Source organism: Zootoca vivipara, chromosome 11, assembly GCF_963506605.1.
Source record: "Zootoca vivipara chromosome 11, rZooViv1.1, whole genome shotgun sequence".
In the NCBI taxonomy this organism is placed as follows: Eukaryota; Metazoa; Chordata; class Lepidosauria; order Squamata; family Lacertidae; genus Zootoca; species Zootoca vivipara.
Window position 1 is genome coordinate 21579055 of NC_083286.1, and position 144179 is coordinate 21723233.

General features: G+C 41.1%; 2 protein-coding genes and 1 non-coding gene across 3 annotated transcripts; 1 reads left to right on the forward strand and 2 right to left on the reverse strand.

Moving 5' to 3' along the window:
• Positions 1–898: 898 nt before the first annotated feature.
• CAMK4 (calcium/calmodulin dependent protein kinase IV) lies at positions 899–91799 on the reverse strand. Its single transcript, XM_035100264.2, has 11 exons — positions 91293–91799; positions 56525–56603; positions 50311–50373; positions 49955–50037; positions 34313–34385; positions 14979–15069; positions 12551–12625; positions 9810–9885; positions 6599–6725; positions 5482–5634; positions 899–4760 (listed from the first exon to the last, which is right to left on the reverse strand). The coding sequence occupies exons 1-11, from the start codon at positions 91508–91510 to the stop codon at positions 4515–4517; spliced, it is 1284 nt and encodes a 427-aa protein (XP_034956155.1). The 5' UTR covers positions 91511–91799; the 3' UTR covers positions 899–4514.
• Positions 48232–48304, forward strand: TRNAQ-CUG (transfer RNA glutamine (anticodon CUG)). The gene has a single exon. It is a non-coding gene; the product is annotated as a tRNA-Gln (tRNA).
• A 15370-nt stretch (positions 91800–107169) lies between the features above and the next one.
• WDR36 (WD repeat domain 36) lies at positions 107170–141741 on the reverse strand. The gene is made up of 23 exons (XM_035100018.2): positions 141461–141741; positions 138524–138551; positions 137886–137986; positions 137107–137224; positions 136872–137004; positions 136006–136060; positions 133568–133700; positions 132956–133131; positions 131396–131516; positions 130371–130436; positions 129509–129592; positions 128177–128331; positions 126853–126967; positions 124270–124435; positions 122904–123012; positions 121784–121863; positions 117883–117990; positions 117111–117208; positions 113936–114078; positions 113311–113430; positions 112419–112500; positions 109598–109785; positions 107170–108812 (listed from the first exon to the last, which is right to left on the reverse strand). The coding sequence occupies exons 1-23, from the start codon at positions 141623–141625 to the stop codon at positions 108663–108665; spliced, it is 2694 nt and encodes an 897-aa protein (XP_034955909.2). The 5' UTR covers positions 141626–141741; the 3' UTR covers positions 107170–108662.
• Positions 141742–144179: the final 2438 nt, after the last annotated feature.

A 144179-nucleotide genomic window follows, 5' to 3' on the forward strand; every position in this document is an offset into this window, starting at 1 on the left:
GGGTCCTTTGCTAGTGGTACTTTTGTGCAACATATCTTGGATTAACCATAATCATTCAATGCTTTACCTAAAAGTGGTCCTTGGTGATAGTCCCACAAAAAGTGCACATATTTCATTAATGGGGGAAAGGAAGGTTTTTATACTTAAGTCAAGTGCCTTAAGCCACAATCGAACACAGTTAAATGTGCTTAATCTCATTCTTTTTAGTAGGTTTAAGGCTTCAATTTCTATATGCCTTTGCATCAGTTCTATTAACAGTTTACTTCTGAGTAGACATGCATAGGATTGTGCTGTTCTGTGTTGGATGGTGTCTCCTTTTAAGAGTCTAGAAGTACACATCCCAATATTGTGCCCACCAAAATCCTGAGCAGGAGAGAATTCCTATTCCTTCTTCAGTCAGAAGTAATAGCATTCATAGACTGTTTTCTATACGCTGATACATAATTTGCACAGTAACTTTTACAACAGTCCTGTAACGTAGGCCTATATCATGAGCCTATGTTGCACATGGTGCTGGAAAGTGGAGGTTCAGAGATAGTCGCTTGCCAATGCCACCTAGGGAGTTTGAGGCAACCTCTCTTCACTTAGTCATTATACTAACAGTGCCAAGCTTCTCCAATACTAGCCAATATTAGATGAGAACCCATAAACAACTTTATGGTTATGCAAGGGATTGCAGCTGCGCAGCAAGCCGTTCGGTTTTTGCAATGAGAATCCTGAAGTGTATTGCAAACTGTTTTTGAAAGTTTCATGGTGCAATGGAGACCTTCCATACCCATGCTTTCCAGACATACTAATAATGTCCTACCTGCATTACAAATTGGTTATTAACAACCTAGTTCTCTTATACTAGACATGTATTCTATATTGCACACTTGAGATGATTCAACGGCAAAAGTAAGAGACACCGCAGTGACTGAGCAGTGGAAATTATATACAGCTACTCACATGAAAATGCAGCAGTAGGATCAGCAGGAACAGTTGCGCTGCTTGAGGGAACCCTATGTCCTCAAGGTCTGCAGGAGTACAAAAATATTTAGGGCAAAAAAATCCCCCCAAGCCTATGGAGGGCTAAGTATGCTCAGAAGGCATGGGATGCTCTCTGGCTGTTAAGAGAAAAAATGGGAAACCAGGTGGGAAGGGGGAATACAATGAAGTGGCTGGAAACCTGAGCAGGAGCAAGCCACACTGCAACATTTAATTGCAGGTCCCGTTCATCCCCTATTATTAGCCTTGACATGCATTAACCATGGGTGTAGCCTGGCTGAACAGAGACTTAAAACCAACTTAAGTCATTTGATTGATTTGTTGCTGTTCTGCAACCAGGAACTGTTGACGTAGCACTCACGAGAAACATAATTCTGTGAAATAATTTTATAATAGTACTTGCTATACTAGACCCTAATCTTGTCTCACCTATCAGAATAATAATAATACCAGTGTCTAATTAACTTTACCAATAGCATGTATTCAATGTTAGTCTACACCTCATTTTCCTCCCCTGTCACAGTAAGCTGCTTTCATACCATTATGTGAAATGGTAATGCTATTCCTTAGGCAACCACAGAATCAATGTCACATTTTAAGGCTGCAACCTTATGCACACTGATCCGGGAGAATGTCCCACTGAATTCCACAGAGCTTACTTTTGAATAAGTATACGTAAGATTGAGCTAAAAGACTCTTATAAACTGGAATTTCCATGACCCATACAGAATCAGATATAACACACCCTTGATTTGCCCTGTTTGCAAAAAATTGCCGCAGAAAATGGGTAGCACCAATGCAGTGTGGAATCTTGGTTTCCCAAGAGCACAGATAATTTTCACATACCTGATCAAGTGCTTGTCGTGATCAGATTTACACACCAAATCAAATGTATCTAGAATAAGTACAGTGGTCCCTCGACTTATGAATTACTCGACATCCGTAGGTTTCGACTTACGAATGGGACAAATGGCCCCACGCTTACGAATATTTCTACATCCGAACGGAAACCGTTGGCGGATTTAAATGTGTTTTTTTCGACTTACAAAATTTTACATGCAGTTTTTTCGACTTACGAATTTTTCCAAATATTTTTTTCCTATGGGAAACCGCTTTTCGACTTACGAACTTTTTGACCTACAAATGTGCATTCGGAACGAATTAAGTTCGTAAGTCCAGGGACCACTGTATAGATGAAGGTTCTGGACCGAATTTTGAACCTTTAGGTGTTTTGATTGTCCCCAGACCTCGTTGCCACCAAGATGCTGATTTTTAAAAATATATTTTATGTGGTTCACAGCACGAGTAGCTTCCAGACTTTTGATAATATGCTAAGAGAGAGAGAGAGAAAGAGAGAGAGACTAGTTTTCTGGAAGAATTTCTGAAGCAATTGTATAAGAAGCTAGGAAATCACTGCATGTACCCTGTGTTTCCCGAATGGCTGGATTTAAAAACAATTCTGTTTTCCTGGCAGCAATAACCTGCTTCCAACTTCAGGCTCAGTACCCAGAACACATAATGCAAGTCACAGTGTGCAGCTGAGAAAGCAGCCCTTGATTCCTTTCAAGCAGATATGCAGCTGATTGTACGCAGAAGTTGTGATCTGGCACTTCTGATGTGTGCACAGAACTTCACATGTAAAGGGGCCATGTGATATAGCCCTCTTCTATATCAACTCATATTGCATGCAGTGGGCAATCTCCATGCAAGTCCAGAGCATTCCTCTTCACAGAAGAAAAAGAACTAGCCCCACCTGCGAACTGCTTTGGATTGTGCTGTGCTTTTCTAGCTAAACACTTCGAATTCTTCCTTTTGCCAGACAGGCAAACACTTTCCAAGAACAACATCTTGGAATCAGTTCGTGTGCTTGGGCACAATGATTCCATGTGCAAAACAAATATTTTTCATGTAAGATCTATCCATTTATAAATGGGTTGAAATATCATGGCAGCTTTCAAAAGTCATATAGGAAACTTTCACTGCAAAAAACTAACTCAGCATTCTGTTCTGTCGTTATCAGAGTTGTTTTAATTTACCAAGTCTCATAGAAATATTATTTAATTACCTTTCTAACTACAATAGAACAGAAGACACAAAACATGTGCATCCTCTTGGTTTCCGTAGTTTAACCGATTCTTGTTTCTCTGCAAGATAATACTATTTCAAAGGCAAAGAAAAAAGAATGCAAGAAATAACTAACGTATTGGGGTATTGGCTGTGTTCCTGAAAAGCAACAGAGACTGCAGTGCTACACTGACTTACCTGTGAGTAAGCTCCACTGAACTCTGTGGGGCATACATACTTCTGAGTATAGGATTGCACTAAAAGTTAATTGTTGCATGCTAATTTCTTTGTATCATTTTTATCTATATGTTAAGAAATTCAGGTGCTACAAAATATATTGCAAATGCTATCCATTCTGCTTATTTTTCAACTCGCATAGGTTACACCTGGCAGAGTGCCTGAACAGAACATTTTCTTTCTTTTTTGCAGTGACAGCGTCCTATCCTAACCTTAACCTCTTCTTTACTGGCACACTTATATAGATCAAGTCTACACTGACGGATTAAACAAAATGAAAACAACAACTGGCTACACAATTCTCATGTATCTCTAATCATGCAAGCATTTCTATTGCTGCTCATGGCAAGTACCTTGATTGGTATCCTAAAGCAAAAGTATCATGTTGTTGAATATTGTTCTTGCAGGACATTAATTGCAGAATCCCTCTCTGTATAAACAGGTGCACAGTTTCATAGTCATGACTAATTCCAATTGTACCTTAACAATGGCACACATACCTGCTCTGTTTGAGTACTATCCTTAACACTGTTTTGTAAAAATAATACTAGATAGTAATGTGACAGAAGTCTAAAGATATTCTAGTTATCATCAAAATACTGTACAGAAATGGTTACTTATAGAGGTAAGGCATTCTTAAGGAACATAGTTTCATAGCCATTCAAATAAATCTTTCACAGGATTCAGTGGAATGTTTTTGTTTTTTGCATATAAATATTTAAGTTCTCAGTTGTAAACAGTTTGTAAATTATCACGGATGAATGCAAAATATTTCATATGCCATTTAAAAAACACTTGGTGGGTCTTAGCGCCCGTTGATCTACTGGGTGATTATGAGTTTGAAAAGAAGCAGATTGAAGAAATGTCAAGATCTCTAGAAAATCTTGTATAATAAGCCATAATCATCATTCACTTCAGAGGTTATCTATAAACACTCTACATGAGATATACATGTTGGTAATAAGGAGTGTTCCCTGCTCTCCACTTCATTCGTTGGTATTACTGTAAATATCACTTTATCCATGGCATGCCATTAAAAGACTGTGAACTATTTATTTTTATCGGAAGCAGTCACATGCATTTTGAAGTTCAGGTCACCAGCGAGAGCATTTTCCATCCCAAGGCAAAGCCACTCAGAGTAGCCATGCTTTTAATTTGTTTCTGTTATGGTATCTTGGCTAGTGCACGGAATGACAGAACTTGGCTGGAATAAGATACCCCAAGATTTAAGACTCTCCTTCAGTTGCTCCTTCAGTTGCTCCTTCAGTTGCTTCTTCATGAGCGTCCTCTTCATGAGATTCAGTGAAGTTTGCTTCTTCTTCTTCCACTACTACTACTTCTTCTTTTCCCTCCACGGTGTCCTCTATTTCTGGGCGCAGAGACTGCCTTTGGCTGGGCTTATTGCTGTCGTGGGTGCTGTGGCAGCTTGCACTCCCAAGACGAGTTGATGCAACAACAGCTTTCACTGCAGCCTGGGTTTTAATAAAAACAAACAAGAGTGGTTAGACTTCTTGGCACCTATGCTGTGGTTTCGTGGCACCGATCCCATCCGTCTCCACTGTGTACCAACCCAGGCAAGGCTATAATCACTTCCTAGTAGATTCTCTCCTGCATAATGTATGAATTAACTCTATTTAGAGTTGCAGGTGTTCAGACAGAATGTGTCCCCAAACTGAACAATCAGTGTGGTCTAACGAAGGAGAATATTTTGCTAAAAGCCAAAATAATTGAAGTTACCGAGACACCAGCCTGTTTCTGCTAAGACTGGGTGATATGCAGCTGTGCACATACAGAGTAGGTTTTAGGGGAATAAGCATGTTTTATCCACACATTTTTCACCTTTATAGGTATTCTTTAGAGCAGCCCCTCCTTACCTTTTTCTAAGTGTGTCGCTATGAGGGATGGGGAGAAATTCAATTCACTTTACATTTAAAGGGCAAACCTACTTCTCACTCTCCAAAGCAATACACAAACCAAAAGACAGCCACACTTCTCTGAAGTTCTCTGGCCAGGTGATGTGTACAAAAATCCATGCACTTTGGTGACGCATGCATAAAAATACACACATCGGTGAAAATAGCATGCAAGTGTGGTGCTATGTAGAGGAGCCCTTGTGCTGTCTTCCGTTAACAGAGCGAGTTACTTGAATCCATCCAAAAGTAAACAATAACACCCCACCCTCCTGAAATGTACCTTAAGTTTACGTCGAGCATTGAATTCTTGGAGTTTCTTTTGGGCTGTATCCATATGAGCGAAATTGGCTGCCTTGCCTGTGACCCAAGGGTGTTGTAAGGCTTGAAATGTGGTGAGACGTTTCTTGGGGTCAAGCACAATTAACTTCTTAACCTGCATAACAAGATGATTTAAAAGTAAGGGGAAAAATGCATTCCTCAGAAACCTCGTAGGCTCCAACCTAAGGATATATGCACCCAGGAGAGGCTGCTGCAGAATTTCATATGCTAGCAACTTGCTACCCGACCAATATACACTTCAAGCATCAAACAACTGTTTAGAAGCAACGTTAGAGTAAACCTGATCTGAGTGCTCTGCACATATTATTTATTATTATTTACTGCATTTATATCCCACCTTTTTCTCCAAGGAACTCAGGGTGGTGTATATATTCTTCTGCTCCTCTTTCAAACCCCACAACAACCCTATGAGGTAGGTTAGGCTGAGAGGCAGTGACTGGCCCAAAGTCACCCAAAGTAGCTGAGTGGGGCTTTGAACCCTGGTCTTCCAGGTCCTAGTCCAACACTCTAACCACTGGGTAGAAACATCCAGTGAATGCATGGATAGAAACTCTCAAAGCACATTATTCCTCCCCCTCAAAAAAGGAGATGGAAAGGAGTCGGCCAAGCTTGTGCTTCAAGCATCCAAAGTCTGTTGTCAGCTGAATCAGCATATGAACTAAGTTCATGCTAAAAGTGCATCTGAACAATATCAAGATTCAAAACTTTCAGGCTATAATTTTACTGGGTGAAATCCAATGTCACACAATCAGATTTCTGCTGATGCAATGAGACTTCTCCTTGCTCTTCTGCCTCCTGCAGCCCCATGAATCCCACCTCCGAATCTGTTCCATAGGGTCCACCAACCCTCCACAGATCTTGCAGAGGTAAGGATAGGAAGTAGAGGTGCCATTGCATTGGTGGAAGTCTATTTTGCTCATGTACAGACACTGGGGATAGAACCTATAATGAAGGATATAACCTATAATAAAGTAGATTCCACATGTATAGTACAATGCTGATTACTGTATCCTGATAAAATTATGCTGATGGTAAATGGCAGAATTAGCTGAACATACCAAATCCTTGGCATTTAGAGACACATCATCCCACCAGGGGGAAACAAAATCATATTCACAATTCAGGATCCTTTTGAACATGTACTGGTCTCCTCTTTCGTCGTAGAACGGCTCAAAACCACAGAGCCTAGAGACAAGCAATAAACAAACTTGTTACATCATTATCGGTGAGATAGCACAACCACGTAGATCAGCTTTCGCTTCCTTGACACAAAGCACATGTTATGTCTGCAAAATACGCAGGAATGTGTAACCTCTGTAGTAATCTACCTTGCCCTGCATGTGCCCACTTGACCGCTTCAATCAGCGAAATTGGTACTGCTACACATCATGCCACATAATATCTGTTCAGCGTTTGTAAGAACTCAGTCGTTTGGTGTGGCAGCATCTACACTTTGGAACTCCCCGCCTATTGAGATCAAGCAAGCAGCTTTGCTGTGCTCTTGTTGGCGCCTGCTATAAACATCCCTGTTTAGACAAGCCCACCCAGATGCTTAGGAATTTGAGGTAATTTTAAACTGTTTTAACTTTTGTATGTTTTAAAGTAGGCTTGTAAATTTCTCTTGATTTTACGGTTTTATGCTTTGTAAACTGCTTCTGAGGGTTTGTTTGTTTTTACACTCAAGCGGTGTATTAATTTTAAGAAATAAATAATATTGGACATGGAATTCATATCATGTTTAAAAGTCTTCAGTACTAAGAGTCAAATGCAAGTGTGTCAGTAAGGAACATCAGATAGAATGGCCCTTCTCAGACTGTAGGGGCTGTAGTCACATGTTCATCTCCCCATTAAATTTCCCCATGCCTAAAAGAATAAAGGAATAAGTCCTAGACCAGCTTCTTCCTGCTACAGCAGCTTTTCACATATGTTCTTATATGCTACTCTGTTCAGCCAGTGGCTCACAGGATCAGGCCATAAGAGATTAACAGAGCACGTAGGATTTTGCAATAGGTATGAAGAATTTTTAATCTATTTATTTTTTTTCACACAACATTTGGGAGGATTAAAAATTATCTAGGCAATTTGAAACCTAAGCATATCTCATACTGGGCTGTAGGTGGAAGCAAAGTAGCATTGGAAATACATTCTGTTCTGGGGCTGACACAGCAGAATACCTGGTAGGTATCAAGGCTGCCATCTATTGGTTTCTATGAAAAGAAAAGGATGTGGCAACACTTGGGTCTAAATAGTTCAGTAGAAGAGTGGGACATACAGTAAATAGTCTTAATAGATAGATAAATAGTTGGATAGACCTGGAGGGCAACAGTTTCCCCATTGCTGTTCTAATGGCACATCTAGGTTTACAAAATTGCAGCCACAAACACTAAAAGAAGGAGCACAATTGCTGCAATAGGGGCTGCCTTCTCTGTAGATAACAATTGGCTCTATCCAGCGTTAGAAAAAGAGGTGCCGGAACTCACCATGAACACCTCCCCCGTTCTCTTAGAATGGCAATGGCATTGAAACTGAGTTCCGTCAAGTTCCGGCTGGAAAAAAAGCCCTGGTTCTATCATAGTGAACCAGGCAGAAGGCCTTCCCGGCAGTGGCACCCTCCCTGTGAAACACCCTCTCATCATCAGATGTCAGGGAGATAAAGAATTACACAACTTTTAGAAAACATCTGAAGGTTCAGGGAAGTTTTTAATGCCTGACATTTTATTATTTTTTAATATTTTTCCTGGAAAGCCATCCAGAGTGGCTGGGGGAAGCCAGCCAGATGGGCAGGGTATAAGCAATACAATTATTATTATTATTATTATTATTATTATTATTATTATTATTATTATTAAGATTTAACAAAAGCAGCCACAATACAAGTATCATCTCCACTACAATTAAAGACCCAATGCAAAAAGGGGTTTACAAAAAAAATTGTTTAAGCCAGGGGTTCCCAACAAAATTTTCTCGAGGACCCCTCATCGAGCCGCTATTGTGACAAGGACCCCCATTAATTCCTAATCCTAAAATTAAAAAGTGAGAGCCAAATTAAGAGTCTTTTTATATTTTATATTTATACGTTTTTTACAGTTACAACAGAGTACTCCATCAGTATACAGTTAGTTTTAATTTTCAGTTCTTAATGAGATGAGTTAAATCTGTCCTTTGAGTCCATTATTTCTGAAATATTAGGTTCCAAACTTGAAACTTTCACTCTGAAATCCGACCGCATGTTGAGCCGATTCCTATACAGTATTTGTTTTTCATGAAACACATGGAAGAAAATGCTTGCTCACACCGATATGTGGTTGCAAATGGAAGGATCTTTTTCATTGCCTTATCTCCAAGTTTCTTGTAGTCCTTGCGGCATACAGCAGAACTACTGCCTTTATCTAATTCTAGTTTTGCGCTAGACTCTGCTCATGCAGGAAGCGGCCAAAACAAAAAATCTGTTATCATACGAAATATATTTAATATATTTTTTATTCTAATAGGATCTTGAGGACCCCTCTGGCATAGCTCGTGGACCCCTGGGGGTCCCCGGACCACCTGTTGGGAACCACTGGTTTAAGCTATCTTGGAGAACAGCCCCCCTCTCACCCTGGTAACCTAAACTCCTAGCTCTTTCTGAGGGGGCATTCCTTTCAATAGGTTCCCTATTCTCCCGGGAGAGCGCTGGGAACTTCTCAACTTCTCCCACAAACATGAGGCAAATTGGATGACACCCTCGCCCTGCTTCCAACCCAAGGGGGTGACAATCTTTGATACTACACCTTCACGGCTGCCTGTATTGGCTAAAGGGCAATGTTGATACCAGAGCAGAGTAACATAAGGGTGGACAAGGGTGGTGTGTACTGCAATCGTACCCATGTTAATTTGGAAGTAAGTTTTTACTGTGTTTAATAAGGCTTCCTCCTGTGTAAAGTGCATAAACTGCAGCCAAAAATAAATTCCAATTCACTCATGATCAGTGTGAGGGAAGCCACTGATTCCAGTTAAAGATCAGTGGCTATTCCAGTTAAACATAACGGCCATCCATGAAAACAAAAAGAGAGCAATTAGAAGGAGAAGCATGCCAAAATGAGGGGCAGTACAATTTTTTAAATGTACGGTTTGAACCATCTTCCAAACACATTTCAGAACACAAAATCTGGTGACTAGAAAACAAACTAGTTCAGTAAGGCGAAAGATTGATATGCTCTGAAGAAAAACCAAGAAAACTAATAAATGAATCACATTTGCTTATATAGGGTAATTTTTAGCCAAACTCACAGGATGTAAGTGATTATTCCCAAGGACCACATGTCCACTTCTGGGCCATAGGCGCAGCCTCGCAGTATTTCGGGTGCTGCAGATTATAAAAACCTTGTCAATAAAACAAAAAATTAATGTAGAAAGAAATAATAGTGAAAAAGAGCAGTGGCCAGCATGGATGGGCCCAATGCAGAGGCAGTGGTAAGAAAAAGCAAAATTCTAGAAACCTAGAATTCCTATGTGAGAGAGAGAAAAAGAAAGAAAATAAATAAACCCGCTTAAGCTCAGCAAAGGTAAACCAATTTCTTTACTGAAATATGCGCATTAATTGTGCATTCATATGTTCTAGGAGAATGTGTTTCAGGAAAGAGATATAGTGAAGCTATTCAAAATGAATATTATTAAACCATTATTCTTAGGTAATATTATTATCATATGAAGTGAAGCCTCTCCAGAAGCACAAAAGAAAGCACAGCCCCCTCTCAAGCAATTGTCTCCTGCACTTCAATTGCTTGATGATGCTGGCTTATATTGTGGGACCTTTTGTTACAACCCTTAATTTTTTTAAAAATGAATTCTGGACCATGAAATCTGACTCTGCAGCTGTGTAGTGTATATACTTTATCTTTAAAGCACATTCGAAGCACATCTTTTCCCTCAAAGAATTCTAGGTTCTGTTGCTTGGTAAAGGTTGCTGAGAATTATAACTCTTTGTAATTACAATGTCCTGTTCAATTGTCTAGTCCCATGTTTGGCAAAAGGGAAAGAGCGAAAAGCATTTCGTTCCAGACTCCAATGGAATGTCCTCCAAACAGGTTAAATTTATTTTAGTCAAGGGATAAAAAGGTAAAGGGACCCCTGACCATTAGGTCCAGTCATGACCGACTCTGGGGTTGCGCGCTCATCTCGCATCCCTTTAAAAAAAAAAACTACCAGCAGCCCCTTTTCCTTTTCCCTTCATTCAGGATGCAGTCCTACACACTCTTGCTGATAAGTAAGTGCCAGAAAGCTCAATGGGGTTTAGTTTTGAGTAGGGATGCATAGGATTCCACGGTTAATTATTCATACTTTAAATTTCCTTTCAGATTTGAAAAGTGAGTTTGTATTCCTTGCATGTCTTAATCAGTGCATTATCTGAGATGTCAGACCGTAGCTCATTATACATAATGTGCTCAAAAAGTGATAATCTATTATTTCCATTTTGTGGTTGACTTGCCTTGCTACCCTCAGGCAATGCATGACTATTCTCAGAAGTTAATTATTCATGGACAAGTAACACCACCATTTCTCATTGCATGTGGTTGTTTCAAATTTCCCCATTTGGAATCCTGCTTTTGTCTGGACATTATTTTGCTGCGTTTCTAATTTCTGAATCCCCTGCCCTTTATTTACATCTATTATTAAAAGCCCAAGGCTGGTGGTGCGTCGAAACATACAGATTTATTTCTTCCTACCAAAATGCAACATAATCTAATACTGACTCTTGCTAATGTTTTAAACATTTACAGGGCAGTCTTAAGATTGGGAAGGGAAGGGGATGACTCCATGGTGGAAAAACCACCACTTCCTAAGCTGGCAGTAGCCAGGGCAGAAAGTAAGTGTGGATGGATTTTCTGGAGAAAATCCCCCCCAATTTGGCTTTTTAAATTCTTCTTCTCACTGACACCGATGGCAGGGGAAATAACTAGCTCCATGGCTGGTGTACATCTCCCAGCTTTTCTGGGATGTCAAAGGAACAAAGAGACTTTGGATCCTGTGGGTTCAAAGCTCTTCTGATGCCCTTCCAGAACATTCCGTTTTGGGGCCGCTACCTACATAACACTGCCACTGCCTCTGCCACTGCTAGAGCGATGGCAGGGGAGCTTTCCAGTGCCCTACCTGGAGGGCCTCCACCCAGGGCTCAAGACATTTTGCTGCCTGAGACAGAGCAGCAAACAGCATCCCTTCAGTCACTACTTAAAAGCCAGTCAAGATATTTTGGCATCTTGAGGCAGAAAATACCACAGGGCAGAGGCGCTGAGTTCTGCTTGACATATGGAGGTCTTGTAACGTGGCAGGGAGGCCTGGCAGGGCCCAGCCCCTCAAGATTAGGGGGGGGGCTCAGCCCCATCCCCATACACTTTGTGGGAACTCAGCTGTCCTCAGCCTTATACAGTTGGCACATATGCCACATGCACCTCTTAATCTCATTTGCAGAAAAAAAAACCACAGCAATAAGAAATGAATCAACTAGTCATTTCTTGATACTCAGAACCAGCTGCCTGACTTGGCTGCCTCACCCTGCCTGATAGTAAGGCCACGGCTTCCAGTGGCCTTCAGTTGGGACTTTAGGAATGCTCACCTAACGTTACCTCAAACAGAAATACCATTAATTTTCCTAAAATGCCTTGTCCTTTGTACTTAACGCCACCTTCTACACTTTACTATTTTTGCATTTAACACCCTTAAATGTGTCTTTAACACTGTTCATTCCATGTTAGTAATATTCATTTTGTGATTTATGTTGACAGACGTCAGGATAAAGAAAATGCAGTAAAGAATAGTAATATTCTTGTGTATCAGTCATAAATGACGCCCCACATGGAGGGACATATCCAAAACCCTTTACAGACCCCCCCCCCCAAAAAATTAACTGTGGATTTTTAAAGTGAAGCTACAAGTTATTTCAGTGGGTCTAATCTGAATAAAACTTAGGTGACTACCACCCTAAGCATTTAAGGTAACTGAATACAAATAAATAGATAGATAAAGGAACATACCACAGTACCCTGGAGTCCCACAGACTGTTTTCATGGTCACTTGATCTGCAACAATCTTGGAAAGTCCAAAATCAGCTGTTACATATAAACCAGAAAGGATTCATTATTTGTTATTATCATTGTTTTATATTTCTTGCACGATACCATGGAAAGAAATGAACATAATATTTTGTCATTTGGAAATGTTATAACAATCAAACACTAATCAAATTACTCCTCGTATAAGGTACAGGAGTGAAACTTTCTGGTGGATGAATACATCCAATCCTAAATTCATTGAATCCAAAGTTGTCAGTGTATGAGTGGGAAACACTTCTGCTCAAGTGAGAGGGGCTTCCTTGGTTTGTGTTGATTTTCTTCTCCATGTACATATCACCAGAGCAAATTCCATGACATCCCACTCAGCAGAGAAGAACCAGTAGACACCTTCTGGTGCCTCAGTGAAGAGGCTTAGAAGGTAAAAACCTTCTCTCTTTCCTCCAAAGAGATTCCCCCACCCAGGGCCGGATTTAGGTTTGATGAGGCCCTAAGCTACTGGAGGTAATGGGGCCCTTTGTATGTCCAGCTGTCCTTTGTCAACAACAAATTGTCGTTTTTTGTGTTGAATATATGCTATATGGTAATTTATGGACCTAATGGGTATCTAAAGCCATTTTATTTGTTTTTTATCTTATATTTTGGAAATGTACCGGTACATCCAGTCCCCCCCCTTTTGTGGAGAGAGAATTGCTAATTGTATTATTGAGCTAAATCTGATTATATAGTTGCATTGTATAATTCTGATTGTATGGCTTAGCCCCCCCCCATATCCCTGGGATGCTTTCCTCCTAAAATGCTTCTTAAAATGCTTTCCTCTTTTGCCTCTCTGTGTGCCAAAATGTAATGTAAGTGAGACAGCTTCCTATCAAGGCCGAATAAGCTGGCCTTGTCTGGAACACAGAGAAAGGCTTATCAGCGGATGAGCTTGACGCTGGAAGTTGCTAGCTTGACGCATAAACTAGTCTTACTGAAGGCTTTGTTGAGTCAGCATGTGTTTATGCACAGGACCGGACAAGGATCTTCCTTATATGTACTTGTGACCCCCTTGCGTGCACACATTTACAGAGGAGGGGGGAAGGAGCCCAAGAAGTGTATAAGAAGCTTTGCAAATTTGTGTTTCTTGACTCTTGTCATGAGCTGATCACCAAGAGTCTCTTAAATTTAAGAATTAAAATTCTTTCTCTGGATTCAACCCTCAGTGTCTTGTTGACTGTCTCCGTCCCTGCCTGGACGCACCTTAAGGACCCTTATCAGCTAATAAGGCTACACTTTAATTTTTTTGGGGGGGGGGCAGAAAGTGGGGCCCCAAGCTATAGCTTGTTTAGCTTATACATAAATCCGGCACTGCCTCCACCCCAAATCCTATGGCTTCAGGGGGACCACAGGACTGCATCCTCAATTGCTTAGATAATGAACATTATTATTTTTATTTATAATTGAAGGCATCATATGCCCATTGGGGCAATAAAAGGTACCTATTCATTTGTTGATTATTTCTAAAACAGAATGCACAGAGGTATAGGGAAAGGAGGACAAGGGAATCCTGAGAAAATAATGTAGTACAAAATAATGTCTTCGATATGGACAATTGATTGTATAGGAATGGGGATCATTGGAATTCAAAGGGTTGTTTTTTTTTGGTGACTTAAGCTGACGGAATATGTGCAGCTTGCAGACCTAACATATAGAATAAGAGAACAAGAAGAACATACGTTTAGAGAAGTTTGGAAAATATTTATTGAATATATGGGGTGAAATTGTGTACATTTGAAAACGTTGGCAGCATTAAGATAAATTCAACAGTGTAAATAAGTTTTTATGGATGTAATGATGGAATACTGAATGGATTAGTTAATGTAAAATATGCAGGGATTTATGATATGCAAAATGAACCATGAAAAGAGAAGAAGGGGAGTCACTGATATTTTAAGGATGTTTAAATGAGTATTCTAAATTGCAAAACAGAAAAATTAATAAAAATTTCATGAAAAAATAAAAATAAAGGAAACCACTTCCCATTAAAAGGGGGGGGGGAATTCAAAAAAGGGTTTTGGAGGGCATGCAGAGGTCTCTGAAGCACAGGGTGCCCTATTCAAAGCTGTGGAATGTTCTGTGATATGAATGAAATAAAAGCATGAGCATTCCCTTTCCTGAATTGAAATAATGGGGCAGCTGCACTAGATTAGAGCATCCTTTTCCCAGTCTCGGGTCCCCAGCTGCTGTTGGAAAACAGCTCCAATCATTCCTGACCACTGGCCCTTCCGGCTAGGAGTGATGGGAGCTTATCTTGTGAACAGCCCAGAGACCTGTGGGTAAAGGGCAGTATAGGAAAGGCTGCAGTAGAACACCAACACGCAAACCAAAGCTGGTACAGAACAAAAGTATTTACCTATTTTTAAAGATGCATCTGGAGCTGGCGTTGCATACAGTAGATTTTCTGGTTTCAAATCACGGTGAACAATTCCATTGGCATGTAGATACTTGGAAGGAATAAGTGGAAAAACACAATTTTAAACTTGCATTTGCAACAAGTATTTCTCCCCCACCCTCCATAACACTGTGCATTTAGAGTACTACAATTCCAAGAGCAAACGAACCAATTATCTGAAAAAGAAGAATCTATCTCAAGACATTTGAATGCAAATTGTAACCTCAAGAGGAAATGGAAAATAATCACTTTTTATACAGTAAAAATATATCAGGTGGGGTTTCTTTTTAGTTCTTTTAGAAATTACAATGGTAGCCATAGTTTTCTGTGTCTGCACAAGATGTAGCTACATTAGTGGCCAACATTGTGGGAACCTTTTGGGGAAAGTGTTTTTCCAAGGTTTGATGGCTCATAGCACCTGATTGGCTCTCTAAACACTCATGCTCATTGGCTACAATCAGATGAAGGAAAGCTACTGCATACCAACCTAAGCAAGTTGTGCTCCTTTTTTCTGGTTATTCGGCTATAACTTTTGATAGAATAAAGATAATTAAACAAACTTAATTGCATTACATTCTTCATTAAATTATCTTTCCATTGATATATCATTTTATGGTATTACTCCCCAAAAAAGTGGTGTTATGAGCCATCAAACTTCAGAAATACACTTTCCCCAAAAGGTTTCCACAATTTTGGCCGCTAGTGTACATGTCTAGCCTTGGTAATGGACTAGATGAGAGCCAACAAACTGAAGCTCAATCCAGATAAGACTGAAGCAGTGTTAGGAGGTGGTTAGGATGGTTTGTTTGAAACTTCAAATCATGGGTTGTTTCAAGAAATGATAGTTAGGATTAACTGTAGTTCAGGGTTTCACATTAATGCTGAACCATGGTTAGTAAAAACAACAACCAGAAATGAAAAATAGGAGTTGGTGGGAGCAGGGAAGTTTGAAACATGCAAACCTCAGACATGTTGCTGCTTGTTCCTGTTGGTTTATTGACATTTGAACAAGCATGATTGCTCTGTGCAAAAATACAATTAGATTTTCTCGTTTCAGAAGCTCCTGATGATTTACAAGCATTGTTTATTTAAGCTGCAGTCACAAACCCAATTACCTGTTAATAAATTCTAGCAATAACATGGCTGTGTAATAACTGTGTGTTTAATAGGGAGTTTTGATGTAATCGCTTCATGAACTGCAACCAAAATGAATGCAGTAACATTATAAAAAAGAACTTTAAGGAGATACAAGAAAGTAGATCAAAATATATTCTATTATAAAACAACAACACATATTTTAGTGTAATTATATTATTACTACAAAGGTCAGGCTTGAGGAGATTTATTATGTTGATCTTGCTTTCTAACTATTCCTCTGTCATCTGCTATGTATTTTGGAAAGTGACTTGTCAATTTGTCCATCCTTCTGTCCTCTGTGGTGTTTCTGAAAGAGCACATTCCCCAATATCAACTATCTCAGACCATTATGATCAGCAGGTGGTGACTCATGACAACAATGCCTTTTCAGTGGCAGATACTGACTGTGGAATGCCTTTCTTTGTGATGTGTGTCTATCTTTCTCATTATTGATTTTTCAGGAAGAACTTCGAAACATTCCTGTTTACTTAGGCATTTGATTACACACTGTTCTTGGCAAAACTCACATCCCTAGCTGAGAAAATGTTTTAACTGTTTTTAGAATGAACTGTTTTCATGTTTTAGATTGTGGGTTTTTTTAGTGCCTTAATTTATTTTACTTATTATTGATGTGCCACCTTGGGCTTCTTCAGGAGGACTGAAGAAATAATTAAAATCAATCTTTCCCCCCTTTTTTAAAAAAATAAATGAATAAATAATAAGTAAAGAAGCTGATTGCACTGTTAACACTCTAAATCACTGACTTTACTCCACTACTCTAAAAACATTTAAGCATGGCAGATTTGTTTAATCTAGTATTCCATGAATGGTACCTTTCCATGTTAGTTAACTGCATTAAATTAAAAACAAAACAACAACTAGTTTATTCTGTAATGAACTTTTTAAAATGTGTGCATACCATACATATGAATGACTGAAATAAAGCAAAATCTTCAGCTGGAAAAGAAATCAATTTATCAGACTTACATCAAGTGCTACATATATTACTTGGAATTAAGTCGCACACATTTTCAACACAGGTTACACTGAAGTAATACAATGCAAGTTAAGAATTGCTTCTGTTATGAAAAGGAGGTCAAAAAACCCCAGAAGCTACAGGTTTAGTCTCTCTGTAATAGATGTAACCTGCTTCGGAAGGGGAGGGGGGAGTGGAATCTAAAATGACACATGAATAAAACGATGTGTTTTCTGCTAGTGAATGCTAGGTGATTTCTGACTGCTTCTGAATGCAAGGGAATAATTCACATCACACCAAGTGTTAGCAAATTTGACAGCCTTATTAAAGTCCTCTCTTTTTTTGGATGACTAATGCTACAAGGTTAGAATTTTAAGTAGTTGTGAGCCTAGAATACTAACTGTAAGAAAATGTTGACTTTTTTGGATGTGGATTTCTGCTGGACCTATGAACACGCCACATGACATGTTGATCAAGATAATTTAATAAAACACCTATGTTTATTTATTCAATGCAAGCATATACGTGCATTAATGTTTTTCTCTGTTGAACCTCACAAAGCAGTTCACATTTAAAAGATTTAATAAGCATCAATAAAATGTATATAAAGGGGGGGGAAGCGTGGTATTCAACTGAGCTTTAATCAAAGTACCGTATTTTTCCATGTATAAGGCGCCCCCATATATAAGACATCTCCTACTTTGGGGGATTCCGAATTAAGAAAACATCCCTCAGCACTACCCGTGTATAAGACGAGCCCCAATTTTAAACCTATTTTTTTGGTAAAAAAACAAACAAACCTTAGTCTTATACATGGAAAAGTACGGTAAACCTATTGAAAAAAACAGACCTAACTTAGGCTGTGTACACACTATACCTTTAAAACACATTCAAAGCACATTGTTTCCCTCAAAAAATTCTGGGGACTGTAGCTCAAACCTCACAGAATCACAACTCCCAACAACACTTAACAAACTCCAATGCCCATTATTCTTGTGGGGGAGACAAAAGGAATGAAGGGGGTTAGGCTAGAATCAGTTATGTCCACCTGAAAAGAAGTGGGAAGAGGTAAATATCTGCCTAAAAGAAGTAGGATGCCATTCTATTTCCACCCCATTTTTTAACATAGCTTCTGTTAATACTGTTTCTTTCTTCTTCTGACCTCTCGCTTAGTCTCTGCATTTGGATATGAGGGTGATCTGACTGCGACATCTGTCACCCCATTGATTGCTGGGGTTGATTCAACTGATCTGGCTGGCTAGGCAGGTGTCCCCTCCCTCCCTCACCGGTTCATGTGCGTCCCTCCTGAAGCTGCGCGCTTGGTGGAAGAGTATGGCCATCCCAGATAGGAGGAGTGAACTGTTCTTCGGTCAAGCCTCTGCATTTACTTGAGCTAGTCCTCCTGCCCCTCATTTCTACCCTGGCTTGCTTTTCCTGTTGTCTGATCTTGCTTTCATTTTAACCTACAACATAACACTCTTCTTGACTCTGTCCATTTCCCCTCCACTAAAACCCACTGTGCCCACCATTCATCTCTTTTATCTATAATCTCTATCTTCTGTCACTAAGATGCATCTGAGTTTCCATTGGGCAAATGAATTTTCTTCATGAAACATGACTGGTGTACCCAAAGGAAATTAATGACTTGCTGAGCACTTCGCCACACAAAGTTTTTACTTTTTGCTACTGCAAAGAGCTACTGTACTTTTATAAATCTGTAGAGAGTCCTCTCTGCTTTTGACAGTTGCATCTTCTCTGATTTCTTGATGCATCATGATGGTTGAACTGCAAATGCTTCTTAAGAATGAAAAGTATCATATTTCCATTTCTTGCAGTTTTTCCAGAGGTACTGTCAGGGCAGAATGTTTGGGACTTCATGGCCCTTTATTTCCCTTGTCACTAGCTCAATGTAATCAACTAGCCAAGCAAACTTACCATTTTCCACTTACAAATCACTGCAATACTAATCTGGCAGGGTTGATGTAAAAATATCAGTTTTGCCTCACTTCTACTTCTCTCACGTTAGCGAAAGATTTATTAGAAGGTACAATTTTTTAAAAAAATCTTTATCAATTCACCAATGTTGTTATGCAGCTTTCAAACACTCCATATAGTGCTGCGAGTGAATTAAATCAGATGGGATCCAAAATAAGGATGAAGAAGGCAGACATTATAAAGTCTGCTGCATTCTGACTTTGCTTCCAGGGCAGTCAGAATGGCTGTCTTCATTCTAATATAACATTGGTTATTTGATTTCATGATAGGATTCCATTCATCAAACCATACTTTTGAATTACAAATATATTCCCCTAAGGTAGAAGGCGGATTTGAAATATACATTAGGACAGCATTATTAAATCATTATAATCACAATTAGAGTGCAAGTTACCTAGAAGCAGAAGCTAGCCTTTGAGAAGTTAACAGGGCTAAGGTTAAAATGATATTTTAATTCTGAGATGCCTATTTTCAAGGAAGAATCTTGCAAGAATATTTGAAAAGCAGCAGATTGCTAATTGTGGGAAATGAGTCCACTAATAAATTATGTAAGGAGTACACCTTGTATCGATGGGGAATATGCCTCTGGATGAAAACACGGCTGTTAAAAGTAGTCCTTGTTTTTCAAAACAGAACCTACTATGACTGCGTCATTTCAAAAACAGCAGCTAGAAATCTAATTACTCTGTACTATTAGACACGCAACACACACACACACACACACACACACACACATGTCCTGCTGAGCTGCACTGCATGGCAGCCTGCTGAAAACCAAGGATTATATTCAAGTAAGTTTTACTGAGAGTAGACCCAACAAAGTTAAGTCCATCATTTCAGTGGGTCTACTCTCAGTAAAACTTACTTGAATATCACCCTAAATGAAGGGAGAATATGCAGTATATTCTTATGAGTTTATGGGCGCTAGATATTTGTAAATTCCTGGAAGCAGTAAGTGCTAGAATTTCATCAAGGTTCTGTGTGTTAAAACTCTAGGTGTCAGACCTGTGTATATTAAGCCAGACCTGTGTGTATTAGGCTGTGTGCTGGACATTTCTAATCCTATAATTAAGCCAAGTGTTAAAAGCTAATTAAAGTAGGCTAAGCTTCTTGTGTTGAGGTGATAGCCCAGGGATGGGCTATTAACAACAAATGATCAAGGAACTCTGTTCCCACATGGATGAAATATAACCCACATGCATCTCAATGGAGTTTTACAATACCATAAATGTCTAGTTGTCAAAGACAAGTATTGGGCATCAGTTACATTTTTTAACAGATTGTTTAGAGCTGCTATACGTCTGGATTTTCCCAGATATTACTGGGATTTCAAAGATGGAATTGATGTCCATGGAGAATTTCTGAAAGGCAGCACTTTGCCCTGGATCTTAGGCAAGTTAAGCGAGAAATTGGTTTTTTTGGTATTTTTGTAAAAAAAAAAAAAAAACCTTTGGGGTTGGTCTTAAAAAAAGATGAACAACTTGGGGATTTTACTTAAAAAGCTCAAAGGTTTTGGTGGTTTCCTTTTAAAAAAAAAAAACCTCAACAGGATATCAGTGCAACCTCCTGGTTTTTACTTTTTGAAATATGGCAGTCCTAAGACTGTTTATTTAACATATTTGATGAGCTACTGTAGGTCTTGTCCTATGAAACTACAAGAGGTAAAACCCAACCTGAATCAATGGTAGGAATAAAGAGCTGGATTCAGGGAACATCATTTATATTTCAGAATTTGTGTTCTAGACCACTGCAACTTTGCTCTGCTGCTGAATCAGAACGTTACGGCTACAGTCAGCTGTCCTCTTCACTCCTGTTTACAAATTTCACCTCTACATATTCCAACGCTTGTGATACCCTGTTTCTCATATTTTAAGGCATCCCCATAAAATAAGCCATAGCAGGATTTTTAAGCATTCAAGGAATATAAGCCATACCCCGAAAATAAGACATAGTGATAGGAGCAGCAGCAATGCCGGCCGCGGCAGGAGGAGGAGGAAAAAAATAAGACATCCCTTGAAAATAAGCATAGTGTGTTTTTTTGAGGAAAAAATAAATATAAGACGTGTCTTATAATATGAGAAACACGGTACAAGTCACTTTCTCATGGCAAAATATCCAGGCCTGGACATGTAAAATTAGTGTGAGTGCTGTCTTACACGGACTGCTGCACAGTTGCACTCCTCATTTGTCATTCATGCACAGAAGCAAGTGAGAGGAAGAGCTTCACTGGGAATTTAAAATGACCGTAGGCAAATAGTCCTGAAACCTAATCTGACAGGATTGGGTTGTCCAAACAGCTTCCATTCTGCTTCTTCCTCTGCAGGAGTCAAGCATCCTTTAAGATTATTATTTTTTTTTAAATTTTAAAATACCTTTATTTCGAATAAGGATTTAAAAGTTATTTACACCAGATCTTTCCAGATGTAAACAAACAAATAAAATATATGACAAAATACATCCAACCAAACCAAATTCTCAACACTAAAATTATACATACCGAAACCATATCTCTGAATGTATTCCATTTCCACAAATAAACCAAACTTCCAACCCTTCACCAGTATATCTAATTTTGTTGTTGTTATTGATATTATTACCCACAGGTTGGTTTATATCAGCTTTAACCACAAATTCTTCCTCACTTTTCTTAGTTTCCCTTTTTATATTTTACAGATATCGCTCAAGTTCTGCCAATAGAATATTGTTATTGCTATATGTTTTTAAATACTCTCTAAAAACTTTCCATTCTTTGGATATCTTTTGATATTCTATATCCCGCACCCAGCCTGTTAATTTCGCTAGCTGTAAATATTCAATCAACAAAGTTTGCCATTCTGTTATAGTAGGGGGTAGTTTATCCTTCCATTTCCTTGCAATCAGAATTCTAGCGGCGGTCAAGCTATACATCATAAGTTTTCTATCTTCCTTTTTAAAGTTGTCGGGCAAAATGCCTAAGAGGAAGATTACGGGTTGTTTTTTAACTGTTGTTTTGAATAGTTTTTTGATTTCATTATAGATCTTATCCCAATAGTCTTTAATTATATCGCACGTCCACCACATGTGGAAGTACGATCCAGGTTCTTTCCCGCATCTCCAACATTCAGGACTTCTCCCTTTATACATCTTTGCTAACTTCTGTGGGTAGAGGTGCCACCTATATAGCATTTTCATGCTATGTTCTCTCAGTGAATAGCACGCTGTGAATTTCAGATCTTTGGTCCACAAACGTTGCCATTGCTCTGTTGTTATATTATGTCCACAGTCCTGCGCCCATTTAATCATGACCGTTTTGGTTAGCTCTTCTTTAGTTTCCCACTCTAGTAGGAGGTCATATATCCCTGAGATATTTTTCTTTTTCTTTATTAATAGTTCTTTTTCAAATCTTGATGTTTCCCTAGCCAATCCATTGCTGATATCTACAGCTAATTTTTGGCGCAGCTGAAAGTATTGGAGCCAGTCCGTCATCCTTCCTTTAATGTCCTCATACTTTTTTAGAATTATCTCTCCATTCTCTATATCTATAACCTCTCTGTATGACGGCCAGCTCCAATCCATATTTCTTCGTTTAATCGCAAAGGCTTCCGTTGGGCAGGCCCATAATGGAATTTTGGGCTCTAGAATTCCTCTGAACTTGGTCCAGATGTTGTACAGGGATTTCCTTATGATGTGATCTAAAAATCCTCTGTGTGATTTTATTTTCCCATATAACAAATATGCGTGCCATCCAAATCTTGTATTATGGCCTTCCAAATCCAATAACTCTCTTTCTTTCAAAACTATCCATTCTCTCAACCATACTAGCCCAGCAGCCGCATGATAGAGTTCCAGATCGGGGAGTGCAAAGCCTCCCCTTTCTCTCTTGTCTATCAACAATTGATGTTTTATCCTTGGTTTTTTCCCGTTCCAGACAAACCTCGCTAGGTCTTTCCTCCATTCCTTAAAACAAGTTTTCCCTCCTAATATGGGTATTGTCTGGAACAGGAACATCAATTTCGGTAAGATGTTCATTTTTACCGCGGAGATTCGACCCCATAGAGATAGGTGGAATTTATTCCACTTTTCCATATTTTTCTTTATCTCTCTCCAGGTTTTACTATAATTATCTTCTATCAAATTTAAATTATTATTTGAGATCCAAATTCCTAAATACTTTACTTTCTTTTTTATTTCTAATTTGGTTATGTCCTCTAATTTCTCTTTTTCCTCCTTATTTAAATTTTTTGTCAACATTTTTGTTTTTTGATAATTTATTCTTAAACCCATCGAGTCTCCGAATTCTCTGATTGCATCTAGGGCTGCTGGTATTCCTACCTCAGGGTCCTGTGTTGTCACAATTAGGTCATCGGCAAACGCCCTGACCTTGTAGGAGTTTCTCCCAAGCCTAATTCCTTTTATGTTCTCTTCAGTCCTGATGTGCTGGAGTAGCGGTTCTAATGCTAGAATGAATAGAAGTGGGGAGAGGGGGCACCCCTGTCTAGTACCTTTATTTATTTTGATTTCCTCTGTCAGGTTCCCGTTGATTAAGAGTCTAGCTTTTTGTTGTTCATAGATGGCCTCCAATCCTCTCCTAAACTGCGTCCCCAGCTCCATCATTTCCCATTGCTTTTTCAAAAATTTCCAAGAAACATTATCGAACGCTTTTTCGGCGTCGATAAGTAGGAGCGCGGCTTTTTTATCAATGTTTACCTCCAGGTACTCTATAATATCAATGATGTTCCTCGTATTATTAGAGATCTGTCTCCCTGGGAGGAAACCCAACTGGTTTGGGTGTATAATATCTTTTATTGTTTCTTTCAGTCTTGTAGCCAGTATGTTGGTGAAAATTTTATAGTCACAGTTTAGGAGTGAGATAGGTCTATAATTTGTCATCTTTTCTGGGTCTCCCCCTTGCTTGGGTATGAGTGTTATATAAGCTTCCCTCCAAGAATCCGGGATTTTGCCTGTTTTCATCACCTGGTTCATAATTTCCACCAGTGGATTGGTTATTATTTCCTCCATTTTTGTATAATATTCCGTTGGCAGACCATCGGGGCCGGGAGTTTTACCTATTTTCATCTTTTTTATTGCCTTCCTAACTTCTGTTTCTGTAATTGGGGCATTTAACTTTTTAATTTCTTCTTTAGTAATATGTGGGATCTTATGTTTAACTAGATATTTTTCTGCTTCTTCTCCTATTTTCAGATCTTCCTTATATAATTCTCTATAGAAATTGACAAATTCTCTTATTATTTTCTTAGGGTTGTCTATGACTTCTTTATTTACTGTGATTTTATTTATCCGCTTTTCACTAATTCTTTTTTTTTAACTTCCATGCCAAATATTTCCCTGGTTTGTTTGCAAATTCAAAATTATCTTGCTTATACATTATCCAATTTTTATCCATTTCTTGATCTATTTTACATGAATATTCTGTTTGCAATAGTTTTAACTCCTTTTTAATTTTCTCGTTGGTAGGTTGTTTATCTAGTTCTTTTTCTTTTTTTCTTATTTCCTCGTAAAGTTTCTTTTTTTCGTTCTCATTGATTTTCTTTCGTATTGAATCTTGTTTTATAAAGTACCCTCTGATTACTGCTTTTTTAGCTTCCCAAATTATTTGAATATCTGTTTGTTTTTCCGAATTTAATTTGAAATAACCACTGCAACTTTGCTCTGCTGCTGAATCAGAACGTTACGGCTACAGTCAGCTGTCCTCTTCACTCCTGTTTACAAATTTCACCTCTACATATTCCAACGCTTGTGATACAAGTCACTTTCTCATGGCAAAATATCCAGGCCTGGACATGTAAAATTAGTGTGAGTGCTGTCTTACACGGACTGCTGCACAGTTGCACTCCTCATTTGTCATTCATGCACAGAAGCAAGTGAGAGGAAGAGCTTCACTGGGAATTTAAAATGACCGTAGGCAAATAGTCCTGAAACCTAATCTGACAGGATTGGGTTGTCCAAACAGCTTCCATTCTGCTTCTTCCTCTGCAGGAGTCAAGCATCCTTTAAGATTAGTGTCCCACTTGTAAACGATGAAAGCTTCGTACATTTTGGTCCATATGTTAGCAATAGGTGTGAGAAGAGGTGAAGGTAGTTTGACAGATCCTCCATTGCCCTGGATGTATTTTCTACTCTAAAGTTTCCTTATTTCAGATCAGATTATTTCCTTCTCTAGCCTAGGATGGGGAATCCTTTCGGCTCCACAAACAAGATTCTTATCAGGACCAGCCTTGTGGCCAAGTTTGGCAGGTGAGCTGGGTTGTGTAAGCGTTTGGCAGGTGGGCTGGGAGCAGGCCTGGGAGGGCAGGCACAAAAATCATACCTTTCCACTCTGATTTGGAGTGGCTAGGAACCTGCCCACCAGTCTGTAGACTCCCTTTTAGACTTTCAGGTCCATAGTATCTCCCAGTATAGCTCCTTGCCAAGGGTGTAAGGGATAGAGGGGAGGGTTAATATAGCTCCTTCTCAAGGGTGCTCGGGAGCTTAGGTACACCTCCACGCATACGCAAAAATACACTGATGCATTTTCCTCTACTCTGTTGCATTTGTATTATTGCAGATTAATATACAAAGCTGGAGAGCAAAGGAACTTGGTTATATAAAGCAATAAGGCACCAATATTTCTCTGAAATTGCCAGTGGTTTCTTGCTCTTTATGAGAATGGCAGGTTTTAATTTAGCTTGTACACAATGGCTCCAAATTACCAAAAGTACTAGTACAAAAGAAAATGGCCGAAAGAAAGGAAAGAGTAATTTAAAATATATAACCATTAATAAAATATTGTGCCTGAGTTGAATAACTCATAAATATAAAGCAGCTTTTTTTGGAATACCAAGTCAAGTGCACTGAACTCAAAGGGTTTCAGAACTGCAGTCTTTGCTTTCACAGATGAAAGGCTTCCTGAGGATATGACAGTATCTGCAGTGTTACAAAGGATGTTCATTTAAAATCGATTTGATGCTGGCTCATATCTAAAGGCAGACCACAACAGAGCTGGCACAATGCTGTCTGCAGCAGGATGTAGAGTCAACAGAACTTGAGATTTAACCTTGCATGTCTATAGCTATAGCATGAAGTTCTAGCTTATTCGAGAATGCTGGCTAAATCAGCATTACTGAATTTTCAGGCACACAGAGGTACCCTTTTTGGTATATTTGTATGTTGGCAAGGTTAGTTTTCATTACTGTGCAGGTGTGCTTCATTTTTAAATGGAACCGCAGAAAATACCTGTATAATTTCCTCAAAACAGAAATGGTTCTAACGCTGTTAACAATTCCACGTGTTTTGTGTATTTTAGTGCCTATCAACTGTTGTCAAGTTCAGCCAGGAAATTCTCAGTTGGGCAGAGCAGCAATGAGATTACTACTAACTGTTCCCGCTGACTAGAGCTCAAGTAATCCCTGGGCACCACAAAGAGCTGCATATGCTGAAATATCAAGGATGACAACTAAAGTGCACGTAGAGTGAATAATTGGGCAAAAATAACTAAGCAGGTCTAGATTCTGCTTTTGAACATATTGAGCAGTCATGGCGGTGTGATCAATGAAATGATTATGGTTCTGCACTGTTGCATCAATGAAATGTTGGTCATTGGAGCTTTTCTGGGTAATTCTGAGTCTTAGGGTATCTGGGGACAATGGAAATAGTACATACATAGTGATCATGGTCAATGGCTCCTAATGCTGGCTGTGTACCACCTCTGAATACTACGGGTGAGTCCTTTAAAACAGGCCCCGTGGATACAGAGTACACATGTTCCACGGGGCCTCTTTTTAAAGACTCACCTTGTACTTGCTAGGGATTGCAGCTGGGAGAGTACGATTGCACCCACGTCCTGCATCTGGAGAAGAGAACGCTGGACTAGATGGGCTTTTTGTCCAGCACAGCTCTTCTTAGGTTCTTACGGACTACTCAGTTGAGTGATTACTCAGTGATCTGTTATGACATGTGTGGCAAATTTGAAACGGTTATGTTATGTTTTTGTTTCGCAGCCGACCTATCGAAGGGTTAACCCAGACTCCTGGTTAACTGACAGCAACATTCCATGGGAGGCGTGGCCTGCATGGGGTTTAAATGGAAAGGGGAACAGTTATGTCAGTTGGCGGTTGGGGTTTTTTTGTGTGGGAGCTTGGGTGGTTGTGGAGAAGGGAGAATTAGAGTAGGTGAAGTAGTGGATAGGTATTCTGTTATTTGATTACCAAGAACGTTACCTGTGAAATTAAGTTTGTACCAATGTTACCAGAAAGCAACCATTAAGATTCAAGCCAATAAATATCCATCTTTAAAGTGTCACATTAGTAATCGTCTATTTCATTTTCCAGCTAAGGTACCCAGGAACCCAGGTGGTGGGGAACTCTTTTAAACTGTCAAAACTGCCTTTTAGAGGAGAAAGGTTAGGTTGTGGCTGAGAGAGCACCAAGAAAGGGGGGGGGCTAAAGGAGGAGACAGGTTCTGAGTGATAATAAAGTTACCTCAGGAAGGAGGCTAGCTTTACAGTAAGGGAGGTTCTAGTGAAGGGAAACCCTTATCTGAGCACACATAGGAACAGTCTTATTTATAGCCCCAAGTCTATATAGGTACCTGGTCATGTTTAGGGTGGAAGAGGACTCTCTTTTATTTTTGAAAACCCACGAGTGCTAGAGGGTTTAAAGAAAGGCTAGAGGGATAAGTGGGAGGTTTGATTTACCTCAGAAATCCCTGCTAGAGCTTTTAATAATTGAGAGGTCAGAGTTATAAGACGGAAAGTGAGAGGGACTTTCGTCGCAACATGTTAACAAAAAACTTTGTGAATAAAATTTATTGCATCCTGCTTTGAACGGCCTGCTGGTTGCAGAGCAGTTTAGTGAAGTGTCATGGGTCTTGTATTAGCACAATTGCTTCAGTATGTTTTGTTTGCTGTGGACTCATTCCAGAAGGTATTAGGTTGATGACCTACACACTCTAGAACAGGCATGTCAAACCTTGCGGCCCTCCAGATGTTTTGGACTACAATCCCCATCTTCCCCAACCACTGGTCCTGCTAGCTAGGGATCATGGGAGTTGTAGGCCAAAACATCTGGAGGGCCGCAGGTTTGACATGCCTGCTCTACCGTGTTTCTCATATTATAAGACACGTCTTATATTTATTTTTTCCTCAAAAAAACACACTATGGCTTATTTTCAAGGGATGTCTTATTTTTTTCCTCCTCCTGCTGCTGCGGCCGGCATTGCTGCTGCTCCTATCACTATGTCTTATTTTCGGGGTATGGCTTATATTCCTTGAATGCTTAAAAATCCTGCTATGGCTTACTTTATGGGGATGCCTTAAAATATGAGAAACAGGGTAGAACTTTGTCCATCATGCCTAATTGTAGCTTGCCAGAAGAGAATGACCGGCTCTGGTAATAGGCCTCTCTGTGAAGACCCTTGGCTTCTTCCCAACTTCCTGATTCTCCAGCGGCTTTTGTAGCACCCAGCTCCTCCAATCTTAGGTCTTGAGTTCTGCTTTTTCTCTGTGCCAAACTGACCTTCCAATTTCCTTAGACACAGTTGCAAAGTTTTGCAACACAGTTGCAAAGTTTTGCAACTTACCTTTGTTTTACAGAGGGGGAAATAAATGGATATTTGGAAGTTGCAATGAAATAATGTTTCATATTCGACAATAAGTTGGTTGTCATTCAACTGTATTTCATGTCTGACAGCGTTTGATAGACAACATGCAATGATAATTAGTAGTAGACGGCTTCATGAGATTTCGCATGTTTTGATTTTGACAGGTTTCAGTCAGGAAAATCTGTTAAGGCTAAAAGCATTTTGATTCAAATTGCTGAGGTAAGTGTTTCACATTCAAAAATGAATCTGGATTCTCCATTCAAAATCTGGATAGATATATTGGAAAGTTCATTTTTTAAAAATCATAAAATTAATTTTAATGTTTGGTTTGGACCTAAGTTTAACAGTTGATATATTTGAGGAGCTGCCTTTATTCGAGCTGGATTTAGGGTCTGCAGTCCAGTACTATTTACCCTAACTGGCAGTATCTTTTAAAGGGCTGAGCTACTTCAGCTGGAGAAACTAGTCATGAACCTGGGACCTTATACATGTGCACTACCACAAAAAATTGCCTTCTCCCTGCTCTAGTGTATAGTTCACATAAAAAACTATTTGCCTATTTCATTATTATTATTTTTTAAAAGCAAGCTAAGATGTGTGTGTTTAAAGTATTCATATGATATAGGTGACCCTTCCAACTCTATTATTCTATAACAGTTCAAGAAAAACAAATTAAGACTAAATACTTTGCAATGTTTATGTGCTAATCGTCCATACTATTATTTATGTCTACACTTCGTTATAGAATAAAAGCAAAGGCAAATAAATCAAAATTGACTCCTGACAATAAATTAATGACCAGAGCACTCAATATTTCATGAAATAAACACTGTCAAAAGTTCAGTTTCTGAATGGACACTGAATCATTGCCCAATTTTTCTCATGAATTTAAAACCACTGGAAGAAGGCAGAGTTCTAGGAATCCTACTTCGGTTCCCCAAGTTGATGAATGTGAGTTCTCCTTTTATAGTTTACTTCATTTATCAGTTTTTGAAAGGGGTTCTTAGTAGACACAAACAACGGAAAAATAAAAGCCCTTCTACTATTATTTAAACTGTGTCCTAAAGGTAAACTTTTGAGTAATATTTTTTACGGGGGACGGCATGTACTGTTTTCCTATACATTTGCTAAAGGACATGAAATAATCACCCAGAGCCTTTTAAAAAGTGGTTAGAAGAAGAAAGCATGGTTCGTTTAACAGAGGTAGGCTTTTGTTTATTTCCACATAAAAGCGCAAATGCACATAACACAACATTGCGACTGGGGCTTATTTTACCATAGAACTTCTAATTATATGAATTGTTATATGAATCCCAGGGTCAATCATCATCCTGGATCATATCTACTGTAGAAAATTATGTCCCACAACTCATTTTAACTAGGGTTTAGAGAGGGTAACATGCTAATCCATTCCTACCAGCTGTGCGATACATCTAGAAAAGCTCAGTGTGTGGAATTACCTGCCAAGGAGACTCCTGGATATTCTATAACCTGGATGTTCAACTTGGGAGTCAGATGCACTGGCAGAAAATGAGGCAAAGGGAAGTGGCAGAACATGGGAATGAGAATAATTCTTTCGGACATAAAAGACACGCACATAAGCATGATGAGCTACAAGGAACTGGGGTATGCAGCCAAAGCAGAACTGAACTTCGCCTTCTGCCCATCAGCTGTCACTTACCCGTTGGAAGAATGTCAGCTGATTGACAGGTGGGCGTGGGGTTTTTTTTGGGGGGAAGATGCCCTCAAGGGCTAAACTGAGACTCTTGTGGGCCAGGACTGCCCATGGGATGTTGGTTCCCAATTGCCTAAGCCACAGTGGGGGCTCTGGGGGCCAAGAACCCTAAGTCAGGTCTTTCAGAGCCTGCACTCCTGATGAACCAATCACCTCCACATGGACACAAATACCCAGGCTGACCTACCAATGTATGTGGTAACACATCTCGAGGGAACTTCTAGGCTCCAAGCCATGTGTCTGCCCTCGTAGAGCAAAAGCCTTAGGACCTCTCTTTGTTGGAGCCACTTGCTCACTTACAGCACTCCCAGTGGCTGCAACTACTAGCATGCCATGTTCCACCATACTGCATTGGTTCCTTGGTTTAAGGTCAGTCAAAAACACCCAGCAAACTTCATGTTGAGTGAAAATTTAACTTCTGCCTCCTCAGTCTTAGTCTGACCTCTATGCCACACTGGCTCTCTTTTCCTAAACGTTATATCTCTATCGCATCTGCATCCTAGCTTTTCTTTGTACTGTGACATTTATTTTAACAAAATACAAATTAACCTTTTGTTTACTTTTTATTACGTGGCTACAAACATGAAGTAAAGGAAGTCAGTTAGAAGCCATCAAGTATCAGTTCAGTAGTCCTCTGTGAGTCATTATATTTAAACTAGCATATCATAAACAGGATTCTAATGAACTTCATTGAAAGAGCAACAGAAGATCAATTACCGGTAGTTCTGAAATTCCTCAGTTCCTACAGAATGGAACAGAATATTCTAGCACTTCATGACCTGACATTTGTAGTATAAACAGCCATATAACCAAGGCAATGGAATTAAAATGAGACCCAATGCCTCACTTTTTTTTCTTTAGTTAAATGGAACATAATATTTGGCTAATTCCCCCACACCCTGCGCGCACACATTTTGGGGCAATTTGCTTCAATGTCTTCCTGTAACAGCCTCTTTTCTCTCTGGACATTTGTAATTTCATGTGTTTCCAAGTTAATGCTTTTAAAATAAAATTGTGCATGCTGAGGCACATGGATAATAAGACTTGAATTCACTGCACAATAAAGGCAAAGGGAGTAGTGGTGGAATATTCCTGAGCTTCAAACCACTGTGGTGATTAAAATAGTTTCTTTAACTTGCAAGGATTTCTCATTCACCTTAGCATCATGCATGCAGCCAATGTATGCACAGAGATTATGCTGACGTGACAATGAATGGGGAAGCATGTCATGACCCCCAGAAATGAGGAGGAGAAGCTTGAAGAAGCCATGGTGGTGGGGGTTGACACACAGGAGGAACTCATGGCAAACTCTTCTTCTTACTGGATAGCACTCCTTGCTGATTCCTCCACCAAAGAGGAGAAATAATAATAATAATAATAATAATAATAATAATAATAATAATAATTTATACCCCACCCATCTGGCTGGGTTTCCCCAGCCACTCTGGGTGGCTTCCAACAAAAGATTAAAAATACGTTAAAACATCATTCATTAAAAACTTCCCTAAACAGGGCTGCCTTCAGATGTCTTCTAAAAGTCAGATATTTGTTTATTCCTTTGACATCTGATGGGAGGGCATTCCACAGGGCGGGCGCCACCACCGAGAAGGCCCTCTGCCTCATCCCCTGTAACTTCGCTTCTCGCAGTGAGGGAACTGCCAGAAGGCCCTCGGCGCTGGACCTCAATGTCTGGGCAGAATGAAGGGGGTGGAGATGCTCCTTCAGGTATCAATAAAGGACATCTCACCCTCTATTTATGAATCCTGAGGTGTTTCTTCTAGCATCCTCAGGTGCATCCTCTACAGCCCCCACCCTATCTTCAATCCCAAGGGGAGCTCTTCATAGCTTTTGCCACTACAGTGTGTGGCCTGGGCTGATGTTGCTTTGATGGCGAGGTGACCATTTAAAGAGAGCGTGGCCTGAGCTATGGCTCCCTTTAGTAGTATTTCAGAGCACAGTAGCTCCCAATCATCTCTGAGCTGGATAAACAATTAAAGCTCTTTTCAGATTTAGCCCTGCGCCGTGCCTCCTGTCTTCTGCCCAAGAACATCATGCCTCACCTATAATTCTGACCACTGAACTGGTGTTTACTCAGATCCTGCTTTCTACTGCAGACGCCTCAATGTGACTACTTCCTAGGTAAGATTAAACTGAAGGTACTCTCCACTGCAGCAGCAGCAGCAGCAGCTCCTCCATGGGCACTTTAAAATGTCACACTTTTGTCGAAAGTTGTAGTTTACAGGCACAGAATAAATCTGGTTGTTTCCTGCATCTTTCCTCTGTGTTTGATTATGTGGCTCATTCAGCTGGGTGGCAGCAGCCTTCATCCACTTTCTGATTGAGTTTAAGATTTGTACACACACCCATCTACTTTACAGATACTGTATCTGAGAAGTCCAACACTGTTTGAAAGATCCCTCCAACTCCAAGCTGAAGTCAGTATGGGGATGAAGCAGAGCCTTCCTAGTTATTGCCCCAACTTTAAGCTAACAGGTAATCATTTAGAAGGCAACATAGAATACTGATACAGTATTACAGTACTAGGCAACATGATAGCTGCTAAAAAAAAAACCCATTTGCCAATGGTTTGGATCAGCAGTGAAATGCAGTGGACCTGTTTAAATATGATGACTCACACAGGACCACTGAACTGATTCTTGATGGTTTCTGACTTCCTTTACTTCATGTTTGTAGCAATGTACGAAAAAGTTAGCAAAGGGTTAATTTGTATTTTGTTAGAATAAATGTCACAGAATAAGGAAAAGCTGCTCACCTGACCTCCTTCCAGCTGTGTTGCTGCTGCTGCATACTGGGAAGGAAAGGGGAGGGGGAGGCAGCAGAGATGTTAGCGCAGTGCAAACACATTGGAATTAGTGCCAGATGGGCTCCACATTGTGTCTGCATTACCCTTATGTCATTGCTGTGTTGCCTGCCCCCCTCCAGAAGCAATGGAGAGAGGTCAGGTGAGCAAAGCAACCCCAATGTGCTGGTTTAGTTTCCGCAATGCAATGATCTGCTCCAAACTTAACCCAACCCTCTGGAGCAGATTTTGAGGGTGCACAGTGGGCTGCAAGAGGGACAGAGGAAGGTGATGTCCTGTTGCACAAGCAGAAGTCTGTTCCACTCATGCACAGAGAGCATTGGATCACAACCCAATGAATGCAAGGTCCTGTCCTGCAGATTGCTTGGATTGTAGAATTACTTCTCAAGCCCACACTGGCAATGGCTCAGGCTAAGCTTTCAGTTTGGGATGAAGCAATCTTTAACTGCTTCACCACATGCCCAGCCACTCATCATGGGCAAAATGAATCATGTGGATTTTAAAACATTGTCCATCAAATGGTAACCAGGGAAGTTGGTGTATAGAATGCTATCTGGCCCCACATTTTAGGACTCAGTTTATACCTTTCCAAGATCCATTCTCCATTTGAATACAAAACTCAATGCTGCCTTTGAACATCTGCTGTTATTTTGTTAACTCTCTATACAGTAAGAAACATACACCCCAAACTGCCTAAATATAAAAATTATATACTAAAGATGCTTTACCAGAATGAACGGATAGCTATTGGCACACAGCAGAAAGTATCAAAGCTGCCTCCTCATTCTTGACATAAATGACCAAGAGTGAAAATAAATAGGTTTCACAGAAAGTGAGCTGTGATAACAATCATTCAGGTGTGCAGCAGGAAAGATGCTGCTATCGCAAGATCACTTAGGTCTCAAAGATGCCGCTGATTTAGACAGGTAAGCAGAAAACCAACCCAAGAATTGTAGGCAAGAGCTGTCACACCTATATGTATATTGATTGCACAAATTGCTCCAGGTAAGTGAAAGATTATTCTAAGCTGAGTCTATGAGACTAGTAATGCTTACAGCAACTGCCTCCAGGATTTGCTTGACGGCACCCGCAGCATCTCGTTCACTGTAATATCCCTTTTCCACAATCCTATAAAGAAATAGAAGATTTATTTATTTATAATAAATTTGTATACTGCCCTTAGCATAAACATACAAACAAAACAAAACACAGCATAAACATACAAAACACATAGTAAAAGCAAGAACAAAAATGACACACACCCACAACCCCTCCTACCAACACATTTAAAATGACAAAGATTGCAAATCAGTCCAAGGCCTGGCTGAAGAGGAACATTTTCACTTGGCACAAAATTTCACTTCAGACTCAACAGAAAGCACAGACCTAGGTAAATGTGCTATTAAAAATTAATCACACAGTAATCAGAGCAGACACATCTTATAGTCTAGGAAGTCTCCTGCAGAATAAAAAAGCCACTTGCTCATAGCTAAAAATAGATTTACCAAGTATACAGCAACTCTGATTCTCAGCTAATAACAAAGAGATTGTTTTTCACGACATCAGCTTAAGTGCTATGGGAATGAAATAAATTTGTGCTAATAAATGCAGTATCCTTAAAAGGCTACCATAAAAAATGTTCATACTTATGAACTCCAGAATTAAAAGGCAGATGCACAAACTCCATACACTTAGTCAGGAATAAGCCCTTCTGAGTAAAATGCTATTTATTTCTGACAGTGTGTAAAGGACTAAAGTAATGGCTTGCAAGCCTAACCAAGGCTAGCTATAATGAAATAAAAGTGATATACTGTACAGGAAAAGTCAGGAATAGGTAAGGCCATAATATGCCTTTTATTTTGTGTATATATACACTAGTTTCATTCTGTGATACAACTTTCAGGTCTAAGTACTGTTCCTTATTGCCTTATTTTTACAGAATGGGAATCTCAGTGTTGTTATTGATAACTACTGAAAAGCTAGACCACACAGTTGGCTTCCCAAACAAGGAAACCCTGAACCAGGCTCTATGGATATAGCTGAAACTATTCCCATGGTTGTGTTGGCTGGGCATGCATATGGCTGAGAGATTGGCCATACTCCTGGCATGTAGGTGGTAACAGTGATTTTATGATTTAATCTGAAGTAAACCATCTAGCCCTAGTTAAGAGTGCAGGTGAAGTGACTGCATCCTAAGGCTAACAAAGCATCAGGATGCTACTTGCATTCATAACTTTTTAGGAGCTTTTGATTGCATTGCAACTACTAAAAGCTGCAGCATAGGACCAAGCATTCCCATTGCCATAGCTCCATTGCACAGAATATCATTTTAGAGCAGGGGTAGGCAACCTAAGGCCCGGGGGCCGGATGCGGCCTAATCGCCTTCTCAATCTGGCCTGCGGATGGTCCAGGAATCAGTGTGTTTTTACATGAGTAGAATGTGTCCTTTTATTTAAAATGCATCTCTGGGTTATTTGTGGGGCATTATTCTTTTTCAAAATATAATCCGGCCCACCACATGGTCTGAGGAACGGTGGAGCAGCCCACAGCTGAAAAAGGTTGCTGACCCCTGTTGTAGAGGAATAATCCTCATACCTTTTACTCTGTGGCAGTTGCAGTTAAATCAATGGATCTACTCCAGAATAAATGATTTGAAGACTGCAGAAATAATCTGTGGTCTCCTGTACAGAAGCAGCATTTTGTTTTCAGGCTGTTCACTGGCTGAAGGCTCCGTGAACTAAAATGTGATCACAGCACAGCTCCTTAGAAAAGAAGATTGCCTCCATGCTATAGTAATAACCACAGTACAATGAAAATAATACAGCAAAATAACCTTGAACAATCAATTGCAAAGTGCTTCTGAGTTAGAAATAGAAAGCAAGAAAGTTGGTATATTTTGAGGCACTGAGGCATTCGACAGCCAACCTTTCCCACAGACTCACTTTTATTACTCTATTGATCCAAAAGAGAGAGAAAAAGATTAATCTAGCTCAGCTCAGGGGGGTGGGGGGTGTTAGGGTTAAAAGCAAAATCAGCAGAAACTGGTTGAGAAACTTACACATAGAGACCAAGACTTAAACAAATGCTTGGTTTAATGGAGAAAGTAAATTTAACAAAAATTAAATCAGGCTTATACAAAATACCCACACAACCAAACCACCCACCAAGAGCACACTGGGAAAACGCCCAGCACAGAGGCAACACACAACACCCCTGATATACCCTGCATCATCAGCTTCACAGCAACACCTGTAGAGCTGCTCCACAGCTGCAGAGCCCCAGTCATTAAATCTTTCCTGACTCTTAAAGGTACAGTGAAACAATAATGACACTTTTACACAATCATTCAACATATCCCCTGCAGTTCATTATTGTGAAACAGAGACAAACTTTGTACATGTCTTTCATGCGCAACTTTTGGAAGTGCTTTAGTAAAGATGTCTGCAACTTGTCTGTCACCGGGGACATATTCAAAAACAATTGTTTTGTCAGCAATCAAATTCTTTACAAATTGTAAACGTAATCTCAACACTCTAGTGCGCTGTGTGTTGGTTTCTGAGCACAGGATAGCAAGTCCACTCTGGGAATCGAGATAAACTTTTACTGGGAGTGATACTGGCATCTTTAAGTCTTCAAATATTTGTAAATACCACTCTATATCACGGATGGCCTGAGTACAGGCATATAACTCACTTTCAGTAGAAGAAAGACAATTAATCCTTTGATTCTGTGCTTTCCATTCAAAAGGACACCCATTATAAAAATAAACCATACCAGATGTACCTTTGTAATTATTTTGCTCTACAGCATGAGATGCATCACAATATATTTCAAAACCTTTGTCAATAGATGGTGTAAATTCCAACCTATAATGTTTTGTGTGTTTGAGGTACATCACCACTCTCTTAAGAGCTTTGAAGCATTGGGTAGTGGGTTTTTCTACAAATTTTGCCAGAAAATGAAAAGCATAAGTTACATCTGGCCTTGAAACTCTTTGAATAAAATTGAGCTTGCCTATGGCAGAGCGATACAAAGTTTTGTCAGAGAACGTGTTATTGCCATCTGTAAAAGTGAAACCACATACCATAGGCGTTTCTTTCCCATTTGCATTCTTTAAACATAACATTTCAACAAGATCATCTATTTTTGCATTTTGATGAATCAGATAAGAACCATTTTTGCCTTCTTCAATTTGCATGGATATATAGTTTTTAGCTTTGCCTAATTCTACCACATCAAATTTTTCTTGTAACAGTGACACTATCTGTGTATATTCATGTTTAGTTTTTGTAGAAATTAATATATCATCTACAAACACACATAATTTGGTCACAGAATTTCCATTTTCTTTTGTAAATACACAGTTATCTGCCTTGCCTTGTGTAAAGCCAAAATTCAGCAATTCCTTCACTAAAGTCTGATGCCAGTTTTTACCACTCTGATGCAAACCATAAAGAGATTTATTTAGTTTGCACACTACTCCTTTAGTGGCGATTACGCCATCAGGGACACGCATAAAAATTTGTTCTTCTAAATCTGCAAACAAATAGGCAGTTTTTATATCTACATGATAGACAGAATGTCCACGCTGGGATGCATCTTTTAACAAAAGCTTAACAGATTCATATTTTACGCTCGGTGAGTAACACAAATCATAGTCTTCACCTGGGATTTGCTGGAAACCTCTGGCTACTAACCTAGCCTTGTACCTTACAACTTCGTTTTTATCATTCATTTTCACTTTATAAACCCATTTTGAATCAATAACTCTCATGTCTGGGGTTTGTGGTACAAGAGACCAAGTGTTATGCTCTTTTAAAGAAGCTATTTCAGCATCCATAGCTTTGTACCAATTTACAGCTTCATGCAAAGGTAATTTTTGAACATCGTTGTAGCATTTTGGCTCAAAAACTACTTTATTGGCATACACAGTGTATAACTGCTCTTTGGAAAACCGTCTTGGTTCCTGTCTCTTTCTGTCTGAACGTCTTAGTCCTGAAGAAGAGCTAGTCCCTTCAGAATCAGTAGAACTATTTGGACTTCTAGCTTCAGACTGTAAATTGCTATCATCAGACTGTTGAGACTCTTGTGGGCTTTTCTTACTTTCAGAAAATTCAGAAGAACTTAACCTTTCTTTAGGTGTCTGTGTCTTTAAATTTTCAAACAAATCACCAGACACAACAGGCTTTTCGTCTTCAGATCCACTAGTATCCCCTGCTCCAGCTTCTCCCTCTTCTACTTCCTCCTCACCAGCATTATCTAAACCATCACTATCTTGAAAAATAGCAACTCTATTCCAATTTACAGTTTCAATCATGCTTCTGGTAATATGAAATTTACCAGTTGCTGGTACATAAACTCTGTACGCCCCCTGCTGGTAGCCCATAAACTTTCCTTGAACACTACGCTCATCCAACTTGTGTCTAGCAGGGTAGTGAATAATAACGTCTGAACCCCAAATTCGTAGGTATTTTAAATTAGGGCGTTTTTTAAACAACATTTCATAGGGTGTAACATTTAAACTAGAATGATAGGATCTGTTTTTAACAAAAAGATAGGCATGAAGAGATTCCGCCCAATATTCTTTCCCCAAATTAGCATCATGCAAGTAAGTTTTAACACCTGCCTGCAAATCACGTTGCACTACTTCTACAATCCCATTCTGCCAAGGACTTCTAGGGCAGGACAACTCGTGAACAGTCCCCTGCGCTTCCAGGAAATGTGAAAATTCCTCAGAAACAAACTCTCCCCCCCTGTCAGAAAACAAATGCTTTATAGGTTTGTTAAAGTGGGTTTTTACCCAGTTGCAAAAAATCTTGTACTTCTCAAGTGCTTGTGACTTTTCAGCAATGGTGTAAACAAAACAATATCTGCTGTACTGATCAATAAGAGTAAGCCAATATTTTGAATTTCCTAAAGAAGGAGGGAGTGGCCCTACTAAATCACAATGCACACGTTCAAATGGCTCTGTTACTTTCCTGCCTGAGCATTTACCCTTTCTTGCAACTTTTATCTTATTCTTACAACAAGATACACATTGCATATAATATTTACATGGCTTCAAGTTTAGTCCATCAACAATCTTCTCTGTCTTTATCACATCTGTGAAATTTAAATGTCCCAAAAGTCTATGCGCCTCATGAATACATCCGGAGTGAGGTTTTACATTTCTCAGCCCCTGACTTTTTCTCAACCCTTGACTTGGCTGGGTTACTCTACAGTTCACAGGTGGCTGTGAATGCTTTTTAAAATATAGTCTATATAAACCTTCAGACTCTCTGGCATACAATACACGTTTTCCCCCTTTGTAGAACTCACATAGTGATTTTGTGAAGCACACAGTTACTCCTTGGCGTGCAAAGCAACTTACTGATAATAAATTGTCCACTGATGGGCAGTAAGTGCAATTTGCTATTGTGATGTTTAAGGAGTCAAGTTTCACAGTACCTCTGCCAAGCGACTGTAGAACGTCGGAGTTGGCCAGATGAATGGTGCCAATTTCCTCTTCGAAAGAAACAAACAGACTTCGGTCGTTACAAAGATGAATTGACGCCCCGGAATCTACTACAAACGATTTCCACGTGTCATCTTTAATTACTTTACGACCTAATTCACGAGCATGGAACGCTCGCGGCTCACGTCCATCTTTACGATGTGCTGCCGACTGCTGGGTTGCTGTCTGTGATTTACGGACTGGAACGGACCCTGAAGCATTTTGCTTTTTAAATCTGCAGTCCTTCGCAAGGTGCCCCTGCTTTTTACAAAACCAGCAATGCTTGGAAGTTTTGAAAGCAGATGAATCACCACAGACTTGCATACGGCGTTCCTCATTATTTTTAGAAATAGGAGTGCTAATCCCACAAGCCTCCCTTCTGTCCAGCTCGCCCATCAATCTTGCTGTTACCCCTTCCACAGTTAATTTTGCTGGAGGTACAGCAGATATCTGGCTAGCTACGGCAGACGCTGACTCCTTTCTAAGGTGCACTGCCGCTAGACTGTCCCACATTTCTTTGGCAGTTTTCTTATTTCTTATATGCACAACTTGCTGATCACTAATAGCCAAGTTAATTAATGCCCTTGCTTTAGCATCACCTTTCGACCAGGCTTCGGTCACAGGAGCAGCAGGAGGGTCCTCGGCCACGTACTTCCACACATCACGGGAAGTCAGAAGTGCTTCCATGCGAAAGGACCATAGACTGTAGTTCTCGGCCGTTAGTTGCGGGAATGTTAAAGCCTTCTCAGCCTCAGCAACACGGTCTGCCATGCTGGAACTTTTCAACCACCAGCCCACAAAACCGTTGCAGCAAAAAGAAGGAAAAAACCTTTCTAAACCTTTCTCCAAAAACTAACATGTGCAGTTCCACGCTCAACCACTGGGCCCATAACCAAGATGTTAGGGTTAAAAGCAAAATCAGCAGAAACTGGTTGAGAAACTTACACATAGAGACCAAGACTTAAACAAATGCTTGGTTTAATGGAGAAAGTAAATTTAACAAAAATTAAATCAGGCTTATACAAAATACCCACACAACCAAACCACCCACCAAGAGCACACTGGGAAAACGCCCAGCACAGAGGCAACACACAACACCCCTGATATACCCTGCATCATCAGCTTCACAGCAACACCTGTAGAGCTGCTCCACAGCTGCAGAGCCCCAGTCATTAAATCTTTCCTGACTCTTAAAGGTACAGTGAAACAATAATGACACTTTTACACAATCATTCAACAGGGGGAATACCACAGAAACATTGTTTTGTACAGGGTTTCCAGCTTTAAATTTAAGAAATATTGGCCACCTAAGTCCATGGGGAGAATCAGAGGAAGCCAAAAATGGTGCTTGGCAGGTCAAGGGTATGAGGTAAAATATCATTGCCTGGGCTTTCTCTGATATTTACTGGGGGTTTTTAAGATATTGATTCTAGTTACTTCCCAGAACATTGTTTTACTACTAATAATGGATAGTTTGGCAATGCTGTTTCAGCAGTTCATTAGACAACAGAGACACATGTGAGTGACTCATATGGGACACAGAAGAAGAAATACACTAACTTGTCAGAGGCTATAAAAACACACACACCCCACATAAAAAAAGAACACGTCTAGATCATTTATCAGTGTCCTCACCTTCGATTGTCAGCTCATGCTTTTCAAAGTGCTAAATTATCTAACTTATTGATGCCCAAAAATATCTCAACAATGCAAGAAGTTTGTGCTATTACTCACCCCCCCCCCTCAGTTTTAATGAAATGAGAAGGCAAAAATAACTTCTCTGTATGTTCAGAAAGGGTTCTCCCAATGTAACCCCCCCCAAAAAGCCAAAACTTATTTCTTTCTGCTCATTTGAAGACCTGATAATTATCACTTTGCCTTTTAACCGCCTACTCTCAGAATAAATTTTCATGGAAAAGCAGACAACTCAGTGGGTCGCATCCAGTGGTGGCTTTGCCTTACACAAGTGAGGGCATTTGATTTTTGCCAATCTGCCATGCCCACTTAAGTCCCCCAATCACCCTGGAAACTGGTTCTGAGAACTAGTGGGACACCCACACAAAGAATAAACACATAATGTGATACCTCCTGGTGCACGTATGGAAGCAAGAACACACATAACCACTTTTGCAGCAACTGCACAGATTGACTGTGAGTTTCCAGGTCCCATTCTGAACTTTCTGCACTACCTGGCATGAACTAGCAGGGCTTGGGATGTGGTGATGAATCCTCTGTGCTGCTCCCTCCCCCGTTTAGGTTTGCTCTGTAAGGCTGTAAACCTATTTGCACTACACACACACACACACACACACACACACACACACAATGTGTAATATCACATAATGGGATATGGCTCAGAGGCCTGCAGTAGGTAAAAGGGAAAGCATGATGTCGCAACATGCATGAAAGGAAACGTTTCCACTAAGGCAAAAATTCACATTTGGATTCAATGCAGCATTTTAGATTGCTAAACCACTTAGGACTCAGCTACATTAGTAAATGAAAACCATTTTATATGCGTTATAACACTATGACACCAGATGGCACTGTGGAAAGCATGAAGTGGGTAAACTTGCCTTTAAACGCAAACTGAATTGATTTTCTACCCACCTGCCCCCCATTCCTACCTGCAAATAAGGTCCATTGAACTCAATGGCTCTTCCTTCTAAGTAGACATGCATAGGGTTGTACTGTAAATGGCCTTTCCTCTTGTAGAATGTTTATGGGCCTTTCAAGATGTTGTGCACAATAAGAGGGAAAAACAAAGCATTGAGTCTCATTGATTTCAATGGTAGAATTATGTGCATGTTTAAGATACCCTGTATTGAAATAAAGTAAATTAAAAACCTGGCTGAGGCTGCTAGTGTCAGGAGTGTGGGCAGGAGTCAGGCTCTGGGGCCTGTAGTGCTTTGCAGGACTGGGGCCTGCCTCAGCTTGTGCTGGAGAAGCTAGGAGTGGCCACTCAGGTGAGGCCACTTGATAACTCACTGCACCTGGTGGCAAGAGCTGGGAGGGATAAAAGCTCAGCATTTCCCTTCAGCTCTTTGCCACAGCGACGCTATCCCTGCCTGGTTGCCTCTGGCCTTTTGCTCCTTGGACCCTTGCCTTGCTGACGCCTTGCTCCATGGACCCTTGCCTTACCGACGCCTTGTTCCTTGGACCCTCGCCTTGCTGACGCCTTGATCCTCGACCCTTGGACCTTCGTTTTCGCCTCTGCCTTGCTCCTTGACCCTGTGACTGCCTGCTGCTGGACCCTCAGCCCTGCACCTGTTCCTACACCACCATCTTGCCTCTGGTCCTGACGTCCTCAGCCAGGGCTTCAACCGCCCGCTGACCGGACCATGACAGTTAGAAGTTGTGGTCCAAAACATCTGGAAGGCAGACTAAGGTGGGTGAAGACTGCTATAGTGCATCCTTGGAAATCACCTTCCATATTGAATGGCAGGTTTGACCCTTAAGCATGTGTGCTCATAATAAAGAAATGTAGTGCCTCAGCATGCTATAAAAGATTCCCCCACACACATCTTCATCTGAAAGTAACAAACTAAAAATCTACTTTTACTGCAATAAAAAAATACACTGATCCTGTTTCAACAGAGTGTGCAACAGCTGGAGATGCATGTGTACAGCCCATTCAGAAAATTGGCAATCATGCTGATTAGTTGCTCTTGGGGAGGGAGATGAACAGCTGGTCAATGTTAACACATATTTTCTAAGACGCATGATATATGCATATAGCCCCATTAGCTGAATCAGTGAGCTCTCTTCTGTATGTATTGCTTCTCAATCAGCAGGTGAAGGGGGGGGGCAGGACACACATATGGAAACCTGCTCCCTACAGGTGTACTCCCAAGCAGGATCAGAGATTTTTAACTTCAACTTGCCTTCATCCCTGTTTGCTACCCTTTCCGAGAACTACTGGCGAGGAACAAAGTCCAAGCTCTACCTGTTTCGCTGAATAGTTGCATTCTCCAGCATGCCAGAAATAAACAGTAAATTGCAAGAACTCGGGCCAGGAGGAAGATGAATTTCAAGTAAGCCTTCAAAAGGTTTTAGTTATGTAATGATAAGATGAATTCAAATGGGAATCAATTCCAGTATGATAGTGAGGCAAATAAAAATAAATCCCAGTGGAAAAAATCCCAGGACAAGGCCCTGTTTCGCCAATTCATACTTGCAAACATACTTGGTACACTCTGACCATTAAAACATTGCTGATGAAGAATTGGCAAAACAGGGCCTTGTCCTGGGATTTTTTCACTGGAATTTATTTTCATTTCCCTCACTATCATACTGGAATTGATTCCCATTGGAATTCATCTTATCATTACATAACTAAAACCTTTTGAAGGCTTACTTGAAATTCATCTTCCTCCTGGCCCGAGTTCTTGCAATTCACGGTGCGTTTTTGGACTTCACCAAGAACTCAAATTTCTACAGTTCTCCAGCATGCCATCATTTGTGTTGCATTTGCTGCACTTTTCTGTGCTAGAAGCTGATTTAGCATTATGTTTACGCATACACTTTATTTCGTGCTTCTCTCAGGCTGATTAGCGAAAATTGAATTTTATGCTAAGCAGACCAGTCAATTATTGCCCAGTTTGAATCTTGTGCCACTTCAAAACTGTCTTCAGCTCCTGGTCTTTCTTAGTGATGATGACACAAACATTTCAAACGGCAGTCTTTTGCTACGACAGGGTTGGCTGCCATTTGGAAACAAAACTGGAAATGCTTTCAGGAACCAGCAGTGCCCATCCTAAAATACTGGGCTCTACTATTGCCCGTTGGGAAGAATTATCATTCCAAATATCAGTTGCCCATTGCCTTCACTGAACTATATTACTGCATAATGTGAAGCATTCGGCACTTCACTGAATAAATATTTCTTCTACTCTCCTATTTTAAATAGCTTACATTATTTCATTTTTCTAACATCGTATAATAGCTAGATGATTGTCTAAAGCAGAGGCTGATGCACAAATTAAACTTCCCTCAAAGCAATGCTTTTAAAATTACAGGTATCTTGGGTTTTTTCTCTTTTGCGGAATGAAACTGTTGAAAAGTTTGTAAAATATTTAAAACAAAATGGTATCTCTTTATTTCACTAAGAAATCTGACAGCGTGTGGATGGCTTTCCCCAGTGCCTGCCACCAGCATTGATGCACTTCCAGTTTCTTGTTGCCAAGATATCTTTAGATAGTTACAAAGTGATGTGACTTTGAAAATGAATCCAGTGTGCTAGTTTTGCACTTACTTCAGAATTTTTAGCAAATGTCAGCTAGCCAGCCTTGTAAGATATCATATCCTGACTTGTCTAGCCGTCACAAAGGAATTGTGCTTGGCAATGGTGCTTTCTCCTGCTTCCGACACTGCCTACACAGCGAGACGCTGTCTCGGGATCCGGCCATTTAGCACAGATGAACATGAACTTATGTTGCAGTTATATAACCCAAAAAAACCTGGAAACAGTGTTATGTTTTCTGTATACCTCACCGTCATCATAGCAGTTTACAGCGGGGATGGGGAACCTCTGTCAGCCCTAGATTGGCATTGCTTATTAGGCATGCAACCACCACCGCCACCGCCACCACCCCAGCCCTTCAGACTGAAATGTCTGCACTCAGGCTTTGTCTCTGGACTTCACTGGTTGCCCTTTCTGCCTTGCTCCTTATTCATGTTTTCCTGCTCAATATTCTTGATTAGCAACTGTGCCAGTACGGGCCTTGAAAACAGAGCCTTTTATTTTTATTCTTAATCCAGTTTATAGCTCCACTCTTAAGACACAACATGTCATTTCTCTGCACCCTTCACAACTCCTTCCTGCCCCAGTTTTATTAATTTCTTTGTGTGTGGGGGGGGGGGGAGTCAGCTGCAGACTAAGCCAAGATAACTCCATTCGAGGACCATTCGGAAGGAGAGTGTTTAAGGCAGGGTGGTCCAAAATCGTGCACTCTTCTTCTTTGCAGGCTGTGTTTATTTACAGACTTTGGAAGAATCTCTACTAGTTTTGAATATTCTGAATTATTATTATTATTATTATTATTATTATTATTATTACCCCGCCTTTTATCCTGACAGGAACTCTACTACTACTTACTTATCAAACCTTTATTAGGCATTTTACAAATAAAACCATAAAAGAGAGAATCACATACAAGAGCCTTGAAATATATATAAAAAAGGCAGCAGTTGGCTACATAGACTGATTGTATGTGTATATATATACCGGTATATATATATATAGTAGAATCTGGGGTTTTCCCTGTTAACCTGCTCCTTGGAGGACTGCTACCAAAAACTCGGCCGTTACCCTTTGGTCAGCGTCAGATAGGCAGAATCCCACACTTTCACCTTACTGGGGTTCCAGACCACCCAAAAGAGGGGACAGCACATGTTGACGGAGCGTACTGTACAATGGACAATGAAAGAGAATATGCTCTTCAGACATTCATAGAACATCTGCAGAATCTCTTGTTTCTAGGAATGTTTTGATATCTTCCCCCTGACAGGAACTCAACACAGGTGCTTTTGTTAACAATGCAGACAACCAGTGGGATGTCTGAGTTAGACAATTCTTCACCAGTTGACCGATGTCCGCCTTGAGGTTGGTTGTTGACATTCGCAGGCAGCTCTCAAGTGAATTATCTACTAGGTTATTTTGAGTTTGGGACTTTATGAAGTTCATGTTTGAAAATGATTGTTCATAGTTCACCCACCTAACCTCTCTGGCACCAAAGTTCCCTTCTCTCCCCCGCCAATTGGTACACCCCAAAGCTCAAACTTCTCTGCATTGCAAAAGAAAGAAAGCAAAGTCTCTCTCTCTCTCTCTGGACCGCCCTGGCCCAGGTGATATGAAAGCCATATGAAAGAACCCATGTAATGTGCTCTCTGCAGACAATCACCCATAGGAACCTGCATTAGGAAATTCTCAAAGTTCACAGATATAAGCAAATAAGAAAAACAGGGCCTCCTTGGTTAAATAATGTTTAGCACAGAAAAATGGACCTAATTACTATGAAACAAAATTTAAGAAATCCTTCCAGTAGCACCTTAGAGACCAACCAAGTTTGTCATTGGTATGAGCTTTCGTGTGCGTGCACACTTCTTTTTTGTGTGCATGCACACTTCTTTCGTGCATGCACATGAAAGCTCATACCAATGACAAACTTAGTTGGTCTCTAAGGTGCTACTGGTAGGGATTTTTTTATTTTGTTTCGACTACGGCAGACCAACACAGCTACCTACCTGTAACTAATTACTATGAGTCTATCTTACCTCTAGGATCACGCAGCACTGCCATCAGAAGGGAAAACGCAAGAATGGGAAAGTGTTCAAAGTGGTCTGATTTTTACAACTCATTATAATGATGCAAATCTTGATGATTGGTTATTTTATCCTCCACTTCCTTTTCCTATAAAATGCCCATCTGTTTCTTGTACAGTAATACCTCGGGTTACGAACGCGATCCGTTTCGGATCACAGTTCATAACCCGAACAGTTCGTAAACCGAACGCGATGGGCAGCGCCATTTTGCGCATGCGCAAAGCGCGATTTTTTGCGCTTTGCGTATGCGCAGACCGTGTGTGTGTGCGCGCGCCGCTTCTGCGCACGCACGACGAAAACACTTCCGGGTTTGCGCAGTTCGTAACCCGAACTGTTTGCAAACCGAGGTGTTCGTAACCCGAGGTACGACTGAATACTTTTGCCTCACCTGCAGATCTGATCACATCCATTCACTGGCAATTTGCCCACATTCACCTTCTGAAACTCTCACTGTTCATTACTCACTTCTGCTCTGTTGACCTTCTATAAATGATAAACCTGTTTGACATACTGATGTGACCAGCATGTTCATGATACATGCTGTTTACTTTTTGTCATGGTATTTGAGCCTATGAGGTATGAAACTTTGAAGCTATGATCCACATTCATGGTATAAAATGTCATCTTTGAAAGAATATGCCTGTGTGTTATGTATGTTTGGCATTTTTATCTCAGCTTTTATCCAAGGAACTCAAGACAGCATACATGGTTCCTCTCACACCCTATTCTATACCCACAACAACTCTGTGAGATAGGTTAGGCTGAGAGAGAAAGACTGTCCCCAGGTCACTCAGCATCATGGCAGAGCTGGGATTTTAACCCAGGTCTCAGAGATGCTTAGGAAACAGGAATAAGCATCCCTTCCTGTTTCCTCTGTAAGACCTTCTAACAACGGCATCAAACCAGAGAGAGAATGGGTCGTTTTGCATACTTAAAAGGAGGCTTTGCTTTTGCTTCCCAGGGTAAAACTGGAGCATTCAGAGCATAAATACTGCTGAGTGAGTGCTTCTATGCTGCTGAGTCTGTCCAGCGGCTGTGGGGGATGGTAGATGCATGTACATGGTTCTGCTGTGTATATGTCTGCCTGCGTATATCTGTGCATGCAGGAGCATGGGGTGGCTGCAATCATTTTTTGGCAACACACGCTGCTGGCATGCAGCCCCTGGTAGCTCACTGGTAGAGTATGAGACTCTGAATCTCAGGGTCGTGGGTTCGAGCCCTACTTTGGGCAAAAGATTGATGCATTGCAGACTAGATGACCCTCGTGGTCCCTTTCAGCTCTATGGTGCTATTATTTCTATGATTGGACAATGGCGAATGCAGCCCCCAGGCCCTCTGCCCTGCAAGGCTAGTCACTCCTGATAAATATTGGTACATAAAACATGGTTTAGTGTTACATCTGAACCCAGCAGAGTGCCTTAACTATAGTTTAACTTTGAAAGCCATGATTTGTTGTTGGCTCAGTGACCTTAACTATGGCCAAGGGTTATGTGTAAACATGAGCACCTCCCTAACTATATAGTTTAAGTGACCCTTGTAATGTCACCCTTCCCAAATTGTCCACCAAGAAACAGACACCAAACAAGAGTGGCTGAAAAATGAATCCACTCTTTGTGCTCAGTTCCTCTCACTGGCACTTTTCTTGTAGTTGACATTGCTGCTAACTTTGCCTGGTAACAGGACTCTTTCCCCTTCTATTCAAAGCTGCAGCTCAAGCTGGATTTGAAAACTTAAAGGAAACACTGATGAATTTTTGCTTTGCAAATGTTTCCACTGTTGGGCACTGGAGTGATTCTGGTTAGTGGGTGGAATGATTTCTGGGAATGTGCCTCCTTTAAATTTGGGCAGGTTTTGAAGGAAAAACTCATTATGCATGAGCTTGAAATGAGGTTTTGTTCCTGACAGTCATTACAATTAACATATGAAACTACTTAAGTGTGCATTAGTCAAATCAGTCTTTCAGTACCCACCTAGCAGGAGAAGAACATAGAGAGGGGTCCAATGTAAGGAATGCTTACTTAAACCAATTGCCAGTTGGGGAAAGAAAAATAAAAGGCATGGTTGCAGAGGAAAGGAGTGCACTTTAAGAAACAACAAGTTGCAAAGTAGTGTGGGTGTTTCTTTCCTGGCAGAATGGAAAGAGGGAGCAGTTGTTTGATGACAGCTCTCACTCTCACAGCCGACCAGTGGAAAGGGAAATGGTGGCATGGTGAGGCGATGCCAGCAACTAGGTGCTGCAAACACTTAAGTGATGTCAGCAGGAGGGGCAGAAGAGAGTTAGAAGCCAGATGGGATGAAAGGGTGAAACAAACCAGAATTACTTTGATAATTTGCAGTTCATCCTTTGGTTTAAACAAGGTTCGTTGACTTGCTTAAATAAACCATGGTTTAAGAACGGTTTAATGTGATGGTGATGATGATGATGATAATAATAATAATATATTTATACCCCGCCCATCTTGCTGGGTTTCCCCAGCCACTCTCCCCAGCAGCTTCCAACAAAATATTAAAATACAGTAGTCCATCAAACATTAAAAGCTTCCCTAAACAGGGCTGCCTTCAGGTGTCTTCTAAAAGTCTGGTAGTTGTTGTTCTCTTTGACATCTGGTGGGAGAAGGGGCCTGAGGCCTGTTCCTCTTTACACCCTAACAGGGCAGTCCTTGAGAAAGACATGTGCTTTGAAGTCCGCCCTGTGAGCCAGAGGAGAGCAAGATCACAGCAGTTTTCAGGGCAGGACAGTGAGCTGAAGTCCCTCCCCACCACCTTGGGCTTCCTGCCTTCTCATTAACTCTATGCAAAACTGGTCCCCATTCCGTAGTAACTCTTCATTAGAACAACATTCCTGCAAGAGATATGGAATAACTTGTCACACATCGCCTACCTGTCAAACAGTTCTCCTCCTGTGACCAGCTCCAAGACAAGGCTGATTTCTGTGGGGGTTTCAAATATCTCCTTCAGTCTTATCTGAGAAAGGCACAAAATAAGGAATTTTTCAATTTCAGAGAAAGTATGTACAGTATATACTTTGAAGGTCAACAGCAAAGAAGTTACAGTGAAGGATAAATGTCTCATTTATCCCATTAACTTGGTCTTGGGGTTTGTTTGAACTCATTATTGTTTTTAATTACTTCTTAAAACCTCTGCTTTTCATTCTGCCTCAAGGTTCCACAATAAAACATCTGTATCACAAGCAAACAAGCAAACAAAAAATTTTGTTGTAAAAAATACCCAACTTACAATATTTGGATGTGAAAGCCGAAGTAGAACGCCTATTTCTGTTCGGACAATCTTCTTGTCTACCTAGTTAAAGGGGGGGGGGAATGCATAATAAGTTGTTGGTATTCATCTTAGACATTTTTAACTATTACTGTGCAATCCTAAACACATGTCCTAGAAAATGAGTCTTAGTGAAGTCACTGGGACTTACTTGCATGTTAAAGAACATTCAAAGATTTCAGTGACTTTTCATACAAAATTATGATGGAAATTTGATCAGCACCCAATGTTTCAGCTGACAGGAAATTCCACTGGATCAAAAAGTTTTCTATCTGCAGACGGCACAACCTTCTACAACCACCTCTCTCATTCAGCAAGGCTACTTTTTTTAAAATCTTGCATTACTATTCAAACATCCTATATATTTACACAATACTGCATATTAGAAACACATTATTATTCTGAAAGCTGCCTTGTGCCCAATTACCTGCTGAGCACAGTTCCAATGACATCAGTGTGACTGCAAAAACCAATATAAGAAAATATGCCTTCCTTTCTGGAGTTTAATGTCTACATAAAAAGACAGTATGTTGCTAGCACATTTGCAAAGCTAAGCAGGGTTCAGCATGGTTTCAAAGTGGATGGGAGACCGCGTGTTGAGATTCCTACATTGCAGGGGGTTTGGGCTAGATGACCCTCAGTGCCCCAACTCTATAATTCTGTGAAGTGGAAGGCAAGAAGTCTCAGGGGGTGGTGGAAGGAATCTTGCTAATACCAGTGAGGGGAGAAAATGCTCCAGGCATCGAAGTCAACATCACTGAAACCTATATAAGGAAAATAAATCATTAAAAAAATAACAGTAGGTGTGATCAGGGGCATGAAGAGGTCTGAAGTCTGAAACAAAGATGATCAGCTATTTTAGACAGATTTGAGAATATCGCAAGATACTGAGGAGACAACGAGAAATAAGTTTACACTAAGTTGGGGGGGGAATATGTTCAAGAAACAGAAGCAAGGTACATGAAGCAAGGCTTCCCTTTGTTTTATTAGGTTAGTAAGCACTCCCTGCTGGCGAATATCTGTGCCCCCAAGCTACTTCTGTGTGAGGCAGCAGTGACCCTCTAGTGCCAGCATGTCACAGAGGATTCTCTTTTTACAACACTACAAAGTTAATTTTAGAAATGTGCTCAAAGACAGAATTTTATATCACTTGTTGTTTACACATTTGGGAGAAGGGAAAGGTTTCCTCTGCGCTCTGAAAAGACCCAGCAAGCTAGCTGAAACAAGAGGGTAAGGAATAAGTGCCTGGAGGGTAAACAAGAATGGAAGAAAGGAACAAAAATCTTACTGTTTTGTAAGCTCCAGTAGTTTTTCTGACTGCCTCTCCACTTAAGATGAATGTTGCATGTTTCAGCAGAACTCACCACTCAGTTTTATAAAAATAAAACATTAATTACTCAGTCCTTCAGTGCACTCTGCCCACCCAGCAGGTTTTTTTTGTTTTTGTTTGTTTCCAGTTTCCAGTTCATTCAATGCTCAGAAATTCCATTTGCCAGTTTCCATCCTTGATTTGCCAGTATGATATCTACACATGTTCATACCACAGAGTAATAGTTGGCATTTATTATTGTCCTACTTTAACATTTTGAAGTCTCAGGACAGAATTCAACGGCAAGGTTCCATCTGCAAGCATATTTGCTTGTCAGATGGAACATCCCCCTCCCTTTGCATGCTGTTCTGGGGGTTCTCCTGACCCCCTCAGATGCAATTTCAGGGCAGGGGGGGCATGTTGGGGAGGGAGAAATGAGGAAGTTGCATTGCACAAGTGGAAACTCTTGCATAAAGCTTCTGCTGGCAGGGTTCATTAGGTGAATCCCGTCCTTAATGTTTGTTCAAAATTGTTACATAGACTTAATGACCAATAGTTGCAGTAAATGCCATCTACCAAGCAACAGCTGCTGCACACGTTATTTATTTCCATGCAGAATGAATGCTGCGCATTTAGCTGAATGTGTAGCATAAATACTAGGCGAAATGCACTCTTTACCATTACAACAAACAGGCCGCTGTCCAGGTTGAAGGGACAATGTTCTTCTTACTGCTCCTCCCTGCTATATAGTCAGAGTAACAAGGATAGTGACTGATTAGGGATAATTTATTTACATGAATGGAGTTGACCTAAGGCTGCTTTTAAACACAAGGCTTCGAATGTGCGACTCGGTGTGTGTGCAGACATCGAATTCCTGCGTGAATTAGCCTCTCACTTCCCATGGAGCAGGCAGCTCAACATCCATGAAGAGAACAGAAAAATACTGTACTTAGAGAATTTCCTCTGCAAACAGATCTTCTGCTGCATGGGATTACTAAACTGGGCGGGTATATTTTTTGCAAAAATAATAATAATTCCTTCCAGTAGCACCTTAGAGACCAACTACGTTTGTCATAGGTATGAGCTTTCGTGTGCATGCACACTTCTTCAGATATCTGAAAAATCTGAAGAAGAATCTGAAGAAGTGTGCATGCACACGAAAGCTCATACCTATGACAAACTTAGTTGGTTTCTAAGGTGCTACTGGAAGGAACCCCCCCCCCGACTACGTCAGGCCAACACGGCTACCTACCTGTAACTAACTTGTATTTTTGCAGTTCTAGTTTTTCTGAAGCCACCTAATACTTTCTTCCTATTATCTAATAGATATAAATATAGCAATACCTTTTCTTGATACAACTTCTTTAGGGTTGCACAGAGCTCTTCAGCAGGCAACACCTGAAATAACATGTTTGTTTACAGATTACTATAACAGCTTTACGCCCAGTTTAGCCTTGGCCCAATGGATACATTGGAGCTCATGGTACAAAAAATAGTATATCCTTATACAGTGCTATTTTTCTAGAAAAAAAGGTGCCGGAACTCACCATGAACGCCTCCCTTGTTGTGTTATAACAACACAGTTGCCGGAATTCTGGTCTGCCGAGTTCTAGCTGGGGAAAAAACCTCTGTCTTCCCTAGGTCTTGCTAAAAATGTATCCAATCTCTAGACTTTGCTCCGAACACACGTGTGAATTAATGTTTGTGAAACATGCTACCTATGCTTACCCTTAAAATGTTTTAGTAGCTACTACCATGACTGGGATGCAGGTGGCGCTGTGCGTAAAACCACAGGGCTTAGGGCTTGCCGATCAGAAGGTCGGTGATGGGGTAAGCTCCCGTTGCTTGGTCCCAGCTCCTGCCAACCTAGCAGTTCGAAAGCATATCAAAGTGCAAGTAGATAAATAGGTACTGCTACAGCGGGAAGGTAAACGGTGTTTCCGTACGCTGCTCTGGTTCGCCAGAAGCGGCTTAGTCATGCTGGCCACATGACCTGGAAGCTGTATGCCGGCTCCCTTGGCCAATAACGTGAGATGAACGCCGCAACCCCAGAGTCGGCCACGACTGGACCTAATGGTCAGGGATCCCCAGTGGCGGAGCTTCATGTTCCGGCACTGGGGGCGGGGCTGGCCCCCATTCTGGGGGCGGGGCACACGCTCCAGGGCCGTGGCGCGCCTCCCGGGGGCACGCCGCATCTCCCGGAGGGGCGTGGGGTGGGATGCGCCTCCTGGAGGGGCGTGACATGCGTTCCAGGGGCGGGGCGCACGTTTTGGGGACGAGGTGGGCAGCCCGCGATGGCGCCCCTTGGAGCCCGCTGCTCGGGGCAGCCTGCCCCTACTGCCCCTATCTTCCTACGCCACTGGGGGTCCCTTTATCTTTACGTTTACCATGGCTTTAGTGAGCTTTTCGTGTCATGACAACAACTCTGGTAAATGTTTATGAGGATACTCACTGGTATCTTGCACTGCAGTGTTTCTGTGTCTCAACATTGAAGGCCACATTTATTTGATACTTATTTGTTATATAATTTATAAGTGATAAAGTATGCATCATCATTAACAGTCCATATGTTTAGGATAAAACCTTGCGGGGGGCGGGCAAATCAATAATCTGGATAAAGTAATAGGGACCCAGGTGGCGCTGTGGTTAAACCACTGAGCCTAGGGCTTGCTGATCAGAAGGTCGGCGGTTCGAATCCCTGTGACGGGGTGAGCTCCTGTTGCTTGGTCCCAGCTCCTGCTTTTTTTTGCATATTAACCAATTTGCCCAACTTTTAAAGATGAGGGGGCTAGAACTATGCATATTAACTCCAGACAGACAGATAGTTGCAACATGGTCGCATAGCTCCATTGCACTATGTTTACGCTTTCAACAGTGATGTCAAAATATTTTACTCCATAGCAAACAGCTACATCTGAGGCTGAAAATGAGGAAAATGAGGTCTCAAATAGGAATATCTGCACTGTGCTAAATTTTCAGCTTGCAACTCTAGTATTTCAAGCCCCTTCGGCGAGAACACAATAAAACAATATTAAAGTTGTTGTTTAGTCATTTAGTCTTGTCCGACTCTTCGTGACCCCATGGACCAGAGCACTCCAGGCACTCCTGTCTTCCACTGCCTCCCGCAGTTTGGTCAGACTCATGTTCGTAGCTTCGAGAACACTGTCCAACCATCTCGTCTTCTGTCGTCCCCTTCTCCTTGTGCCCTCAATCTTTCTCAACATCAAGGTCAACACCTTGACATTGGGAATCTTAAAGTAGGACTCCTTAAATTTATTGTCAGAACATTTTAATATCTGGAGGAGCTACTGTTGAAAATACAGTGGTACCTCTACTTACGAATTTAATGTGTTCCGAACGCACATTCGTAAGTCGGAAAAATTTGTAATTCGAATCCTATAGGAATGCATTGGGAGAAAAAATTCGTAAGTAGAAGCAACCCTATCTAAAAATTCGTAAGTAGAAAAAATCCTATCTAAACCGCATCCAAGATGGCGGACGGAGCTCCATTCGTAAGTAGAAACATTCGTAAGTAGAGTTATTTGTAAGTAGAGGTACCACTGTAACTCTAAACTCCATGAAAGATGGTGTGTAAGTAGTGCTTGAACCTCCCCTGGTAAGATAAGAGGAACAGAAAGAACAATCCTCTTATTTGGTGGAATAAGCGGCCTATAGTGATACAGTTGGTACAGACATGCTATTCCACATACCGAAGAGCTCTTTCCATTTGCAGAAGTGACTTGGATCTCCATTGATACAAATCTCATCCCCTCTACTTACCCACTGAAGCCTGGAGAGGTTTTCACAGTCAATATGGCTAGATCATAAAACTGTTGTTGTAAAGGAAATGCATCTAGCTTGGCCGATCCCCCCGCCCCAAATTCTCTCCCCCCACCCCACCATTCTGCTTACTAATTTGAAACTCCATAACTTACATGTATTTCGGCCTCAAATATGATGCTCAAATAATAGCAACTCTTTTGAGAGAGTTGCAGGTGCTTATGTAATAACCACCCTAAATGAATCTCCTGACTGTACTTCTTTTGAATTTTTCAATCCTAATGCTATTTTTATAATACCATGAAATGTTCATCACTCAGAGAACATGGCACAATGCAGAGTTCTCAAAGTACGGCATGCTAGCAAAGTTGAAGCAGCACCTGCCATTAACCTACTTACAGTAGAAATTAGCAATTCTCTAGCAACACACATAAACAGTTTTACTCTTGTTTTAAACCTCTCTTTCCTCCCCCCTGCCGCCCATCCCTCTCCTGAGGGCTACATTGAGGGTTGGTCACCCCCCTGAGTCAGAACTATTGCTCAGGTACAACTGCAGCACGAAACAAAAGGTAAGGTTGCTTCCTTCACAAAAACAAGAACTGTTGTATTCTTTCTGGCATGTAGTCTTGGGGTGATAATCTCTTTCTTCTTCCCCCACCCTCATGCCTCTGCAGAAGATGCTGATTTCCACAAAATGCTGAGTTCAAATCAGGAAGTCATACAAGATATATGGGTTAGTTTGCAGAACCTCTTGTTTTTTACGTCCATTCCATGGTTTCCTACTGCTTTGTTCTCATCAGGAATTCATGCACTTGGTGTTTTCTAAGTATACATTTTCTACTAACCATTTTACAATATGCAGATAGAATAGTAATATACAAAAAGATAAGTAAATGCATAGCGTGTCCTCGGGAATAATTTCCTCTGAAGGCTGCTGGTGTGCACATCATGAATTTAAATCAAACGAAGCTGGAAAGTCCTCATGGGTCAGACTGTGCAATTAAAGCCTAAACACATTTGCAATGGATCCTCTGAAGAAAACCTCTGTAAGAAAAATTTGAGAATTGGGGGGGGGGTGAAACTTACAGTTTTCTGCAAGATTTTGACAGCAAATGGCTTTTGTGTTCCCTTCTGCCTGCATCTGTAGACAACAGATGTTGCACCCCTGAATAAAACAAAATATAAAGTTATGTTCAAATATGTAGAATATATTCTATTCTATTCTATAAAATAAAATAAAAATAAAAAATCCTTCCAGTAGCACCTTAGAGACCAACTACTGGAAGGATTATTATTTTTTGACTGCGTCAGACCAACATGGCTACCTACCTGTAACTATTCTATAAAATGTTATTTCTCTGAAAACTGAGCTTGCTTTAAAATTTGAAATTTAATTCTTGGAAATTAAAATAAGTTATGATTTTTCACTGTACGGTTTTGATTTTCAGTTTTGATCAAGTACTTGCTTGGAATTTATTTTGGCTATATTCCGACCTCAGCAATGTAACACCTACACAAAGTAATTCTGTTCATTATTCCAATTCCATTGCCCAGAGATATTTAACTACAGGACTGTACTAAGGAATCGTGAAAAGTAAACAAATAAATAAAATCCAATAGTAGCGACATTGTAACACTCCTGCAGAACAGAAAACTGTTTCATTTGTAGCTCTTTCTATTCCACAGGAGAGTTGTTATTTCACTGCTGGAATGACTTTGGCACATTGGAAAATGCAATCTTCAGCTGTCAGTCTTGAAAATTTCTTCGCTCTTTTCAGTATTCAACTTTTCAAGCCAATGACGACAGAATTAGGTGGTGTGTTTTCTTATATGGAATATTTATACTGCAGTTCTAGAAGTGCTGTTTGAACTCTTTGAACATTAATTTAAAAAAACAACAACAACAGATGCATCCACCATTTGCCTAATGCAAAATGTGTTACTCTGAAAAATATTTTAGCAAGACCTTCCAGTTGCCATTTGTGTGTTCACACAAACTTCTTATCTACATGTGTAAGAAGTGAGGGAAAGTGATGTGTGAATTGCATCTATCCTGAACATATCTTCACTGAATGAAGAGCATCCATTTCTAATTAACACATTTGTAGTATATATTATAGAGAAGGAAGGGTAGTTAAAATAATAGAAAATGCAATGAATGTCAAGTCGACCTGACCCAGCAGCATCCTCAGAACATTTTAAAGGAAGTTATGGCACAAGGCACAAAACGAGAAAGAAAAAAAAGATATCTGAGTAACGGTCCTTTCATTAAAGGTGAAGGAGCCAATAATTCTGGGGCTGCTCAAGAAACTGTCAGAATTGCAGTTGAGAAGAATCCTGTTATTATGGCTGAACTTTCTTCCATTCCCATCAGCAACTCTTCCTCCTTCTGGGCATTGCTTGACAGACAAAATTCTTGCCTCAAATGTTTCCATAAGTGTCTCATTTTTCACCTATTTCAGGTTCTCTGAGAAGGGTGAACAGGGAGTGGAGGTGGTGCCAGATTTAAAAGGGGAATGGATTTGGGAACTATGGTACATGCTAGGTCTACATCATGGGTAGGCAAACTAAGGCCCCGGGGCCGGATCTGGCCCAATTGCCTTCTCAATCCGGCCCACAGATGGTCTGGGAATCAGCGTGTTTTTACATGAGTAGAATGTGTCCTTTTATTTAAAATGCATCTCTGGGTTATTTGCGGGGCCTGCCTGGTGTTTTTACATGAGTAGAATGTGTGCTTTTATAATAATAATAATAATAATAATAATAATAATAATAATAATAATAATAATAATTAATAATAATTTATTATTTGTACCCCGCCCATCTGGATGGGCTTCCCCTGCCACTCTCTGGGCATAAAATGTATCTCTGGGTTATTTGTGGGGCATAGGAATTCGTTCATTTATTTTTTCTTCAAAATATAGTCCGGCCCCCCACAAGGTCTGAGGGACAGAGGACTGGCCCCTGCTGAAAAAGTCTGCTGACCCCTGGTCTGCGTGAACCATTTGAAAAACAGTACACAGCCACATGGTGCCAGCAATGCATGCATGCGTAATGCTGAATAAAGTGCCAACTTGGCTGCCCATCATTTCCCTCTCTCCATCCTTCAGTCAGGCTGTATACATTTTTATTTTTAAAAGCACCACATGATGCATTTCTGTGCTCATTCATTATTAATATTTTATACACTTTTTTTAAAATTTAAGTGCAAGACTGCTCCAAAGTTTGAGGAACCAGAGAAGTTTTTCTTCTTGGTATGAAGCCAGCCAATGAGCACCATGCATAGCTGGTTTCTGCAGAAAATTTGCTGAACCTCTTTTGTTTGAGTTCAACAACGGAAGGGAAATGTGGATCAAATGTAGTAAAGGGGTTTCCAGAGTTGCTCCACTGTTCCAAAATGTCGCATTTGTCTTTGCTCTACTGTATGTTTCACAAACCAGCTGCAGCACATTCAGAAGGAAAGGAAACGTTTTGCTTAATAAAGCTAAATTGCACTATGTATCTTTAAAAAAAGAATCAGATCAACCCTGTACAGTACTGCATTTCAAATACAATAATCACCACCACAAATCCAATCCTGCCTAAATTTGAACTGGATAAATTATTCAAGTCTTAAACAGGTTTGTGTGAGTATATTTTCAAAATCCAATTTCTATTTTATCTAATCGGAGAATTGCTACCCAAATCAAAATAAAAGGATGTAAAAGGATGAAATGAACATGGGTAAATGCTTTGCATGAAATGGTCCTGAGAAGGTACTGGATCCAATACTATAAAGGCTAACTTTTTCTACATGCATAAGAGATTAGGTATGTAATTTTGTAGGACCATGCAAAATTGGTAGTCTGCACTCCACAGTAGTCAAAATTCCATATAGAACATTCAGAGAATGTTGTAGTCTCAGAAACCTTGTGTGTGCACGTGCAACTCCCCCCCCCTCCATTTATTTAATGTCCCTGTGGGGAAGGCAGCATGGCCTCTCACCACCTAAGAATACATGGCGAGTTGGAAAATCTGGCTTTGGGCAAGTTATTTCTAGTTGTTGTTTCAGAATTTGATTCTGTTCCTTTCCCCTTTTTGATCCAGCCCCTTCCCTGCCTTTAATTATTATACATTCCATTTCCCCTATTTCTTCTCAGGACAAAGTGGATGATTTATTTTATCATTTAATATTACATCCATAGCTCACATTTCCTCTAAGGTGGCATAGTTTCAGTGCTTTTTTTCTGGGCGTACTCAAGGGTTCACAATACTGACAGCTTTTTTCAGATGTTAAAAGTGTGGCACTTACTGTAATAACTTCATGGTGAGTTCTGGCACCTTTTTTCTTTTTTTAAAAAGAGCACTGCATAGTTCTCCCCCTTCTGTTTGATCCCAACAACAAAGCTCTGAGGTAGGTTAGTAGCCCAAGGTCACCAAATAAGAATCATGACTGTGGGGGGATTTGAACCCCAATCTCCTACCGGTAGGTCCTAGCCCAACACACTGGCCGCTATACCACATCAGCTCAATGGCATGAGAGATCCAGGAAAATTATCTCCTGCTTATTTGTTTCATTGATAGCAGCTGTGGAGGAACAGGCCCAACCAAATACATTTGGCTGACTGAAGCAAAGGACAAGATACTGTCTCCCCCACAGGGATGTCAGAGAATAAAGAACATGAATGCAGGAGGGAAGGAGGGAGGAGTTAACCTTTCCCACATGCCATTTTGCTGATTGAAATCACACACTCTGCTAACATTTGCAAACCCCTGCAAATATAACTTTGCTAGAGTTTTTTTCTGCTTTCATTTTGCCAAGAAAGAACATCAGTGCACTTCTAGATTTTGGATCTATGTCTTTTAGCTCCCAAATGGATTTTTGTTTGTTGACTTGTTTTACTTTTGGGTCTGACAAGTGAACCTATCATCAACACTGGTTTATTGTGCACTACTTTTCCATCATAAGCCATGCCCAAAGGAGCTCACCACAATTAAAAGTCTACTCTAATCTGTGTAGGCTCACAAACAATAAGGGGGAAATGCTCTGAATTGTCTGCACATAAAAGAAACCATGGCTGGAAAGCAGAACATACAAAATTGTTGAGCAAAACAATCGCTTCCCACTTTTCCTGTCTATCTCCTTGCAATTAGGACAGCGTGATCTCTAAAACATGTCTGAAAATATAACCAAATTGGCATAGTTCATTTTTTCCCTTTACTTCTGCAGAATCAAATACTTCACCAAGCCAGCTATTTCAGCATTAGCCTAATGATAGCAAATTTATTGCCAGGCTCTAAAGAGTGTCCAGGCTTTTCCTAGCCGGGTGGAAAGTTTGTTTATTTTTCTGCCTTGAATAGCTTCCTACCCTACTTGCAGCCACTGTGCCACATTGTGAACTGCTTTTGAAATGCTGTTTCAGTATTTGTTTGCCATACAGCATAGGTAGTCCCTTGCCAGGACAGCCTCTTCCTCTGCTTCTGACATGTCCTGCACTCGCCCCTCTGCCTCAGACTGCTCTGACCTGTCTTCTTTCCCCCTTCCTGACTCTTGCCTCACGCGGACACCAAACCCCATAAATCATTGGTCTGCTCTCCTGTGTCAGCAGCCCCCAACCCCCTGCCTCCACAACTCACTCATAAGCGCCCCACCAGTCCCTGACAATCATCCCTCAAAATTTGCAGTTCTCCAAATTTTGCAATGCAGTTCTCCAGCCAAGAAATAGGTTAATACTTATAATAATAACAATAATGCACAGACTAGGGTAAAGTGTGCATAAAATGATGTTTTACTGAAAACATACAAAAATGTTATTTTTGTTTTTTGCAAAATTGTTTTTGCAATTGTTTCGCAAAAATGTGTAGTATATTAGGTAAATTTGCATGCATTAGGAAAAATTCACATGGAAATGCTGACAAATGCACTTATTTCTACATATGCACATATGTATTGCCAAGAAGCCCACCACAGTGGTACCTCGGGTTACAAACCGTCCTACTTACGAACGCTTCAGGTTAGGAACTCCGCAAACCTGGAAGTAGGTGATCCAGGTTGCAAACTTTGCCCCGGGATACGAACGTAATCCGCTTCCGGGGCCGTGGGAGGCCTAGGTAGGGAATGCGCACCTCAGGTTAAGAACGGACTTCTGGAACGTATTAAGTTCGTAACCCAAGGTACCACTGTACTGCAAATGAGGAAAGCAGCCACTTGCTGTTTGAAAAACTGAGGCAATGCAGTGGGGGGGTGAGAAAAGGGGCATATTATCTATATCCCTTCCTCACTTTGTGACCCTCTCTCACTGTGGCACATTCTGATCCAGTTGGGCCTTTCAATTCCTTGTGGCAAGGGAGTCTATATGACAATCATTGTGCATGAGTGTGTGGTGCTGCATATAAAATGAGAGCCAGCTGCTTAGCAATTCACATGGGTCAATATTGATATAGATGTATATACATGGCTGTGAATTTATAATCACAAGGAAAAAGAAAAGCTGTTCCTGTTGGGTGGCTTGCTTCCTTTTACTCTCCCCCTCCCCACTTTTCTGCAGAATCTTTAACATATTAAAAAAAACTAGATATAGAACAATAGTACCTAATTAATAATATTTAATTTTAAAAAAAATCACATGGTGGAATAGCAAAGGTACAGGTCAGACAGATGTGGTCGTTTATAAAAATGAACAGAGGACATATGCACAATTGTCATACAATAACAGAGCAAGCATTGAACAGAAGGGTAATGTCAACTCTACACATGCAAATTATGATAGTTATGAATATGGGCCTCTGGCTATAGATGTAAGCTCTGTATTCTAAATCACACTTCCACAATCCTCCAATGAATCATATTTCACCAGCCGGTGTGTGTGTGTGTGTTTGTGTTCCGTAGAACTACACAAGTAGAAATACCTACTGTGGGTTATTAAATCTACATCAGCAGCAGAAAGCCTAGTAGATTTTGTGACAAAGGACAAAACAGGTCTATAGTAAACGTGAGTAACATATAGCAAAAGTGAGCATAAGCGTGTGCGCACACGCGTACACACGCGCACACACCGCCTACAGATGAAGCCAGAGATGTGGCAAATAGAGCAATTTAAACAGTAGGAAGCCAGCAGAACTTATTCTAGGGTCAGGGCTGGGATTTATGCCAGCTGAGCCAGGATGGGGGATTTATACTGGCTTAGTACTGGAGAGCCAGTGTGGTGTAGTGTTTAAGAGCAATGGACTCCTAATCTGGCAAACCGGGGTTCGCTTCCCCACTCCTCCACATGCAGCTGCTGGGTGACCTTGGGCTAGTAATACTTCTCTGAAGTCTCTCAGCCTCACTCACCTCACCTGTTTGTTGTGGGGGAAGGAAAGGAAAGTAGATTGTTAGCCGCTTTGGAGACTCCTTAGAGTAGTGATAAAGCGGGATATCATATCCAAACTCCTCCTCCTCCTCCTCCTTTGCCCCAGCTCAGCTCACAGTCCAAGATCTGCTGTATACAAACTTCTCCATTCAGGTGGAGCTGAGATTTGGATTGTGCAGGAAATTGGCAAAGCTACCAGCCCCCCCCCAAAAAAACCTATATAACCTCACTCACACACCTGAGTTTGGGATCTCTTCAACCATATTGTATTCTTGCATTCCATGATGTGGTCAACCTGGGATTTTACCAGAGCAGGTCAAGGCAGCTCCAGGTCTGCTTCTTGTTGGGCCCACCCAGAGCAGTCCAGGGCTGCTAAAAGCAGGGTGCTCAGGCAACCACATGTTTAATCAGGATTTAAAACACTAGTTAAAGATAGGGTTGGTGGAGGGGGGAAGATGACATAGGCAGACACTCTCTTTTCCTCCCTCCCTCCCTCCCCTCCTCACTGCCAACTGGATGTTTAATTAGGGTTTAAATCCTTAATTAAACATGTAATCAGGTGCAGGGAGAAGGAGATGGACACATCAAACATTAAAAACTTCCCAGTACAGGGCTGCCTTCAGATGTCTTCTAAAAGTTTGTAGTTCTTTATCTCCTTTGCCATCTGAAGGGGGCGGGGGCGTTCCACAGGGAGGGCACTGCCGCCGAAAAGGCCCTCCGCCTTCTACTTTCCCTTTCACTGCCAGTCAAATGTTTAATTGGGGGTTAAAAGCCTAATTAAATAATGAGGGCTGTACAAGGCCCCTCTGTCTCTCTGTATATGAATAGGTGTATCTATATCTGTACCAGCTGTATATCTGCATTTGACTGAAAGCGAGGAACAAAACTGGATCCAATTCCAGGGTGGTGGCAGTGATAAATGCTGTAAATGTGTAACAAATGAGAAACGGATCTGTAATCAAACTAGTGTAGTCCATTTCATTTCTTAGGGTAGTAACAAACTTCAGGCAGCTTCCACAGCATTCATAATATTTATGCTACAATCTCATGATTTTACGTCCTTCATTACAGCGGAAATGGAACAAACTCAGTGGTTTAGACCACAGCGCCACCCATGTCCTACCCATGGTCTAAAGTACAGTCCCTTGTCCTGAAATGATGCTACTGCTCATATCCTATGAGAGAAGGAGGCAAAACCAGTGCTGCGTAGGGCTTTCCTGCACTGACAGATATACTATGGAATATGCATATAACTGGATGGTTTGGATTGTTCAAATAACCATTTTGCCTCTCATTCTGCACAGCTTTGTCCTAACACACGGTCCTATAATCAATTTTTTTTCTTTAAAAAAATCAGATTATGGAAGCATGTTACAAAAACCATTGCCATGGCGAAACAGGAGGACAAAAAGATTGGCATCAGTCACATCTATCTCATGTCTAGTACAAAGTTTTTCATCTTTATCACTGGATTATTTTGCTCCCATTTTTGTTACAATATGTGTACTGATAATTAATTTGACTATCCTTTCATTGTGTTTGCACCACATCCTCAGACATGTTCACAGGAAAGGTGTTCTGAGATTTATCAACTGTACAGGCATAATTTTATCAGTCTACCTAACTTAATACAAGTTTTTGGATAGTCTGGGACTTCCGGTCTGGTAGCCATTGGGATCGGCGGGGGATTCTCGATCTCCGAGATCCCCGGGCGCTGCAGGGGGGGGAGGTCATCTGAGCGAGGTGGCCCCCCCAGAGAACCCCTGGACTGGGCTGTCCAGGGACATGGCACCCGGCAGAGCTCCCTGAAGTCGCGGCCGCTGCGAGTAACCCCTCTTTTTTAGGGGGCGAAGTCAGCAGGCGGCGCGCGACGGAGCCTCGGGACAATACGCTCACTCTGCGGCGCAAAGCTCCGAGCCGACACCAACTGCGCACCAGATGCCTCCAGAATCAAAATTGGATTATCAAGTAAGATTTTGCATTCAAATTGAAAATAATTTGGACTTGGGGGAGGAATTTAAAGATGACGGAGGTCGTTCCCCCCCTTCACTGAGACTCTCTAGATGCAATTACCGAGCCTGCAGCTACTAAGCTGGAACGGGACTTGGAATCTCCCTAAAAATAGCAAGCAGGAGCTCTCCCCTGTGGTTAGCAGAGCCAAGGGGGGGACGATTGTATGTTATAAGACTGGATTTCTGCTAAATTGGATTTATTTTGCTACTTGACGACCCCTTTGGAAACCGGGGGCAGGAATCTGGAGCCCCGGCTGGCGAAGTTTAAGATACGTCTCCGACACTTCTGCCTGATCGCCATATTGAAATTGGAGAGGACAAAGGAAATCCCTAGACAAAACAACATCACAAGATGGGAGAGAATGGGATACAAAGAGTCTGGGAAAAAATCTACGAAATCTTTGAAGGAGTAAAAGAATATAAAAGGATTACAAAGTCATGCCTTGAGACACAGCAACGACTTCTCTCCATTGACAAGGAAGATGAACAAGAGGACAAATTAGAGGATGATAAGAATACTGATACAAAGTTGACAGAACAAGAAGAGGAAGAGTTTGAGATCGAAGTGCAAGCGGTGAGAGAGTTTGCACAGGACCTAGACTGTTACCAAGGAGCTCCAATGCCTAAAAAAATCCAGGAGCTGTCTCTCCTAGTGAGAGGAGGAGAGTTGGCTCCAGGAAAAAAGAAGCAAGCGATGGCCCGGATTCGAACCTCCTCAATGAGAGAGGGGAGGGTAGGTCCGGGAGAAGGACATGAACAATGGGGGCGACAGAAGGGTTGCTGGGAAGAAGAGAGGGGGTTGGAGTGGGTGAGAGACGGAATAGGTTGATTGCCAGAGGACATTATAAATAAGAGACGGATAATACGGTTGAAAATTGGACTGTTAAAAGATGCTGGTCGGGTCATCCAGAGAAGGGCACCCGGATGAAGAAGGGTGATCTTTTGTAAAATAATAAATGTTCTTTTTTGTTAGAAATTGTTAAAAATAGAGATTTGAGGAGATTTTTAGGGAAAGCATGAGGCTGAAGGGAATTATTATAGAATTAAAGTGTGGGGAATATAATTGAAGGGATTGTATGTAATTGGATATCATAAGGATTTAATTGAGATATGTGGATGAGTGTAAAGTATCAGGAAAATTGCCAAAATGGGATATTAACAAGACTCGGGAAGGACAGAATGGGGAAGTCTAAGTTTATTACAGTGGTTTACATATTAGATGTTTAACTGTTTTTTATTTTTTATCTTTTTTTCAGTGTGCTTTTTTTTCCTCTCTTTTTTGTATTTTTCTTTTTTTTCTTTTTTTCTTATTGTTGTGGTTTTTTTTTTCTTTTGCTTTTTCTTTGTTGAAGATATTGATTTGTATTGTTGGAAAACTCAATAAATATTATTATATAAAAAAAACAAGTTTTTGGATAGTCTGATTCACACACTATTATCCTGAATCAATTACAAAAAGAAAAAGTATTCTGTGCCATTAGAACCAAGCCTGAGCAATGGCTAGATAGCCATTTAGAAAGTGGTGATTCAGAAAGTGGTGATTCAGATATACTTCACTTACGGGACAATATGGAAGTCTACGGAACTCAGAACCGTTGTGTTAAATGGGTCTTCCTCTCACATTAAGTGTGTATCTGAACACAGCTTTAGTTGCAATCCTAAGCAGACTTAACAATGAATAAGTGGGACATATGTCTGAGAAAACATACAAAGGAGTGTCTTGTTAGGCATCATTCACATAACAGACGTTAGTTCTAACAGTAAAACCATTGGGAAAGAGAAAATATTAATTATTAAGGTATAAACACTTTCTCCCCCAACATGAATTGAATGAATATTAAGGCTGTTTAATACAACACTGCACTGCAGTAACTTCCATGTAGGAAAAAATGTATACAAGAAGATGTGTGAAAACGGCAGGCTGTTATATTTTGATGCATACAAACACCTAGAAGGAACTTCATGTACTGGTTTCTTAATCCCATGTAGACATAACAAAATAAACTATGGCATGATTTTCACACATGATAATGGGCTGTATAGTTTTTCCCCCTTGACAGTTCTCTATTTAGGAAAAATCTTATGCAAAGGATTTTAATTAAAACATATTTGGAGATAACATATTTTTTTGTGTTTTTCAGACTGAGTAATTCAAGTAACAGAAGTTGTCAAAAATAAATGACTTAACCTGGATAATTACCAGCCGTGAGAAACCCATTCCGTGTTGCAAATATGATTTTTGTGACAGCAGTAGCTTCCCTTAGACAAGTGATATGATTAGCAAGGAGAAGAGTAACTCCCAATTGTTATTTTCTCTCGGATGGGAGAGAAGGAGAACTGTACTTTCTGAAAAGAAACAAATTACTGTGAAGGAGTCAAGGTTGTGCCAAGAAAAAAGCTTTTGCAACCTGGACATATGGAGAAGGCCACATTTAGGGGGGGGGAGTGAAGTGAGCTTGCCATATGGAAACAGTCTCCATAGAGGAAAAAGTTGGAAGACGACATCCAAAAAGGTTACTTTGACACAGAACAGCGGCATGTCTCCATCTGATTTATCTGGGTCATAAAACAGCTGCTGGCTTGTATTGTTTGATTGCCCTCAGTGGGCAAGCAGGTGTGGATGGCCGATATGATGCATCTGCACATGGAAAGGAATAGCGCAAGAGAGGGAGGGGTGGTCAAAGTTAATAATTTTGCTTTGAATTGCCATAGAAATGTTAGAAAAGCTATTGTTGTATAGACTTTCAGTAACGGGGGAGATAAAACAAGAGATAATTAGCATGTTCTGCATATCTATATCTATAAAAATGTAAACTTGGTATGTTCCTTCGTCTCCAATGTTCAACAAAACTGCTTGACCGATTGCGTTCAAATTTTGACACAACGTCCCAAGCGAATGTCCGAAGGTTCTCATAAAGTTTGCTAAGACAGATGTCACACCTGTGGCAGGTAAAAACCCCCAAACCCTGTGTTTCAAAACACACCACTCAGACGAAAGTGCATGCTGGGAAAAGAACTAGGTTGCGAACCAGCGCTCTCTAGCGGTGGCTACACTGGTACTACACCTATAAAACCATCCGTCTCAACAGCATCTAGGCTCCTGTTTACATACTACGCCGAAGCCTTTACAGACTAGGCCAAATGGAGGTAATGATTCGCCTGGGTGGGGGTTTGGGGGAGGAGGGGACGGGATAGGTCGGGACACAGTGGGACCATTCACAGGGATGAACCGGGGTGGGGGGAGAAGGGGGGTGTGATACGTCATGGGTCAGGACAGGGAGAGGGAAATCACAGGGATAAGCCAGGGGTAGGAGGGGCCGGGTAGGGGCAATTACAGGGATACGCCTGTCTAAACAGAACACGCATAAAACAGGGGGACTCTGAACCTCCATTTAACAGACTGAGCCACAGCTCAGGGCCAGCGTGTGTGTGTGTGTGTGTGTGTGAACATAGCTGCTTTTTAGGTTTCAAACACTTGTCCCATAAATTATTTATTTATATTTTTTAAAAAATATTTAATTCTTAATAATAGTAATATTTACTGCTAATAATAATATTCAGTATACAGTGGTACTTCAGGTTACGAACTTAATTGGTTTCAGAGGTCCGAAACCTTTCTTAACCTGAGGCATGCTCTCGCTAATGGGGTCTCCTGCTGCCACCGCGCTGCTAGCACATGATTTCCGTTCTCATCCCGGGACAAAGTTCTCAACCTGAGGTACTACCTCTGGGTTAGCGGAGTTTGTAACCCAAAGTGTTTGTGACCTGAAGAACCACTGCACTCATAAGGCAATTTCTAGCTCACCTTTCATCACATGATTCCAGAGCAGGTTGCAATACCATAAAACCCTAGAACAGTACTGCAATAAAACTGAATTTAGTACCATTTATAAAATCAGATAAAATTTCACATGTTCTTAAAAGCACACAAGGAGCCACAAACCAAGCTCCTAGCTTGCGGCAGTGACAAAACTCCTAATTAGCTCTAAAAAGTCGAGGTGAACACAAGAGTTTTCGCACAGTGCCAAATGACAAAAGTGTCGTAGCCAGTTGTGCCTCTAGGGGGAGGACATTCCATGGGGGGGGTGCTTTTGGAGGGCACAATGGGCCTCATTGGGTCCTTCATGCCATGTAATGTCATGTGCTCGCTGTGTTGGGTATCACACACATGCGCGGGGCACCCCCAATGGGGGGCAGAACTCTGCATGCCTGCTGCTATTCTTTTTTATCAACACCCCCCCACACACACATATCAGCATGCAAGGGTAATCAGTAGCTTCTTCACAGATTCACATATCAAGATACTAATGCTCTCTTTCCTATATATTCCTTAGAAGCTTCAAATAAAGCCAGCAGCCAATAAATATGTCTTGTTTAACTGTCCGTCTTTATGCCAGAGCTACATTAGTGCAAAGTGCTGAAGCGGAGCAGTGCCCATTCTTATTTAACTCAATCAAATATTAAAGCACTCTAGTTAACCCCCCCACCCCCACCCGCCACAGACTTTTGACCCCAAGCATTTCAAAATATGCTAAAGTGAGGGCAGGGTACCATGACCTAGATTATAATTTTCAAGAACTCATGCATGCTTTATCTATTGATTCCAATGTGCAATTCATATATTACTTTGAAAAGTGAGATTATGAATCTTACTATGACTCAAAGAGCTGAGCTTTAAGGTAATTAGTGATATTATATGGGTCAGCTTTTGACAAATCAACTTGCAGCAAAATCCTATGCGTGTCTACGCAGAAGTCAGCTCCATTTAATTATGTGGAAAATCAATCTTGGGTAAGTTTGCATAGAACTATGCCTGTTAGTGACCAGAATTAGCCATTTGGTAAGGATTGTGCATATCTCATTGTGGAGCCACATCAATCATGTTTTGTAGGTTTTAGGGTTCATCACATTCTCCCTAATTTGTATGTTAGAATCTTAATAACTATACTGTAAGAAGCATAGAAAGGTTAGGTGAGTAAACTCACATAGCCTTCCAACAGTATACAGTACTGTAATCATATAAACTCACATAGCCTTCCAAAATTATTAGCATTATTTTTTAAGTAAATATCTTTATTTTGCTTTGTAACGTTTTAAAGATTCCACTAAAATCCACTTTAATACAAATAGTCTGGGATTACATCAGGTGGCTTTCTGTCAAGAAGTGTATCTTCTTCACAGCTTTTGTTCTTAGTCTTAAGCAAAATCTTTGAGGAAGAAAAATGATTTATACTCTTTACGTTGGCAGCATTAAGATAAATTCGGCAGTGTAAACAAGTTTTGATGGATGCAATAATGGATTACTGAATGGTTTAGTTTATGTAAAATATGCAGGTTTATGTAAATATATGCAAAATGAACCGTGGAAAGAGAAGAAGGAAAGTCATTGACGTTTTAAGGTTGTTTAAATGAATATTCTCAATTGTAAAACAGAAAATTTAATAAAATTATGCACAAAAATGATTTATACTCTTTAGACATAAAAGACAAAAGGATTAAATCTGGAGACGATTCCGTTTGTATTTCTGAAACAGGTATTTGTTTAACTGGAAATGTTGTCTATTATACTCAATTTCTTTCCTTCCTTTTTAGTTTATATTCAGTAGCAATTCAATTATTTTGAACAGATGGTTACCATGGCCTTTATTTAATGCATGTGATTTCCTGGTACCCCTTTCTGCTTGTGTTTCATGATCAAAATGGATTTCCTTGCATATTAAATTTTAGTCTCTGTGCCATGTGCATGTTCAATAAAATTCTCACCATGTCATGTTTACAGGCATAAATTCCCATTGCATCACTTTATTAATATTATATGACTTGTTTGGTCAGCTTTAATTGGCCCAGGCATTGTAATTGTGATTTATTTATCTATTTATTTTGTGCTGTAACAATGATGTTCCAGTATGTTTATTGCTGTTGCTTCTGATTGGATGTAAACCCTTTGAGGATTCACATGAATATGAAGTGGCATAGAGATAAAACAAACGAGTAAATAATTAATCAAACCAGAAACTAAAATGCTAAATGGCAGAACTGAGTGGCTACCTGCTACAAACCACTGTTCCTTCCACAATTCTGAATGTTCCCTAATGCTTATTATTCCTCCTGGAAAATCAAATATTTAAACAATATCCCTTTGCCAAGAATTATTGCCAGGTTTTACGCTTTGGGTTTCCCGATCCTGCCACCCTGTTGGAACTTCTACTCATGAAGCTGTCATCTGTGCATGGGTGCTCATGTGGACATGCACAGCGGCTTTTAAGATATGTTCACATTACCTCTAACTTCACATCCAGTTTTCTAGTTGGATTGAAGTTCATTGGAGGAAAAATATCACATCCAACAGCAGTGCTGGTCAAGAAATGGGAGGATCAATATGAATTGTGGCTATCGTCATATGCAAGTGCACTGAAAACATAGTGCGCGGTAATGTGAATATACTCCTAGACAGTTCATCTTCCTCAAATTAAATTGGCCAGTGACCTTGTGGAGACCTAGGTAGCTTAAACTTTCACATTTCATCACCTGTTGTTGTTTAGTCGTTTAGTTGTGTCCGACTCTTCGTGACCCCATGGACCATAGCACGCCAGGCACTCCTGTTTTCCACTGCCTCCCACAGTTTGGTCAAACTCATGTTCGTAGCTTCGAGAACACTGTCCAACCATCTCGTCCTCTGTCGTCCCCTTCTCCTAGTGCCCTCCATCTTTCCCAGCATCAAGGTCTTTTCCAAGGATTCTTCTCTTCTCATGAGGTGGCCAAAGTATTGGAGCCTCAGCTTCACGATCTGTCCTTCCAGTGAGCACTCAGGGCTGATTTCCTTCAGAATGAATAGGTTTGATCTTCTTGCAGTCCATGGGACTCTCAAGAGTCTCCTCCAGCACCATAATTCAAAAGCATCAATTCTTCGGCGATCAGCCTTCTTTATGGTCCAGCTCTCACTTCCATACATCACTACTGGGAAAACCATAGCTTTAACTATATGGACCTTTGTCGGCAAGGTGATGTCTCTGCTTTTTAAGATGCTGTCTAGGTTTGTCATTGCTTTTCTCCCAAGAAGCAGGCGTCTTTTAATTTCGTGACTGCTGTCACCATCTGCAGTGATCAAGGACCCCAAGAAGTTTTTACCTCCATTTCTTCCCCTGTTATTTGCCAGGAGGTGATGGGACCAGTGGCCATGATCTTGGTTTTTTTATGTTGAGCTTCAGACTATATTTTGTGCTCTTCTCTTTCACCCTCATTAAAAGGTTCTTTAATTCCTCCTCACTTTCTGCCATCAAGGTTGTGTCATCTGCATATCTGAGGTTGTTGATATTTCTTCCGGCAATTTTAATTCCGGCTTGGGATTCATCTAGTCCGGCCTTTCACATGATGAATTCTGCATATAAGTTAAATAAGCAGGGAGACAATATACAACCTTGCCGTACTCCTTTCCCAATTTTGAACCAATCAGTTGTTCCATATCCAGTTCTAACTGTAGCTTCTTGTCCCACACAGAGATTTCTCAGGAGACAGATGAGGTGATCAGGCACTCCCATTTCTTTAAGAACTTGCCATAGTTTGCTGTGGTCGACACAGTCAAAGGCTTTTGCATAGTCAATGAAGCAGAAGTAGAGAACCTAGCCTCTACTTTATCAAGAACTCTTGCCCTGGTGCTTATCTTGTCATTGAAATTCTACTCAATGTTAATCCAGAGCAGATTCCAACATATAGTTAGCAGAGTAACAAACAAAAAAATTGAACAGAGGCAATTATATTTCATCCAGCAGAGCTTTACTGCTACTGAAGGCAAATGGCCACAAATCCAATACATTCAGGATTGGCACAGTCCAAAAGAAATCCAGTTGCAGCAGACTTAACTTAAACTTACAATAACTTATAATAAGTCCAAACCTTAACACCAAGCATACTATGTACAGAACACCACACCAGAAGGAAAAGAGATAGAAAGAGAAACTGAAACACAGGCTCCTTCCGGCCCTACTTTTATAGACAGCATGACCTTGACAGAAAGAGATAAGAGAACCAGTTAAAGCCAGCTGTACTCAGCTTCTCAGAAGGAATAACCCAAACACCATTAACCTTCTGCTTGTTTCTTTCACAAAGAGAAGCTTCCATAACCCTCTTGAATTAATTAGAATAGGAAAGATCTCTACACATCAGATCAATGCTTTCTGTACTAAGAAATGCAAACCAACATATCTATCCCACCAGTTAGCATCACTTCATAAGCACCTGCTTGGTTGGCAAAGGTTTCAAGGCTAGTGGGAAAGAAGAAAAATATATATTCTCTTACCTACCCCATCCTAAAATCTCCCTGCTCCCACCATCTCATGAGCCCTAAACAGTACTGCAAGGCTCCTGTACCAGGCTTATATAATCTGCATTGGCAATTAGAGATGTGTCTTGAAGATTATCTCAGGAATGAGAAGATTTAAAAGTTCAAACACCTTATGTAGTCATCCTTTATTAAAAGAAAGATGTGGGCAGAACCACCAGTGGGCTACATGGGCATGTTTCTAAGTATAGAAGAAGGATGAGGGTTTTGAATGACAGGTAAATAAATACTGCTACACTTCACAGTATACAATTCCTAGACCTTTATTGCTACCCAGCCTCCTCAAAACCACCTCCATGAAACTATTTTTCTGCTTTCTGCACCACACACCTGCAGTTCCTCTGACTTCACTGCCTATTTAAAAATGCTTGTGTTTAAATAGTAATTCTTACCAATTTATCTTTCATCTTAGAAAAATAAAAGCAGAACTTTAAAATCAGGAACACTGATAAACACTACTGAAAATTTCAGTTGGCTCTCTTTTCACGTGTGGCTTGTGCGTATTCAGAAATCAAAACCATCCATTAGTATAATATAGTTTTCTTGATACAGATTACTTTCAAGGCTGAAACGGTGCTTCCACAATAGAAGCTTACTGAGAAATTGCTGTGGTTTGTTCACTCACTTTTTTTTGCAGGGCATCCATACAACACCATCATGCAATTACAGTCTTTCTGAATTTCCTGTGTGGTTCTTCTATCTTCTCTCAGACCACAGAAACTCTGACTTTTTTTTAGAAGGATGGAAGAGTTTTGCAGTCTCCATTGGTATAAATGCTGTTAGCACTACTATATTTTTAATGACGTGTGGTTTTGAGATGGGCAGTGATTAATTAAAAACAAAGTGCAATGGTTTGGGCATCACACTAAGTCAAGGCTCATGGTTTGCTGCTCCTTGCTAGACAAAAGAAAGAGCAAAATGAGAGCATTTGAGCTGTGTTATTGTGCACATTGTGGGTTAAGCAAACCACACAACTTGGCTTAGCTTTATGTGTGAATGTGCCCATTGTTTCAGTTATTTAAAAAAATACAATAAATAAATGTAATTGAGTGGTGATAATAATTTCTACACATCATACAAGCCTGTGCTGTTGGTGAAAGTCTTTTTGAGCCTGACTGGTTGTTTTCTTCAAATGCAATAAACTGTTTACTTACAACGAAATGTTCTTATTAACATATGGTCTACCTAACAGTTGCAATGCTGGGCAAAATGTTCTGATTTAAATATAGCATGTTATATATAAATAATAATAATACCAACAGTAGCAATTACAAGATACATCCGTTTAACTTACAAGCATAAAAGAGGATGCCAACAAAAGTGTATTTTCAGTTTTTTGGAAACACACATAGAAATAGAAGTTAAAACAAAAAGATACTAGAAGAAGTGGAATAGCCCAGTTGGTAGAGCATGAGATTCTTTCCTTTTTTCACAATAAATTTTTATTGTTTTCTTTTTTGTACTTTCCAACTTTATACAGAATATAATTAACATCTATACAACATATAGCTTTGCCAAGCTCTGACTTCCCTCCACCACCACCCCAAGCAGGTAAACTAATCTTCATCCACTCCCGTATTTTCTAAACTTCCCACAACATCAAAGATCTAGGATTTATCTCAACCCCGCTAATGTTTTCATACCTTTATAATTTTCTTTTACATATTCAACATATTTACTCCACTCTTTTTGAAACCTCACATCATCCTGATCACGTATTCTGCAGGTCAGTCTGGCCATTTCCATATATTCTAGTAATTTCGTTTGCCACTCCGATATGGAAGGTATTTCATGTGATTTCCACTTTTGGGCTATCAGGACTCTTGCCGCCACTGTGGCGTACATAAACAGTCTGTGATCTGATTTTAAAATCTCTTTACCCATCAGCCCCAATAGAAAGGCTTCTGGTTTTTTAGAGAAAGTATATCTAAATATTTTTTTTTAATTCATTATAGATTGATTCCCAAAATATTTTTATCTTATCACACGTCCACCACATGTGGTAGAATTCACCATCTGATGTTTTACATTTCCAGCATGCCTTATTTTTCATTCTATACATTTTTGCTAACCTTACGGGTGTCAAATACCAACGATATACCATCTTCATAACATTTTCTTTTAAAACTGTACATGCCGTAAATTTTAAATTATCATTCCATAATTTTGTCCAATCATCAAATTCAATATTGTGCCCAAAATCGATTGCCCATTTAATCATTGCTTCTTTCACCATCTCATCCATAGTAATCTCAGGGTCATGGGTTCGAGGGTTGCCCATGTTGGGCAAAAGATTCCTGCATTGCAGGGGGTTGGACTAGCTGACCCTTGTAGTCCCTTCCAACTCTATGATTCTATGATTCCAAGTATCATGCTGGACCACACAAAAAAAGGATAATGTGAGCCAGCACTAAATATCTCACATGGCCATTGAGATGCCCCAGGGAAGCTTACAAAGATTGCACAATAGAGAAAGTCTCACAGACCATAGTGTGCTACAAGGGTTATTGGAATGTGCCTTGAAAAAGTACACCATGTTAGACTCATCCACTATTCTCTCTCTCTTATTTTAGTTATAAGTTAAATATAAAAGATAGGGGGAAAGTAGAAACATTTTAAAATGAGTTTACAGAATATTAGGTATCAAAGACTACATACAAAATCCTAACAGGAAAAAATAGGCTGCATCTGTAATCTTATACAGACTTCTTAGGGATTGACTTCTTAGTAGATAGGTACTGACAGAGACTTACCATAGTGCATGTCATCGTCATAAATCAACTTCATACCATAGAATCAACCCATTTAACTGGGTTCTTGAATTGTACCATATTTTGGATGTGGTTGGGTGGTGTCTTGAACCTTCTGATTTTAGTACATGCAATGTCATTCAAGTATACTTAAGGTACACCAGTAATGACTTACAAAGCCCTAAACAACTGGACACCTATATTGTTGAAGGAGCATTCCTCCAGCATGAATCTGTCCATGTGCTAAGCTCAGCGGCTGATACACTGAATTCTGGTTGTCCCACAGTATAAGGAAATCTGAAATTCAGCAACCAAATGGCCTATTCTGCAGGGGTATGTGGAATGTCCTCTCCCACAATTTACCACTGGCATGGTGATAAGATTTCAGCATCTCTTGAAGACTCATTTGGTTCAGTAGAACCTTATAGTGCATAAATGCCTGCCTATGTTTTGGTACTATCACGTCTGACCAATATATTTTGCTGACTGAGGCAGAGCAACAGATGACGACTCCCTTTGCAAGTCAAGGTGCATGGTAGGAAGAAGAAGAAGAAGAAGAAGAAGAAGAAGAAGAAGAAGAAGAAGAAGAAGAAGAAGAAGAAGAAGAAGAAGAAGAAGAGTTTGGATTTGATATCCCGCTTTATCACTACCCGAAGGAGTCTCAAAGCGGCTAACAATCTCCTTTCCCTTCCTCCCCCACAACAAACACTCTGTGAGGTGAGTGGGGCTGAGAGACTTCAGAGAAGTGTGACTAGCCCAAGGTCACCCAGCAGCTGCATGTGGAGGAGCGGAGACGCGAACCCGGTTCCCCAGATTACGAGTCTACCACTCTTAACCACTACACCACACTGGCCCATAGCTCAAAGACAGGGCATCTGCCTTGCATGCTGAAGGTCCCCAGTTCAATCCCCAGCATCTTCAGGTAGGACTCGTAAAAGACTCCTTCATGAAACCCTGGGCAATTGCTGCCAGTCAGTGTACGCAATAATGAGCTAGAATAGACGAATACTCCTCCTCAGCATAAGGCATTTTCCTATATTTTCTACTGTTTATTGCGATAATTTTTAGGTCACATAGTGCAATGGTTTACAGCATTTTTATTTTATTTATTCATTTAATAAGAATGCTTTTAGGCTGCCCTTCATCCTCACAGATACAAGAAGTGTATATGTTTTTTAATCACACCAAACCATGAGTGCAATAAAACAGTAAGACGAAGCTGTCATTAAACCTTATGAAAGACTTTGGAGACCTAACTTATTTTCCTAGTTGCATATTATATGGAAAAAGGAAGAATCCATTCTTGAAAAACAAAAACATCCACGTCAACAAGATTCACGTTTGTCCCTTCAATATTTTCTTGCTCTTCTTGATTCTTTTAAACTTTCCTGTCTTTTATTCACGTTTGCACGGCATGCTTTGAATCTAGCTGTATCCCCCACTCACCCCTGCTCACACTTGCTCCTTGTTTGCATTTCCCCCCATTGTCTGTTCATTTCTAGTTTTGGCTGTATTTCTAATGTCTACCTCCTTTCTTTCTTTCTTTCTTTCTTTCTTTCTTTCTTTCTTTCTTTCACCAAGAGAACATGGTCTATTTTATTATATTTTCTTCTTCTCAGATTTCATCATTTCCTAAGTTTCACTGAGTTCACTTGTCAAATATTGCTAACATTTGCTCTTTTCTTTCTGTTTATTCTGCCCACAATTTGGCTCATTCTCTTATTTTATCCTGATTGGATAATGGTTATGCTCTTTTAGTTGCTTTTTCCTTATGCTCACCTTAAGCTTTTTGTTTGTGTTTTGCATTCCATTACCTACCTTTTTTAAAAAAAAAATCATGTATTCATTCTCGTTCTCTAGTTCGGACTTTTTTTTTTTTTTACTTTGTAAATGCTGTATCCTTCCCACCACTTCATGCTTCTTCCTTCCTTCCTCTCATCTATGGAATGCTTTTACCAGCTAATTTTCTCACTTAATTAGTCTTTTAACATTTCTTTAAATGTTCCTTATCATTCCTTAATAAATAAATAAAATCTTTATGTCAGTTAGCTTATGCCTAATTATTTCTGTTCATCTGTTCCTCCTCCAGTTTTCAGTCTCTTAGTTATACTTATAGTTTTAGTTTTGCCTAATTAGAATGCAAGCCCAATGGACAAGGTCTGTCTATTTATATGCACTGCATCCGCCCTAGATTCTTTAGACACTTCACAATTATATTGTTACAATATCACCTGCAACAAAATATTGCTGTGTATCATAAGGTGGCTACGTGTGTATCACAAAAAAAGTATTTTGGGGGGCAAGTGTGCTGAGTTCAAAAGTTGGGTAAGAGTGTTGAGTTAGAGCTCAACCCACTGGGGCAGCAGAAAGCAAATGTGTTCCAACGTCTATGTGACAGTTCTTCAATACAGTTGTACCTTGGATCCTGAACGCCTTGGTACTCGGACATTTTGGCCCCCGAATGCTGCAAACCCAGACGTGAGTGTTCCGGTTTGCGAACGTTCTTTGGAACCCAAACATCGGACTGGACTTCCGCGGCTTACTGTAGCCAATCAGAAGCCGCGCTTTGGTTTCCGAACATTTTGGAAGTCGAACGGGCTTCCGGAACAGATTCCGTTCAACTTCCAAGGTATGACTGTATTTGAAAATGGCCATCATATCACCTCTTAATCATCTCCTCTCCAGATTGCACATAACCAACTTCTTCAATATTTACACATTCAAACATACAGTATAATATTCCAATATTTTATTCCCAACTGGGACAAATCATGCTACATTTACCTTTTGCTTATGTAGCTTTCTTTCACGATGCTAATAGCTATGCACACTTGCCTTCACAGCCCCCACCCCACCCCCAATTCGGGAATGAAGACTGCCATTCCATGGGGAAGGGGGTGTTAGGGGGAAAAACTCTCAGAGATTTCACTGCACTTGAACTAAAATCTGTCCGACAAAACACCTGCGTTTTCAGGTTGCCATCCCGTTTGAAAGGGCTTTCTTCCACATGAGCAATTCCTTAACATTGCTCACATAGGAGTTTCCCTTTCAGAGAGTCTGGACATTTAACAAGTGGGCACAGTCAGAAGCCACTGCACAGGATCACTTGGTGTCTGCCTTTGATAGCATGTGACTTTCTCTTTGATCAATAGAGCAGAAGAAGATTTGGTAGCATCTTTTCTATCCACAGCTGCTGTTAAAAAAGACCTCTTTCCTACAGAAAGCTGGGCTGCAGGTTCATGCTTTATAAATGAGCATGTGTGTAAGAAAAACAGGGTGCATTAATTCTAGAGCTGGACATCTGGTGGAGAGCATTTTGCTAGAATGTGGGTTTCCTTGGGTAATTGTTTAGAACCTCAGAACTTCAGCGGGACTCTTCAATAACATATGTGCTTTGAGTCAGTGATGTTTTATCATGCACTGCAAGGCTTCAGAGGGGAAGTCAGTTCAGAAGAAGTTGCCTTATGCTACATGTTCATCTAGCTCAGCCTAGTATTGTCTAAGGACCACCTGACTTCTTATGCTTCACCTGTATTGCTGAGGTCTTCCAATGGGGCATTCTCAGCAGTCCCACATGCTCCTGAAGTTTGGCTGGCCTTTCCCAGGGACTCACAAACCTTGCTCTGTGGAGCTCCTTGCCAACAGAGGTTTGGCAAGAGTCATCCGATTCCCCGCTCTCTTTCATACGTCTTTTAAAAACTGCATTATTCAGACTGGCCTTTCAAACCTGAGGGTTTTGCTTTGTTTTGTTTTGATCCAGCTTTTACTGGTGTGTTTGACATTTTTATTATATTTACTGCCATATTGCATTTTTAGGTTGTCCACTACCTTGCGATGTTTCAGATGAATGTGTGGTCTATGAATATTTAAACAAATAACATAATGACTGTAAGTTCATTTGAGTCTCTCCTGTCTTTTTGTTACCTAATCCTTTTAATTGGAGAGGAGAGGGACTGAACTTGGGACTGAGTTTGTGAGTGCCACTCTCCCTCATGCCATGAGTTTCTGGGTGCCACACACTGAACCCCTGGATTCAGCTAATGTTAAAACATAAGCCAGGCCAGTTTCCTGATGAGGAAATCACCTGGGGTGAAGGTGAGGAGGGGCTCTGTGCCAGACAGCACTCCCCCCCCCCTCAACTCATGGTTAGTTTTTGAAGACAAAGGCAGAGTTGGAAGAAAGGTTTTAGAGTTGGGAGATATGTGACTGGGAGAAGCAAAGCAACAAGCAGGAGAGTCAGAGAGACGTTTGAGAGCAATGGTTGAGGTCTGTTTGAATCCAAGGCTGTGGCTATGGGAGAAACAAGTCCCTCTTGGGGTGCCAGTGCTGTGAACTACACTATAGACTCAGGTTATATATGTGTGTTGTTGCTGTCATTGGCATCCATCTGCCTCGAGAGACAATGGAGGGCACCTCTCCAGTGGTAAAGTCAAAACACTGTGTTAGCAGCACCAAAGTGACCTCCTTGGGGCACAACCTGAGCTTGGAGATCCTGTGCTGCCCAGGTGACAAGACATCCCCCCCCCTTCTTGGCCTCGCTGACGTGGTCCAAAGGAGAGCAGAACAATACGTTTAGCACCAGCTTGTTGGCAGGAGTTGCCAAAAAGAAGCACACAAGGCATAAACCAGAAGTCATAAATACACCACAGTCCCCACAGTGCCTCATTTCCAAAAGGAAGCATGAACCCTGCGTAAAGCACCTGGAACCCCCTGGAATCTTGCACTGCTCAGAAATGGGGGGGGTGATGTGCAAACAGGACCCTACTGCATGTACAGCATATGCTCAACTTCTATGGTTCCTCTCCACTGCAAAAGAAAGGTTTTCTCAGCAGGTAGAGCCATATGCACAAAGGTACACAATGCACATTTAGGCTGAGCAAATAAGAGTCTTGTGGCACCATAAAGACTAAATTGTTGCACTGCAGATTGTTGCTCAATATAATAAGAGTTAAGGATAGCCCATTAACATCCATTTAGCATTGCATTTCATGCTGATCAATCTCTAAGGGCTTGTTCATTCACTTTTTAATATATTGCAAGATTTATGGTTCCCCAGATAGCACTGGCCCAGTTTCACAGTCTCCTTCAAGAGGTACTGGAGATCTTGTACAAGCTGGAAGCACAGTATGATAAAACAGAGGCAATGACTACAGCTATTCTTATCTTATAGCCATTCAAATTCTTTCTTTTATAGCTGTACTGTGCACCATGGGTAGGAAAAATCAAGAAATTTTCAACTATGACGCCCACCAAGGTATTGAAAGATATATAACTTGAACTCAGCAGAAAAAACAGGAAGTAACTCACATGGAAGTGAGAGAACCGCCTCTGATATACTAATGGTGTCTTGGAACAATTGTACTTCGCCTTCCATTTTCCTTCTAATACTTTTTACAAACTGTTCAGTGCTGCTTCATTTTTAGAAACCCAGATTAGAGACCCAGATACTCAGAGGTAACACACGAAAGGGAATGAATACCTGAAAACTAAAAGGAACTAACCTATTTTTTGTTCCATAAGACACACTTTTTTCCTCCTAAAAAGTAAGAGGGAATGTCTGTGTGTCTTATGGAGTGAATGTGTGGTCCCTGGAGCCGAATTGCCCAGGGGCTAAAGGCAGAGCATGCTTCTTCTTTTTTTTAAGAAAGAGCTAAAGGCTAACAAGAGGGAAAGAGAAAGGAACCCGCTCAGCAGCTGATTGCAAGAGATCGGAGAGGGAGATAAGGGAGCTACGGTAGCTCTCTTCCTGGCCCCTCCAGGCCCCTTGCCTAGGCCTCAATTGTTGTCTGCAGAGGGAGACATGTGACTGGCTGATTAGATTATCTGTCTGGAAACTGTAGAAATGCAGAGAAGCTAGAGAAGCTGCAGAACTGTGAGTTGAACCCCATAAAAACAGGATTTTCCCCCTTTGCAAGGAAACTCAGCAACTTTGAGCTGATCCTTAAAAATGGAGCACAACACTGAGCTGACCCCCCCCTCCAAATGGGGCTTTTCCCATTTGCAAAAAAAAGCTGCACAACTTTGAGCTGATCCTAAAAATTGAGCTTTCCCCCTTTGCAAAATAAGCTTCCTCGAATATTTAATTGGGGGGGGGGCAAAGGCACCTAGGCCTCTAGGAGTTGGCTGCTGTGCTTAGGACAATTCAAGAAAGCAAAATATTTTTTCTTGTTTTCTTCCTCTAAAAACTCTGTGCGTCCTATGGTGCGAAAAATACGGTAATTAGTTGTTTAATTGCTGCAGTGATGGCACCAGAGGTATCCTAGTTTACAGGAAAAACTTCTAATCTTGAGAATTTGCATTAAGTCTACTGTAGAAAAGGTAGAGACCTTCTTTGAAGTGGATGGTGTTAGCTTTGGCCATGATCCAAAAGACTGGGTGTTTGAAAGATGATTTACATGTGTCCTTTGAAAGCAGCTCTTTACCTTTTCATAACCAACTGCAGAAGCACCGTGGATTTCCTGTAGACTACTGTCCATTGCTATTGCTTATATTAAGACAAAACTGAAGCTGGATCTACACAAGTTAGCAGAATGAAATGATGGATTCCTAACATAGCTGCCAAGTTATCCCTTTTTTAAAGGGATTTTCCCTTATGCTGAATAGGCTTCCTCGTGAGAAAAGGGAAAACTTGGCAGCTATGATTCCTAAAGTGGTAAGCTATACATTAGATATTGTAACCCAGCCTTCTCATGTGGTTCTTTTTTAACATTTGAGATAATTAAAAAATTGTATTTGGCACCCGCTACCTCCAGACTTGATACAATTCTCTCCCCCACCTCATTCTGCTGCACTTGAGGCTAATTCACACAATATTTGCTACATGTATACTAAGCATTATGACAAGACTTCCAAGCATACAAGCTTCACTTAACTTGTATGAGCTCATTCAAACCAAATAACCACGCACAAGCTGACGCCAATTTGCCTTTGTTTTTAGCGCATGTGTAATGAATCGGGTCAAGTGCATGCATCTGTGTGGGTATGAGGTGAATGAATGAAATGAGACACTACAATACAGGGAGCTGCTTAGCACAGGAATTGTGTAGAAAAAGATTATTGCTCCTGAAGAAAACACTATATTGCATTGTGTTGCTGCTCTCAAATTATGAATTATATGAGCTTTGTGTTTACAGGGTGCTGTAATATAGGGTCATGGATAAATGTTTGCAAAAAGAGAGAAGAAAAAGGTCTCAATTTGTCAGAAGACTAGTCCTGAAAAATGAACAATAATTACCTATCCAGCCATGTTGTGTATATCTATCTATATATAAATGTAAACTGGCCATGTCCGTTAGTATCCACGTTTTACCAAAACCGCTTGACCAATTGCGTTCAAATTTTGACACAGTGCCGCATGCGAATACGAGAGTAACCGTTTTCAAAGACAGATGTCACACCTGTGCCTGGTAAAACCATTAGGGTTGCCAGACTCAATAGAGGACAGGACTTCTGTGACTTTGATTGCCCTGCTCTCTTTTGAGTCTGGAAACCTTAAAGAGAAATCAGCAGACCCTTTGCTTGGAAATTTAAAAACCCCGTGTTTCAAAACACACCACTCAGACGAAAATGCATTCTGGGAAAAGAACCAGGTTGCAAACCAGCACCCTCTAGCGGTGGCTACACTGGTACTGCACCTATAAAACCTTCCCTCTCAACAGCACCTCAGCTGCTGTTTACATACTAGGCTGAAGCCTTTACAGACTAGGCTGAATGAAGGTACTGACTCGCCTGGGTGGGGGTTGGGAGGAGGAGGGGACGGGATAGGTCAGGACATGGTGGGGCCAGTCACAGGGATGACCAGGGGGTGGGGGGAGAGGGGGCATGATACATCATGGGACGGGACAGGTTGGGGGGAATCACAGGGAAAACCCGTGGTGGGGGGAGGAGGGGGCGGGATACGTCATGGATCAGCACAGGGTGGGGGGAGTCACAGGGATGCACCTGCGTAAACAGAACACACGCATAGCTGTCAGGTTTTCCCTTTTCTTGCTAGGAAGCCTATTCAGCATAAGGGAATTTCCCTTTTAAAGGGAGAACTTGACAGCTATGAACACGCGTAAAACAGGGGGACTCTGAAGGTGAGGGGAGTCTGAAGAGGGACTCTGGGTCTCCATTTAACAGACTGAGCCACAGCAATGCGTGGCAGGGCCAGCTAGTATCTTTTATATTCTAGTTACTGGCTATTGTCAAGCAAAAGAGTTTAAATTCCAAATTAAGCTATAAGAGGGTGAGGAGGCATAGTTGAGACACTTCCATTGCCATGAAAAAGAACAAACCAGACTTGTCCTATAATTATACTTACTTACTTACTTACTTACTTACTTACTTACTTCACCAAACCTTTATTAGGCATTACAAATATAGGTCATCATATAATCCATGTATAAAACATCCATGTATAAAATTTTAAAATATATACAAATAAACAGCCATGTAAAAATATGGCTGGATAGGTAATTATTGTAATAACAAGGGTTTTCATACAAGTTTCTTCCCCCTAAATAGTGCCATTCACCACTCTTAGAGATACTATTGATAAAAACTCAGCCACCTTTGCAGTTACTTCTGGGTTAATGTCAGATAGATAGAATCTGATATTTTCATTATGCTGTGATGTTAGACTATCCCCCCAAAAAGGGATAGCATCCATGGGCATAGCTAGTTGAGGCGGATACGAGAGAAACAATTCACTTGTGTTTGGCCATTATTATTAGTTCAGCAGAACATTAAAAATATGCATAAATAACATATACAATGAAACAAGCCTCTTAAAATGCAAAACAGTTCAAAAATCAATTAAAGCAATTAGATCGGGAAGTTCTAAGGGTGTCTTAGAGAGCTGGCAGAATTTCCGTACTGAAGGGAGCCTCTCATAATTCAGCAGGGAAGGGATTCCACAACGCAGCACCCGTTGTTGTGGGGCTACAACTCCCATCGTCCCTGGCCATAGTCCATACTGGCTTAGGTTGATGGGAGTTGGACTGCAACAACATGTGGTAGGCACATTTGCTATCCCTACTCTAGAAGATCTATTATATCTTGCCTTTATCCATGAAAGAGAACAAAAGTTACCCAGATAACTCACATACCTTCTAGCATCTAGCTTAACTTCAGCTGAATATCTAGTAAAGGAAAGTTTTTGCCTGGCTGAGATCCTGGGAAAGTTCTCATTATCTCTTTCACTCTCTCATGTACGCTCTTATCTTTCTGGGGCATCAGAGGCCACAATGGTAGGATGAAAGTGAATTATAGTGCAATCTTGTACATGTTGTAGGTAATCATCACTTCATCCCAGGTAAACGTTATGCATCCTTAAATGTGAAGACAGCATCCTTACATGTGAATAAGATTTCTAAATTACTTCCTGAGTCAATTGCAGCTTTTTTGTTTTTCAGGCAAATTTTCTTACTGGAGAACACAATGTTGTTGTTATTGCCTACTTTTGCTACTCTGTGATCTGATGTGTGCAGCATTGATGTGTTGATTGTCATGTTTTGTGACCAGGGTTTATTTTTTTAAAAAAGCATTCTGGTCCTTCAAACACAACTGGTGACACCAATAATAAACCATACTTTGAGCTTCTACTAAGATCATAAGAATAGCTGCATCAGGCCACCACCACAGGAAGCTGGACTCAAATACAACAACACTCACTCTCGGTCAGTAGTGTTAAAATGGGAGGGGGGGAAACAGAAGGAAAAACGAATGGGCATTCCAGAAATGTAGCTTTCCTTAGAAGCAAATTGCATTCTCATGTATAAAACAACTTACATTTCAACAAAACCTTGCCTGGGATTGTTCAACTCCACTCTGATATGACTGGCTTAACAATAAGCTCCAAAGCAAAATAAATCAGAACTTTTTATGTATCTGGCATTTCTGGAATATATTGCTAAAGTGTTTCGCAAAAGGCGATTTTGCTAGCAAGAAATAACTTCATCATAACTGTGTAAGATAGATGTACACTCTAATGTCTTCACCACTATTCCCAGAACTCTGTGTGCTTTAAATATTAACACCATATTACAGATATATACGACTAAATTATGAATCCATGTAAAACATTAAAATATGAGCTATAGAGCTTTGAAACTTCACCCATGAAAGTTTAATACCTTCTGGAATGAATAAGTCAAGTAACTGTGCCAGTTCAGATTTAGTATGGCACAAAAATTTTACTGTCAGATTGTTTATAGGGAGAAAGAATGGACCTTTTTAAAAGCACTCTCCTTGATATAAAACACTTTTATATTTTCATACATAGGTATTTTTTTCGTTTTTATTATTCTTTTAAGAGAATGATTAATATAATTACAAAACAAGAAGGGGGAGGGGAAATAATTCATTATTTACAAAAACAAATTCCCTTTGGGGAAGAGTGAATGCTCTCGAAATGTATATTATTCCCAGATTCATTTATATCCTGAGAGGACTTTCAGTTTTTATATCGGAATCATATTTTCAAAAGATAAACTCATTGTTTAGGAAATGCCTTTGGGGCTCAGCAACACCAAGAATATCCTTGCAGAGAATGCAGCTACAAATTAAAGAAGGTGGTTTTGGAATCCCAAATTTGGAATTATATCACTTAGCTTGCATGCAGTCAAGTACTAAATATTGGAATCCCACTGTTGGCCCTAATTTTCTGATGTGGGCAACCCTACAATATATGTACATAGCACCTTTGGTTCGTTGGACAATACAGTACTGTACCAGGATCGAAAATTTTGAAATCTCAGGTGACTCTGGAAAAAATTAATCACTTAGAATTATATGGAATATATTGGCTAATAAAAACAAATTTGATTCATTTTTACATGCTAAACTTACTCTGTGAGGAAACCCCACACTTAAAATTGCAAAAAAGAAATGGTGATATGGAAAAATTGGATGAAAGCAGGTATTTTGACATTGGACGAACTGATAGATGAGGAAGATGAATTTTATACTTTTGCTATTTTAAGACAAAAATATCATCTATCAGATGCAGCCCAATGGCAATATCTTCAATTACAACATCTCCTAACCAAGTGTGTTTGCTCCATCAGCCCTTTCAGCTTCCGAGATACCTGAGATATTGGAGCAATTGGACAACTCATTCAAAAATAAAAAGCCAGCAATTACTTTTTATAGATATAAATTAACAATACAAAAGTTCAATACACAGACAGTAAGAGATGATTGGAATAATGAATTAGAACTTTCATTATCACCCAGACTGTGGGAAAATGTATTTAAACAAAAGCAACATTGGACTAAGTCGCAGTGCAATCCACATCATTTATTTCACGGAACATATTATTTGCCTCGAAAAATCATATACCTTCTTAAACTTCTGTCACATATGAGGTTAGTGTGCTCTGGTGCCAGAAAACTTTCAATGTTCAAACTGTATGTTGGAATAGATTTTATTAAGTCTATCTAGATACTACCATAGCAACAATTTATAATGAGTTTCCCATATTACAATACTTTAATACAGATGCTACCAAATATCTGGTCTTAAATTTTATTTTATTCCATGTTTTAACAGTTTATATGGAATCAAATTGTGTTTCTGCTCTTGTTCTCCATCTTGGCTGTGAGTCCTGGCATGGGAAGGTGGGACTATGACTGACTCCAGCTACAAATGCTGAGGCTGCTGAACAGATTCAGGTTGGGGGTACTGTTTAGAGGATTTTATTGCTGCTATTGATATTAAATTTATGTGTTTATTTTGTATCTTTATTATGATTTATGTGGAAAGCTTCAGTTTGGCTGTGTGCTTTTTTGATGTTTTATTTATTGTTACGACTACTTTTGTTGTGTTTGAAAATTGTTTTGTTTTTATCTTGTAAGCCCCCTTGAGCATGGTTTTAAATAAAATGATGTATGTTTGCAGGTATGTTCTCTCTCCCACATAAGAAGGGATGCTAGAAGTATATTTTAACCTACACATACACTTTATAATACACTAGTCCCATAGCTGCCAAGTTATCCCTTATTTTAAGGGATTTTCCCTTATGCTGAATAGGCTTCCTCGCGAGAAAAGGGAAAACTTGGCAGCTATGCTAGTCCCAATATCATAATGTAACTATTGCATGCACTTCTAAAATAGGTTATAAAAAGGCACCAGTCAATATAAGCCACTGAGAATTGGAATTGCCCCATGATGCGGTTTTGTATTTAGATACGATTTTGTATTTAGATATGATTGATTTTATGCTTTAACAAAGTCTAGCTTTTATATGTTTGTGTGTGTGTGTGTGTGTGTGTGTGTGTGTGTGTGTGTGTGTGTGTGCTTACCTACCCCCTCCACTCTGCTCATTCAGGCTTTTTCTACCTTGTTCAACTCCATTGGCTCCTACCCAGTGACTTCTGTTCTGCTTCTGCCATTGCTCCTCCTTCCCTGTGTCTGCAGATGCCAGGCAGCCTTCACAGTGCTACTTTCATTAGAATCTAATTCTGCAGCAAAAAGAGGAAGGCAGTGCTTCATAGCACTGAGATGCCAGGAGACACATTTCAGGAGTACGGATGGGATGGGATATAGGTGCAGTTTGTCAAATGGCAACTCACTGGAGGGTCTTTGCTCTTCATCCCATATTGAATAAGAGAGTTAGAAAATGCATGGATGACTTAGGCTGCAATCCTATACTGTATAAACCTATCAGGAAGTAACCGCACACAGTGGAACTTATTTCTGAGTAAGCATACACAGTGTCGCGCTGTTAATGGAGTTTTGGGTACTTGATGGTTGTGAAGTGTCAGGTAACAATGCCTATTGGATACCACCCAGGGTCTGAAAAGATAGCGGGCAGTTTTAAAATATTTTAATAGTAAAATACATAAATGTTTTCAGCTGAGATTTCCAGTTGCATATTACTAAATCTACCCCTGGATTATTCAGCACTGGAACAGGTTATTAATTGATATTTTTCTTTTTCCCTTCATTGACTTCCCTGATGTTCTTGCCCCACCTTATTTGGCCTTTACAGGCAAAAGGCGCTGAAAACTCCTCTTACACTTGTATCAATGTGTGTGGAAAGGGATGTCACACCACAGCACCGTCCTCCTCATATCTGAGTGGGAAGCTACTGCACTCACATCGCCCCACCATTAGCCAACTAAAATACTGGCCCACCAGCTAAACCAAAGGTTGGTGTTTTCACAAACTCTCCACCATTAAATAAAATATTGCTTCAGGAGGAAGCTACTTTCAGATGAGATGGAGAAGGTTATATAAATGTCCTAAACATTTTTCGCCTGTAAAAAAATTCAACTTGAATCTTTCGACTTAAAATGAATCCTGTTTTCCAAAAGAAAACCGTGTGGCTTTCTACCTTTCTACCACCCCCTGTTTAGATTGCAGGTTGACACACACACACCCTCAATTCACGAGGAACACAGAATTTTTGGAAATGCTTTATCCATGCAAACACAAATGTTCTGTCAAGTCATAAGTATGCAACAGCTGTTACCATTAAATAATTATCCAGAATAATAATAATAATAATAATAATAATAATAATAATAATAATAATAATTTATTATTTATACCCCGCCCATCTGGCCGGGTTCCCCCAGCCACTCTGGGCGGCTTCCAAAAAAACAGAAATTCTAAAATACAGAAATCCATCAAACATTAAAAGCTTCCCTAAACAGGGCTGCCTTGAGATGCCTTCTAAAGGTCTGGTAATTGTTCTCTTTGACCTCTAGTGGGAGGGCATTCCACAGGGTGGGTGCCACTACCGAGAAGGCCCTCTGCCAGGTTCCCTGTAACTTGGCTTCTCGTAGCGAGGGAACCGCCAGAAGGCCCTCGGAGCTGGACCTCAGTGTCCGGGCAGAACGATGGGGGTGGAGACGCTCCTTCAGGTATACCGGACCGAGGCCATTTAGGGCTTTAAAGGTCAGCACCAACACTTTGAATTGTGCTCGGAAACGTACTGGGAGCCAATAATGCTCTTGAGATGGTATTTGCAAAACATTTCTTCATGTTTCAGAAGACGACGCTGCAAGCTTAGCCTCTTCCCAGATAATTAGTGCTAGGCTGTTCATTTCTTTGAACTAGGGCATCACTTTATTATTCTTCCTTTCAACTGCTTTAAATGATTCATTCCCACTCTCTAGCACCTACTGACAGAACCACAAATCCAAACTAGTATTTAAATTCCATTTTCAGTATCACTTGCCTCCATACCATAACAATAAGTTTAACATGGATAAAATAACGGTGCTGATTACCCAAAATCTGTATGTGGTTTTGTTTTTGTTTTTTTTTAAAAAAAAGATTTTCCATCTCCTATTAGAGCACTACAGATGGCGCATCTTTCAATACCGCCTCCTACACATGTGAAACAAGGGGCAAACAGCTCGATCCGTTTACAGCTTTCTTCCCTCGATATAAGAGGGTTGGTGGGCGGGAGGGAAGGAGGGGAGACTTGTGGGGAAGAGGAAGAAATCTTTGGCAGTGCGTGGATGCTGCTGAGCAGAAGTGCTGAGGCACCAACTCAGCACACTCGCCCCAGTCTGACCCCTGCTCCCCAACACCAGCAAGAGAAAGATGCCAAGCACTTGTCCCTCTCCCATAAGTGGCCATTCTCTCCTCCCCAACGTGCCACCTCTCCCGCAGAGGAACGGAATATCCCTCTGTCTTCCGGGATCAAGTCCTGAAACTGCCACACCGCGTCCTCCTTCCTAGCCAGGGGTGTCCTAACCAGGGGTGTGCCAACTTGAATGAAAGCGTTGGGGGGGGGGGGCAGATAAGCCCCACCCTGAATAGCTGATCCAAACACACATACTACAGTATTTGAATATCAATGCTCATCAACTTGGGGAGGGGGGCGCGCGCGCGGACCCCTCATTTATTGGGAGGACCGAAGGGATCCTCGGCAGCTAGGAGTTGGCTCCTCTGGTCCTAACTCTCTAGTCCCCAGCGCCACCTGGCCGCCTTTCCCCTCCGCATCCCTGCTCTAAAGCGAGACTGGCGGCCGCCCACACGGCTGTCTAGGAATGTCTCCTCTCTGCGGAACCACGATCTCTCTCTCTCTCTCTCTCTCTCTCTGCCTGGACCGCTCCGCGCACCCCCACAATCCCTTGCACCGCGCAGGACTTCGCTGGCCCTGCTGTGCCCCCTGCATTGCCTCACCTGGCGACAAGCGCCCCTGCTGCCGCACCACCGGCTCCTCTTCCCCTCACTTGGCCGGCGCTGGAAGCTGCCCCCCGCCCCCGCTTTGTTCAGAAACGCCTCCCTCAGCCCGGGCACCCCAGCGCCACCCTGCCTAGTGATAAGGGGGCCGCCGCCGCCGCCACCCTGACGTGCCAGCAGCAGCACCCAGGATGTTGCCCTCCCTGAAACGCCCGAGAGCCCTGCATAGCTCCCCCCCCCCCACGCCTCGCCACCTCCTCTTCCCCGGCGGCGCCCGCGCAAATCTCCCGCCTCCTCACCGTCCCAGCTCCGACTCCAGGTCGTAATAGTCGGCCAAGGTGTCTCTGTTGGAGCCGTCGATCCAGTAGTCCGGGACGACGGTGGCGGTGGCTCCGGAGGCAGGGACGCCCCCAGCCCGGCCCGAGGTCGGGGCAGAGGCGACGGCGGTGGACGTGGTGGGGGCGGAGGAGGGCGACGACGAAGACGACGACGACGAGGGCATGGTGACTTTCAGCATGCAACGGCGCGGGCGTCCGGCTCTTCAGGGGCTGAGGGGGAGCGAGAGGAACAAAGCGGCTAAGCAGAGAGGCGGGCTCGGCGGCGGCGGCGGCTCCGAGAGAGCGGCGTTGCTTGCTGGCGCGGCCGGCGGCGGCGGCGGCTGCCTAGGGAGCCAGAGCTGCCGGCCAAACTTCGAGGCGGGCGCAGCAGCAACAGAGGCGCTCGGAGACTGGCGGAACGGAAAGGGAGCTGGGGAGGAGGCTGCGGGAGGAGGGCGCGCCCCCGCTGTAGCGCGCCCGCGCGCGCCTGGGCACACCGAAAGTGTGTGTGAGAGGGGGGCGTCGCCCCGAAGAGAAGCGGCTCTGGCCGAGCAGAAGCCCACCCTTCCCGCCCTCTTGGCAGCAGTCTAACGAGGAGGGCAAGTTGAGGTTGGGCGCAGCGCGTAACGTGAGGGAAGGCGAGAGGGCGCGCGCGCGCGCGTCTCTCTATCTCTCCGTGTATGAGTGAATGTGCGCGCGCGTGTGTGCCAAGTGGACGGATGGTGGAGGGAGCCAGCCCAGCGCCGGGCTTCAGAGGTTCCTTTCGTTGAATGTGGGGGTTGCCGCCGCCGCCGCTGCTGCCATCGCAACACACGAAGGCAGTAGCGGCTGGCAGCTGTCCCGAGCTCGGCTCAGCGCAGCCGCTGCCCTGCCCTGCCCTGCCCTGCCTGCCAGCCACTCTCTGCGCGCGGGCGGGCGGGCGGGCGGGGTGTGTGTGCGAGACCCAGGCAAGCCGGACAGAGGGACCCCGCTTGGGGCGCTTTCCCGCAGGGCCCTAATGGGCGGAAGGGCTTCCTCGGCGGGTGGAAGGGCTCGCGCTCCACATTCCGCTCCACTTTGTGTGCTTCAGCAATGGAAGCAAATTAGAGAGAGAGGCCCCTCGCCCTCCTTTCTCTACAAGGGTCAGGTTGCAAAGCCACCAGTCCCGCTCAAAAGGCGGTTTCCTTTGGATTCGAAAGAGGGGTGCCAACTTGAATGAAATATTGGGGTGGGTGGGTGTCAAGGAAGCTCCGCCCTGCATAATCTATCACAAGATCCAGCACATACGCACAATCACACCGCATTTGAATGGCGGTGCCCATAAACATGGGGGGCAGGCCCCCTCAAATATTTTATTGAGGGGGAGGCGAAGGGATCTCGGCCCCTAGGAGTTGGCTCCTATGATACAAGAGGATGATTTGGGGTTCTGGACCTAAGTATCAACCAACCCCATTGGTCAAGTATCACATGCTTTCAGGAGGTCCAGCATGGGCAGTTTCACACACTAGGCAAAGGCCAACCCAGGTTGCCCACCAAACTTCCACTCAATCCATCACAGCTCCCTAAGGAGTGTGCCATGTGATATGATGCACATGTTTGCAAATGTGCATTTGTCCTATCATATTCATCCTACTTTTTTAAAGGCAAAGCTTCATACACTAGAGTCTGCTTCACATGCAAGGAGTCTTATCCTCCATTGGAGAATGTGCAGGCATATATTTCGGGGGCAATGTGAGCCGAATGGCTCATGTGCATAACAACCAGCCCCTTTACTGTGCCTTGTGGATTATGTGCACACAGTCTGGCCATGCTTATAATGAATTGCCAGTTGTTACGCACCTTAGCTGTCACCTCTAATACATGTATTTGCGTATACATATCTACACACATGTAGAGAAGAAGGGATGGAAACAGTGGGGTCTAAGAACAATGAAATATAAATAATACAGGATATGGCAATTTTAAGGAAAATGCATGCAAAGTGACCATGCATGAGATCAGGGACTGGTGATATTGTCATCCTTTGGATTGATGGATGAATTGACACCTCTGGTGGGACAGGAAACCATTATCTTAGTTCAAGATAATGAACTTGATATATTCAATATTTCCTTATGAGTTCCAGTTCAGTAGTTTCATGCTGCAGTCCCCTTTGAAATCACTTCATTGGAGAACAGTGGAGTATCCTAGGAGACCCAAATTCTCTTCCTTTGGTTTCTGAATGTTGCCATTTCTGATATTAGAGATGTGTCCATCTATTTGTTTGCACAGCAACTGACCTGATGATCCTATGTGGAAAGCTGCATGCTGAAAATACTTGGAAGGTAGGCACACTTTGACATGGTTAGGTGTACAATTAAAACATCTAAAGAATATATTGCATCAAGTGGTCCGTTGGGTTCTTAATGCATTGCCAGTAAGCATTAAAAATAATGAAATTTAATGGGAAGAAGAGTGTAATACAAAAGCTAGCCCAGGTGACCTTTGGAGTAAGGTAGGTTGGAAATAAAACATGATGTCAGACATCTGAGAAGTGATGCATTATATTGGTGGCATGGAACTGCTGTATTCGGAAATTATCTGTGGGTTGATGTCCACAATTATGAACTACGGAAATTATCGTGTAAAGATCGGGGGCGGGGGAGTAGAAGAAGGTTGTTCATGGTTAAATATTGCATGTTTGCTGGCCACACCACAGAGATTTCCTTGCTTTTTAAGGATTTCAACAGATTATCAACCTCTCTCTATAGTCAGTGAAGATTGTATCTGACATTACCAAAAGGCATTAACTGCAATCTTGTATGCCAAGTGTGTGTAGTTCTGCTGCTGGTCTAGTAGTAACTTTGATTGGGGCATTACATGTGCCATGCAGGACATTTTTCAGCCCAAAGGCCAAATTGCTTAGCTGTGATTTGTTCCATCCCTGCTGCTGGAGCCAACTCCCTTTCTTTCCTGCTGAAAGGTATCTGGTGAAGGCAGCAAGAATGGAACAGGCTGCAGCTGTGGCTTTCCTCCATCACTTCAGCAGCATTAGAGCACCAAGACCTTACGAAGGGGCAATAAACCCTGGGAAATTTATAATTCTCGTGGATCCTGGTGTCCAATCCACTGTTCCTCCAACATTCCAGGGTAAAGGGATGGGGAACCTGCAACTTTCCCAATGCTGTTGGATTACAAATTCTATCACCCAGAAACATTGACTTGGGTCTGATGGTTGGAATCCAACAATATCTGGAGGGCCACAGGTTTCTCATACCTGTCCTAGGTCTTAGTCAATGCTGCTGCTGCAAATCTTCATTTTTTTTTCACTGTCAGCAGTATAGGTTTGTGGGGAGGATGAGAAGGGGGTGGCTTAAGAGAGCTCCTAATGGACTTGTTGTTAAAATGAGCTAATTTGGGCTCAGTCTAAACCAAAAAGTCCTAATTTTAAGCAAGCCTGGGAAAGCTCACCCATCACTTGTTAAAAGATTCCTGCTATACTCACCGCGGTGTTGTTAGATTGTGAGGCCTTTGTTCTCTTAAGACACCCAGTTTACGCATGCATGCCTCCTCCTTGATGCCCCGCTTGCTGTTTCTTTCTGCCCAGCCTGGAACTTTTCTTGGCTCCTGCACTGCACTTCCTGTTGCTAGGTGACATGCTACTTGATTTTGTGACATGTGGTTGTTTTGTGAGAGCAGAGATAAATAAATATCAAACAGTAGCCAATGACTGTAATGCATTAGCAAACTGCATGATCTATAAATTTTAAAAAAAAACAGCACTTGTAACATTATACTTTGCTGTATAGCAGGGGTCCCCAAACTTACCCGGCTTCAGGCCAGTGCCCACAGCACTGATTGCGCGGCGGGCTGGAGGAGCACATGCATGCATGCACACACACTATTTCCGGCGCACTTCCGGGTCGGAAAAGTGATGGAAGTAGCATGTGCACATGCGCACGGGCCTCCTCCGACCCAGAAGTGCACTGGAAATGCATGTGCGCAAGATATTTATGGCACTTTTCAGACCCGGAAGTGGGCAGCCGCGTTGCGCTGCGCCCACCGGTAAGAGCAGGCGCAGGGGGTTGTCGCGGGCCGCATGAATGAGCCTCGCGGGCCGCATCCGGCTCCAGGGCCGTAGTTTGGGAAACCCTGCTGTATAGTTTCAGCAAAGCAACATTCATATTCCATTACTAGTATTTAGGCATTCCTTTGTACTGATGAGGCGATTTATTGCTATAGCCTCAGAATTCCAGATACAGTGGTACCTCGACTTACGAACGACTCAACCAATTTTTTTGACTTACGAGTGGGGCAAATGGCCGCACGCTTACGAATTTCTCGACAGCCGAACGGAAACCGCGGCGGTTTTAGATAGGGTTTTCTCGACTTACGAATTTTTAGATGGGGTTGCTTCGACTTACGAATTTTTCTGTTTCCAATGCATTCCTATGGGAAATCGCATTTCCAATGGCGCTTTTCAACTTACGAATTTTTCGACCTACGAAGGTGCCTTTGGAACGGATTAAATTCGTAAGTCGAGGCACCACTGTATGCTGAGACACAGTTATGTTGGAGAGTTCAGCTGCCATCCCCAGTGTGAGGTGCTGTCACCTTGTACGTTGTAGACATACAGAGCCACATGTCACAAAATCAAATAGGGAGAGGGTTCTGAATTTAAATGGTGCCTACAATCTGCTGTGAGATTAAAGGCAACAGTGACCACAGTGCTGACAAATCCATCATATATATAAAAGGGCAATTGCAGATCATGAATCTGAGTTTTCCTCCATGCTTCCTCCAACTTTCAAACCAAAACTGCAGAAAAAAAGCTTTCAGGTTTAAAAGTGGACTATTAAGTCTGGTTTGCTAAACCAAAACTAAGCCAAAACGTAGCTTAGTAAGTGTGAGGAAACGTGAGCTTCTAGAGAGATTATGGCCACTTTTCCTGCTGCACTGAGCTGAGACATGGTTTGGCTTCCTATATCACCTGAATCTGGACACAGCAATTAACCATAGCACAAACCACGTTACAGCTTGTAGTTTGTTTGCACTGAGACACTTCCATATGCAGGCTGAAGAGAAGCAGGAGAGTTTTGCCAATTGCTTCTCCACCCCATAGCTGACTGTTCCACCTGAAAAGCTGCTCTGGAGAATCTCCAGGACACCCATAAGAAGTGGTCCTGGAGGGTGCAGGGGGAATTGCCTCAGAGTCTTTATTTTCATTTCATTAAAAAAAAAAAAACCACCTTATTTCTAACCCACTCCAAAGCCCTCTTGCAGATTCACACTTTAAAACCACATAACAAAAACAAACAGTGGGGCTGGTTCAGCAATTCTAACCCGCGTTATGCACACTTTATTAGGAATATGAAGACTCCTAAGTTCTCCCGTAATGGCAGAACACAAAGATACACCACCAGAAGAAACCTGTGCTGCTGAACTGGCAGGCAGTGGCACCAGTACTTACCTACCACTGGTGGAGCAATATCAGCACAATCAGTAAGAAGTGAGCAGTGGGAACATTGCAGGTGAATCTCCAATAGCCCATGTGGAGTATTATTAAGAGAGTGGAGAACTGAGAAAGGCATACAGAATGGAGGAGTATATGGATGATGGCTCCTATTCACATAGTGAATAATCACCCAAACGCAACTCTTTCTTTTCCATTCTTCTCACACTTGGTCCTGTGTCGCTGCCACAATAACCCATCAGAGCTTGGCATCTGCATGTTGTCCATGGCTTTGCCGTGAGGAACAAGCAAAGTTGGAGTAAGGAACCATAGCTCACTGTCTTCTGACTCTGCTCCCGGCTACTGCTGGTGTATTAAACCAAGCACAGGTCTACATTAACCAAACTGATACTAACAACAACAACAACAACAACAACAACAACAACAACAACAACCCGAATTAAACAAATGTGAAGTTGATGGGATGAAGGAGGCAGTGGCAAAACAAAAGGCATTCTAGGAAATGGTTGGTTCTGTTACCCGAAATAATAGAATTGTAGAGTTGGAAGTGGACCACACGGGTCATCTATTCCAACCTCCTGCAATGCAGGAATCTTTTGCTCAACGTGGGGCTCGAACCCACAGCCCTGAGATTTAAGAGTCTCATGCATAGGGCATTGGTCCTTGAAAGGCTCTCTATGGTGGCAACACTGTAGGCTTAATGGCTCTGTGGCCTACCACTCACTCCATGCAGTAGCAACCATTGTCACCTGTCTTCTCTGTATGATTACCCAGGAGCAGTGAACTTTGGACAAAAGTTTCCTCAAATTTGCCATCCTTAAACTGCATCACATATTCACTGCCAGCAACAGAATGGCCTTGTTCTTCTTCACTATTATGTTACTTGAACTGAAGGCTGCACGAAATAAAGCTGTGAGGAGACCAACTTTCTCAAAGGTCCAATGTTTATTTCCTATATAATCACAATCACAACAAAGGAATTAGAGCGATTAAAAGAGATTAAACATTTCCTGGGAATAGCATCAAATGGCTTAAACACTGGCAAATTATGTAGCTAGCCTGGTGTGTAAGGGACAAATAACAAACTGCTTTTATAAACCATGAAATGGTATTGTTTGTGTTTTGACACATTGAGGTCAAGCTGGAATATAAGCATGCAGTAGCTAATAGATATTTCAGCTCTTTAGAAATTATATAAAGCAGAGGTGTCAAAAACATTAGCAGGAAGGCTTTCCCCCCCCATCCTGATACAGACATAAAATCTTCATTCGCAAAAGGCAAATGTCTCATTCCAGTTGAATTTTCAAGCAAAGCTAAATAAACCATTACTGTGTCTTCATGCACAGCAACTATTTGTCTGAATTTTCTCCCCCATTGCCTGTGACCGTACTCATTTTTTTCTATTCATTGCCTTGCATTGCAAACTCAAATATATAACTTGGAAGCGTATCTCATGAGTTTCATCGGGACATACTTCCAAGTAATGGGCTGCAACCAACACTACTCCCATTCTGCTAGTGCAAGAGACATGAGCTAATAGAACCAAATTTTCCTTTTCTTTCCCTTTCAGTCCTCAAACTCTGCTGCAGAGAAGAAAAACCTCTGGATAAGGTTTTTGTGTGTGGAACGTATGTCAGACAGAGAAGAAGAAGAAGAAGAGTTTGGATTTGATATCCCGCTTTATCACTACCCGAAGGAGTCTCAAAGCGGCTAACATTCTCCTTTCCCTTCCTCCCCCACAACAGACACCCTGTGAGGTAGGTGGGGCTGAGAGACTTCAGAGAAGTGTGACTAGCCCAAGGTCACCCAGCAGCTGCATGTGGAGGAGCGGAGACACGAACCTGGTTCCCCAGATTACGAGTCTCCACTCTTAACCACTACACCACACATATAGGAAATACTATATGTATACATTTATTAGTAATTTGTATTAATGGATTTATTGTCTATTTTTGTGATATTTGCTGCTGTTCTAATTTTATGTACACTGCTAAGAGGTATGGTGTAGAAATGGCCTAAATAAATATAACAATGCATTTGTGCCTGGAAAGGAAAATAAGATAATTTTGTCCTGTATGAAAACCTCAGAATGGCACTAGCTTGGCTAAATACCCGTAGCTCATCAATTCTGGCAAAACCTGAGGCAGTACAGTGATCTAAAGCAATTCCTCATTGCTTTAGGATAGAAGAGTACAGTATTGGCTTATCCAACCGGGGAATCCTCAATGCATGTCGATCAGCAGTTGTTCATAGAGATTTTTAAAAGGGGAAGACTGGCACAGGGCAGAAGAGCTTCAGGCCACACAATCCTGGGCGCATTTACCCAGAAGTCAGTCCCACTGTGTACAGTGAAGCTCACAGCTTGGTAAGCTTAGAGTTGCAGCTTTCACCCTTTCGTAGCTTGGGCTACAAAGAATAATCACCATTTCTGTTGGTTTGTGCAGCAGTCATGTTTGGTTCTTGTGCCAATAGCTTAACAACTGACTGTGGATAAAGAGGTAAACCACTTCACTCTTGCAGCTGCCCTATTATTTTCCTGTTGAAAATCCTGATTCCCCCTTTGGGGAGAATATACAACTATCAATACTTTCTACCTTTTAAAATCCTCATCATTCTTGTGATCTTGCACTACTGAAAAGATGGGGGGGGCCTTTTTTGGAGTATCAGTATAACAAAACCCGCCCATTTATTTTCAAAACAGACTACTTTTAAATAATTTAAATGCAAATTATTTCTTTTTCAAAACCAGAGCTTATAAAATATGCAGTATCTTTTCCTGGGCTTATTATGCATAATGGCAAAGAACAGATGAAAATACTGCAATTTTTAGTGTTGGCTTCTAATGATTTTGGTAAATGACTCTAATTGTATTTTGTGTAATGCATTGAAAACCATTGCTAAAAGCCACTTAAATATATATTACATCAAGCCAATATTTATTTCTTCATTTCCTGCCTTTCTTCAGTTTTAAAGGAATCTATTGTTATAAGGGGGGCGGGTAATTGATAAAAACAGTTCTATACAGACACATGATAACATATCAGGGTGGTGTACAACAACAACAAAATACAAATATCATATGTGCATCCTCCCCCCGAAGAATTAGTTATTTTGTTGCATGATATAATTGTTTGTATGTTTTGAGGAAGAAGTTGAGAGAATGTTTATCATGATCCTAAGGTAAATAAATGCAGAGCTGGGATGGTGCAGAGCAGTTATCATTGTCGCAGAAATAACCCCAGTGTAGTGAAATGGGGGAGGACTATCATATTGTGTTGAAGGTACAGGCATCCCCAACCTGTGGCCCTCCAGATGTTTTGGCCTACAATTCCCATGATCTCTAGCTAACAGAACCAGTGGTCAAGGATGATGGGAATTGTAGGCCAAAACATCTGGAGGTCTGAAGGTTGGGGGTGCCTGGAATAGCCCAAACATCATGAACCTTCTGCTTGCTTCGAACTATTTTGCTGAATCAACACCTCATTCCAGTCAAAGGAATGTCAAGGAAAACTGACCCGAACTTCAACAACTCAAGATTTATAGCCAATTTCCCCATCTGTTCTGTTTCATTTGATTTTTTTTTAATGAATAGTTTCACGTAAACTTCATTTGCTGCACATTTATGTTTTAGATTTATTGCAAAACAGCCTTTCCAAGTCAGAATCATCTTTATTTAAAACTAAAATCAGAATAATATTCTCTTTTCTTGAAGAACTAGCTTTGGCAGAACCCTCATTTGGCTAAGCCCTGCATGTTCTGCCTTTCTGAACCACACATATTAATAAATGTTGGGTTTTAAAATGTTAGTTTGGACAGAGAGTAAATAGAGAATAGGGGAGAATCCAAGAACAGCATTTACTAACCGCTGGGTTGTTTGCTTGCTAGGCTGTCTTCCGAACAAGATTTATTCATTCAGGTCAAACCTAATAAATTAAATACATATATGAAGAAGCAGGAATAGTTCAAATATTTGAAGTGCAGGCAGATCTGGCTTTTCCATTAAAAAGTCATTTTGCAAACGGAAAAAGGCTCCTGAAACTGAGTCACTGATACTGATTAAAGAGGGGAGAGCTATGAAATAGTGGGGAATGTATTATCAATGTATGTACAAGTGGTATCCAAAAACATTCAAAGTCAGAAATGGTGGGAATAAAAAAAATACTGCTGTTCACATTACAGCCCCATATTAATTTGCACAGTAATATTCTATATGCTGTGATTAAACCTTTTGGTAAATTATTATCATTCTGGCCTCCTGATTTCCTCCTGCCAGCTACACTGGAAAAAGGAGTGTGCAAGCTAGAGGCTCAACCAGGTTCATTCCTGTAGCACCAAACTATGGTTTAACACCTCATACAAATGCAGACCACAGTGTTTAATGAAAATATGTTTAAAGCCTATTTCATTCTATGTCCCTTTAATGTTTGTTTTCATTTTGACATCTTGACTGGCACTCTCACATTGTGTCAGCAGGAAGAACGAAATCTATAAAAGATGCAGTCAAGCAAAACAGTAGTAATCCTAAACTCCTTGGGAGTCTATTGTTTCGGCTCCCTAGCGATCAGAAACCAGAATTGAGTGTTCTGGTTTTCTAACCTTTTTTGGAAGCCGAATGTCCGACGCGGCTTCTGCTATTGTTTCCGGCGCGCCTGCGCAATCGGAAACCAATTGGAAGTCGTACCTTGGTTTCTGAACTTTCCAGGTACGTCTGTACTTAACTAACTGACCAATCACATTGGTTCTGTCCCCCCCCCCAACAAAAATCCTGGCTACACACTTGCAGTGAAGGATGTTAATCAACCCCTACCCTGCTCAATCAACTGGGAATGAGAACAAAGTCAATTTACGGACATCAAGTCAAAATGGAAGATCAGGACTATGTGTGTACCACATGCCTTAAGAACATATATCTCAACTCGTTTAAACAAATTATGCCCTTTTTGTATTTGCCCACTGGCTACGCACAGCACTGCTCAGCCCTCTTTCCTTCTGATTCATCAGGTCCTGACCACACCTTTCAAGTTCTTTTCTGTTTTGTTAAAGAAGAAGAAGAGTTTGGATTTGATATCCCACTTTATCACTACCCGAAGGAGTCTCAAAGCAGCTAACAATCTCCTTTCCCGTCCTCCCCTACAACAAACACTCTGTGAGGTGAGTGAGGCTGAGAGACTTCAGAGAAGTGTGACTAGCCCAAGGTCACCCAGCAGCTGCATGTGGAGGAGCAGAGACGCGAACCCGGTTCACCAGATTATGAGTCTACTGCTCTTAACCACTATACCACACTGGCTCTTAAAGGACTGATTCCAAGAGTGCTGAATTCTATGCCAGACACCCCTTCTTTGCTTTCATGGTCCAACCACATTACTGTGGAACACACCTGATCCTAGCAACCACTTTCAAGGAGAGCTACTTGGATACCAAATGCAACACATGACCCCACTATTTTAACAAAGATACTACTTGCTGTCATATTTGGTGAGATATCATCACTTTATTCACAAATTAGTACCCATTTTAAAAAGCACTGTTTGGAACATTCCCTTCCCCGCATAATTGCGTATTCAGTTCCATAATGGCATTCGCAAAGAGATTCCTTTGAAGCCCAGATAAAGATCTTGTCACCAAGATACTCATTTTCACTCAGCGATGAGAGCACTATAGTCAGCCTTCATTTTTAGGATATAATGGAAATTTAATTTCCATATCCATTTAGTGTGTGGCCTTTCCCTAAAGACTACTCATAAAAGTGTTTTTTGATGTCCTGAGGGAAGAGCTCTCAAAGCTCTTGTTCTCAACTCTGCACTTCTGTACTGCTCAATTTGTACTTTTATTGCAGAATAGCGGGCACCTTTCCACAGCCAAGGAAAAAGACAAAGGAAAGCCAACAGTACACAAGGGTTAGAAATTCTTAGTAGCCGCAGTGGAAGAGACTCAAATCATTCAGTTTGGAAGGAAACGGCTCAAGGGGGTTGACATATGAAGTATGCTAATACTTTGCTTTTCCCTCGATGAGCAAGCTTTTCTGCTTTCTCTAGTCTTTAATTGACAACACTTCAAAGATTCCTTTTGTTAGACGGCGATGCATTCTGGGATTCAGGGCAACGCTTTGTTTAGATTTATATCCCACTTTTCATCTTTTGTGATCCCAGAGTGGGTAACCATTTAAAAAGCTATAGCTAAACAAAATAATTTACAAAGTAATAATACAGCAGCAAAAGTCAAAAGTATCTCCAGCAACGTCACTCCCCACAATAAAAATGTTTTTAAATGGCATCAAAAGAGGGCCAAAGATGATGCCAATCATATTTTAGAACCCTCCATTACACATTATGGCTAAAGAGCGGAAGGAAAGTGAAGCCCGGATAAAATAGCCATTTCAAATGCCCAAATCAATTGCTAGGTAAAGCCAAATCACAAATAATTTCACTTTCTATATGGTCTGTGGAATTTTCAGATTTTTACACCAACCTGGTTCACACACCATGCAATACCAAACCATCGCTAAGCGATGTAGGCTCCAAGAGAGACCATCATGGCCACTTTGCTCCTTTCTCAATTGTGCTACTGCTCTGCTGCACTAAATCAAAGTATGGCTTAGTGTGTAGACTAAATCTGGGTTCATGGTTTAGTTTCCCCAGACAAATTGTGAGTCATAAACCACAGGACAAACCTTGGCTACAGCTCATGATTAGTCTGGAGAGTTGAACCACAAGCCTGGCCTAGGGTGAAACACTAAGCCAGGCATCCCCAAACTTTGGCCCTCCAGATGTTTTGGCCTACAACTCCCATGATCCCTAGCTAACAGGGCCAGTGGTCGGGGAAGATGGGAATTGTAGTCCAAAACATCTGGAGGGCCAAAGTTTGGGGATGCCTGCACTAAGCCAAACCATGGCTAAGTGCTGCAGAGCTCTCTCTCCCCACCCCCCAAAACATATACTGATACCAGGCATGTTATTTTTATGTTCAAAAGTCACTTTGGGCATGCCAACCTATGCCTTGAGATGATCAAGCTGGCTGTCAAGGTTTACAAATATTGCATTCCTGCCTAGACACAGTATTATGAACTGGCAACTAAGTGAAAAACAACAACAACCAAAATATTATTTCCCTGAAGGGAAATAAATACCATATTATAGTATTTATAGATACAGTACCCATATTAGGTTCAGGTCTGGTTAACTGCAATAACAATTTCCCCCTTTTTTGTAATGTACACAACATACTTTTGTTTGTTCTGGGGTTTTTTCCCCTACCTGGCTACTATTTCTTGTTTCTTCTTCTTTGTGTCTTATCTTACTCTGTGCACTTGGAATTTTGTACTTTTTATTTTTCAATAAAGAATATAAAATTAAAAAACCAAAATATCATTTCCCTGAGCCATTCATCCCTCAGACAAGATTTCACATATTTCTTCATAAAATGTTGAGGACCACCAACACACGTTGAGCACTGAAGCTGCTGTGCTCTTTATATTTATCACTTACATATAGTTGAACACAGGACACTCAACCAAAATTGTAGCTAAAAGGATAGTCTAATAGTCTTGCCCCTTCAACTGTAACAAAATGGCACAAAATGTAACAATTTCTAGTTACAAGTTTCACAAAGGCTTATTTCCAAGTTACTATTCTGAAGGTAAAGTATTAAAATAATGGGCCTCACCAGGTACTCTCTAGTACAAGTGCCTAAATATTATTAAAGTTTATTCAAAGAATTATGCACAAGTTTTTCTTCTTACTTTATTCAACATTCGCCTTATTAGCTTACTACAATTTGCAACTATTGGCTTGGATCCAAACTTGGTCCAGCTTAGGAAACAGCCCTTGAAATTACGCCTTGACTAACAAGACCCATTTATTTCAAGCATGACAATCCAATTTGTTAGGTGCCAAAAGATCTAAAGACATTTGATCAAAGTTTGTGGCTACTCTAATCTTGTTAGTATTGGCCCTGCCTGAGAAAGCTCTTCCCATGGTGTCTGGATTACAACCAGTGCTTTGACTTAAACTTGGGGGAAATGCCCTGAGCTCTGCACTTTTAAGCCCCCCCCCCCGCCAAATTTTGCACAAAATTCTGCCTGCCTTGCCATTAACACAGCAGCTCTACAAGCAAATCCTTCCCTGAAAAAACACAGGCAGAGGAGGGCCTCCACCCCCCACCCTTAAACCAGGCCCACCCACAACTGATCCTTGGTTGGGAGTTGACCTTGTGCCTTTTCTTCTGCAAAGGCCTAGTTGCAGTTTCTTCACAGGACATGATTCAGGAGAAGGAGGCAGCCATTGTGCTTTAGTAAGAGGGAGAAAGGGAAGAAATTCACAATTTCACAGGTACTGCTTCACAATGAAATCTCAGCAGAATGGAGAATAAAATATAGTCCTGCAGCCTTTTTCTATATCGTGTGAATGGGGACATCTTTACCCCTCTGGAGCAACAAACAGAAAAGCTAATACAGTGGTACCTTGGTTCTCAAATGCCTTGGTACTCAAACAACTTGGAACCCAAATACTGCAAACCCGGAAGTGTTCTGGTTTGTGAACTTTATTCGGAAGCTGAACATGCTCCGTTTTGAGTGTTACGTTTACGATTTGAGTGCCACTCTTCCGTTTTGAGTGCCACATTTTGAGTGCCACACTTCGGGTGCCATACTTCAGTTTTGAGTGTTACGCTGAGGTCTGTTTTTGCTATTTATTTTGCATTTTTGTTTTTGTTGCATTTTTGTTTTTGTGACTGTGTGGAACCCAGTTCAGCTACTGATTGATTGTGTGACTGCAGTACATTGTTTATTGCTTTCATTTTATGGATCAATGGTCTCATTAGACAGTAAAATTCATGTTACATTGCTGTTTTAGGGGTTGTTTTTAAAAGTCTGGAACGGATTAATCCATTTTGCATTACTTTCTATGGGAAAGTGGGTCTTGGTTTTGGAACGGACTTCTGGAACTGATTAAGTTTGAGAACCAAGGTACCACTGTAAGGCCGCAACAGAATCAAGAGTTAGGCTAGGAGTGAGATGCTTTGGAGAAATACAAAAAGGAGGAAAGCATAGCCCAATTCACAAGAACAAGACGCAGCTGCTGGGCTGCTTGAAACTGCTCTCTACACTCAGATCATCAACAACGTGACAGTTATTTTGATGAAAAATAAAAAGCAGCTCCTGATTAAAATGTATTGGGAGAAGATCTATATAGAACTGAAAATATTCTTTCAAGAAAGCCCCAGAGTTGTTTCTGCCGAGTATATTAAATGAGGAAATCAAGGAAAAAGATAAGTGCCTAATAATGTATGCGACTACATCCGCTAGGTTTCTCATCGCAAAAAGATGGAAGATGATGAAACTCCAAAATTAGAGGATTGGCAAATCAAATCAATAAATTATCGAAATTTGGCGAGGAAAATAGGAGAAACCAATGGGATTCCAGTGCAGAAAATTGATAAGGATTGGGAAAAAATTAATGAATATAAGAAAAAAAACCCTCTTAGCAGACACGTGAAGGACTCAAAAAGATAAAAACTTAAGGAATAAAAGATATAAAAAGGTATAAAAAAGAACTTGGAAACCGAAACCGAAATAGAGAACAGGCTGCAAGTCACAAAGGGTGTGTGGGGGTGGTGGTGTAGGGTGAATACTGTAGGTGGATGGGGATTTTTTCTTTTCCTTCTCTTTTTTGTATCTGCAATTGTGGTTGGATGATATTGTGTTAAAAGGTACGAACCTTTCCCCCCCTTATTTTAAACAAATACAGTGGTGCCTCGCTTAACGAATGCCCTGCTTAACGAAATTTCCGCTTAACAAAAGGATTTTTCGAGCGGAGGTTGCCTCGCTAGACGAATGCGTTTTACAAAAAAATCGTCTAGCGAATCGCGGTTTCCCATAGGAATGCATTGAAATTCAATTAATGCGTTCCTATGGGCAAAAAAAAAGTCAAAAAAAATCCAGTGCATTCCTATGGGATTCGCTAGACGAATTTTTCGCTATAAGAAATGACCCGTGGAACAAATTAATTTCGTCTAGCGAGGCACCACTGTAGTGTATTATGGAAATTTAAATAAAGAAAAAAAAGGGGGGGGAAGCAGCTCCATGAGAATAATTCTCTTAGCACATCAACGCCAGACCCTGCAACATGGACAATTCACATGCCACAAAACAGAGATGGTTTGATTCAAGACGGTGCATTAAGAGACAAAAATTTACATGATCCAGTAATAAATGGCAGGAGAGGTTTACATCATCCAGCTTCTTCAAAATTCTAAGGAATGGACCCAAGTGACTTGTATTAGTGTTGTTCTTTGCTGCATTCTTTCATTGCAGCTTCATGTATAGAATTAAGTGAAACTTTATTCTCTAACTGGACTCCATACCTTTGAGAGGTGCCCAATGACTCACTTGCCCAGCTCCCCCCAATCCTAGGGAAGGGGCTTCCCTATGTGCAGAACATAGCACTGGGCTTCAAGAATCCTTTCAATCAATACATTATATAGGAATATCCTTATTTTATGAACTATTTGTTATAGCTAAAATTTAAATGCAGCAAAAGTTGTTTTTCACTCTAAAACAGAATTCCGTATCATTCTAGAGCTGGGTTTTCAATTTTCTTTCCAAAGAGTATTTTTGTATTACTAAATCAATCTCCAGTGAAACGTTTAAAAAGGCAAAGCACCTTCCATGGTTGAAATTCTAAGGCCTTTTTAGTTTAGGAATAATGGACTGAATTAGTAAACACACAAGAATAATAACAATACTGTAATAATTTTTATTATTCATACCCTGCCCATCAGAATGGGTTGCCTCAGCCACTCTGGGCGGCTTCCAACAAATATAAAAGCAAAATAAAACATCGAACATTAAAAACTTCCCTATACAGGGCTGCCTTCAGATGTCTTTTAAAAGTTGCATAGTTGGAAGGGCGTCCACAGGGTGGGTGCCACTACTGAGTAGGTCCTCTGCCTAGTTCCCAATAACTTCACTTCTCGCAGTTATGTAACATTTAATTAAGGGAACTTGAATAATGTAGCTTATATGGCAAGTTTCTGCTGCATTCTGTGATGTTTAGAATTTATGAAAACATCCAAATTGGTTTAAGGTGATGCACATTATATTTGTTAGTTATTAAAGAAATTTAAATTTTGCAGCTACTGCACACATCTGTTCAATATACAAAAAGTGTTTTTCAGCACACAGAATTTCACATCTTGACCATTTTTTATTATCCTACTCTTACATGGTCTTCCGCTAGGTAGTGACTAGGACCGCACCTGTCCAACATCAACGTTCCCAAATAATTCATCAGGCACCACCTCTTAAAATTTATTTAGATTTATAACTGCAAATTGAGTGTTTTACCATATTGAATATATCATTTTTTACAGGGAACTTTACTGTTTCAGGAGTCATTTACAGGTGAAACTTGGAAAATTAGAATATCGTTGAAAAGTGCATTTATTTCAGTAACACAACTTAAAAGGTGAAACCAATATATGAGATAGATGCATGACATGCAAAGCAAGATATGTCAAGCCTTTATTTGTTGTAAATGTAATTATTTGTCCTTCGGCAGGTCAATTATAAATGGAATGTAATTAATGAAATGTAATAGCGATGTTTATTTTTGTATTATTGTAACTATTTGTTTTATTACTGTGGAACTTTCAATAGAAAGCATTTGTAAAACTTTTTTTTTAAAAAAATGCATTACTGAAATAAATGCACTTTTCAACGATATTCTAATTTTCCGAGTTTCACCTGTACACAGTAATAAAGGCACACCTTATTTGTGAAGGTAGCACAGATTCATGTTTAAATTTGTACAAAATAAAGTTACCAAGTCAAGCTGTACAGTTACCTTTTCGAAACTTGAGAAAACATCCATTATTAAACCTGATTTGTACATTAAACTGGGCATTCTTATAGAACAAAAGGAATGTTACAACAAAGCAGTCTTCATGTAATTTAAAATGCAAAGGCTTTGGTTGAAAAGTGTCTGTAAATGCACCCAAATTTCTTCAAGCTGGGGTGACAGTCTGGACAATTCTGCCAGCAGATCTGGTTCTGAAGATAGGATTTTCAAGTGCAACTGAAATGGAAACATGAAATTAATTACATAAATACATGAATCAAATTTTAAGGAACACACTTCTTAAATTTCTTGATTAGTGTGTTAAACCACCACATCACCTTTTTATTAGTTAATAAAAGTTGGTAAATATCCTCTTTAACATGATGCCAATGTTTCACAAACTGATCAAACTAAGTAACTCATATTAGTAACTCCCCTCAGATGAGCACTGTAAGGCCAAGAAGTGCTGTCACACAGCAATAATGAAAGTTTCAGTAGGGGGGGGGGGAATGCTATTGCAAAAAGGAACGGATACTGTCCATAGAATCACAGAATAGAATCATAGAATCATAGAGTTGGAAGAGACCACAAGGGCCATCCAGTCCAACCCCCTGCCAAGCAGGAAACACCAGCAAAGCATTCTTGACATATGCCTGTCAAGCATCTGCTTAAAGACCTCCAAAGAAGGAGACTCCACCCCACTCCTTGGTAGCAAATTCCACTGCCGAACAGCTCTTACTGTCAGGAAGTTCTTCCTAATGTTTAGGTGGAATCTTCTTTCTTGAAGTTTGAATCCATTGTTCCGTGTCCGCTTCTCTGGAGCAGCAGAAAACAAATCTTTCTCCCTCCTCCATATGACATCCTTTCATATATTTGAACAATATATGTTCAAATCATTCGTCATTCTTTATTCTTCCCCAAGTGCTCCCCCCCCCGATGCGCATTCAAATTGGGGACTTCTGCGCTAAGCAAACTGTGCTGCAAAGAATGTCACTAGCAATTGTATCAAATGATGCATTTACCTTCAGAAACAACGCAAGGTACGCCTGAGCCAGTTCAAAGTCGCATTTCGCAGTCAGCATGGCCTCAATCATTCTTAGGAAGCTTTGCATCGCCATAACAGAGCCACCGCCATCGGGGGACAAGCCTCTCAGTTCTGCCTCCGTATTAGATGGTCCCATGTCCTTCAGAATACGGAGCGGAGATTTATCTGTCAAAACAGGAAGAGTATGGCTGCAAGTACTAGAAAGTGTTACATAAATGGTATATACGTGTATCAGTGTTTTAAATAGTTATCCTATACGCTGCAGCATTCAGCTGGACCCCAAAACAATGGAATTGTCTTTGAACCCTTTTTTTGTGGGAAAAAGAAGATTCCTATTTCCCAAAGTCATGCCATTCTAAACCTTGCCTCTTCGGTAGCAGGAGGCTCCAGCTGTGCATATGGGGCTCCTCCACTTATGTGGCACAAGTCTTGTGTGTTGAAGCAATGATTCTTCAACATCACCTTCGTTGGACTGGTCATGTTGTGTGGATGCCTGATGATCGTCTTCCAAAGCAACTACAGTGGTACCTCTACTTACGAATTTAATGCGTTCCGAACGCACATTCGTAAGTTGAATCCCATAGGAATGCATTGGGAGAAAAAAATTCGTAAGTCGAAGCATCCCTATCTAAAAATTCATTAGAAAAAAATCCTATCTAAACCGCATCCAAGATGGCAGATGGAGCTCCGTTCGTAAGTAGAAACATTCATAAGTAGAGTTATTCGCAAGTAGAGGTACCACTGTACTCTATTCTGAACTTAAAAATGGAAAGCGTAATGCTGGTGGTCAACAAAAGAAGTTTAAAGACTGTCTCAAGGCAAATTGTAAAAAATGTAGTATAAACACCAACAATTGGGAAACACTTGCCTGTGAGCACTCCAGTTGGAGAACAGCCTTAATCAAAGGTGTCATGGGCTTTGAAGACACTCGAACTCAGGACGCAAGGGAGAAATGTGCTAAGAGGAAGGCACGCTGGGCAAATCCACACCGTGATCAACTCCCACCCGGAAAACAATGTCCCCACTGTGGAAGGATGTGTGGATCCAGAACTGGCCTCCACAGTCAGTTACGGACCCATTGTTAAAACTGTGTTTATGGAAGACAATCTAACTCGGCTACGAGTGATCGCCAAAGAAGGAGGAGAAGTAATGATCTGCTACAGAATGCCATGGGTCCTTTCCCTGAGCAAAGGCAAACACTTGTGTGCCAAGGAATTCCCCAAGCAAGTTATATGCCTGGGTAGGCTTGACAAAATAAATAAATCTCCAAGATTTGAGCACCTTCTCAGATGAAGAAATTTCCAATGAGCACTTACTCATATCCCAATAAAGTATCATCAATCTTTAAGTTTGAGTTCCGCCTCCTACAAGCCTCATTGAAAGTGGTTCTGAGGAAAGTTTTAACTTCCACTGAATGAGTAGTAATTGTTCCTGTGTTTCAACTTCACAGGGCGTAAAAGAAAGCTTAACAGAAACTCTAGTTCACAATCTTTAGTTAAAGTCTTGTTTTGGGGTCAGCCAAATTATAAAAGATTACTGCTGCACACACGGGGTCTAGCGGTAACACTGATAGAAAGATAACAACTTACAAATCAAAAGTCTACATATTTATAGAAGTGGGCTAAGGAAAGAAAGGTAAATTTAGACAGGCTTTTCTAATTGGTGGGTATTACCAGCATATTGCAAGGTGAAATAGTAGACTGGGATGGCGGAAGCAGGGATACCAGTAAGGTCAGAACCAGTTGGGTTCCAGAAATCCATTCTGATCGTGCAGATAAAAAAATGTATCTGATACAATTCTACAGGATGGGGTATGAGTGTGTGAAAACAGTCCAGATCCAATGATCCCAAGATGGTGGAGATAGCCCAGGCATTTTCTCTTGGTCGCAAGTGGTCGAAAGCCAAGTGCAAAATGCGCCTGGGACCAAGCTGATTTCAAACACTGGTCAGAACAGTAGAAGTTAGTCGAGTAGTTCCAAATTATCACTGGCCAAAGAATCTTGGTTTGCAAACTGCCCTAAATAAAAAGGTTTTATGAATTTATTATGAATTTATTCTCTGCCATGTCATAGGAACCTAGGTCTTCCTTCCTATCTGGCTTTCTTGATTAACCCTTTAAAACCAGAACTGTTACACATTACAGTTCCCTGCTATTGTTTGCCTGCATTTTTTTAAAAAAAGGTCTTCAGCTAACCTTTCGTCAGGGCAGAAGTTCTGACATAAACAATGTCAGATCTATACAATGGAATTCTGAAATGTCCTAAAGGAATTTTCTAAAGGACTGAATGCGTCAAACAGTTGAATTATTGTGAAATTGGCTCTGGGGTATGGTAGGTGTGTACTGCTTTGAAAGAAGGACTTCTGTAACTAGTTCGACTGTTACCACAATTAACAGGTCAACTCTTTCCCAAGGCATGCCAGGAACTGATGATTTAATAAGGATCAAAAGCATAGTAGCAGCAGCACCACAACTTAATGGGAGTAACGGGGATTAAGAGGACCCGAGACATTTAACCTTTTCCTAATCTGTAATACCGAGTTCAACATATTGGGAGAATTTGCAAAGCTGATGTCCCCTTAGGGGGATGCTCTTTTAAAGAAGCTAAAGTGTTCTGCACACACTGTGCAGTACTGAAATTGTACCTCCCAACAAGCCAAAATAAGGTATCCTTTCTCCCAATATCTATTTTGAAGGCATGTTATTCCAGCCTTAATATATGGAGAAAAGGGAAATAAAGTACATCTTCTCCCTCCACATTGTCAAGATGCAAATTTATTCTTTTTATATCATAACTTACAGTCACTGTTTATCAGAGCTTCTTCAAGCTTCAGGTAGAACTCAGATTTTTGTGCCAGTACTCCAAGATTTACTACTTTTGACTGAAATATAAAAAAGGTTGTCAATTGAGTTTCATGAAAGACAACTTTTACGGACAAATATATGTAGATGAAATTCCAAACGTAGCATCCTTACAAGAGTTAAAATTGGGGAGGGGGATTTGGAATGTTGGATTAATTTAGTTCTGTACCATTAAATTACAATGCCATATTGAAGAATGGCGTAATTAGGAGGAATCTCACCCAATAAGATGAATATCCTTACATGGGCACTTCTCCTTTCAAGACATTAATGTGTACACACACGCACATGAGAAAACATGCATCACATAAAAACAATGGAAGAAAGGGCACCTGGAGAAATCAAAAGAAGGATTTCTACGATGACTCTTCAGAAAGCTAAATATAGATGAGGACTAGAGGTTCATCTATGCAATACTTAACAATGTATTCAGGATTAAACTTCAGTGATAAAGCTTAGGACAGAACAGAAAGTTCTTTCTATATATGATGAAGCTGCCCAATATTTCAGTACCAGTTTCAGGTATTAGATTGCAGATCTGCACCATCACTTTAATACCCAGTAATTGTGCAGCTGAGGTGCCCAAACTCTGTGCTTTTATCAAAGATGTTGGAAGTGGGAATAGAGAATTGAAAGGGGGGGGGGGGGAATGCTATAAAATACAGTAGGACCAAGATCAGTTACTGCAATTCACCAGTGATTTACGGTAGCACCCATTACATAAGAAATTACTTCCAAGAGGCAGTCATAAATCCAGAGAGGCAGAGACAGACAGAAAGAGATGTACTACAGTAAATGAAGATGTTTTGTATCGCCAGCTTTCTCTTTACCTGTTGCCCACCATTTTCATGTTCAATAGAAGCATATTGCGGTACGAGGCCAGGAATTGTGGGGATGAAGAACGGTGCAGATTTTGGCACTTTTGGTGGCTCTTTGGGTTTGTTCTTTTGCTGTGGATGGGAGATTTTATATCATCAGACAATTTCCATATTCACACTGTAACCCTAAGAACACCAAACGTATTAACGTTCCATCTGTGAAAGCATTAGAATCTCAGCCGGTGTGTTAAATCTAGGTTGACTATGTGTAAAATAGTTTTGATATTTGTATACCCTAAAAACAACCTAGATGTTATCCCAAACTATGAAGGCATTTTTTCAAGTCTTTGTTGCATTTAACATAACACAACCATGTAGTCATACTTGGGTTTGCAACCGCAATTAGTTCTGGGAAGCCGGTTGCTCCCCGAATTCGTCGTAAACATGGATGCGCAGATCACTTCTGTGCATCCACGTATCGTGGAACCCGGATGTAAACACTTCCGGGTCCGCGGCGGTCACAAACCGATCAGTCGCAAACGGAGGAGATCACAAACCGAGGTATGACTGTAATAAGTAAAATGAGATCAACAGGTCCTGGTCGGAAACCTTTTAATAAATAGCATGGGCATGCTACCTTTATAATATCAAGATTGAGGAGGTTCTTCCATCTAGATTTTGGCAACATAGAAAGGGTCACTAATGCTTCTCCCAGCTGTTCTGGAGAATCATATTCTATCATCTCATCGCTTATTTCTTCCTCTTCTGTGACACCTACATCTTTAAAAATGGTAACAGACGGGGGGGGGGGGAGAGTTTAGCAACGTTGGGAAATATTCCAATGACAGTAGATCCTGAATGACATGCAGATAAACACAGCTGGTTAATTACACAAGTGCATGCGGATGATATAACAACGTTAAACCTGTGAAGAAAATAAAACAGAAACAATTCAGATACAGTTGAACATAACAAGATGAACACAGCCAGAAACAATGGCCAAGGAGGCACATTCCTGCAGCATGGATGGAAAGCCATGCTTGAAATTCCTCACAATGGATGATGTCCCCTTGGCTAAGGGTTTCATACCTGCACTATGTATCTGGTTGTCTAACTTTTCTCCTACTCCCAATCAGCCAAAGTTGGCCTTGCAGAGGTCAAGGAGATAAGGATCTGGTCTTCTTGTCAGAAAAGGCAGGGAACTAGGCAGAGGGCCTTCTCGGTGGTGGCGCCTGCCCTGTGGAACGCCCTCCCAACAGATGTCAAAGAGGAAAACAACTACCAGACTTTTAGAAGACATCTGAAGGCAGCCCAGTTCAGGGAGGCTTTTAATGTTTAATAGATTATTGTGTTTTATTTTTCTGTTGGAAGCCGCCCAGAGTGGCTGGGGAAGCCCAGCCAGATGGGCGGGGTATAAATAATGTTGTTGTTGTTGTTGTTGTTGTTATTATCATCATCATCATTAAGAGGCATAGTTATTCAGTTTTACAAGAACTAGAATGCATATGTGGGGGCTGGCAGAGGGTATTGCATCTGATTTAGCTGCTAAATCTTAGCTGTGGTAGCTCCCTCAGTGCACTGAACGACACAGAATCGGCAACAATGAAGACATCGTTTTCATGCCTCTTTTGAAAGGTATTACTCACAGAACATACAGCTGCCAATATGCTTCAGGAAATGAATCGAGAGTAGTGCCTACACTTGAATCTGCAGGGTAGATATGAAACTGGATTGCTTCCAGTTTCATTACATATTTTGTTTATGTCATTTTCTCACCATTACACAAAGTCTGCTTTCAGGGGAAATCATCCAAGTTACGGGAACGCACTGCCAGACATTTGCATGGACTCCAGACATCAGTGTTTCACCAAGCAGCAGCCTATTGCATGGGAATGCCTCTCGCAGAATGTAGTTTCTGTTGTGTTTTGTACCAAATAAATATCTAATTTTGGCTCATTTTGTCTGTATGTTAGAAATATACTTAAAAGCAGGGCCTGGGTCGCTGCAAATCTGAAGTGCTGAGCTGACAGATCCTCTAACTAGTGGAAGGGAAGCCCCTTAAGTTTGCACTCTTAGCATGCTCTTGGATCTGCAGCTGGGCCTGGAAAAGCAGCCTGTGACGGGTTCAAAAATACCCTCTGCTAACATCAGCAGCTGAGGACTGTGGTGTTTTTGTTTTAATTTTTTACATCTGATCTGAAAGCTTACACACATAACTGCTTAATACTGGATTACTAGAGATGCACTCTCAGAGGAGGCTGGCCTTTGTGGCTGTGAGCTGGTACAGCTGGCTAGCTCAGTTGGCTAGAGTATGTGTGCTAACAATGCAAGGTTGCAACTTCGATCCCTGGGTGGGACAGCTGTGTATTCCTGCATTGCGGGGGTTGGACTAGAGGACCCTCAGGATCCCATCCAACTCTATGGTTCTCTGATTCTATGTTCCGCTTATGAGCTTCCCATAAGCATCTGGCTGGCCACTTTGGGAATCCGGGTGCTCAACCAGATAAGCCTTTGGTATGATTCAACAGGGCTGCCTGTCATAGTGTTGATGTCAGCTCTCCATCATCTTCCTAACACAATCCCATGCATGGTTTTAATCTAACAGCTGGAACCTTCATGGTTCAGACGATGCCTTTGCTATCATAATTGCCCAGAGTAAATGAGAGCACTGCCTTGACTGCATCTCTGCCAAGTCCCAAGACGAAGGATTAATGCAGTCTGGTTCTTGGTTGCTGCCCCACAATTACCACATTCCCTTTCCCTAGAGGGTTGCCTATATAGCCTAACATAAATATATACTGTATACACTGTTGTTTCTCTATGTTGATTTTCAGGTTTGTAGCCCTGCCCTATACTCTGTGAAGTGCCAACTGATGGTTATACATGAATATTATATTCGGGCTGGCCTTTTGACGGTCCAGGCTGAGAAGATGTGGACCAATCAGTTTTATATAGCACGTTTTACTTGGCTATTTTCAACTCGTTTTATGTTTTGAAATATCATCTGACCCATCCTAGTTGATGGAGAAAGATAAGACATAATGAACTTCACAAGACAATACTTCACAAGTTATTGTGACTTTTTAAAATATTGGATCAGATTGTTGCTGTTAATGTTTGATATGTTTTATCATGTTTTTATAATTGGAAACAGCCCGGAGTGGCTAGAGCAACCCAGCCAGGTGGGCAGGGTATATATATATATATTTTTAAAAAACATATCTTTTATCATGATGCTACTCACTATCTGGAGTGAAAGCTCTCTAGATAAAGAGTGAGATTTACCAAACAAATCCCGTCAGGGGAAGCCTTCCCCATGCACTCTGTGAAATTGGCTCTATGCGGGTTGGAAGCCCCCCCCCCAAGAACAGAACACACAGGGAGGGCTTGATATACTGACATGCTTGCAAACAGAACGTTAAACAGAGCGTGACACCCATGACTTCAAATATATGGTCATTAGTAAGGACAACTGGTTACACACTCTAGGGCAGGGGCGAGGAGCCTGTGGCTCTCCAGATGTTGCTGGATGCCAACTCCCATCAGCCTCTGCAGTCCTGGCCACTGGGCAAGACTGGTGGGAGTTGTAGTCCAGCAGCATCTAGGAAGCCATAAGTTCCTCATCTCTGCTCTACGATTTTCAAGTTGAACAATATGTCCGAACACAAGGGAGTGTAGAATCTTTCACAAATTCAACTTTGCACTGGCCTAGGAGTAGTATGCAAGCCGTTACTTTGTGATTACACAAACAAGAGATTCAGAAAAAGCACACTAATGGCCAAAAAGATCTCAACAACTCCCTCCTCTAGTACCTTGAGCTGGACATGTTCCAGGAAGCGTTACTACGGAAGGCTCATAATCCGGTGGGAGCGGACGCAGAGAGACAAGCGAATAGAGCGAACGGTTAGACCTGTAAAATCCAAGATCGAAGAAATTGTTATTTTGGCTTGGGGGTGGGGGCAGAGGAGAAAGAAAGGACGCCACGTTCTTTGTGGATCTATTTGCTATAACTATGAGCGATTAATGTAAGCTATAGGACTAAGTTGTTAAAGAGTGAGAGATGATAAACCAGAAAGAGAACATTTTAAAGTTAAATGGAATCCTCATACTGATATTTATGTAGTATATAATGCAAATGCTGATTAATACCGTATAACAGCATTTTCTCTGTTGTAAAATATTAATGTATGTATACTGTATTTATTATGTATTTAGCTATTTGGTATGATTACCATTTTCAATTTCATGTAGTTTAAATTAAAGTGGTCAGAAGTCGTTTTTGACGTAGGATAAAAGATTAGTTAAAAAGTGGAGGAGGGAAAAATCTTACTTGATGTAAAGCAAGTTCAACTGACATAAACAGAACTCTCACCCAAGCAAATGTGCATAGAATTTCATTATATTAGGAAAACAGTCCCAGTACACGTAACTGATTGGGGGGGGGGGAGTTACAGAGGAATTTTCCAAAGGACAGAACTTGCACCTTTTACTAAAGTGCCATGCCAACAATAGAAATGGGCAGTCTGATGTCTTACAGTTCTGCTCTAAAAATGGACATGCTCAGAAGACCACCGGAAGACTTACCACAGGTAAATTCCAAGATCATCTACATGGGAAGAAGCTAAGAAGTCTCCCGTAGGAGACATAGTAATGCTTACTGCTGCTGAATCTAGTAGGAAACAGTCGACAAGGCTGCAAAGAGAAAAACAATTCATCACATAACAGATAATATATAGTTCAGTTAGCAGTTATTAAGTGCATTAAATGCATGAAACCAGTACCAGTCATTATTTATTTAGTCTTCCTATTCTGCTTTTCAGACAAATGTATAGTCTTTCCAAAGACGTTCACTTCAACGCTTTAAAAAGGAGACAGGACAATTTCTTGTGTTCAGGATTACAAACAGAAAAAAAAGAAGCCATATTAAGGAGCAGGAGTGTGGGGAAAAGGGAGAGATGGGAAATCCATTTGAAAATGTCATAATAAAGGGGCATTTAAATCCAGCTAGGCCAGGCTTGATTTCATGCTGGTGATCTCGCTTGCACAGAGGTGAGGCAACTTAGTGCTCTGGATGATAGAAGGTGCTAGAACATTATTCCCTTCAGTTCTCCAGGCAGTTGGAGCAGAGCGTGCAGAATATTAGATTTAAGAAACATGGACATCTACAAAAAACATGCACATATGGTCTTTTCTATGTACGACTGGGTTGACTATCCTACATCATGGTATAGATAGATAGATAGATAGATAGATAGATAGATAGATATAGATATAGATAGATATAGATAGATATAGATAGATAGATATAGATATAGATATATAATGGTAAAATGCAAAACCCTGAAAAACACTGTAAAAATGATTTATAACTTCAAAAAAAGGTTATCCAGTATTTCTCTTTTCTTTCGCTTTTATACAATGCTTTAGTTTAGCTACAAGCATCCCCGTGGTTTGCCTATCTTTTTACTCATTGTGGGGATAGTTTGGAATGTCTGGTTTTTAGCATACAGAAATCAATCTGTAATGATTGTGACGAAGGCTAATTCCTTATGTTCCCAATAGACTAAACTGGCCATGTAATGTGATGACAAAATATTGGGTGGGTGGCATTCAACGCAGGAGACTTTATCTCCTCTTCCCTGCAGCTCCCCAGGTGAAATCAGCTCTGTAAGGTAAAAGGTAAAGGACCCCTGGGTGGTTAAGTCCAGTCAAAGGCGACTATGGGGATGTGGCGCTTATTTCGCTTTCAGGCCGAGGGAGCCGGCGTTTGTCCACAGACAGCTTTCCGGGTCATGTGGCCAGAATGACTAAACTGCTTCTGGCGCAATGGAACACTGTGACAGAAACCAGAGCGCACAGAAACACTGTTTACCTTCCCACCACGGTAGTACCTATTTATCTACTTGCACTGGCATGCTTTCAAACTGCTAGGTTGGCAGGAGCTGGGACAGAGCAATGGGAGCTCACCCCGTTGCGGGGATTTGAACTGCCAACCTTCCAACTGGCAAGCCCAAGAGGCTCAGTGGTTTAGACCATAGCACCACGCAGGACGCTCTGGAGCAGTTTTGGGGGACACAGAGAAGAATAGAGTTCTGGCAATGGAGCATTGGATACATTGGGTCTAGTGGAGCCTCATAATTTAACTTTATCAGATGTGCATTGCCCATTATGAGTAGGATGAACACAGGATTGCATGACTGGCAGCTACAGCTGTATTCCAGACAATTTGGAACCAAAGCTAGCCCTTTACCCTTTGTCGCTAAGCCAGCTGCCTCAAAGGAAGAAAACAAAGAATGGACTGTTGTAAGACCATATGAAAGCTAATCATAATAAAACAGTTTAAAGTGTGTCCAGTTGGTGGGCACGCACGCCCAATCTGCCAACTCAAGAAGTGTGCCACTGTGGTCAAGAATCAAATCTGCAACTGCTCATCAGTCCTATTCTTCCTGCAAATTGGCTGAAGTTCCGTTTCAACTTTAAAACACCTATCCTTTTTCATTCCTGCCCTAGTTAGCAGCAGAGCATCAAATACAAGGGCGAAGGGAGAACCAACTTAGACTGGACTCTTCAGGGAGACACAAACAATAAATCTGAATGAAAGCAACATTGGAAGTCCAAGTACAGGTAAATTAAAAAACTGCAGTGTGTGTGTGTGGTTGTGCACTCTGGGATATTATTGGTTTCTTAATTTATGGAATGCCTTTTACATATGTCTCAAGGCAATGTACAGTGCAGGCATAAGAAACCTTAAATGTTAGTCCAATTATGTCGTGCGAGTTAACGTAATTGGTTTAGTATTGCAGTACATTCCTATTAAAATTGAAGTGCTATCAAACTAAATCAAGAGTTGCGCCATCAGACTGTATAGTTCCAATGTATACAGAAGGGAATGGAAAAACAAGTAGATTATGTACTAATCTGCATACGGGCAACTCCTCTGACGTATGAGAACCATTTTCTCATTTCCATTTGACGTACATACTGCTATCTGGAAAATGTTATGATAACAAGAAACTCTGAGACTTTTTTGGGTAGGGGCAATGCTGCAACATTTAAAAGTCAGTACATTCTAAGGTGAATGAGGAAAAAAACACAAGTTCAAACAAGGCAGCCTGTCGTAATATGTAATGTCTCAGATGGCTAATTATTTCAAAGAAATCTGACAAGTCTAGGTTATGCTTATAGGCAAGACATCAAAAAGACAACAACACAGGAAATCTGAAAAGGAAATGGGATTTAATACACCCGACAAGAGGAAATTGAAGGAATATGAGACATGAGAAATTACAAAATCTTGGGGCACCTAAACTGGGATTGCCAAGTAGACAAGAGAAACCATTTAAACGCAAGTGCTTCATTAGGCTGAAGTCTGTCCTGTTCCAGTAAAAAGGATGGAGATGCATTTCAGGTTGCAAACAGAAGAACTACAAAAGCTAGTTAAAGACTACAAAAGTCATCTAACCCATAAAAAAAATCACTTTCAATTAAAGAAAGGGATTTTAAAAATGAAACAAGTATTAGACAGCATGATTAAGTTCTGCTGAAATGCAGGGGCTGCCCATTCTAACTTTAGTTAGAACCTTTACCATCTATATATATATAAATGTAAACTGGTCATGTGGGTTACTGTCCACTTTTTCCGAAACCACTTCACCGATTGCATTCACATTTGAACACAACGTCCAAAGTGAATGTCCAAAGGCTCTTATAAGGTTTTCAAAGACAGATACCACACCTCCGCCAGGTGAAACCCCAAAAACTCCATTCCAGAACGCACCACTCAGCCGAAAGTGCATGCTGGGAAAAGAACCAGGTTGCAAACCAGCGCCCTCTACACTGGTACTACACCTATAGAACCGTCCCTCTCAACAGCACCTCAGCTGCCGTTTACATACTAGGCCGAAGCCTTTACAGACTAGGCTGAATGGAGGTACTGACTCACCTGGGTGGGGGTTGGGGGGAGGAGGGGGCGGGATAGGTCAGGACATGGTGGGGCCACTCACAGGGATGACCCGGGGGTGGGGGGAAGAGGGGGCGTGATACGTCATGGGACGGGATGGGTTGGGGGGAATCACAGGGAAAACCCGGGGTGGTGGCAGTCACAGGGATTAGCCATGGCAACGCGTGGCAGGGCCAGCTAGTTTTCTATTAAAAATAAAAAATTAATGACAGAGCTCACTCGTGTACCTTTGGCAGGGCAGATTCAATCCTCAGGCATAAAGGCAATAAAACACAAATAAATGAAGATATTTGCAAGTAGACCAGCTCGTTTCTGTTCTTGCTTATTATGTATTTTATGTTCTCATTTTCTATTTTTATGTTGTGAACCACCCAGTGATCTTTGGATGAAGGCTGCTATACAAATTTAATACATAATGAGAATAATATAGAAAGGTGTGTTTTAAAACTGATTGTGCTCTTTTGTCAGTACACACATGTAACATATCAAAGTAGCAGTTTCTCTGCAATCTCTAAATTTACTTACCACCCAGATGGCAGATCCCAGGTTCTAATAGTGCAGTCCATAGCTGCCGTTATTAGCCAGCGGCCATCAGAACTGAAAGCCTACAAAAAAAATTATGATTTGTCTTTTGAGTAACAGCTGCATAGATTCCCCTGACAATGTTACTAGGATATTTGGATGAATGGGTCAAGCGTAAGGAGCTAATACGGAATTTATCACTTGTTGCTAGTATGCTTGTTGTGTTGCAATAATGGAATAATAAAGCCACCAGCAACAGTGAAAGAAAGCCTGGCAAAAAAGCGAGGTTGGCTGAAATATGGTAAATAAGAGAGAAAACTTGAATATAAATGGAATCCCTTAATTGAATTCATGAAGAATAGATATAATATGATATTGATTACAACCTTTTATCTGTGCAGTGTATTAATGTTATAATTTTTGGATTTATCATATTGGTATTTATAAATGCATGACAGACAGACAGACAGACAGACAGACAGACAGACAGACACACACACACGGTATTACAGGAACAGGTATTTACTTGATATATCCTTGCAATCATTGTATTTAATGTTTAATAAATTATAATGAATATTTTAAAAAAGAATTAGGATGATACTTGCTAGACAAGCAACAACAAAGCATTTCAAAGTTGAGCTGTTGAAACACTGGATATATTCGAAGCTGAAGAATACTTAGGAAAATGTTTAAGTTAGCACATAGCAACTGTATCCATTAACATCATTTATTATAATTTATATTCCTGTTCTTCTTTTAGAAAGCTCAGTGTCCTCCCTGGGACTCCCAGTGATCTTCCATTCAGGTCCACATGCCCTTAGCTTCGCTCTTGCTAAAGGATGAGGTGACCCCAAATCAACTGACCCACATACAAGAATATGCATTTGTTTTTACACAAACCCCCAAGATCTAACATGATGATTAGAGAAAAGCAGCATAGTACCCTGTTGATACTGAGGACTACAACTTCCATTCTTCCTAGCCATTGGCTATGTTGGCTGGGGATGATGGGGATTATAGTATACAAAACCCGGAGGTCACTACGTTGCCTGCCCAATGTAGATGCACTCTGGCGGTACATCACCTCTACACAATTTACAGTTAATAGATACAAACTTACCAGGTCATTTATCTGGCCTTGGTGCCCTGAAAACTTCCTCACAATTTTTCGTGTTTCTATATCCAGGACACTAATGGTGAAGTCATCTGTAACAATTCCCAGAATGCAACTGGTAAAATCAAGAAGAGCATAAAGTAGAATATCAAACACATGTTAAAGAAGAGGCAAAATAAAAATAAAAAATTAACCATGCTTCTTTCTTGTTGATATTGTTGGAACACAAACTTTAGGGGAAACCCCCCAATAGATGTTTAGGGCAGGCATAGGCAACCTCAGCCCTCCAGATGTTTTGGGACTACAACTCCCATGATCCCTAGCTAACAGGACCAGTGGTCAGTGGATGATGGAAATTGTAGTCCCAAAACAGCTGGAGGACCGAGGTTGCCTTTGCTTGGTTTAGGGTAAGGTTACCCTAAAAGTTTTCACAGGGGAAAGGACAGGCAAAAGCTGGATCTAAGCAGGGCATAATGAGGAAAACGGACAGGTGAATGTAGTGGGTTGGGTGTGTAAAGGGTAAGAACCTAATTACAACAATTTATTATTTTCATCAGATAAGATTATTCCAGTTTTGCTTTTCACAAAGCAGCATACAGAGAAAGAAAAACAATGGAACATCAGGCAAAATACTAAGCACTGAATGCATACATACAATCCAAGATGAGACCCTTTCTCTTAAGGAAAGGCCACAGTAAAGATTTTAAGGCAGGAGTGGCTCCAGATCCAGCCTGCCAAGCCAATGCCAGTTGTCTGCCAGCCCCTGGCAGACTCGGGCACCTCTTCACTTTGCAAATGTGCTTCCTCCTCTTCCTCTGGCAACACTGTTAGGTCCTACAGGCTGGGGGGGGGGGGAGGAGCACACTCTCCTGCTCATGACCGGCAAGATCTAATAGTAGTGCCATGCATGCCAGAGGGAAAAGAGCCACCTCTGTAAGATAAGCTGCATCACAGCAGAGGGAAATAGTTCTATTCATCACCTGTGTGCATGTGTGTGTGCATGGATGTCTGGTCTGCAGGTCTGGGTTTTTGTGCGCTGTATTTGCATGCATGCATATGCTTGTGTGAATGACTAACCTTCAATGCAGCCCTTGGACCAGAAAAGGTTAGCCACCCTCTTTCTAAAGCCTTCTTGAATGTTAAAACTGAAGAGGCCAAGTGAATTTTAATTGGAAGGGAGGTCTGCAGCTGCAGGGCCACCCTCAAGAAGACCCTGTCTAAATGAAGAAACTAGGAAGGAGGCACGTATTTCAGAAACTAGGAGGGGTAAAACTCCTTTAGTACAACTGTGTTCTGCAAATATGAATTATGAAAATATCACTGCTGAAGTAAGGGAAGTTGTTAAAAACAATGCATCTTGCAATAATCCCACCTGTCCCTGTGAAGCAACATTTTGCTTGGAGATGAAGGGAGGTTAATAGAGTGAACAAATTTTGCGCTCTTGAATTTCCAGAACTTGATCAATCCTTCACTTCCTGCTGTGGTTGTCAGCTGGTTTAATCCATCCACGGCTACCCCTCTTATGGAGCCTTCATGAGCTTTAATCACGAAGAAAAAGAGTCAATTAATATTCCACCAGCTTAATTTGGCCTCTTCCAACTATTTATTATTATAAAGTTTTATACAGATCCTTAGCACAGCTCACAATCTAACCACAATATAACATCCTTCAGGAATAGATAGGTACCATACCACGCTTACTGGTAATCAAATTCACTTTCTGCCATATGTTTCCTGTAGTGCAGTACAGTGGTACCTCTGGTTATGAACTTAATTCGTTCCAGAGGTCCGTTCTTAACCTGAAACCGTTCATAACCTGAGGTACCACTTTAGCTAATGAAGCCTCCTGTTGCCGCTGCACCACCGGCGCGCGATTTCTGTTCTCATCTTGAGGTAAAGTTCTTAACCCGAGGTACTACGTCCGGGTTAGGGGAGTCTGTAACCCAAAGTGTTTGTAAGCCAAGGTGTTTGTAACCCGAGGTACCACTGTACATTGTGTCCACCATGGAACTGAGATCCTGAGTAAAGCTTCCTTCCTCACTCTGCATGGCTAAACCATGCCACCAAATGCACTAGGGACACACTATCTTATGAAACCGGAATCCCAAACTTGTTAATGCAGAGGTGACTTAACAACTCACTGTGCCTGCAGAAGGCAAGCATGTGTATCGGAAGCATCTGCCTACTCCAGCATGAAGTAACAATAAGCACATTTGGTACTGCTGGCTTATTGCCATCATAATCTACAGGCAATTTAGGGTGATGACGTTTTCATTTTTTCCCCCTCAAAAATTATTTCCTGTAGCACAAATGGATGAACTTTTGCCTATTAATGACTAAAATGAGGTATATTCCATTGAAATATTTAAAAAAGGTTACGCACAAACCGTTTTTAATTTTTTTTGTATGCCGTTTTACCATTTCATAAAATTGTATTAACAATTCTATATACATTTCATATCAAATGTGGACACACCACCACATTCCACAATGGGGAGTGTCCTTAGCAACATAGGGTATACAAATGTCACACCTGCGCAAGGTAAAAGCCCCCTTTTGGAACCTCAAAACTCAGCCAGCAGACCCTGCCAGGCATGCTGGGAAAAGAACCTACAGGAGAGGTAGCAAAACATCGTCCTCTAGCGGCGTCTATACTGTTACTGCAGCTAAAAAAAAGCTTCCTTGTGTGTTTGATGACCCTATATAATGTTGTATATATGTGACTCTAAAGCTTGGGTTCAATTTTATATCTGCTTACAGTGACTTCAAAAATGGTCAAAAAACTGATAAATTTTTTGAAATCATTTTTTGTGTGAGGTTTTTTTTAAATCAAATCTCTTTGAAAGTAAGATTTTATCTAATCTTTAATGAAAGCTCATCAAATTATGATACAGGGAAATGAGGTTGTAAAAAAGTCATCACCCTAACAGGCATGCAATGATCCATCTAGTTGTTGTCTGACCACAGTGTGGTTATTTAACCTGTGGGCCTCCAAATTTTGCTAGACTACAACTTTCTCCATCCCTGACCAGTGGGCCATACCAGTTGGGGCTGATGAGAGTTGGAGTTCAATGGTATCTGGAAGGCGACAGGTTACCCACCCCTGAGCTATACCCAAAGGCCAGTGTTGCAAAAGCTTTTTGGTGCTGTGCTGGTCAAGAACCGTAATAAATCAATCAATCAATCTTGGTGAACTAAGCTCCTGCCTCTTCTCTGCAGCACATCAAATCCAAAGGCTCAGTTTAATCTGCTGGCAACATTCATACATTTGAAAATGCAGCCGGAAATTTGTCACACAGTATGTGCCGAAGAGGGTTCATTGGCCTATGCTCACCCCCTGCAATACAAAATAAAAGACTGTGCTTGCAATTGGGGATGGTCTCTTATACCCCTGTATGCATATGCTTTTCTCATGTACACGCATATTCCTAATCACATGGCAACTACTACCACACATGATGTTCAGCATAGGTGCGTGCAAACACAAACCAGCACATCCCATTCTATGTATAGCAGTAATAGCCATGTTGTTACAGGAAAGCATTCTGAGGATGTATTTCCGATCCAGAGTCTCAACAACAGCGAAACTGTTGTTAGAGGGTAAACTCTGATGCTGCTGTCTGCTCATGGAACAGCTTTTCATTCAGCTGAGGCACCCACTAATTTAAGATATGGGGAGGGAAATTTCACTGACACCCTGCCTCTCACTTGTGGGATCTTCCAAAGTGTTATAAAGGGTCCCCATGCCTTCTAGAGCAGACTTTTGGTGGCCAGAGAGTGCTGCAGAAAAGAGTAGGAATCAACAAAAATCTCTGCCTGGAAACCCCCCCCCCCCCGCCGCCGCCGCCTTTTTTTTTACATTAGAAGGTGCCTTGGCTGGATCAAAAGACATTCTGCGACAGAAAAGGCAGCATTGGATTTCAACCAGAATGTTTTCTAAGTGCCCCATTTTCACCTTTTTCTTTGCCATAACGCCATCTATGAATGCCAGACTGCATGTTGTATACATCCACATGGCCCGTTGAAAGTCCAATTACAGCGAAGTTTCCACAGGAACTGATATCTACTGCCTTTTGGGGAGAGAGAGAAAGAAACTTAAGGGGTTTTTTTTAATAGAGGGAAATATTTGAAATCTTACTTCCAATATTTGTGATTAACAATGTCAACTTCTTAACTGTTTAAACAGACACTATTCAATACAAACTGATTCTACTTTCAAAAATTACTGAGCTGTTCAGATAAAGAATAATTCTTGCTATTATTGTGATTTAGCATACAGTGGAACCTCGGTTTCTGAATTTAATCCATTCCGGAAGACTGTTTTGGCTTCCGAAAAGTTCAAAAGGCAAGGATCAACGGGCTGGCTGCAAAGTCAATGGGAAAAAAATGAAAAACGCTTCCAAAAAATATGTCCGGCTTCCGAAAATCATTTGAAAACTGGAGTAGTTACTTCTGGGTTTTCGGCGTTTGGGAGCTGAAACGTTCTAAAACCAAGGTGTTCGGGAACCAAGGTTTGACTTTACTTATTTGCCACTTTACCCTAAAGTGTGTCAGAGCAATTTACAATGCAATAGCACACGTTACCAGAAGTGGTAACTTCGAGGCAGGGGAATACTGACCGCCACTGCCCTCCCAAGCACTTGCCTTTTACTGCTGCCAGTCTCCTCTGGAGTTAGCATATGAGCAGCAGTTGTATGTCACTTAGCCCGGTGAGAAGTCCCTTCCCCTCTGAGCTGTAGTTAAGCCAGGCTCCCTGGTGTGCACGAAGACCAGAACGAAAACCTTTCTTGTCAGTTAACACTTGCTTTCTTCGTATTTATGTACGTAAACCTAGCCTGCTTTTTTCCTTGTAATACTGAATTTAACAATCAAACAACAACAAATTGTTGATTTTTTTGTCATTTTCTAATTTACTGACATGCTCTCTTGTATTTTGTATGCTTGCATTTTGAGACATTTTGGATGTTTCCTGTAAGCCGCTTTGCGGAAAAGTGGCATTTAAGTACACTCAATCAACCAACCAACCAACCACAGACATACCTAACTGCCCTCCAACTAAGCCCTAAAGTCCTAGGTAAACAAGAATGGTCCCGTTCAGTGGTGGCTCTCTGTTTGTGCATCTGGTTTATTGTATTTTAAATACATTATTGCTTTTAACAACAGAACAACATCAACCTTATCTTGGTTATGTCATTCTGAATTATGAGCGGGTTTTTCAGTACACTTAAAAACAACAACAGAACTATATCCTTCAATCAGTTTTTTTAAAAAAACCTTACTGTTGCAGATACACCAGGAGGTTTATTTTTGCTGAAGTCTTGTGGCGTCAGTTTATGAATTCCCATTGACCCTTTCTGATAATTCCAGGTAGTACAGGTTACATAACCTTGATGGCAAGCAATGATCCCATCCCAGTCACTTTGACGGGCCACCTCTGTAACACAATCAAAATACGTTAAAGGCAAAACTCTTAATCGGGAAGCAGTTATCCCATGGAAAAATAGCTTTGCACACATTTTATAACAGTTGTTTAGCAGTTTATTACATGGTTACAGTAAAAGGGTTCCGTGTCCGCCATTATCCCAACTGTAAAGAGTCCATCCAGCACAAGGAAGTCCGTCAAACGATGGAAGTTGCTCCCCAGGAGGCAACCAACTATGAGATGGCTTTAAAGGAGGACTGTACAAATTAATGGTGGAGAGGCCTGTCAATGGCTACTAGCCATGAAGACTATGCTGTATCCCCCGCAGCTGGAGGGAGCAATGCTTCTGAATACCAATTACTGGAAACCACGTGGGGGGGGGGAGTGCGTGAGTGTTCACGTTCTGCTCTCCAGTTTCCCACGGGCATCTGCTTGGCCCCTGTAAGAGCAGCATGCTGGACCAAACGGGCCACTGGCCTGATCCAGCAGGCTCTCCTTATGTTCTTATGTGAAACTACCCACTTAATGTTTAACAGAATGACTATTGTAAGAACAACCTATCGTACTATTCTGAGGCTTGTTGCGCCGAGTGTAGAGGAAAAAACAACTTAAGAGCAGCGCTGTGGAATCAGACTAGTAGTCTATGCAGTCCAGTGTCCTGCTTCCAACATCTAATTTTGCAGCACACTGCCACTAAGTCTAGAAGTTCCATTTCGTTGTCATATCCAAAAGCCCTTGATAGTTCCGCCCTCCGTGAATTGGTCCATGCTACTTTTAATGAGAGGTCAGCCAGTGCCCATCACAACACAACGTGGCAGCAAACGCCATAAATTAAATATATAAATAGACTGATAGGAATTGCACTGTAGATTTCTGTACATATCCATTATTAGAGGAGCCTTTCATTTTCACTCTCTTCTCTATAATCACCTCCAACATGGGATTTGAACTTTTCAACACAACTGCGCAAAGTGTTTTCACTGAGCCATCCACCAATTACTTTTCTGGATAGTCACAGCCACTTTGGTTCCCATCAGTGTGCATAGTTTCCCCCAATGCACATCATTCTATATTTACTTGGAATCTCATCAGTCACGTAGGATGCTATTCAATGGGGGCAGGGGAAGAAAAAAGAAGACGACGATGTCGTATTACCTCATTCATTCAAGACAAGACAAGAATTACGCACCTGTAGCAAATGTTGTAATAGGTGGAAGAGCCAATGTATCATACCGGAGTCCTTTCTTTTTTGATTTCTTTTTATTTATGGAACCTTCAAGAGATGAGAAACATGACACAAATGTACGCCAGGCACTGACAGTTCGAACATATTATGTCTTAGGGAAGGCTTAGTTTCCTAACTCTGCCAGGCCACCACCCCATACTATGTCAAATGCAAATTACACTGAAATTAGGATCAGGTGTTAAGTTTCAAAAACGCAAACAAAAACATTTTATCATAAGAAATTTCACTCATTTCAATAGAACTTTCTTTAAAGAATATTATTTCCTCTGGTTCAGGATTGTTTAAAGGTAAAGGTAAAGGGACCCCTGACCATTAGGTCCAGTCAAGGATGACTCTGGAGTTGTGGCGCTCGTCTCGCTTTACTGGCCGAAGGAGCCGGCGTACAGCTTCTGGGTCATGTAACCAGCATGACTAAGCTGCTTCTGACAAACCAGAGCAGCGCACGGAAACACCGTTTACCTTCCTGTTGGGGTGGTACCTATTTATCTACTTGCACTTTGACGTGCTTTCGAACTGCTAGGTTGGCAGGAGCAGGGACCGAGCAACGGGAGCTCACCCCATCGCGGGGATTCAAACCACCGACCTTCTGATCGGCAAGCCCTAGGCTCTGTGGTTTAGACCCACAGCGCCACCCGCGTCCCCAGTCATTAAACAACAGGAGTCTGAGCGCATACAAAGAACAGCTAGAAACCATAAGTAATCTGGGTGTACCAAGCGGCTACACAATATTTTAACACTCGTACAGGTTCAATACACCAAAATACCTTCACAGACATTTGATTATGCATTGCGTAGTCCCACTCACCGCGTCCTAAGCTTTTGTTGAATCGCTCATGCACTGTGGAAAATGACTGCAAGGTACTATCTTGTCCTACAGCAGAACAGTAAAAAAAATGTAGGTATACCTATGCATCAGTTCGTTTTAGGCAACTTTTAAATGTAAACCCTTATAGAAATTGTTGGAGAAAAACTTGCTTTTGCATCCAACATCTCATCAGTGACTTGCCTCCCCCCTCCTCTCTGCTCTGGAGGATCTTCTAACCCTTCTGGGTATAATTTTTGGGGAGGAGATGGGCTGCAGAGGAGAGGGAGGAATTCATTCCGCCAGCAGTGTGTTCTGTTGGTTTATAACCAATCAACAAAGCTTGCAGGGTTAAACTACATTGGGCCCACTACTTACACAATGGTTCAGTTCCGGGGGTCTGAACACAGAGGCAAAATCGCACGGTCAGGAACCCCCCAACCTCCGCCCCGCCCCCCCGCAAGGCGGAGACCTGCTTCCTAGGGTCTGGGAAGGTCATGGGAGGGTCCTGAGTGCAAGTAGGGTCCCTTCCTCACACCTCCTTCCCAGAGGCTGGTAAGGAAGGTGCGACCATGCTTACTGGGCTTTGGGGAGGTGGTTCAAGGGCTCTGGGATACTGGTAAGAGAGGAAGATATAGCTGGGTGTGCTGGTGGGGAAATAAATAAATGAAAGATCAGAGAATGGTGGGTTTCCATGGCTCTCATTTATTTATTTATTCCCGCCTGCGCAATGTTGTAGTCACATTAAGTAATGTGTGCACAAGTTGCAAGCTTATTTTACAAGAAAACCAAGTCTTCAATTTGAAATTGAAACGCCTAGTATTTTTGTGAACTTAAGTAGCAGCAATTGAAAAAGGTAAAGCTATGTTCAAGATCCAACCTGCATACTGGACCAAAACCAAACAAGTCAGAGATATAAGTGGCTGACCTATGACTAATCCTTAATCATGAGAAACTGAACACCACGTGACTTGATCCAAAACAGTGTTACTCATTTCAACAGAACAGGAAGCTGAGAGAATTCCTACCGGCACTGAGTATTTGCTGCCCATTTTGCCCATGATATCTGATTTTTGTTGGAGGTGCACTGTGGCCCATTCGGAATCTCAGCAACCTACCGCTTCCTCCAGGGCCATCAAAGATCCATACCTATTCAACAAGTAAACAAACGCAAGAAAACAACGTGTTAAAGGAAAGCAAGACTTGAAAATAAGCTTGAAGCAAAATAAATGCACAGTAATAAACCAATAAACTAGTAATATTCAGAAGCTCTGTATGTGGCCACACTCATGTTTCATTCAAGGACATACTAAACCTTCTCCATTATTTTTGCAAAAATTTCCACTTTGGGAAAAAAAGACACTTCATGCTTCAGAATACCTGATTTTAGCAAAGAAGTATTTCCTTTTTCATAATCATTTTTTATTGTTTTTTCTATACATACATCGGCAAGAATCGGAAAGAAACATTTCAATACAAAAAAGATTGAATAAAAAGTATACAAATTCCAAGATGTGTCTTGTCATTTTTTAAATAAACTAAGAATTGTTACAATTTATCAACTTCGTTTTATAACTTGTTTATTTCAGTTCCCTTTCCCTTTCAGTAATTATTTTTGTTCTGCTCCTCTTGTGGTCGACTCCCACCTCTCTCTCTTTCAGACTTGTTCTTCCATTTATTCAGTTTTGCGCTCTCTAAAGTTATACCCGTCACAGATTGTCTTACAAATTAAACATGGGTTTTTGACTTAGGTTACTTTAAACTGTTGTATTTTGTAATGTTGACCTACAGGCGTTTCATATCTTACCATGCTCCTTCAAATACTCTATAAATTTATTCCATTCCTTTTGAAACTTTTGCTCCTTTTGGTCCCTTAGGAAGTATTTCCTAATGCAAGTACTTGGATCCTAATCTTTGTGTTTTTTATAAGAACAGGGAACAATGCACACTACCGTAAGTGATTTTTAAATTTTTATCCAAGAGCACAAATGTGCCTTTTCTTGTCAAAAGAAAACTTGTAAAAAGACTGTTCTAGATTGGGGACAGGAAGGGAAGGAGGAAGTGATTTAAGGGTACATGATTGCTCATTCAAATCCTCAACCAGACTAGTGAGAGTTATAGCTTTCCATTGAAAGTTAGCAGAACTGTGCAGATTGCCTGCTGTTTCTCAACAAATGAAACCTAATTATGCAACAACAAACATAAGAGGGCATCTTACGGACACACCATAAAATAAACTTGATGCTCTACCCAGAATAGTTTTCCACAACTACAAACACAGTATTTTTGTTCCCAAGAACAAAAAGGAGTAGTATACATTGTGTTTCTAGGTGCATGAATTAAGTAATTAAGTATTCTATGTATATGTTTAAATCTACGTTTGGTTCTTGCTCCTATTTATTTAATAATTATTCGCTTAGATTCATACTGTTATGCTATTTATTTAGATGTTTTGCTTATGCTGGTCTATGACCGTAATAAAATAAAGTACTTGACTAGGTGCATGAATCATCTTGGGATCATCAGAAGGGGCTGGGAAAATGACTTTGGAAACGGAATATTAATTTAGTTAAAGCCACAGAACTTACCCTTATTGCATTGTCCGAACCATTGGTAATAAGAAGTGGTTCCCCTTGGACAAACGACATACCAGAAATTGCTGTAGAATGGGCATCTCTCAGCTGGCCCTGAAGTTTATTTTCTTCTAGATCCCACAACCCAATATGCCCAACAGGACTTCCAGCAGCCATAACTGGGTGTCCATCTGATCACATGCAGAAAATAAACAAAACATAAATACAGATACCTTAAGTAAAACAAATAAGGCTGAAGAGTATACAACTGGGAAAGAAAGCCAACTAACATTAAAATAGATTGGGAGAGGGTGAATGATTAAATCACTCACACCACACTTTTCCTGTTCAGACATAACAATAAACTATCATTTGATTAGACCAGAAAAATTTCCATTAAAACTGTGCATGCAAGGGGAGAATAGAATGTTCAAAATCATCTGTGATCTTCAAGCCATCGATTGGAGGACTGTCTGAATGCAACTACAGCAAGACCAATTACCTGTACATGTCAGTCCTGGCCTCATGATAGCTTGCCACAGTTGACAAGTAGCTTATACTTAAATTTGTATTTCAACTTAAGGCTTTAACTCATGTCTGAGGTTTCTAATAAGTGCTGAAGTGTACCTGTACGGAATGATATGGCTGTTATGGGACCCCAGTCTTGTTGGAATTTCATCAGCGTTTCATCAAATTTTATATTGTGCACTATGATGTGACCAGACACAAGACCTACTGCAATGACATCCACTGCTGGGGCCTGCAAAGAAAGTTATACAATTAAACAACAGCAACTTTTTATATTTTGCAACAGAGCATAAACGACTTATTAAGAATGTGTGGTGAGATTCCATTAGAAACTTTTCCTGGGCACACCTGAATGAAATCACCAAGTTCTGAGAAAGCACACAAGTTCATTCTCATTAGGCTTTTGTTACTTTCTAGACAAGAATGAACTTGCTGCATCAAGGCCATGCTTTTCCAATTTCAAAGCTTGTTTACTGTCATGCATTTTTATTATTGCATACTGAATAGAATGAGATGCATGTAATCACTATTCCATGGCATATTTCCCAGTCATCTTCCAATATTTCCAAAATGGAAGGAGCCTCTGGAGAGTTCAGACTATGTGAGATGCTAACTCCAAGATGTTTCCTGTTTCCTTCAACCTCCACAGAAGCAGCAAGAGAGGCTATCAGAGACTTCGGGTGATACAGTAGGTTTGGTAAGCTTTCATCAAAATGTTGTCATTGTGGAGGAAGTGCAAACAAATTAGTTCTACACATTTTTACACCTACTTACATCTTTATTTGGAGCGTGTTTCACCATCTGACGCCAGGGCAAAAGAAGCTGCGGAAGCTGTAGACCAATATACTCTAACAATACTCTCTTTAGCAAACTTTCACTTGGACTCAATGGTGCTCTGTGCACATACTCTGCACTAGTTTGGAGCGTGGGTGGGAGGAAGAGATTTAATTTGACTCCCCCTCCCAACTACAGCCCACCACTCCAGAGGGTCTTTCAGAGGTCTTGGTCCATGAGCATAAGTTTGCTTGTTTCATATTATTCAACCCTCTACCTCTAACCCAACACACTCTTTGATTATAACAGGCCACAGAACTTACTGTATTAACACCGAGGTCCAGTTTTCAACACCTTGCAAGCCTTTCTGACAGGCTTGTGCAAACCTTATGGTCTTCCATATCAAATATATGAATGCACAGCAAGGGAACATACATTCAGGGCCACACCACTCACAGTACAGATAACATTTTAATTACAACTCTTCCACCTAAGATTGGACGTTTGGATGAAATCAAATTTTGGATGCATATATTTAGCACTGACCTCACTGGGGCTTACTTCCAAACAAGGATTACAGCCTTGGGTAAAACCTGCTAGTATATAATTTGGGACACTGACACAATTCTAATTATGTTCAAATATAAGTGTTTAGAAGCAGAGCACAAGTAATGAGCTCCATACAGGTTGAATTCTTAAAAAAAAACACCCAGCTACAATACATGGTCCCAAGATTACTACATTTTAATAATATGAGATTTGTGGACCATGGTTTAACAGTCTAAACCAGGAATCCCCAAACTTCGGCCCTCCAGATGTTTTGGACTACAATTCCCATCATCCCTGACCACTGGTCCTGTTAGCTAGGGATCATGGGAGTTGTAGGCCAAAACATCTGGAGGGCCACAGGTTGGGGATGCCTGGTCTAAACCCAAACATACTGCATTAATTTTTTAAAAAAATCCATTAAATGGAACAGAACTTACTTCTACATAAGGGTGTGTAGACTGAAGCCTGCATGCGATCTTCCATTTCTATTCTAGTGTTAATTTTTAGCATAGACTTTTTGAATGAATTTCAGATCGGCAAGAGCTAGGTTCATTTATTTAAAGAAAAATCCCCTACATATATTTTTGCAAACGCCACTAGCAATATAATACAGCCCATGTATACAGTGTTTTCAAGAGTACTGACATGTACATTGACTTTGCTTACTAAAGTCTGTCATTCAGAATCCTGCAAAAGTAGTAGTAGATCTGCTAATATGAACTAGAAATTAAGGGACAGACTTAGCATTGTGGGCTATACCCATTTGATCTAGCAAAGAACATTAATAAAGCAATCTGAAATTAACTATCAAGGAACAGTATGTAATTGCCGCTGGGTTGAAACCAGAGATAAGCCTGCAGAAGGTAATTGGAGCTGCCACTCACAGAAGGTGTTTTCACTTGATTTTCCATCACCCTCCCCCTCGGTCCAAACGATTTAGCAGGGTTCCCCAAACCTTTTTAGAAGGGCAGACTGGCAGGAAGAGGAGGTGCCAGGAAGCTCATTTTTTTGCTCACCACCTTCTGCAGACTGATCTCTGGATCAAACCCTCTATACCAGGCATGTCAAACCTGTGGCCCTCCAGATGTTTTGGACTTCAATTCCCATCTTCCCCAACCACTGGTCCTGCTAGCTAGGGATCATGGGAGTTGTAGGCCAAAACATCTGGAGGGCCACAGGTTTGACATGCCTGCTCTATACATTCACACACTTACCTGTTGAAGGACTGTTACTCCTGCTCCCCAGCCGGGAAATGTATATAAAAGTTTGCTGGGGGGGGGGGAGAAAGAGGTTAGTGAATTTTAATGCAACGAAACAAAACTACATCAGAATGGATGTTAAACACAAAGCCAGCATTTGGGGTGCTTTTTTTTTGAGGGGGGAATACTACTAGCATTGTCTTAGGCCCCAAGAACTAAGACCAGGAGGAAAGTCCACTCATGCAAAGTGCTTCTGCCCAATTTTAGCCAATTCCCACTTCCCCAGGACCCCTCTGTCCTCATAGCATTCCCTTCGGGAGAGCTCCTTTTTGGTAGAGACCCAGGAGCCTACATTGGGAAACTTGGGACAGGACAGCTACAGCGGTTCAATCTTCTCACAGTTGTCAGGGCCATTGTCTCTATGCAGAGACACCCCAAAGACAATACTTGTCAATGTCACCAATATGTGCACAGTGCAAGTCTCATTTAAATAAAACTAAACAAGGAAAATAGTGCTCGTGGCTTTGGCCTGTATTTTTAGATCAAAACTATGTAACCCTTCTACTGTTTTAGAAACATAAACAAAATTCATGCTCACTTCAAATATTCTCAATTATTTCCTAAGTAATTTGAACAGGCTCGTTGCTAAACAAGCCCTTCAGTATAGCTTTAGTTTGAGAACCATTAGCATGTGATTGTTTCACTTATGGCCATATTTACATTTTAGTCTGTTAGAATCAAACAACATTGGAAAATTGTCCAATCCACCAGCGCTCTGCATTAATTCCACATTTTATGGGAGGAAATGACTGATAAGCAGGCTAAGTAGTTTGTAATATGGGTCAGGAAGGAGGGGGAGGGGAAGAGAGAGATGTTCTTACTTGGATTTTACATTCCACAACTGTAGATTTCCTTGTTCACTACCAAGAAGAATTTTATTCAAATAGGTACTTGGGTGCATAATTGCAGAAACAGCAAACACTGTCTTATCAAAATTCATCTGCAAGTATTCTTCTGCAAGACAAAGCAGAGCATTAGCTGCCATATATGCTACAAATATGTTTAATGTTTTTAGTTCTCTGAATAGTTATTACTTTAAAAAGGGTCAAATATTACCTTCTGACTGTACATCCCAAATAATGAGAATGTTATCACGATCAACAGAAATCAAATGATCCCCAAACGGCAGTACAAGGCGAACATCTGCTCTGTGACCTTTGTAAGTGTGAACCACCTGCAATTCAAAGTATCTTAGTTATTTCCTTAGAGGTATGAAATCATATCTGGACATTAAGTGCCTTCAGCATTATTTAGCACAGGTATAGGAAACCTGTGGCCTTCCAGATGTTATTACTTCAATTCTGATCAGTTCCAGCCAGCATGGTCAATAGTGAGGGATGAAAGGAGAGGCACAGGTTCCCTGACATTAATTAGGTGGAAAGGCAGAATACAAGCATAACATACAGCCCAAACTAGATTCAACATAGCTGCCAAGTTATCCCCTTTTTTAAAGGGAAATTCCCTTATGCTGAATAGGCTTCCTCGCGAGAAAAGGGAAAACTTGGCAGCTATGAGATTCAAGAGTCATAATATGACCCATACAACATCCCAGCTGTACCAGTTTCAGAATTGATATTTTAAACAATTCCAAATGTAAGCCAGATATTGACTGTAACATCATACTAAGCTCCAGCCACCTCTGATATGCAGGGGCAAATCACCCATACATTAATAATACAGCACCCATATCCTGAATATAAATGTATACACAAAAGCAAGTTCTATAGAATTATGTGTACTTCAGCTACTCCCAGGTTTGTGGATATAGGTTTGCAGCCTAAATACTTTCAAGATCAGACACAAATTGCTATATCTTGCTTAATAATTATACAAACCTCTTTGTTCCGTGCAAAAGCATGGAGAAGACTGCCGTAAGATGCAAAGACCAACATTCTGTCGGCTGCCAAACAGGTAATGTCCTGTGGCAAAGCATTGCCTAAAAGATAAGGGGAACAAAAAGAGCAAGCTCTATCAGTTTTAAAGTACACGCAGCAAAGAAGACACATTGTGATGTATTGAGAATTTCCCTCAACACTGCAGTATAGTGAATATCAATTGCTACTGGAAATGCACACCAAAAATGTTGACCCATGCTTAGAACCAGAACACACAACTTACTGTGTGCTCCATCAGTAAGAATGGCCAGAAGGCACATTCATTTGAATGCTCTAAGATAAGCAGGACTTAAAACACAAAATTTACTCGGACACAAGTTCCTCCAGCGCATGGTGGAAGGGCAACAAATTGTTACTTTTTAATTTATTGTTATTACTCCCAAGTAGTCAGTTAAGAGATTTTTCTGCCTCAGGTGTCCAATTAAACTTGGGTACAAAACACTCCATTTTGTAGTGGATTTTACAACTTTTAGCACGATTTTTGTACATAAACAGTATTCACCGTAACTTAAAATTTGTAAAGAAATATATAAAACTAAACCACATATTAAATGCACTACATAGAACAATATACTTACTAACAGCAACCAAGCCTAGTTTCTTCACCTGCAATAAAAGCATAATATTTTTTAGAAAAATAGTTCAGTATTACAATTATTAGACAAGCTATAAACGTTTCTGGAGAAAGAGACTAATGTGCATGGAAGATGGGCATAGTTATTCATGAAATAACTGCTGTAGTTAGAAAAGTTATAATAGTAATGGAACTGGCCTCTTGTTAAGTCTGTGGAAAAACACCCATTTACTTTAATGAAATTCAGCCGCACTCTTTCAGATTTACACGCACCATGATATGAAAACATTTTATGTTACACAACAGCTGCAGTCCCATTCATTTTGGAAAGGATGTGAAAATGAAGATTATCTTGAGTGATATAGAATAAATTATTTTGTATAGCTGCAAGTCAAATGTTATGCAACAGCACAAGCTCCACTCCTTTTGCAAAGAATGTGAAAATGAGGATTATATTGAGTAGCACAACAGAAGACATCCAAGTCATGTTTCTCTCTTCCTTTCTCAGTGATGGCTTTATGTTCTCACTCCCACTCCTTCCCTCTTCATTTAGAAATTACAGCCAAATTGGAAGTTCATCAAGTTGCTATGAATGAATTAATCTTTATTTGTGTCAGCCATCGCGGCTATAGCAATAAAAGAACAGTGTGATATACAAACAGCAGAAATAAAAGTCCATTATATAAAATACACATTACGGTCCTGAATCAACAGTCAAAGAGTGGACCTTATTTTGATTGCCCCAGCTAAAAACCTTGCAACCTTTGCTGTCATCTGCTCATGAGAAAAGAGCAGAGAAAAGTGCCAAGAGAAAAGACACTGTGGCAGTGGTTGGGCGACCCAGAATTAACAATAAAAGAGGGGTGATAATCTCTTACTCAAGTCTTTATAAAAAGTGCAAGTCAAAAGGCACTGCGCCACTGATTCGGTACTGCCATCTCCACAGGGACATAAGCAGTACATTCAATCTTGCGAGGGTAAAAGCATGTCTATATTTTGCTAGGTTATGCAGATAGGGTGCCAGAGAGTCGAAATGGGAATGTGGGAAATTGTCATACCATGGGCAAAATTTCCTTACTGTGGCCAAGTTGTTCTTGACGCTCAATATCATTTGGGGCACTGACAGCTTAGACTGTTTGTTTTACTAAAACCCAAGGTGAGTAGCTGTTGTGGTGATAAACCACAAGAGTGAAGTTTTTGATAGACAATTTTAGACCAGGCACTCTTGTGACAATCTTTCAGCACTAGGGATATTAGACCGGGGGGGGGGGGAATTTGAGTTTAGGCAAAGCCAAAAGTTAAGTGTCCTATGCCAGATCCATAATTCTACTGATGGAAGATTAGCCTCTAGGCGCAATGATGCATTTGGAACACAGGGTGGTACAGAAAAAGTTTGCCTTAAGAACTTTTGATTGGACAGCTTCCGTAGAACCAAGGTAAGTGCCAGTCCAAATGTGAGCCCCATATAATAACTGTGCTAGGGGTTTAGCTTGGAACACTTCGAGGACTAAGGGAATATGTTTGCCACCTTTTGTGTGTCAGAATTTTGGTGCTTTGAGACGCTCTTTCTTTGTACATTTCAGGTTGCTAATGAAGAATGGCATGAGGAAACAGCCTTTCACTGTGGTTTGTCCTTTGTATCGGATATTAAAGAGATATGCAGCATCCAAACATGGAGGTTCCATGTAATCATAACCACTTTCACACTTCTCTCCTTTATGATTTTGTCTAACCTTCCATAAAGTTGTTTGCTGAGTGAACTACTACAAGTAGAACAAAATCCTTTCACACCTGAAGCAGGCAAAATGCACTGGGTGTGCACCCCACTGAATCACGAAGCTCATTGGGTGACCTTAGGTCACATGCAGCTGCTTAGTGTAGCCTACCTTACAGGGCAGTCATAAAGGTAAAATGGGGAGGGGGAAGAACTATGGGAAGCCACCTCGAGCTTCTTAAGAGGAAAGGTAGGATGCAAATGTAAAAATGAATAACTGTTTCCTTTACAAATCTCCCTCATTCAAGGCTTTGCTTGGAAGTTTCCAATTCTCTTATGAAGCCACCTAGAATAAGGACTGCCACATTTAGTGGCTGTGAACCCCATAAGGTAAATAGGCATTGGGTGACAAAGAAACTCTCCTCAATTTTTAAGCTTCCTGTATAGCCGAACTCAGTTGTTTGGCTCTAAACCAGTGTTTCCCAACCTTTTTTTTGGCCATTCCCCACCTAACCATCTCTAAAACCCATTTCATTGGGTGACCAAGAAACTCTCGTTTTTTAAGCTTCTGTATAGCTGAACTCAGTTGTCTGGCTCTAAACCAGTGTTTCCCAACCTTTTTTTCTTTTTTGCCATGCCCCACCTAACCATCTATAAAACCCATTTCATTGGGTGACCAAGAAACTCTCGTTTTTTAAGCTTCTGTATAGCTGAACTAAAGTTGCCTGGCTCTAAACCAGTGTTTCCCAACCTTTTTTTTTTTTTGGCCATGCCCCATCTAAGCATCTCTAAAACCCTGATGCGCACATTACACCCAGTGACATACATTACCAGTATAATTCTTATTGTTCAAAAAGTGAGCTCCTATTCACGTGAAGCCTAAAAGGCCACCATTAACTGTTAATAACTCTTTCTCGAATTGCCCCCCCCCAGCCCTTAAAAATCAAATCCCCCCCCCTCTGTGGGGCGTGTGCCCCACTTTGGGAACCACGGGCGGTCTAAACAAACAAACAACAACCTGCAACTCTTCCAGCCTCTCGACGAATGGGGTGGGCTGGGGTGGGGGTTTAAGGAAAGCATGTTCAATTCATGCCCCTCGACCCCGCCCCCCTCTCCCCACACTTAAGGCTGCTTTCTGCACGCAGCAAGCAGGTTTAAACACGAAAGGTACACCCCGTGGCCGGGGGTGCCAAGTCCCGGCAGTGCGGGGGATGAGGTCGGACTCACGTTGTAAGTGTGGAAGCTCTTCCCCACCGCGGTGACCAGGTAGAACTCCCGGTGGCGGCGGTGGAAGCGCACCACGTGCGCCAAGTGGTTGGAGAAGAGGCCGAGCGCGCGGAAGCCCGCGAACAAAGCGCTGCCCTCCACGCGGGTGCTGCCCTCCGACGACATCGCCTTCCTTCGCGGGGGACGACGACCACCGACACGCGATCACCAACCGCCCCGACCACGTTCCCTGCTGCGCGTGCTCTGCGCGGACAAACCAGGCGTCCTCCGTGGCTTCCGGCCGGGTGTGCGTTCGCAAAAGTGGCTCGGCTTGGTATCATATGCGCTTGACACTTTAGTTCCCACCGGTCCCCTCTTCGCGCCACCACGGAGCACCACATTCTGTTTGGGTACCGATGGCTTTGCCAATAAAGAACAGGAAAAAGAAGAAGTCATTTACGTATAAGCTAAACAAGCTATAGCGTAGGGCCCCACTCCCTCGGGGGCACCAAAAATGTACATTTCCAAAATATAAGATAAAAAACAAATAAAACCTACATGCAGTAACAGTGTTTTATGTTATGTAGGCTCCTATGATGTACATATTTTGTTATGTGCAAATGGCTTTAGATACCTGTTACAGGTCCATAAATTACCATATAGCATATATTCAACACAAAAAACCAGCGAGCGACAATTTGTTGCTGACAAATGACAGCTGGACATATAAAGGGCCCCATTACCTTGAGTAGTTTAGGGTCTCATCAAACCTTAATCTGGCCCTGAAAATGACCATTCAGTCTTTCCACTGAGTTTTATCTGTCTTTCATTAGAATAATCATAGCTGCCAAGTTATCCCCTTTTTAAGGGATTTTCCCTTATGCTGAATAGGCTTCCTCGCGAGAAAAGGGAAAACTTGGCAGCTATGGAATAATGCAGCCCATTGATTACTGAGTCAATATGTACTTATGAGCATAGAATAGGTTTTATGCCATTTTAAACTGCTGTGACTTTTCCTCTAAGAAACTTGGGGGTTGTAATATTGTGGGGGAGCTTGCCATTGATTGATTGATTTTGAATTTATATACTGCCCTATTTACCCAGAGGTCTCAGGTTCATAGAAACGATCATGGCAATTCCTTTTGTTGTCGACCTCATACCCTCTGATGAAAATAGGGACACCCCAACATTTCTCTGATGAAAATAGGGATGCCCTATTCTGCACTCTCCCAACATTTCTCTGATGAAAATAGGGACATCCTAAGGATAAAGTGGGATATACTGGGATCAAATCAGAAACCGGGACGGCTTCTGTATATCCAGGAGTTTACCTGGAAAATAGGGACATTTGGAGGGCCTGTGGGGAACTCTCGCCAGCCTCCACCTCAAACAAAGGACCAGTTTGGTGAAAACAGGCCCTAAGGGTCCACACTGCCCTATGAATGCCATCTTTACCAATTCCCCGTTGTCTGTTATAAGGCACACAATTTAGTTGGATACAATGCACTAGCTACAATCTAGGGCAATCTGCAACCAGATGGTGTATGGATTTAGTCACATGCCAGTGGAGCTGTCTGGCATTCTGTTTTGTTCAGGATTCCCGCCACTCCTTTGCTTCCCACCTCCAGTTTTCCATACCACCACCACCACCCCAACAGTCAAGGGAGCATTCAGTGGACACTGAACTTACTCAGTCCTTACTGGATTGTTTGCAGTTTTCCCTGTCCTTTTCTGTATTTTCACAAGTTTCGGTGTCTCCCACCTTAGATGTTGCCATTTTGGCTACATAAGCAATGGCATTCACAGCCTGAACATCAGAAATATAGGGAAAGATTATTATGATGGGTCATAAAAACTGCAAAATGTCTCTACGCTGGGGGATAGGAGTGCATATTCTCCAAATTCTCATATATGTGCGTACCAACACAGGGATCAATCAGTCAGTCAATCCTGGATACCCAATATAGTTCAGAAACTACAGCTAGTGCAGAATTCAGAGGCTAGATTATTGAATGGGGCCAGAAAGTGTGGATATATAGCATCAACTCTGGTCTGACTGCATATGCTATCTATTAGGCTCAATTCAAAGTACAGTGGTACCTTGGTTCTCAAATTTAATCCGTTCCGGAAGTCCATTCCAAAAGCAAAGCGTTCCAAAACCAAGGCACACTTTCCCATAGAAAGGAATGCAAAACGGATTAATCCGTTCCAGACTTTTAAAAACAACCCCTAAAACAGCAATTTAACATGAATTTTACTATCCAACGGGACCATTGATCCATAAAATGAAAGCAATAATCAATGTACTGTACTATAAAAAAAATATGACAGTGTTGCAGATGATAAAAATTAAAAATTCTTTTTTTCTTACCGGTACCTGCACTGATGATAGTCATTGTTTGGATTGGGTGTGTGTGGATTTTATCCATTTCCGCAGTCACACAATCAATCAAGCAGTAGCTGAACTGAGCTCCACACAGTCAAAAAAACAAATTAACTGAAAAAGCCTCAAAAACAAAAACGCAAAACAAATAGCAAAGACAAAAGCGCCAAACTTAATCCATTCCGGAAGTCCGTTTGACTTCTGAAATGTTCAAAAACCAAGGCGCCGCTTCTGATTGGTCCAGGCGCCCCGGAATTGTTAGCTGACAGCCGCATTGGACGTTTGGCTTCTGAAAAGCCTTTGAAAACCAGAACACTTACTTCCGGGTTTTCACCGTTTGAGAACCAAGGTGTTTGA

Excerpts from the sequence above, each read along its gene's own strand:
- CAMK4 (XM_035100264.2), bottom strand. The coding sequence starts at position 91,510 with ATGCTGAAAGTCACCATGCCCTCGTCGTCGTCGTCTTCGTCGTCGCCC. Across the intron at positions 6,726-9,809 it reads GGAATAATCACTTACATCCT|GCTCTGTGGTTTTGAGCCGT; the intron begins GTGAGTTTGGCT and ends GCTTGTCTCTAG. Across the intron at positions 4,761-5,481 it reads ATGCTCGACGTAAACTTAAG|GCTGCAGTGAAAGCTGTTGT; the intron begins GTACATTTCAGG and ends ATTAAAACCCAG.
- WDR36 (XM_035100018.2), bottom strand. The coding sequence starts at position 141,625 with ATGTCGTCGGAGGGCAGCACCCGCGTGGAGGGCAGCGCTTTGTTCGCG. Across the intron at positions 133,701-136,005 it reads GAGTAACAGTCCTTCAACAG|GCCCCAGCAGTGGATGTCAT; the intron begins GTAAGTGTGTGA and ends CTTTCTTTGCAG. Across the intron at positions 112,501-113,310 it reads ATGAAAATGGTGGGCAACAG|TCAAAAGTAGTAAATCTTGG; the intron begins GTAAAGAGAAAG and ends TTTATATTTCAG.